Source organism: Myotis yumanensis, unplaced genomic scaffold, assembly GCF_028538775.1.
Source record: "Myotis yumanensis isolate MYYU_CA2020_CCGP unplaced genomic scaffold, mMyoYum1.0.hap1 SCAF_12, whole genome shotgun sequence".
NCBI classification, from domain to species: domain Eukaryota; kingdom Metazoa; phylum Chordata; class Mammalia; order Chiroptera; family Vespertilionidae; genus Myotis; species Myotis yumanensis.
In genome coordinates, this window is record NW_027223763.1 from 10,418,373 (window position 1) to 10,562,551 (window position 144,179).

General features: G+C 45.2%; 1 protein-coding gene across 8 annotated transcripts; it reads right to left on the reverse strand.

The window, feature by feature from the left end:
- Window positions 1-23,349: 23,349 nt before the first annotated feature.
- Window positions 23,350-110,035, reverse strand: TNC (tenascin C). Of its 8 annotated transcripts, XM_070430779.1 has the most exons (29): window positions 109,835-110,035; window positions 85,664-86,254; window positions 81,580-82,989; window positions 80,113-80,376; window positions 78,805-78,920; window positions 78,165-78,321; window positions 74,336-74,605; window positions 73,142-73,327; window positions 72,812-72,901; window positions 70,772-71,035; window positions 63,223-63,495; window positions 62,415-62,687; window positions 61,551-61,823; window positions 58,054-58,326; window positions 55,537-55,809; window positions 51,566-51,841; window positions 48,400-48,672; window positions 46,593-46,865; window positions 42,546-42,668; window positions 41,330-41,473; window positions 39,151-39,270; window positions 36,846-36,989; window positions 35,978-36,108; window positions 31,943-32,075; window positions 30,204-30,355; window positions 29,061-29,157; window positions 28,056-28,217; window positions 25,444-25,607; window positions 23,350-24,067 (listed from the first exon to the last, which is right to left on the reverse strand). In XM_070430779.1, exons 2-29 carry the CDS (start codon window positions 86,118-86,120, stop codon window positions 23,957-23,959), a joined length of 6,882 nt encoding a protein of 2,293 aa, XP_070286880.1. In that variant the 5' UTR covers window positions 86,121-86,254; window positions 109,835-110,035; the 3' UTR covers window positions 23,350-23,956. The 8 variants fall into 8 exon arrangements, with proteins under 8 accessions (XP_070286880.1, XP_070286881.1, XP_070286882.1 ...); XM_070430780.1 differs by lacking the exon at window positions 61,551-61,823; XM_070430781.1 differs by lacking the exon at window positions 48,400-48,672.
- Between the last annotated feature and the right edge of the window lie 34,144 nt (window positions 110,036-144,179).

The window sequence follows — 144,179 nt, forward strand, 5'->3', positions numbered from 1 at the left end:
CCCTCCTTGCTTGCTAAATTTCCCTTTTATAATAGAGTTAGAGCAGGTTTTATGCTAAGAGATTTGTGGGCAGCCCACCAGCTGAAATTCAATTATGTTGGAAATGAAATAAAACTGTAATTTAATAAAATATGTGTATTTAAATGGTTCCTTTTATTTTTAATAAGCAACCCTGGTTTTCTACTCAAAGAGGGGACATGACAGTGCATATTTAATATAAAATGTTACTGATTATAAAGCATTATTGTTACATGTTCTAGTAAGACAGAAAAATACTTTACTAATCATACCACCAGACATCATTGACTGTAAGACGCTTGCTACTTTCAATGATGCTAAAATGTGAGCCAATGTGCATCTACTGTGGTGTCCTTTAACAAATAGGCTGTTTGAGTAAAGAAGGGAGTTGATTCAATGACAAAATAGTAAATGAGTGACAATTTGGGTGTTTAAGTAAATTTAGCAGAAAGGAGGCCGCTGGTGTGGGAGTGGCTGGAGTTTGGGAAACAATGAAGGTCTCCTGTGGGTGGTCCCCACAACTGCTTTGTAAGGGAGGTTGCTTAGCAGGGAGAGGAGGCCTTCCCAAGGCCACAAGGTGAAGAGGACAGTTATACTCAGGCAGGTAGGTCAAAAGTTCCCACTTCCAGGTACCAAAAGTCCATAAAACTCGTGCTCTGACTCAGCATGGCCTGTCTCCTTCCCCTTCTGTCTGAGAGGCCTTAAGGAGCACCCAGTTCTTGTCCTGTTTCATTCAGTCTTGAGCCTCTGAAAGCAACCACCTGCTGGTCCTGCCTGAGCAGGCATGAGAAAGGTATTCCAGTACCTTTCTCACAGTGGCAACACCATCAACGGAAAAATCAAATAATGATGAGTGGACATTTCTGACATTGTGGCATCCAGTAAGGGATGTAAATCGAAGGCAAAGAATATCCTCTATTAGTTGCTGTAGTAACAGTAATTGCTTTGTTAGCTGCAGGCTCTTTGACTTTTATCTCCCTTTTGACCCTTCTCACAATCATATGGGTAGATATCATCCCCATTTTACAGCTGGAAAACTGACCACGTTAATTTGTCTCAAATCACAAAACTAATCATTGGTAGAGCTGTAAGTAGATCCACTGTCTTTTCCTTTTTATAAAATTAGACTTTTATTTTGAGATAATTGTAGATTCACTACTGTAAGAACTACTACAGGGAGATGCAAGAGATCTGGTGTATCCTCCCATTGGCAACATCTTGCAGAACTATGTGCCAAATCACATCGAGGATGCTAACACCCATACACCAAGGTGCAGGCCATTTCTGTGGATCCATCACTGGTGTTGCCCTTTTACAGGCACCCCCATCTCCCTCTCCTGCACCCCACCCATCCCCTGACTCCTGGCAACCACTGATCTGTTCTCCATTTCTATAATTTTAAAATGTTACATAAATGGAATCATGCAGTGATCAACATTTTGATCCCCTCCCCCCCAGCTTAATTCTCTGGAGACTCATGCAAGTTGTTCAGTATTATCAATAGCAGTTCCATTTTATTGCTGATTCGTATTCCATAGTATGGAGGTGTCACAGTTTGTTTAAATAATCGGCTGTTGAGGGACATCTGGCCTGTCCCACTTTGGAGCTCTTATACATAAAGCTTCTATGAACAATCATGTACAGGCTTCTGTGTGGCCACAAGTCTTCAGTTCTCTGGGATAAATGTCCCAAAGTGTCATTGCTGGGTTGCGTGGTAGTTGCATGTTTATTTTTGTAAGGACCTGCCAGACTGTTTTCCAGAGTGGCTGTACTATTTTATACCTCCCTCCACCGGGAATATATGAGTGACCCAGTTTCTCTGCATCTTCACCAACATTTGGTTTTTAGCCATTTTGATAGGTTTGTAATTAGATCTCATTGTGGTGTTAATTTGCTTTTCCCTAATGGCTAATGCTATTGAACATCTTTTCATGTGTTTGGTTGCCCTCTGTATATCCTCTTTGGTGAAATACTGCTTCATTTTCATTTTCCCCACTGTCCCTTTTTTTAAGTTGAAATTTGAATTGTGATAGTTGTAGATTCATATGCAACTGTAAGCCATAATACAGAGATCAATAATAAAAAGATGAATAGCCTAGTTAAAAAGTGGGTAAAGGATTTGAATTGACATTTATTTCTCCAAAGAAAACATACAAATGGCCAATGAGCATATGAAAACATATTCACCCTCAATAGCTATCAGGGAATGGATATTAAAACTACAATGAGATACCACTTCATACCCACTAGAATGCTTATAATTTGAAAAGAGAAATAATAGTAAGTGTTGGTGAGGGTATGGAGAAATCAGAACCCTCATACAGTGCTGGTAGGGATATAAATGATGCACCTGCTTTGAAAAACAATCTAGTAGTTTGTGAAAAACATAAACTTAGAATTCGTTCATAGATACACAAGAGAATTCAAAACATATGTCCATGCAAACACTTGAACATGAATATTCACAGAAGCATTACCCATAATAGCCAAAAAGTGGAAACAACCCAAAACCCAACAACTGACGAATAGATAAACAAAACATGGTCTATCCATACAATAGAATATTGTTCATCAATTAAAATAAATGAAACGTTGATACATACTAGAATAAATGCTCAGTGAAAGGAGCCAGTCACAAAAGACTACCTAGTGTATGATTTCATTATATAAAATCTCCAAAGCAGGCAAATCTATGGAGGGAATGTAGATTAGTGGTTACCTAGGGCTTGGGTGTGGGGAACTTGGGAATGGTAGGTAAATGATGTGGGGTTTCTTTTGGGGGATAATTAATATGTTCCAACATTGTGGTGATGGATGCACAACTCTGTGCATATACTAACGGCCACTGAACTGTGCACTTGACATGAGTGAATTGGGTGGTATGTGAACCATATCTCAATAAGCCTGTTTTGTAAAAAACAACTAACACAGAGAGATTCTGTATACCCTTTACCCAGTTTCCCCCAACAGTACTATTTTGAAAAACTGTAGAAGGATAGGATATTGAGACCAGGATTTTAAGATTGACAGAATGCAGTGATGTTTAGACTTCCCCAACTTTAGTCATTCTCATTTTGCTGTGTGTATGTATGTATGTATGTATGTATGTATGTATGTATTAAGCTCTGTATGTTTTATCTCATGGGCAGGTTTGTTTATCCACCATCATGGTCAAGATGGAATGGAATGCCGCCTCTTGAACCTCTGTTCACCCAGAGACCTTCAGCTCCTCCTCAGTGTCAATAACCCAACACAAGGCAGCCGCCCTTTCAGCCTCCGAAGCTGCCCAAGAGGGAGAGCATCCTGCTCCTTGCTGTCGAGGGCAGAAGTCATAGAGGGCCATGAATTCCCACCCACGCGGGAGGCGTGAAGGTCAGGATTGCGAGCACCATTCATCTAGATTCTAGAATCACCCACACTTAAGAAAGAGTAGGAAATCATCTTACCAAAAGGAGGACCATGAATTCTGGAAGGGGGATACGCCCCCGTGTCTCTGCTCCCCGCTTTCTCCTCCCACTAAGTTCCGAAGCCATCTCTCTAACTCCCAGGCGTGGCGGGTGACTTGTCAGCGCTTTCGGAGAGCTGGTATTTATTGGGTTGCCACCAGCACAGGCTCTCAGGGAGAGGCCTGGCAATGATTCATCTGTACTCATCCCTGTGTTTTCATCAGCCTGCTTCTGTGCAAGGGGACAGCCCCACTGGCTCTTCCATAGCATCATCACTTTGGTTTCTCTCAAAATGTTTGCTCAGAAAAAGCCCAGAGTTTGGCCTCAGTTTATTCTGGGCTTCCAGGGGAATTTCCCATCTTCCTCGGATGCTATGGGTGAAATTGCTAGAACATTCTCTCCTTACCTGGCAGGGCAGGAGGTAAATCTGGCTTCAGCACAGATTTATTTATTTATTTTGAATCAAAGACAAGCTCACTAGGATCACATCATTTGGTACAAGATAGATGGGAAGTAGTCGTCATTATTCTTCGTCTTTCAACTGTCAGCCTACTGCCCCCAAATCACTGGTCTTGTCATAGCTGACCACATGCAGTCCCAACTCTACCCTCCACCTGGATCTTAGAACCCAGCCATGATTTGGCCAACTCAAGCTTCAAACATTGTCCAAATCCACCCTATACAACCCCAACTGTGGCCTCTGAACTCTGGCTTGTCATCCAACCCCACCTCTGCAAAACCTCAAATTCCACTGCTCACAAGCCCAGTTGAACTTTGCATTGGGACTGATGCACGTTAACATCTCCAAAAGTGAGTACTACTATTAATGATAATTATGATAATCTTGCTTAGTTGAGCAACTTTGTGAGACAAATAGAAGCTCAGAGATGTGAAAAGACATGTCCAAGATCACACAGTATAATGGCAGTAAAAGTTTTGAATAGCAAATTTAAATTTCTCCTTTTTAACCATGCTTTCCCTGCAGTCTCCTTCCTCCTTCAAGATAATTTTCCCAGAGGATAGGTACTTGACTTCCTAAATAAGACCATAGCCTTTCAAACTGGGCCCTATAGAGAAGAAAAGGATGACCAGCAAGCTAGAGACCCCAGGAAGTGGTAATGTTGTAGCTTGAGTCTGAAGGAAGTCTTCTGGAAGTTTTCTCTTCTTTGAAAGAGAAGAAAAAACTTCTGGTATTCAACTGATTGGATGAGGCCCACCTAGATTATGGAGGGCAATCTGCTTTACTCAAAGTGTACTGATTTAAATGCTAATCTCATCTAAAAAAATACCTTCACAGCCGCACCCAGACATGTTTGATCAAATATCCGGGTACCATGGCCTAGTCAAACTGACACATAAATTTAGCTATTTCACCAGCCTAGGTTTCTATATAAAGGAGAACACTGGGAGGGAGGAATGAGAGGGGATTGAACCATCCCATGACCAAGAAAAGAGAAGTGCTTTAGATAAGTGAAAAGAACATCCAGAAGAGGGAGGTATTGCCTCTACCCTCCGCTTGGAGAGTTTCCAGGCAGAGCCACCTCACAGGATGTCCTAGTAATGTCACAGCAGCCATCTCGAAATTAGCAAGGCAGTGTAGCTTCTCTGAGGCTGAGGGAAGCTTAGAGGTTTAGCCCTCCCAACCTGTCCTCAGTTCCTGTGTGCTGTGGACAGCTGGGTGCTGGGGTGGAGTCCTGGCTAGGAGGTTCACCATAGCAGGACCAAGGTGGTTCTGTAGAGAAGGCTGCAAAGATAAGAAACCATTTGGGCTGAGGCTGAATGTATTCACAACAGCCCTCAGAAAGGTCTAGAGGTGGGAGGACTGAGTTAGCCAGAGAGCACCTGGACTTTGCTCAAGGAGAGAGAGAGAGAGAAAGAGAGAGAGAGAGAGAGAGGGAGAGAGGGAGAGAGAGAGAGAAACTCAGCAGACCTCCAGTCTCACCTGTTGCAGACTTCACTCGGTCAGTCTGCAATCAGGTAGACCAGGTGTTACTTCTGACACCAACTTCCAACTGGCTTGGTGCTTCAGGTCCCCAGTGTTTTATTTCCATCATAAGGTTGCATAGGCCACACCCATGCATCTTGGGTTGGAGTTGGGGATGGCAGGCAGGAAACCATCCTTTCAGAGATTATTTTTTTCTCCTAGAGCAGTGGTGGCAAACTGCAGCTCGCGAGCCACACTCGGCTCTTTGGCCCCTTGAGTGTGGCTCTTCCACAAAATACCATGTATGGGCGCGCACGTACAGTACGATTGAAACTTCATGGCCCCTGCGCAGAAGTTGGTATTTTGTGGAAGAGCCACACTCAAGGGGCCAAAGAGCCGCATGTGGCTTGCTAGCCGAAGTTTGCCGACCACTGTCCTAGAGCAACTGAGCCATTCCTAAAGATCTATTTAAACTATGGGCTCAAATTAAATGTAAATTATATAGACTTTACAGTCCACATCTTACTTACTAACTGGCATAGAGAACTGGATTCATTAGAGGAAGCAATCCATTGCAGAGCTGATGTGTGATTGCATTTGTTCTGGTAATAAGGGGTGACTCCAGGAAGGAAAACTAGGTCTTCATTTCCTCAGAGTTTTATACTGACCCCCAGATAGTGTCCATGTGATTAACGGATGTGCGTCATGATCCTCTACCACCTCTGGCTAACTCCTGCCAGCCTCAATTCTACCCTCTGACCATGGCCTTCCAACATTTACTCTGAGGTCAACTGAGGCTTGTTAAGGGAAGGGCACTTCCATCATTCTTTATACAACACATTGCTCTACTTTTACTTTGAGAAATGTAAAAAATGCAGAAAGGTATCAAGAATGATATCACATATAACACCACTATCCAAATCAACATGTCCCATTTGTTTCTAGTCTTTTTAAATATGAGTGGAATGTTACAGATGGACTTACAGTCCCCTTTGCCCATTTTTTTCCTGTCTTCCCCAGAAGCAGCCAGGTTCACGAGTTTGAGGTGAATTCTTCTAGCCCATTTAAAAAATACTTTTATACGCACACATTCATGAAAGATTCAAATTATTTTGCCTGTGTTTTAAAATCTAATGCACGTACCCAACCTTATACCTAATTTGGTAACTGCATTTCCCCTTGCTCTTAATGAGACTACATGTTAATGATTCTAGTTATTCATCTGCTATAATTGATTTGCTCTCCTATTGATTGACATTTTTTCCTAATTTTTACATTTATAGCCAGAATCCCAGTGGTCATCTGTACATGCTTCCCGGAGTCTCTAGCAGTGGGAATGCTGGTTTTCTTGTTTTGTGTGAAGTAGTTATCACACTAGGGCATCTCTCCACTGAGACGCTGAATTCCTTGAGGTCAGAGGCTGTGCTCAATTCATCACTGTGTCGCCAGTGCCTACACATCATGTGGAGATAAATGAATAGACACATCAATGAATGAAATGCCTTCATCCCTCCCCCTGCTTTCCCAAGCTAGCTTCCTCCTTCAGTCTAGCATGACGAGTCAAGGGAATTTCCTGCCACGGCTTACAGTGTGTGTTACCTGCATTTTCTTGTTTAATTGCCCCAACTTTCCGAGATATACCAGTTTACAAGTGATAAAATGAGGCTTAAAGAGGTGAAATGAATTCCTGTCATCACAGTCAGTTAGGAGTCAAGGTGGAATTTGAACCCAGGTCTGTGCAAATCCAGAGCCTGTGGCCACTCCACCCTCTTCCGCTATGTCTCAAACAGTGGGGTTCGCTAATATGGAGCCGCCTGATCTTTTGCCTTTATTAACATGACCTCAGCTTCTACAGTTCTCTTCCCTTCAATGAAATCTTTTTCCTCTCAGACTCTGGGGAAGTCACCTTCATTAATTATCCCACAGCTTTGACTAATTAACCGACATCTTTCTCTCTCCGGCCTTGCGTCTCCAGTAGAATCCTCAAGTATTAGCAGGATGCTTTATATGAGTGGGGCCAGCCCCATGTTTCTAGAGATGGGAAAGCCAGACCAAGGAGCTAAAGAAAAGTGCTCAAGGTGCTATAGTGAAATAGAAACCAAGCTAAGGCCAGCACTGGGTCTCCTGTGACCAGGTCTGGTCCCTTCCATCTGGCGTTTGGATTATCTGATGGGGCTGGTTCTTCTCTAACAGGGAGGGAAGTTGAGTGGTGTGTGGCTTTGCCATCTCACTGACTTCAGGGGAAGTGAAGAAGGGCGCTGGCAGGACTTGGGCCGGGAATGGACGACCCAGAAATGAAGGGCTGTGCACCCGGTGAGTCCAGCATGGGAAGCACCAGAGGGAAGCTCCAGGCGCTGCTGACTCTATTGATGAGGTACAGGAGGCAGCCACCTTGACGCAGAGAGCCTGCACTCATCAGGGTTGGCCACTGCTGGCACAGACAACTCCAGGTGCTCAGCAGCAAAACTAAAATTAACTGCTTCACATCATGGTCCAGAGCTACCAGTGGGTTTGATCTCTGCTCTCTGGGCTTGTTCAGGGAGTCAGTTTCCTTCCACCTTTGATCTATTCCCTCTCTAACAAGCAGCCTGCAAAGTCAGTATCCAGGGTGGATAGGGAGCCGAGCTAAGTCAAGGGCAGAGCTTAGGCTAGAGCGTGCACTCCTGGTTCCACAGCCAGTGGCTGGGATTTCTGCCATACTGTCCTTCCTGCCTCTCAGCCTCTCGGAGCTTGCTTGCTCCTGTCTGAAATGGGAGTCACACAGCCTGCTCTGCCCATCCTCAAAGCTCTAGAACAGTGGTCACCAACCGGTGGTCTATGGACCTCTGGTGTTCCATGAGGTCCAAAAGGTTGGTGACCACTGCTCTACAATATGTTTTGTAAATGGGAACGCTCTCTGCAGACTGCCCACCTCAACCTGAAGTCCTTCTCCTTCAGGCCCTGAGTGTAGATGACAGATCTGAGAAAGGTTCTTCAGGAACGGAAGGACAGCTGCAGGGCGACGACACAGGACACGGTCGCTGTTACTGCGAGGTGAAGGCAAAGGGAGCACCTCTCTCCAGACGAGGCTGGCGACTCAGGCTGTGGTGCGCTCGGACACCCAGACTCAGTGCCTATCTCCTGGCCCCTCCTGCCAGCAGCCAGCAAGCTCACATCTGCAGGGTCAGTTGTTGACCTTGAACTTGGGCTGCAGCACTACTGGAGCCTGTCAGGAGAGTAGGTTGGCTAGAGAATGGACCTGGGAATCATTAGCTCTGGATGTGAGTCTTGGTTCTAGTGCTTAGTGGGCTCGCTCTCCTCCTCTATAAAATGGGGAGAATGACTTATGTGGTTGTTTTGACAACTACGTGAGCTCATTATGAAAACTGCTTAGCAGATTGAAAACAAGCAGCACGCAGGAAAGCTGCGGTTCTTTTCATGCCCTATCCAATGTGCGAGAGATGACTGCCAGGCACTTGCATAAGAGTTGAGTCAGAACTTCCCCTGTGGCTTCCCTCGTGGCCCCATTTCGATGAGCAGCCTTTTGCCTCAGTGTTCCCTTTCTGCTCATCCCGATCCTTTTCCTGAATCTTAGCCGGCTTAGCAGAGGCTCAAAGACTCCAGCTAGGCACCCCCCCAAGGCCAGGTCCCCAGCCACCCCTGCCTCCCATGTCCTCGGCTGGATTCCCAGGCTGGGCTCTACCATCCTGAGCACCTCGGCAGTGACGTCTAAAATCTAACCTTTTTGTGATTGTATTGATCATGGGCCGATATCGATCTCCTGGATTTGTTCTTATATCACATCCTGATTCCCACTAGAACTGCAGTGAGCTTCCTAGGCTGATGAGGTCTAGAGCAGAGCCTGAGGCCAGGGCTTGGGAGGGGACCCCAGGATGTGGGGTTGATGGTGTGGGCAGGGGAGGCAGGGAGGAAGGAGAGGCCAGTGTGGGCCGAGAGTCACGTTCCCCCTGGGCTCCTGGGAGAAGCATGGGCAACGTGCTCCGGTGTTGTCCCGTGGAAGGACTGGAGCCTGGGGCGATCGCCCAGAGCCCCCACCTCTCATTGGTTGAGGGTCCCCAGGGACCCCCCACCTCCCACTTTGAAAGGTCCCTGGGTTAGGTATGAGTGGGCTTCCCAGGCTCAGAAGAAAGCCCGGAGGCAGAGAGGTGGAGAGACTTAGAGGCATGTGCTTGCAGGAGACCGTGTTCATGGACATGGGGGATGCTGCTGCTGAAGCCGCTTTACCTAGCGAGCTGCTTCCCACTCTGGAGTGTGCCCGGAACACTCTCAAGGTCTAGGTTCAAGTGTCACCCTCTCCAAGGGGGCTTTCCTGGTGTCTTATGTGAGGGAGCCAACCTGGGGTAACTCCATCCTGTGCTGTTTTTCTCTTCACGACCCTCCTCTGGCAGCCTGGCCCGGAGCTTGAGACCTCCAAGTCCATGAGTGTGTCCGGGTGTTGGGCTCTGTTCAAGTCAGACCTGCATTAGACTTGGACTGGGGTCATCACAGACAAACAGGGTCTAATCCCAGGACACAGATGCCAAAAAAGTGCCAGTGCTTTGGGTGATTGGTAGCTGTCGGGGTGGAAGATGTCAGAGTTGGGCCCAGCCGGCAAGGTAAGCAACTAGCCCAAGGTAACTAGCAGCAGGAAGTGGGGACCTCGGGGAGACAGACAGAGGTCCACTGTCATTTCTGCAGAGTCGGGTGGGCGGGAGGCCATCTCAGGAGCAGACAAGGTGCTCCTCCTGGGCCCGCGTGGCAGGTCAGGGCACTTCTCTGGGCCTGGTTTCCATTCCCTCACTGTGGCCACAGCGATGGTGTCACTACAGGGTGGGAGGAGAGGAGTGGCGAGTTTAGGGCCTGCCTCAAGGAAGACGCATTTTTTTTAATTTTTTTTTTATTTTTTTTTTATTTTTTTTTTATTTTTCGCTTAAAGTATTACAAAGGGTATTACATAAGTGTCCTTTTTTCCCCCCCGCCCTTGACAAACCCCTACCCTCCCTTACCCCCCAGTGTCTTATGTCCATTAGTTATGCTTATATGCATGCATACAAGTCCTTCGGTTGAACTCTTACTCCCCTCCCTCCTGCCCCCCAACTCTCTCTGGCCTTCCCACTGCAGTTTGACAATCAGTTTGAGGCAGCTCTGCCTCTGTATCTATTATTGTTCAAAAGTTTGTAATGGTCTTTATTATCCATGAATGAGTGAGATCATGTGGTATTTTTCCTTCATTGACTGGCTTGTTTCACTTAGCATAATGCTCTCCAGTTCCATCCATGATGTTGCAAATGGTAGGAGTTCCTTCTTTTTAACAGCAGCATAGTATTCCATCGTGTAGATGTACCACAGTTTTCTAATCCATTCATCTACTGATGGGCACTTAGGCTGTTTCCAGATCTTAGCTATGGTGAATTGTGCTGCTATGAACATCTGGTTACATATATCCTTTCTGATTGGTGTTTCTGGTTTCTTGGGATATATTCCTAGTAGTGGGATCACAGGGTCAAATGGGAGTTCCATTTCCAATTTTTTGAGGAACCTCCATACTGCCTTCCATAGTGGCTGCACCAGTCTGCATTCCCACCAGCAGTGCACAAGTGTTCCTTTTTCTCCACATCCTCTCCAGCACTTGTCCTTTGTTGATTTGTTGATGGTGGCCATTCTGACAGGTGTGAGATGGTACCTCATTGTTGTTTTGATTTGCATCTCTCGGATGATTAGTGACTTTGAGCATGTTTTCATATGTCTCTTGGCTTTCTGAATGTCCTCTTTTGAAAGGTGTCTATTTAGATCCTTTGCCCATTTTTTGATTGGATTGTTTATCTTCTTTTTGTTAAGTTGTATGAGTTCCCTATAAATTTTGGAGATTAAGCCCTTATCAGATATGACGTTGGCAAATATGTTTTCCCACGAGGTGGGTTTTCTTGTTGTTTTGTTGATGGTTTCTTTTGCTGTGCAGAAGCTTTTTATTTTGATGTAGTCCCATTTGTTCAGTTTCTCTTTAGTTTCAACTGCCCTAGGAGCTGTATCAGTGAAGAAATTGTTTTGGCATAAGTCTGAGATTTTGTTGCCTTTGTATTCTTCTAGAATTTTTATGGTTTCCTGTCGTACATTTAAGTCCTTTATCCATTTTGAGTTTATTCTTGTGTATGGTGTAAGTTGGTGGTCTAGTTTCATTTTCTTGCATATATCTGTCCAATTTTCCCAACACCATTTATTGAAGAGACTATCTTGGCTCCATTGTATGTTCTTGCCTCCTTTGTCAAAAATTAATTGAGCATATTGGTTCGGGCTAATTTCTGGACTCTCTATTCTATTCCATTGGTCTATATGTCTGTTCTTGTGCCAGTACCAGGCAGTTTTGAGAACAGTGGCTTTGTAATACAGTTTGATATCTGGCATTGAGATCCCACCTACTTTGTTCTTTCTCAGGATCGCTGCAGCTATTCGGGGTCTTTTTTTATTCCAGATGAATTTTTGGAGAGTTCGTTCTAGATCTTTGAAGAAGGCCATTGGTATTTTAATGGGAAGTGCGTTGAATGTATAGATTGCTTTGGGTAGTATGGACATTTTAATGATGTTGATTCTACCAATCCAAGAACATGGTATGTTCTTCCATCTGTTTATGTCTTCCTCTATCTCTTTTTTCAACGTCCTGTAGTTTTCTGAGTAGAGGTCTTTAACCTCTTTAGTTAAGTTTATTCCTAGGTATCTTAATTTTTTTGGTGCGATGGTAAATGGGATTGTTTTTCTAATCTCTCTTTCTGAAAGTTCACTATTGGTGTATAGAAATGCCTCAGATTTCTTGGGGTTAATTTTGTATCCTGCTACATTGCCAAATTCATGTATTAAGTCTAGTAGCTTTTTGATGGAGTCTCTAGGGTTTTGTATGTATAATATCATGTCATCTGCAAATAAGGACAGTTTTACTTCCTCTTTTCCAATTTGGATGCCTTTTATTTCTTCTTCTTGCCTAATTGCAATGGCTAATACTTCCAGTACTATGTTGAACAGGAGTGGTGAGAGTGGGCATCCCTGTCTTGTTCCTGTTCTTAGGGGAAATGGTGTTAGTTTTTGTCCATTGAGTATGATGTTGGCTGTGGGCCTGTCATATATGGCTTTTATTATGTTGAGGTATGATCCTTCTATTCCCACCTTGCTGAGAGTTTTTATCAAAAATGGGTGTTGGATTTTGTCGAATGCTTTTTCTGCATCAATTGATATGACCATGTGGTTTTTTTCTTTCAATTTGTTTATGTGATGTATCACATTTATTGATTTACGGATGTTGTACCATCCTTGCATCTCTGGGATAAATCCTACTTGGTCATGGTGTATGATCCTTCTGATGTACTGCTGGATCCGATTTGCTAAGATTTTGTTGAGGATTTTGGCATCTATGTTCATGAGGGATATTGGCCTGTAATTCTCTTTCATTGTGATGTCTTTACCTGGTTTTGGTATTAGGGTGATGCTGGCTTCATAGAATGAGCTTGGAAGTGTTCCTTCCTCTTGAATTTTTTGTAGTAGTCTGAGGAGGGTAGGTTTTAGTTCTTCCTTGAATGTTTGGTAGAACTCCCCTGTGAAGCCGTCTGGCCCTGGGCTTTTGTTTGCTGGAAGCTTTCTGATGACTGCTTCAATTTCTTCCATAGTTATTGGCCTATTGAGGTTTTTAGATTCTTCCTGATTGAGTTTTGGAATGTTGTATTTTTCTAGGAATTTGTCCATTTCCTCCAGGTTGTCTAGTTTGTTGGAGTAGAGTTGCCCGTAGTATTGTTTAACAATCATTTGTATTTCTGTGGGGTCTGTTGTTATTTCGCCTCTATCATTTCTGATTTGGTTTATTTGGGACCTTTCTCTTTGCTTCTTGGTGAGCCTGGCGAGGGGTTTGTCAATCTTGTTTATCCTTTCAAAGAACCAGCTCTTGGTTTCATTGATTTTCTGTATTGTTTTTTTGGTCTCTATGTCATTGATTTGTGCTCTAATCTTTATTATCTCCTAAGGAAGACGCATTTTTATCCGGCTGCAGCTCATTCCAAAACTGGACGAGGCAGCCCGCAGTTTAGTGCTGTTGTCCCTGGAATTCTGGAGACTATGTGTTCAGAGCAGCAGGGCAGACCCTTCCGCTGAGCATGGTTTTTCGAGCCTCAGGGGAGAACAGCCATGTCCCCATGAGGCCAGCTCAGCAGGACCACTTGCCTGGACAGTGTGAGTCACTGACTATGGACCTTGCCACCCCTTCTTGCTTCTCCACACTGCGGGCAGACAGGCACTAGGCGAGGGGGAGCACGAGGGAGGTGTCTGCCTTGCAGTCAGAGGAAACACTGGTGCACCCCTTTGCCTCATGGATCTTTTCTCCAGGAACGTGGTTGCAGCAGTAAATAACCTCTCGACTCCCATTGTTTCGATAGTTGCTGGAAATGGAACGTCAGTGGTGGCAGGGAAATCGGATTTATTTCTTATCCTTCTAGTCAGTGACTGCATGGGGTGGGCTGGCTCCCTGCTGGCGTTTGCAAGGTGCTAATTATATTTACCGCTGTCTTCATGGTTCCCCTATGATAGGGCTCTAAATAAAGCTTTTAGTTTGAGTCTAGTGCACTAAAGAAAGTGCCTCCTCAAGAGTGAGCTTTGAAGTTACCCAACCTTCCCGTGCCTCAGTTTCTCCTCTGTGCAATGGGTATGTGGTATTACTCACGCTGTAACCTTTTCCTGAGGACTGAATGAGTTTCTCCACGGGCAGCACTTATCACAGGGCCCGGCATGTACCTAGACTGTGGCAAGCGCTTCATGTTGTTGTTTTCAGCACCATCACTCATCTAAAGACAGGGAATCTGAGGGAGGGAAGTCAGGGATTGCTTTCGAAGTGGGAGTCCAAATTGGGAGTCTCTGCAATTTCATGTTCTCAGTGCTCCTGTATCTTACCTTTCTGCAGAAAGATGTGCAGTGGCTTATGGATCAAACACAAACAAAATCGCACCAGTGGGATGAAAGCAGAGCGCAGTGGAAGGGACCAGAAGGAACAGAGCCGTGATGACTGGAGAAGGTGGGCGATGAGTTTGTTCTTACTCTGCTTGCCCCGGAGGAAGGGAGAGAGCATACTGTCCACTTCCGGATCCCAGCACCAGGTACACATTCCTTTTCTGCTAAAGCTCCTCGGGTGTAGGGGCGGGGACTGGACACAGTAGGAGTGGGGTTCCTTGAGGCAGAGTGATGCTGAGTACAGTTTACTGTGTCTGTGTGTCCAGCTCTACCAATGAAGAACTGTTAAAGGTGTGACTTCTGTGACTTCTATGACTCCACTAGAAGATCTAGCACTGTGTTTTTTAAAGATTAAAAAAAAATATTTTTTTAGAGAAAGAAGAAGGGAGAGAGAGAGAGAGAAACATTGATGTGAGAGTAAAACATCGATCAGCTGCCCCTGCATGGCCTCTACTGGGGGGTCGAGCCCACGACCTGGGCATGTGCCCTGACTGGGAACCAAACCGGGGACCTTTTGGTGCATGGGACACCACCCAGGGGCAAGATCTGGGACTTTGCTTTTTGGAGCTGAAATGGCAAAGCAGAAATTGGGGTGTGAACCACCAATGGCAGATAGAGTGTTGGCTGCCCCTCCCAAGTGATACACTTAAATCTTAGATTTCCTCTCCTTTCTGCCCTAAACCCTGCCATGGAGCAGCTACCTGCACATAAAGCTCATGGATTCACCTGTCTGAGTTTCTTCATAAATTAACTGAGAACATTCATCTGAGCTTCATCTTTGGATACTCTGGGCAAGTGTTTACTGATCTTTGCTTCGTGTGAAGTATGGTTCTAGGGACTAGGGTGGGCACAGCACTCACTGAGCACCCCCTACATGCCAGACACTCTGTGCGACACTTCAAACACTAGCGCACTGACCGCAATCATACGGGGTAGCTGTTATTCTTGCTGATTTATAGACGAAATGACCTGAGGCTCAGGGAAGTTATGTGACGTAGCCAAGGCGGCACCTGAAGCAGAGTCAGAGCCTAGACCCTAGACCGTGGAGGGATTGATTCCACCGTCAACTTGGCACACTGCCCTCTCCCTTGCCTGGTGCTGTTGCTGCGGTGTCAGCTAAGGAATGTTCCTGCCCCCAGCACCCTGCAGTCTGTTCGGGGAGGCAGTTTCCTGACTCCATGTCTAGTAGTCTTGTTATAATCAACCTCAGACTTTAGTATTAAAGCATGTTATAGCCCGGCCGGTGTGGCTCAATCGATTCAGCATCATCCCATGAACCAAGAGGTCATGGGTTCAATTCCTGGTCAGGGCACATGCCCAGGTGGCAGGCTCGATCCCAGTAGGGGGCATGCAGGAGGCAGCTGATCAATGTTTCTCTCTCATTGATGTTTCTACCACTCTCTCCCTCTCCCTTCCTCTCTCTCTAAAATCAATTAAAACATATTAAAAAAACCCCACATACATTATTATAGCTGTACATGAAGCTGTTTCAGTTTCATTCAAATTGGCATTTAGGTGAAGTGGGAGAAAGAATTAACTGGTGACAGCTTGGCGCTGAATGATAATAACATCTCTTTTTACAAGTAAGATAGAGGTTCCCGCCACCTCCTAAGGCAGTGATTCCCAAAGTGGGCGCTGCAGCGATCCAGGGGGGCGGTGATGGCCACAGGTGCATTTGTTTTAACTTTTTTTGTATTACCTTTCTATTCTGAGTTCAATAAATAGTTTCATAATTTCAAACTTCAATGTTTCTAATTTACACCTTTCTTTACTATATTTTACGAAAAAGGTAGAAACATTAATACATATATCTTTCTGTTTAATTGCTATTAAAATAAAAAAAAATTAATTTCCAGGGGGTGCTGAGTAATATTTTTTCTGGAAAGGGGGCAGTAGGCCAAATAAGTTTGGGAACCACTGTCCTAAGGGAAGGTTGGAAAGTGAAATGTGGTTCCCGCAGCCTGGGAGGCGGTGAGATTCTCTGGCTGTAAGTCACGGGGGCTGCAGATTTCTCTTTCTGGAAGGAGCTCGCTTCGGAGAAACGAATGAAACCTACAGTTTTGAGGGGTTTGGGGTGCTGCCAACGTGCCGGGTCCCTGGAGGAAGGGCTCTCTCTGTGCCCGGGAAGAGGCACCACTTTCATTTCACTTCCTGTCTCAAGGGGTCACGTTCTTAAGGGTAAACATCTGTTTCTTGATGTCGCAACTCTTTCAGGGTTTCCTTTCCTTTTGCATTTGGGCCTCAGGCTGGAGCAGACCCAGTTTGGACAGCTCATGCTGACTGAGCGGAGGTGCAGAGTCAGTCCATTTTAGGGCTGGCGGGGACATGCCGACACCACTTTAGGTTGCCAGGCCCACGGACCCTCCAGTGCTGGGTGCTCATGGCTGCGCTGGCGGCCCTCTCGCCCTCTGGGCAGCTTTGGCCATGAGAAGTTCTCGTCTTACTTGAGTGCAGTGTGTCCGTGGGGACCTTTCACCACTGAATCCAAGTTCTTCTCTCTGTCCCCCAATAGACATCTCCTCTCTCCCTGCCGGGAGAGACCTTCAGAGACTTTGAGACAGAGATTGTGCCCCCGCGTGTTATCCCAGCTTTCTCTCTCCAGGGAGGCCTTCGCATCATCCCGATTGTTGAAATAGGCGCCGTGCTAAGGATGACAAGTTTATTAACAAGACATCTACTAATTGAGTGCAACTCTTTTTTCTTTAAACCGGGATTGGTTGTGACCCAGGAATCTTTCCCAATAACTTGCAGACAGTTACTATACATTAATTGCTTCATAAAGAACTCCTAATTGGGCAGCGACTATGTTTGAGCACCATGGGGAGAAATGAATGGAACCTAGCATTTTGAGGAGATTTGGGGTTCTGCCAATGTACCGGGTCTCTGGAGGACTGTGGGCGCAGCCCTGGAGACACAGTGGAGTTTGTAGCCTGCCCTGGAGCTAACCCCGTGAGGCACTGAGTTAAAAGCCCTTTGCTATCTTGGCGCTGGGCTTTTGGGCGGAAATAGAAGCCTTTTCACATCTGACTCTGAGGCTTACCTGAAGGGCGTCCAGGTGGCTGGTCCTCAGGCTCCCCTGAGCTGAGTCCCTGTGTGGTTCCCTCCCTGGCCCCTTTCACACCCCTGGGCCTGCTAACTGTTTTGAGGGCCTCGAGTGCAGAGAGAAGCTGAATGCCTGTGGTGATGATCCGGCCTCATTTTTATTGGAAAGCAGAGGTGCTTTATGGAAAAGCTCTGGGGCTCACAACTAGGTGAATCCAGTGCAGCGATGCTCCCCCTATCCCTGGAAAACGCCCTCTGATTCTCTCTGCTGTCACTTGAGTAATTTTTTAAAAGTTAGTGCATGTAAATAGAAGGCTGGGGAGGTCAGCTAATTTTGCTCATTTCCCATCAATCCTTGAGAAATGATGGCTCTGGGCATGGTGGGGTGGCAAGGCCTGTCCAAACTCGGGGGGCTGCTCTTCGAGCCGCCACGTGTGTGGAAAGTCCCTGGAGAAGGGATTTGGGTTGGACATACACCATGTTCTGTCTTTCAAATGACTGATGCGTATGGTGCTTTTCCCTCCAAATGTCTGCTGGATTTCTCCCTCCTTGGCTGGAGGACAATTTCGGTTGTGGCCTGCCCTAGGAGAGGCTGCTGCCCGGGGCTCTCCATACGGCACTTCCTTTGCTGTTTCTCTAAATCGCACTGTTAGGTTCTGACCTCTTGAGGTAACCATGTGGGTGAGCAGGAATTGAATTTGAATCCACACTGATTGCCTGGCAGCTTTGGGAAAATGGTGTCCTCTCTGAGCTCATTTCTTTTTTTTTTTTTTTTTAAATATATATTTTATTGATTTTTTTACAGAGAGGAAGGGAGAGGGCTAGAGAGTTAGAAACATCAATGAGAGAGAGAGAAACATCGATCAGCTGCCTCCTGCACACCCCCTACTGGGGATGTTGCCTGCAACCAAGGTACATGCCCTTGACCGGAATCGAACCTGGGACCTTTCAGTCTGCAGGCCGACGCTCTATCCACTGACCCAAACCGGTTAGGGCTCTGAGCTCATTTCTGCTTAAAATGATGATCTGGGGACAGAGTTGACACTCGATGCATTAAGTAGAAAATGAGGCAAGGCTAACAAGGTCTCCGTGCCTCTCCTCCCAGGTCTGGGCAGCCAGGTAGCATGCAGTGACTGAGAGACGATAGCATAGGCTCTCCTATGGGGGCTGGAAATACGGTGGAGCGGACACTCATATGGCTCCTGCTGTTCCAGGGCTTGGTTTCTAGAAAACATGCACCTACATAAGTAAACCAGCGGCCTATCTGGTGGAAATATGTGCTATGGAGAACAAAGAGAGGAGTACTGGGCACAGGGCTGTATGTGCATGTATGTGCACACGCATGTGTTTTTGCATGTGTGTGTGTGCATGTGCATGCTTCTGTGGGTGGTGAGGGAAAGTCTTGCTGAGAGGTGACATTGGGAAGATGCCTGAAGGAAGTGAGAGTGAGCCACGCGTGTGTTGGGGAAAGGGCGTTCCAGGTGAAGTCTGAAGGGGCGGCATGTTTGTGGGTTTGAAGGACAGCAGGAAGGCCGGCGTGCCGAGAGCATCCTGGGAGTGGAGTTGAGGTCATGAAAGTATGAGAGGGATCACACAGGTCCTCAAAAGCCACTGTAGCTCTGTGGGGTTGGGCTAAGCCAGGAGGCAAGCTTTGGGGGCTGTGAGCAGCGGGATGAAATGACTTGGCATTTTAACACATTGCGTACCGCATAGAAATCTCTAAGACATACGCCAGGGACCGCACGTTTTTGGACAAACTGCACGTTATTTAAATCATCATAATGCACTTTAGGTGTTATTTTTCAATAATTATAACATTTTTATTTACAAAAACAAACAATTAAAGTTCCTAGTACTTTTTTAACGTATGGTACTGTGTAAAACATTTTCCTCTATGAAGAGGGACCAAACAAAATTTACATAAGTATCTAGATTCGCTCCTTTTTCCATGGGCGTGAAAAACGAGAACACTCATGAGCGGTCCTTAACAGATGGCGCGCGAAACACGAGAAAACTCCTGAGCGGTACAAAATGTGTTAAGAGGATCCCCCTACAACTCTCTGGGGGCAGAGATGCGCTCTAGGAGGCAAGCGTTGGGGGCACAAGGCCCTGACTTTGTTTTCAATACTGCCCAAGCTGCTCGGGATAATCTGGAGGTATCGCCATCTAACCCAGGTGTTAGGGGTGAAGAGAAAGTAAACATCAGGGCAACAGGAACTGGCCCCATCGCTAGGTGTGCCTCGCTCTGCGCTGGAAAGTTGAGCTGTAGGAACTGAGGGGCCCAGGACTAGCCCAAAGGAACAAGTGTGGGACAGCAGGAAAGGGAGAGCTTGGCCTTCACAAGCAGCAGTGAGAGAGGAGAAAGCAAACGTAAGTTAGTGGTGGGGCGTTAATACAACGGAGCCCTTAACCACGCCCGAGAAGGCTGGTCAGTAGTCCTGGCCAGGAGGTCCTTGCAGAATCTGAGTGAGATTGGACACGTGGTCAGAAACTCTGTCCCTGCCCCCCACCCCAATGCAGATTTGCAGGTGGTGACAAACCAAGGGTGTGTGGTTGTCTACAGGAGGCTTTGTGCAGCGCCTGCCACGCCCAGGGCAGAACTCGAGCCCCTTATGGAGAGAGGGATTAGAGTGGAGGTGAAGTGTTTTCTCGAAAGGGTCTGTGAGTCTGGGAGCCCAGTTGGCATCTGTCCACATCACCAGGTTCACAGGGAGCTCCTACCCCCTAAAGCCAGGGGAGACTGCCATCTGCTGGAAGACTTAAGTATTGCACCCAGACGCAACTTCAGAAACAAACTTGTATTGATTGGCATTTCCTCCCTGCCAGGCACTGTCAGTTTCTCTTTTAAATCAACTCAGATTCTCTTCAGGGTCGGAGGTCACCTTCATTCTCATCTTTAGAGGTACTCTGGGAAATTAAGCAAGTAGACCAAGATTGTTTGGTCATCAGAAAACCTGGGGTTCAAGCTCAGCTCCAACTGCAAGGATTACTTTGCAGAAGTTGCTGTGATCACACCTGCTTTGCAAACTGTAAAAAGCATGATGTGGGAACTGGCAAGTGGCAGGTGTTCTGGGTGCACCGAGTGAGATGGCGCTCCTCACGGCTCTGTGGCTGAAGGGCTCAGAAGTCCTGGGCTTTAGTCCCAGCTCTGGCACCTCAAGGCCCGTGAACTTCACTGCTCTGAACACATTTAACCTGTAACTGCAAATATACTGGGCTAATGTGGCAGCTGCTGATTTGCACTGTGTGTGTGTGTTTCCTATAGTATACTGAGATCTACTTTCCAGTCTTGGGGTTGGAGCAGTGATCAAGGAGAGACCCGATTTCTGCTTCCTTTCTGAGCTTTCAATTCATTTTGGGGGCTCACTGGGAAGGAAAGAGGAGGTGGAGGAGGAGGAGGAGGAGGAGGAGGAAAGGGAGCCCTCTGCTGGCCACTGATATAGCACACCTGCTCACATCCTGGCCTGTGCACATGGAGGCTCCCAGCACCCACTGGGCCAGGGGACACAGGTTGGGGGAGTTGCCCTTCTGAAGAGCAACACTGATTATGTCAGTCCTGCCTTAAATACCTTCCACAATGCTCAGCTGCGTTCAGAGAACACACGCCTACAAGGCCAGGCTTTGTACTACCTTCAACCTTTGCAGTGTTAACATAAGAAACGTTCAAACCTGTAAATAATTTTTGTGAGTTTATTTGAACCAAACTGTTGACAATTGCTGGGGAGCAGAATGTCAACATTCTCGGGAGAGTGGCATTACTTATATTTTATTTAAATTACAATCAAAGGAGGAGACATAAGTGGGTTACATGAAATCCTTTGGTGATAGATTAGGGAAGTGGAAGATAGCAAAGCTGGGAAACTCCTGGGATTGTTTAAAAAGTAAAATGATAGACATTTGCTTCTTTTACATAGGTGGGCACAGGATACATAGGTGTTAGCAGTCAGCAATTAACACGATAAAATAACAATGAGGGAATTTGTGGTCTCTACCCTGGTGCATTGATTGTGCCCTGTGGGGTCCGGATAAAGGGAAGTCACATGTTACCCTGACATTCCGAAGGTACCTTATAATAAATGCAGGAGACAATAGGCTCATTAAGCTCAAAGTTGATCTTTGTCAGGGAAGATATTGGCCTAGGACATGACTACTCATCATAAACTGCTTTTTTATGTAAAAAGTTTTCATTTCAGACCATCCTTTGTGGTTACTCTAGGTCTCTTGAGTTTGCAAGGCCGCCATGCAGGCCTTCCCTGAGCTAGTCAGGTTAGCAGGTGGCCCCTTTTGGTTCACAGCAGCCAGCCACAGCCTGGTCTTGGTCTTACCATTGTTTTCATTTTAACCAGGGAGCCTCCTCTGAGTCCCCCTCCCCTCTTACCCACATTCCGAGGAGCCATGCCCTACCTAGTGCCCCAGGGCCCTGCAGCCCCCCATTCCTACAGTTAGTGGGGCCTTGACTCTGGCTCCCACATCTCTAATTAGGCTCGCCCTATCGAAATGGCACCATGTCTAGGGAAGATGCCCTGTCAGAATTGAGGGCAGCTCAGGAACGGGGTGTGGATATGGAGAAGCTCTCTGGAACCCCAAGTCCTATGGCTGTTACCTTCTAAACCTTGCAGAATCATGAGCACCAGCTTAGCCCCATCTATCTTTTTTGGGAGGGGATAGGGCTGGCGCTCAGAGACCTCCGGGCAGCAGCCTTCAGAGGGTTAAGGCTTGCACTAAGGCTTGGCGGTTGCAGGGCACCCTTTGTTTGGGTGTATGGAGCAAAGCAGGTGTTGCTATGGCTGAATTGCAGGCAACAAGTCTGTGATCTGAGCAGCAAATTGTGTCTGTGACATGACAGCGCTCATTAAAGCGCGATAAACTGTGCGGCAAAGCGCCTGGCCAGAGCCTCGATGCTCTGATCCTCTCTCTGAGCCATCACATTCCATTTGAATGAGGCCTATCAGCCCCAACGTTTTCATTAAATAAGTCAATTTGCTGAAAGTGCCTCAGGGAATGAACTGGGGATTGCTTTCCCCATCCTGGTTCTAAAAGAGAAATGTGTCAAGTGTGGTTCTGACTCATAGTCACTGGGTGTGAACAGATCTGCCTGGTGTGCTGGGCAGTGAGCTCCCTATTACCAGACGTCTTCAGGCTGAGGCTGGGGGGTGGGGGACACTGGGCTCTCTCTTCCTTTCGGGGGGCTTTGAGTAGGGGAGAAGGAGGAGATATTCCTAACAGGTATTCTTTGTAGTTCTAAGATTCGGGATTGTGAACCCTGATGAAGGATCCCTGTGAACCATCCTCATTCTGCAACCTGTCCGTTGTCCTCATGACACACCTTTCCCCAGGGAAGAGGGCAGTTTCATCAGGGGTAGGGGTGGGGGAGCAGGGACATTGGGCCCTGAGTTTAAATCCTGGTTCTATTATTAACTGGGTAAGTAGTCACACACAAGTCATCGCTCTTGTAGGAACCCCAACCCATCATATGTAAAGTAATAGTAGGATAACTACTGCCTATTAGCACTTAGTGTGCCGGGCACTGTGCTGAGGGCCTCCTGTGGGTGATATCATTCATTTCTCACGGAAATGCTCTGATGTGAAGACGTGTGTGAGCACCCCCACTCAGACAGTGCTGCCTCTGGGAATGATAACAATTCTCGCCTCATCTATGTCATAACATTGTTAGGCGATCACATAGGAAAATGCGTGTACAAAACAGCTTTTAAACCATAAACAACTAGTCTTGGAAATATTGAGCAAGAAGCTGAATCTAACGCGTAAGCTTTTCCGACCTTGTTCAACTTTGTCCAGAAAAGTGTTTCCCTCCCTTCTGGCCCTTCTTTCCCACATGACCAGCACCCTCCTCACCTTCCTGTTCCAGCACCCCCTGGTGTTCCAGCACCCCCTGGTGTACAAATACTTTGGCTTTGATGGGATTTAAGCTCAACAATGGAAGGTGAAACAACAGCCCAATTTAAAAGTACTTGTGCTTTTATTAAAAAAAAATACAATCAGGTACTGTCCACATGTGTTTCGGGAAGGAAAGTCTCTTTAAAAATCCTTAGTTTTTATCATCATCCTTATTATTATATTAATAATTATTAATTATATCCTTAACATTGAAACAGGGTTGCTTTTCTGGGTTCTGTTGTATGAAATGTAAAAAATGGGGATGGCTCCCAATAACACACACTGAATCACTGGGAACAAAAATAACATTAATTATGCAGCTTTGTGTAAAAGACAGCCGGTTCTAAAACTATCACTGTACAGTGGATACCCCCACCCCCTGCCCACAGCCACCCGCGAGAAGAAAGACCATTGGCTGCTGTCCCTGGAAGGCTTTTGCAGATTCGAACAACACAACAGAAACCTGTTGGAGAGGTTGTCTTTGGTGCGAAGGAAGGAATCGCAGAGGGGGAGGCCCGTGCTGCTGCCGTTGGCCCGAGGCGCCATGGTCCACGTGAACTCCCGCCAGATGCCCAGGTGTGGCTTGATGGTTGGACGGGTTGCACTGTGCTTTGGTAAAATTCTCTTCTTCCTCTGGGCCCTACACCTCTCAGCCAGGTGTCCCTGCAATTCACGCCCGCTTGCGCCTGCCTTCGAGGTTTCGGAAGTTGCTGGGTCTCACCTTCATCTCAGCAAACTGGATGGAATGTTCGTGGCCCTTCCAGTGGAACCAGTTAACACCCTGTAGAACAAGAGAAGAGCTCCCAGTTGGTTCCCAGTAGGCACTGACTATTGCTCTCTAGCTCAGTGATGGTGAACCTTTTGAGCTCGGCGTGCCAGCATTTTGAAAAACCCTAACTTAACTCTGGTGCATGTCACATATAGAAATTTTTTGATATTTGCAACCATAGTAAAACACTTATATTTTTTATATTTATTTTATATATTTAAATGCCATTTAACAAAGAAAAATCAACCAAAAAAATGAGTTTGCATGTCACCTCTGACATACGTGTCATAGGTTTGCCATCACTGCTCTAGCTGACGGGGTGAGTTCTGTTCCAGCGTGACTGCCGTGCAGTTCAGCTGTCTCTGTCTGTTGACCTTTGCGGTGAAAAGTGCCAGAGGGGCTAGCGGAATCCGACTCAGCTGTGTTACTCTAGTCACAAGCCACCTGACGTTGGCTCTGCCAGCTGGGAACTAAGTGGTGGCCGATGGCACTTGCCATCACGAGGAAAAGTGTGAAAGAATTCAGGTCAGGACTGGAGGTAACAGAATTGAGTAGCTCCGTGCGGGGGCGTCTATAATCCACAGGATTCCTACCAAGGATCTGACTGGGGGTCGGAATGGAATGGGAGAATGTGAAGGAGCAAGCACAGCGGCTGGAGCAGAGCCAGAGCTAGGGCCCTCCCTGCTCTCCTTACGGCCTTTTATATCATCATCTCCTTCTTCCACAGCTGAAAGGAAGGATGGAAAAAGAAGTTTCCTTTGGCACACAGCTGTCTTAATTTTCTGGAAGACCTTGTATTGCACTGAAGTTAGGGGACAAGGCGGTGAATAATGCTCAGAGTGGAAGTGTAACTGAGGCGACGTAGTAAGACGCAGGAACACCTGCGCTCACCCCACTTCACCTCAGGGTCTCCCCTTTGTCTGCTCTCCTTGTGGGGTCAGATGAAGATTTTGTCCGAGGAAAGCTCTCTGTGTTGGAATCCACCTGACCAGTGGTTTCCCTCATGTGCTATTTCTTTTTTTTTTTTTTAATAATATATTTTATTGATTTTTTACAGAGAGGAAGGGAGAGGGATAGAGAGTTAGAAACATCAATGAGAGAGAAACATCGATCAGCTGCCACTTGCACACCTCCCACTGGGGATATGCCCGCAACCCAGGTACATGCCCTTGATCAGAATCGAACCTGGGACCTTTCAGTCTGCAGGCTGACGCTCCATCCACTGAGCCAAACCGGCTAGGGCTATTTCTATGACTCACCTGACCTGCATGTCACTGAGGTTCCCCCTGCTGTGCTGGGAAAAACATGTCATCTACTGAGGTTGCTGCCCCTAGTCTCACCCCCAACCGGCTTTCAAGCTTGGTCCTGGGCCCTCTCGGTCCGCTCACCTGACTGTGGTTATTGTCCCCATATCTGCCCATCAGGTTGACACGGTGACAGTTCTTGTACCAGAAGGCCCCCTTGTAGGACAGAGCACAGTTGGTGATGGCTGAGTCTGTGTCCTTGTCGAAGGTGGAGAAGGACCTGCCATTGTGGTAGGCCATCGAGTCACCTGGGAGAGAGAAAGAATGCACCTGAGAAATCCCAGCTGGAATCTCCTCTGGGATGTGAAGGACACAACTGGAGGTGACAAGGGAACGGGCCTAGTTGGGCCAGCCTTGAACACTAGGCCAGATTTAGAATCACACATGGGACTAGATGGGATATGAGTGTCATCCCTCATATCTGACGGATGCATTTCTGACAGAAGCAGCATGTGGTAGAAAGAGGGCTGCGGGTGACTTTGTGGTCCAGCTTCAAGTCTCATCTCTTTCACTCCCTAGCTGTGACCTTGCACAGGTCAAGTTGCTTGTTGCACCTCAGTTTTCTATGCTATAAAATGGGACTAGTACATTGATTCTATCCACCTCAGAGTGCTGCTGGGATCATATATAAGGTGTTTGCTGAAAAGAGTTGAGCAAATAGTTATGATTGGTGCTATTTTTATGATGTTTTGCATTCCCTTTCCATAAAGGCACTCACTGAGAAATGCGAGAAATCTGCATTTAAGAATGCTTTCCCCTAAATACAAATCTTTAGAACCATACTTGGAAGCAAACCCTTCAGCTATCAGATTTCTAAGTGTTTATGGGACCAGCGTTCCCTGACTCTTGGACAAAAAGCCCACTCATGGAGTGCTTTTGGGGAATCTAGTTTATAAATGAACACGGAGTTTTGGGAAGATTTCAGTGCCGTTCTTTCTGTGCACCCTCACTCCCCACCGGGCCAGCGCAGTGCATCAAAGCATCAGGATGCCCTGGCACCTACCCTGGCCTTTAGGAGCAGGTTGTCAGAGGCAGCAGGTGCCTGTCTCAGCTGCCGAGCATGAGCGTGGCAGGTGGACCCTGATAAACGAGGTGTCTCCTGTGAGGGATGCATCCCAGCTCATCTCCGCTGGAATTACAGAGAGGGGCGGAGGCTCACTCACTCCTGCTGCTCAGTCAGCTTGTCTTTGTTTGCCATGTAACTGTATCCCTCTTGCTTGAAGCCATCTCCACCAAAGAGGTATTTATGGCCAGGTAATAAAATGTCAGGCTTCTTTGAGGGGCCTCTCTCTTCTCTAAAGAGCTTTGTCTCTTCTTCCACTGAGCCTGGCTTTCGGCAAACTTTTATCTGGAGTTTTTTTTTTTTTAAAAAATCATAGATGTTTTCTTTCAGGGCTCAGAGAGGCTGTAAATAGACCACAGCATCTCTTCTGTTTTCATCCACATCACTGAGAGCCACCCAAAGTGGGCAGGGTGGCACGGGCTGGGCACACTCTCAGACCTGATCCCTCTTGTTCCCAAGAACACCTTCTGCAGCCCGGCTTATACCTGGGCCCGCTCTCTACAAGCTGTGTCACTTGGGCAAATCGCCGAACTTTTCTGAGCCTCGTTTTCCTCCTCTGTGCCTTCCTGGCATGGCTTCTGTGAGAGCTGAGTGGGGGTAATGTGTGGGAATATCTGCACCAAAGGATGCGACCCAGGAGCCCTGATTGCATGCTGTGTCCTTGTTTATTTCTCCTCTAATGTGGCGCCAGACACCACACAGAGGCTGTGTCAAGTCAAGAAATTTGCACTAGGTTGGGGACCAAAGAACAAAAACAGTGCTGCGGAAGTCTTCTGCCCTGGGGTGTTCAGGCTGAGGCTGGTTGGCCATGTGGCAGGGATGTCTTCCAAGAGACTCGAGCAGTTGGTGATGGACTGAATTGTTTGCTACTCAGAGTGCAACATCACCCACAGCGGCATCACCAGGGAGCTTGTAAGAAACACTGAATCTCGGTGGCTGTGTCAGCACCTGGCATCCCTTGAGGGCTCATCCTATATAATAAAAGGCTAATATGCAAATCAAACAGCAGATCGACTGGTCTCTATGATGTGCACTGACCACCAGGGGGCAGACGCTCAGCACAGGAGCTTCCCTTTGGTGGTCAGTGCACTCCCACAAGGGGAGTGCCACTCAGCCAGAAGCTGGGCTCACGGCTGGTGAGCATAGTGGCGGTAGCAGGAGCCTCTCCTGCCTCCCCGGCAGTCGGACATCCCCCAAGGGGTCCCAGACTGCCAGAAGGCGTAGGCTGGGCTGAGGCCTCCCCCCCCACAATTGTACGAATTCCGTGCACTGGGCCTCTAGTATGTACATAACAGATTGAGAAGCACTGGGTTACACAAGTATGAAGGCCCCTGAGAGACTTTTTCTGTCAGTCTATGCTGAAATCTAAACATTTCTAAGTGATGGCAGCTCCAGATAAGCCCTGAATGTCCGCTTCCCAACCTTCTCTGTTTCAGTGACCAAAATACCTTCCCAGATCAGTCCAATAGTAGCTCTTCCAGATTAGCGCCCAGTAGGGATTCAAATACTCAATAAATGGATGACCCAATAAATGGATGGATGAATGAAGGAAGGGAGGGATGATGCAGGGAGGAATCAGCTGAGAACACAGGAAGGTCCTGTGGTTCCTTGGGCTCTGAGTGGCCGTCCGTACCTGCTGTCCCGCTGTACCCCTCCACCTTCAGCTTGTAGCGAGTCTTGGCGTCTCCCACGCTGAACTTGTCATAGACGGCATAGGCTGTCTTCCCGTGGTCCCGCAGGTCCACCCGCAACTCGTACTGCCCCTGAGACGTGATTTTGTTCAGGTTGTCCAGCCCTGTGGACGACAGGCAAGGGATGATGCAGAAGCACCAGCGACAGAGGCTATTGTTTCTACTCCACCCGCATCAGGGCAGCGGCTGATGAGGAGGGTCGAGTCTTAGACCCGGGCTTGCAGCTTGGTCTGTTCCTTGCTGGGGCAACACCAGGCAAAACAGATGATGTTTCTAAGCCTCAGGCTAACTCGGGTTGAGAGCTTTGCCCTGCCAACCCCTAGTGTTGTGAAGATCAGAGGAGGTGAGGTGGAGAAAGCCCCTGGTAAACTCTAAAGCTCCATACAAGTGAAAGGGAGGGGATGATAGCTGGATAGACATTCCCCGCCAGACAGTCCCTTTGCAGGCAGGTTATGGGAAGGTGTGAGCATGTGGATGGATGGAGGAGGGCATTGTAGTGCTGCCTCAGGACATTTCACATTGCAGCTCAGATGCTCACAGTATTGGCTAGATTCTCCTCCAAGACTCTGGTTTCCTATGTGCAAGACAGGAACTTTGTACCTTGTAGGGGTGCTTAGAGGTTATGGCTATAAGACCCCATCTCACCACCAGGAGCCCAGGGCAGAAGCAGTTAACGGTTCAGGAGGACAATTCTTAAGTGGCCAGTGAATGACTAAAGGCGAGGCTCATTCTTAAGGCCTGACTGTTGGCTCTCCCTTGACCAGAGTTTTATTTTTCATGACCCAGAGAATTTAAAATATTTTCCAATGAGAAGTTGAAATTTAGTGTGTACTACCAGAGCTGTTTCCCCCTCATCCATTTCTCTCCCAGAGGTCGCTGTGGGTTGGGACAAGTGACGAGGGGGCAGAAATGGACGTTTGGGACATAAGCATGCAGGGCGGCCTCACCGAGCCAGAACTCTTCTCTTCGGTCCCCAAACCCAGCGGCATAGGCTTTCCAGTTGCGATAGAAGTCCTCGCGTCCGTTTTTGCGCCTCAGGAACACCTGTGAACACAACCAGTGAGGCTGGGTGCACTCAAACTACTGGAGGAAAGAGAAGGCACCTTTCTGAGAGGAAGAACATCGGGCTGTGGGAAAGCACCTGTCCCAGCTCTGTCCTCACTAATTTGCCAGGTAACTTGGGCAGCTCACCTCCTTTCTCTGAGCCTCAGTGTTCTCACCTGAAGCGTAGGGACTAAAAACACCACCCACTGCCCCATGATGATGCTATGTCAGTGTAGGGTCACTTGTAACTAATGCACACCCGGGGCGGGATGCTGATGGCGGGAGAGGCTGTGCCTGTGGGGACCAGGGCCTGGGGGCACTCACTGTACCATATGCTCAATTTTTTTAAAAAAAATAGTGTTGCATTTTATTATTTATTATTATTTTTTATTCCCCATCCTAAGTTATTTTTTTCCCATTGATTTTTAGAAAGAGTGGAAGAGAGAGGGACAGACAGAGAGAAACACATAGATTGGTTGCCTCCTGCTCATGCCCTGACTAGGGCCAGGACCAGGGAGGAGCCATCAACCAAGGTACATGCCCTTGACTGGAATCGAACCTGGGACTCTTCCATCCACAGGCTGATGCTCTATCCACTGAGCCAGACCGGCTAGGGCCATATGCTCAGTTTTGTTGTAAACATAAAACTGCTCTAAAAAAATAGTGTGTCAATTAAAAAAAATACTATCCAGCTCATATGGTAATGCAATTGACATAATTCATATAAAATTCTTAGCACAATGCCTGGTAGAGAGCAAATGGTAAGTAATATACACAGTGGGTATATGACCACTGTCATTTTTGTGCATCACAGAGCTAAGGATCAGAAGACATAAATTACAAGAAAAATATTTTCTTCTTTTTGTCCCCATTCTTTTGTTTAAGAGATAATCTTTGAGTGTCTGCTTGTGGCAGGCACTATCTTACAAACCTCATGCACCTTGGGGTCAGAGTGCAGGGGCAGGGCCTCCAGCCCTCCTGCCCGCCCCCCCCCCCCCCCCCGCCCTCTGCCCCAGCCCCCGTGCTGGGGTTTCGGGGATACTCACTATCCATCCGCCCCCATCAGAGGTCATGTCACAGAAGACTTCCAGAGCCTGGGCCTTATCGCCGTTCAGGTAAATAGTGTAGAGGCCAGAGGTCGTGTCTCCGTTCAGCATTGCCTGGGAGCAGTCCCTGGGGAATGGGTACAGGAGTCCAACTGGGGGGTAGAAGAAAGAGTGGCGTCAGAGCAGGGAGACTGGGGTGGGAGCTCGTGGATTTCAGCTCTACTCTTTGGGGCTGGATGACTGACCCTCTCTGAGGCTCTGTTCCCTCAGATGCAAGAGGGAACAAAACCTATCGGCGTGGGTGCAGTGTGGCTTAGAGGTTGTGGATCTAAGGGACACGTCCATCTCAGTCCCTTAGATTGATAGAAGCTGTCAATGATGTCAGTGGGAGGAGGGCTGAACCACTGTGATGTCCGTGTGTGAGGTTGGCCTCGATCTACCTCGAGTGGCCAGGCTGTCTAGGTCCCCAGCACGCAGTGGGTGGCTCACTGTGGATCAGGGCACTCTGTTAGGCCGGTTGCATCTCAGTGTCACCAGATAATTCAGGAGTTCAGTCCTGAATTCCTCTTTCTTGCCTTAGGATGCTGGAGATGGCATTTACTGCCCTGAGCCTAGGGATCTTAGACAGGTGGGGTCGGGGAGAACAAGAATGCTTGGGGAATTTCCAAGTGCAGTAATGTGATGCAAAAACTTAAAACCATGATAGATACAGACAATCTTGGGCCTGTGCTTAGCAGGTGGCAAGGAGAACTGATGGCCACAGCTGTCCTTTTTCTGATCTGACTCCTTACTGTACTTGACCTTCACCTGAAGTTGCATCATTAGCTGTTGTCTATTTCACAGCCTTCATCTGAAGTCATATTTAGGGCACACTCATATTTTTGTGTTCCCAACACCTGGTGTAAGTTCTGGCAAAGAGGTGTGTTTGCCTGTGACCCTCCCTCAGCAGGTGTGTGCAGAGTAACCAGAGTGAAGAGTGCGGGCAGGAGGCATCTCTGGGGTCCGCTCCATGCAATCCAGGTTCAGGGCTCCCCAAAGGCAGACTCCTCCCTTCCCAGGAACGGCTGCTTCCTTTTATTCACCAATGGAACACCTTGCATGCCTAACATCTGCAGAAGGTACGCAGTGGCAGGGTGCAGGGGCAGTTCCCTGGTCCTGGAGCACTGAGCCCAAAGCTGACTCTGAGTCATGGTGTAGCCTTGAGAAATCAAGGGAGCCTCTGGGAGCCTCTGTTTCTCCACCAAAAAACTGGGGATGGCATTCCTGGCCCACCACACCAGTTTGGTGGGAGGCTGTGCATGAGTGAATATGGACAGGCTTTGCAAATGTTGAGAAGCTGAAGAAAAAGAGGGGCCCTAAGTGTATAATGAGCCCTGAGAATGGACCACACAATGGGCTAGGAGTTCAAATGCAATACAAGGACTCTCACAGAGTTCTTGTGAAAAAGGGGTTGTTATCAAGCCCAGAGGTGAAAAAATTGAGGCTCGTAGAATGGCAGTGATTTCCCAAGTCACACAGAGCAAATGGTGGAGATGAGGACTGAATCCAGTAGTTCTCACTACTGACCCTCCTTCCCTTTCACCATGAGCCCTGTCATCTCTTGCACCCACATTCCTCAGGCTTTCAGGGAGTGGCAAGGAACTGATCCTTGTCAGAGGTTTGATGGGTGAATTTAATGTAGCAGTCAGAGGAGAGGAGGGCTGGTTCAGTCTCACAGGTTTGATCCCTGCGCCCCTTACTTGTGGTGAAGATGGTCTGGACCAGCTTGCTCCTCAGGGGCCCATTCAATGCTTGGATCTTTGCTGTGTAGTGAGTGGATGGGCTCAGCTCTGCCAGGCTGTAGGAGGTGGTGTCTGGACCCACAATAACTTCCTAAGGACAGAAGAAAGAACATAATAGAATTTGGCCACATAAATCCTTAGGACACAGATGATGTATTCATTCATTCACCCATCTGTTTATTTCTTTAATCAATAAGAAGCCACTGAGTCTCACTCTGTGCCAGGCTCCATGCTCCCTTCTAAGATGTCAGAGATGGAGAGAATGCAGCATGAGCAAAGGTCCTGGGGCCAGAAGAGGCAGAACTAATTAAAATAATATGAAAAGGCAATGACCTACCTCAACCATACTTGGTATTTGGTGGGGGAGTGATGATAGAAGAGATGGGCAGAGGGCTTAAAAGCCATGCTATTGGAATTTAAAGTTAATCAGGATTAGGAATGGAGATTCCTCAAAGGGTTTTGAACAAGTGAATGACACAAACCCAACTTAATCTGGTGGCCACCTGAGCTACACAAAGGAGAAAAGGTTTAGATTTTGAGGCAGTTATATCAGTGGTCCCTAAATATGGCTTTTTTTTCACAGCCCTCTGGGAATTTTTTAAATAATGCAACACCTGGGCTCCACCCCATACTGCCTGGATCATACGGGCTAGAAGTGGGCCTGGCCAGGTGCATATTCAAGAAACTCCCCAGGTGATCTCTTAAGTCAGGAGATGGTTATGGGGCTCAGTGGGCATGGTCTGATGACGCCTGGTGCTGACCCCCATGCCCCTTTTCTAGAACAGAGATGTCCAGGGGAGGCAGAGTGTGCTGTTGTGGCAAGGCCTGCACTGACTGCGCTGTGGCTTGTGCCTGGTGGCTGCCCTGCTGTCCGGAGGAGGGGATCAGTTTCAGTTTGCAGGAAATGCTCTTTCTTTTCAAATCTTCTTTCCAGCTTCCAATGCCTGTGAAATCACCTTTTAGCTGGTGTCTGGGATTGGAATTCAACCTAAATTCCTAGCTAACCAAACACAGTGGTGCTCTCTACAATCTGCAAACACAGCCGACTGTGTTTAGGCAGGAATGAGTCAGTGTGGAGGCCCCTGGAAGGTCCTCTTCCACCCTCGCAACTGGGCAGGTGAAGTTATTCTGGTTTTTCCAATGGGGGTGGAGTTTTGCTCTCACTCAGCATTTATTGGTGGCAGAGGATGGTCTTGCCTTTTGTCTTCCAAGGTCCTGTCCAGGACTCTTTCATCCTATACCAGGATGCTTTAAGTCCGTCTTCCCTCCCTCCCTCCCTCCCTCCCTCCCTCCTTCCCTCCCTCCCTCCCATTTTATTGATTTTAGAGAGGAATGGAGAGGGAAAGATAGGAGCATCATTTAGCTGCCTCCTGCACGCCCCCTACTGGGGACCAAGCCAGCAACTTGGGCATGTGCCCTGACCCAAAATCAAACAGTGACCTCCTAGAGCAGTGGTTCTCAACCTTCCTAATGCCGCGACCCTTTAATACAGTTCGTCATGTTGTGGTGACCCCCAACCATAAAATTATTTTCGTTGCTACTTCATAACTGTAATTTTGCTACTGTTATGAATCATAATGTAAATATCTGATATGCAGGATGTATTTTCATTGTTACAAATTGAACATAATTAAAGCATAGTGATTAATCACAAAAAAAATAGGTAATTATATATGTGTTTTCTGATGGTCTTAGGCGACCCCCAAAGGGGTCGCGACCCACAGGTTGAGAACCATTGTCCTAGAACAGTGATGGCGAACCTTTTGAGCTCGGCATGTCAGCATTTTGAAAACCCTAACTTAACTCTGGTGCCGTGTCACATATAGAAATTTTTGATAATTGTAAACATAGTAAAACAAAGATTTATATTTTTGATATTTATTTTATATATTTAAATGCCATTTAACAAAGAAAAATCAACCAAAAAAATGAGTTTATGTATCACCTCTGACACGCGTGTCATAGGTTCGGCATCACTGTCCTAGAGCATGGGTCAGTGCTCAACCACTGAGCACACTGGCCAGGCCTGCTTTTCTGGAGTGAAACGCATAAAGCGGGGATTGGACGTACAGGAAAGTCAACCAGGGTAAGTGCTCAAGCTTTGATACCAGTGATCCAGTGACCTTCGTGTGGCCCCTAGGTCTGGCCCTTGGGGAAGGATCAAGTATAAAGCTGGGTTCATTGAATTACTTGGGGATACAATTACCTATCAGCTCTCTAGGCTGCTGTGCAAAGTCATCTTCCAGGCAATTAGGATGCACTGAAATGAGGCTCAGGACTTCAGGTAAACACCAAGTCCTGGAATGCCTGACCAAGAAGGGACCTGAGAGACCGTGGTCCCAATGCGCTCATTTTAAGGATGTGGACACTGCCACCCAGAGAGAGCAGGACATGCCTCTGTTCACACAGGGAGGGAGTGCATTGTTATACTGACTCTGAGAAGGGCCATGAGAGTAACTAGAAATGAGTGTCTCCTTTTGGTTAAGCACGGCAGAGTAGACATGCCAGTTTATCTCTACTTGCTTCTGATGCCCAGTAAAATGATGGTAAATGGATATAAACTATAAACCCCCAAGGTGAGGGAAATGGCTGAGGAAATGGCTACAGGCATGTGATGTCAACAGGATCTTGGTAGACAGAAAGCATGTGGTGCCATGACATGGAGGGACAGAATGGAGAGAGCCGGGGGTAGAGGCGGGGCAGAGTCTGGCAGAGGCTGCATGATGAATGCCCCAGAGCCCAGCAAGTTCAGGAATGGAATGTATGCAAAAGCAAAGATGCCGCTGAAGGCCAGCATGGGGCAGGGCTGAATAACAGTTTGTTTAAAACTGTATGAGAAACAGATCTCCAGCTCTGACAGTCTGCACACTGTCCTTCACATCCAGAAGGAAGGCTGATGTTTAGTCCCTGGAAAGGCTGAGCCAGGCAGAGACTCTGGATTCAAGTCCACCAGGGCCAGCTGCAGAGGAGGCTGCGGCATCATCCTAGACCCAGGCCTGCACAGTGGGAGCCACGCTTTCTCCAGCGAGGCTTCCGGCAGTCGGGCCTGTAGGAGTTGGAGGATCCTCTGAGTAGCTCAAGAGAAAAGGCTGACAGCACTGATACTAGGGAGCCCCCCAAAGATTGCTGGTCACTTGCCCCATCACTCTACCGTGAGCCCCAACATTGGTAAGCCTGTAGTGCGATTGGAATTCCCAATCAGCTTCCTTCTTGGCTCCAGCACAAAAGGACAGACAGACATTGCGGGACGTCTCCAACAGGAACAGTGGAGACCTCAACCAAACCAGCAGCAGCGAAACAGAAGGAAGAGCTACGCAGGTTGTGGAACAAAATCACGGTAACATGTATCTTCCTAGATAAAGATAAGACGATGCAGGGAACACAAACAATACACTAGAAACGGATGAATGTGCAGAGAATAAGTATAAGATCCTGGGAATATAAAGAACAATGACTGAAATTAAAAACTCAGTAATAAGTTCAGTTTGGAAAATCTCACTTGTGGGAAGGTCTGAAGTTATTTCAAATTACAAAGTAAAAGAAAAAAGTTTGTGGGTAGAGAAAGTAAATAGTATGAACCATTTCTGTAAACAGTATTAACAGCTAATGTCATAAGAACATGCTGATGTGTATTTCAATATAGCATGGAGTGATGCCATCTGGGAGACAATAGATGTACAAATGGCCAGAACACAGAAGAAGCCTTTAGCTTTTGCTCAATCAAATAATAAAGGACCAAGACTCCAGCACCTAAAATGTCCTCATCTTCTGAGCATGGCTCTTGACCTGGGCTGGCTATCGACTCTGGAGCCTGGTAAAAATGAGAGGCTGGAGCCCGTGATTCAGAAGGTCTGGCATCCAGCCCTGTTCGTGTTTTTTCAGTTTCCCAGTTGCACTGGGTAGAGAAACACACCCAGATCATTCTTCCCTACTTTGAGGATAATGTAAACATTTCAACCAGCCGTGGGGAGTTGTTTATATACTTTAACGTACCTTGACTGTACCGTCCACGGATTCATACACCAATAAGTAACCGGTGACAGGAGCCCGGGGGGATCGCCAGGTGAGGAGGGCAGTTTCCGACTGGACCTCAGTAGCAGTCAAGTCTCTGGGAGAATCGAGGTCTGGAGAAGAGAAGACAATCCATAGCAAATAAGTCAGCAATGTACAACAAAAATCCCTGGCTGGGTATCAGGAGGCCTGGGGCCACGTCCTTCCCCACCATTGTCCTGGATGACCTTGGGTGGAACCTTCCCCATCTGTACGTGAGGAGGTTGAGCCATATCATCTCCAAAGACATAGATTCTCTGGGGTTCTTCTCATCCCAGGGGCCATGTTTTCCTGAGCCCAGCATGGCCTTGGTTGGATGGGGAGAGAGAGACAGAGCTGTGAACACACTCACTAATGTCCCTTATTCCTAAACAAGAGGACAGATGGATGCTGATGGTGCTCATCCCTGAGAGGAGGCCTCCTTCAAGGCCCTCCTCCCTACAGTGTGTAAAAGGATCTGCGTATAGAAACCCAACGGCCATCTAGGAAAACTTGCCTGGAAAAATCCTTCTCTTAGAATATTTCCCTGCTTAGAACATGGATCATTAAATACTGGATTTCCACTGGGGGTCTGGTTTTCCACTTAAAAGCTCTGGTTTTAAAATCGCTTCCTAGTCCCTGGGGAGAGCAGGTCATTTTGGTTCACAAGGACCTGGTGTGCTGCTTCAGGTCCTGGTGGAACTGGCAGTGGTGGATGTGGCTGACGCTGAGCATCCCACTGCCAGGATCTGTCTTAGGAAGGAAGTTGGAGAGAGTGGCTGTTTCGGAGGGGCCATGGCTGGGCATCTTCCCGCTCTCGGTGTCTCTTTACCTGTTGTGAACTTGGTGCTGATGGTGGAGCTCTTCTGGGGCCCTTTCTCTGCAAAGACGCTCAGCGTGTACTCCGTGGCAGGCTCCAGGTTGGTCAGCACGTACTCCACCGTGTTCCCGGACACTGTCCGTGTGATCTCTGGCACTGAACACGAAATACACAAACCCAGGCAGTTACTGCTTCTGGTTGGAGCCATCAGCTGGCTCGGCCAATGACGCACACACCTCCTTCTAACACACTTTCAGTGACCCCGCAGACATGCCTCACGCCCCTTTCTCTCTCTTGAGCACTCACTTCACATACAAAAGATTTATGATACGGAGACTGAATTTTTCCAGGCACCAAATCAGAAGGAAGGGGAACTGGGGGTCAGGAGAATTTTCCAGCTGCTGTCGCTGGGACAAGGACTGGCCAGGGGAGAGGAGCAGGTGATATCTCCGAGCCTGGGGCTACCCACGTTTAATCTGTCCCATGCCTTGTCCCTCTCTCTTTTACTTCCTTACATGTGCTTTTATAATTTGCCAAATGTTGTCAAATCATTAGGTGGGGGGACCTCAAAAGTCAGGCAGCAGGCACGCCAGAGCGGGGTTACTGCCTCTTGAGACCCGTCATTAGGTCTGATGTGGACACCAAACACCAGGGCCCAGGTATCTGTGTTCATTTCCACCCACTGGACCAACAACCCAGGCAAGCCAGGGACTGAGGGGTTCCCCAGGCTGTGAGGCTTTTAGCGCTAAAACTGGGAAAGCCCTGGACAAATTGGTAGAGGTGGTCACCCTACCACAACATGTATGAACCTCCCACGCCACCCTCTAGTCCAGGGGTGGGCAAACTTTTTGACTCGAGGGCCACAATGGGCTCTTAAACTGGACCGGAGGGCCGGAACAAAAGCATGGATGGAGTGTTTGTGTGAACTAATATAAATTCAAAGTAAACATCATTACATGAAAGGGTACGGTCTTTTTTTTTTTAGTTTTATTCATTTCAAACGGGCCGTAGTTTGCCCACGGCTGCCCTAGACCAAGCCCTTTTCCAGGCAGCCAGCATTTCCGTGATTCCACTGAGCTGTACCCTGATATATTTTTGCTGAGACAATACCATCTTCTCGGACTCTGTAGAGTCTCCACATAGAGAATATTTACGACTTGAAGAATAAAAAGAATACACGCAGCCTGGTAGTTATGGCTCAGTTGTTGAGCGTTGACGCATGGACCAGGAGGTCACGGTTCGATTCCTGGTGAGGGCATATGCCCAGGTTGCAGGCTCGATCCCCAGTAGGGGAGAGGCAGGAGGCAGCCGATCAATGATGTTCCTCTGTCATCATTGATGTTTCTGTCTCTCTCCCTCTCCCTTCCTCTCAGAAATCAATAAAAATATATTTTTAAGAAGAATAAATGCAAAAACTGCTCCTCCCCTTCATCCCCCAGGCTCTGTCCTCACAAAGAACTCTCTTAGGTGGCTGCTCGGTCTGAGTTAAGATGCTCAGAGGCCCAGGACACAGATTATGGTGCCTTCTATTGTCACTGAAGGTAAAATAATACTGAGCCCCCAGATATAAAACTTGCATTTGCATTGAGATGAAAATAGTAACACTTTTTCCTGGAGGAGCTCATTACAAAAGTATGGGTTAATTCAGTGGAAAGGAATCTATTGCTCTTTCTTTCCTCTCTTATTTGGATTTGAGTTTAATGTTCTGGCAGCTGTGTGCTAGTGCCCCAAAACAAGTGTTTAATTTGCGAACTGAGTAAATTAGCAGAGATGCTTGCAAAGACAAGGATTTCGCAGTCAAATTTGCTACTCCTGGCTTCCCCTGAGGCCTCTGAGAAGCCCAGGCTCCCCAGTGCCACCCGACGCAGCCTGTTTAAGATGTGAGGTCTGGACTCCTTCCTTGTAAGAGATGAGAGCTGCCTCCTAGGGAGGGTGCTCATGCCTACAGGGGGAGACCCTCGCAGAAGAGGAGGACAGGCTGGGAAAGCATGGACAGGCTCGGGTGGTCCATTTTGTTTTTCTTAAATGCCTACTGGATTCCCTTGATGTAACTACAACATGGAAGCTTTTTCACTTGACAACAAGCAGAGGAATATGGGCAGGGCCTTTTTGCCTCCCCCTGACCAGGCCCCTCCACACCTACCCCCAGCCCCTGTTCTGAGGTGGCAATTGAGAGCCACAAGGGCACTGCTGGCCTTCCCAGCCTCCCATGCATTTCTGTCATCCTTTACTGAATGTGGCCAGAGAAGGGAGAATGGGGAGAGTTTACAGCAGAACAGACATCTCAGAGTGGGGAGGGCCTTGGACACAAGCTTACCTCTCTCCCCTGTGTAGGAGATGATGTAGCTGTCCACGGGGGCGATGGCTGGCTGCCACATGGCCAAGGCTTCAGAGTCGGTGATGTTGGCTGTCACCAGGCCAGATGGGCTGTCCAGAGCTGCAGAGAGAGACGGTAATGTGTTAGAGAGATAAGCAGCCATAGGTAGGACCTCAGACCACAGCTGTCTATGCTACTTGCGACTCCTGGTTTGGGACACAGTGTCAGCTGCATGGAAAGTTTCCAGTCCTAAGCTTGGCACCAAGGGGACCTGGGTTTGAGTCACAACTTCCTTCCTTGCTGGCCTTGAGTCTCTATTTCCCCATCTGTAAAATGGGGATAGTAATTCTGCCTGGTTGTATCCTCAGTGTTCTTCTGATTGTCATATGATGTTATATGTCGAGAGACGCTGTATAAAATGGAAAGGCTGAACACACGATGAGGGTTATCATCATAGTAGAACCCAAGGGAAAGAACCTACAAAAACAGAGGGAACTTTTGGAGTGAAGGCTGCCTGAGGCTTTTCTGGGCTTTGAGTAAGAGCCCTGATTAGATGGCTTGTAGATGATACGGACCTGGACTCTGGAGGCTGGGGGTCTGTGTTCTACCTGGGCTTCTCTGTCTAGGGTCTGTGTGGCCTATGTCATTTCCCTTCTCCAAACATCTTTTTCTTCAGTCGTCCAAGGCTGGCTGCTGTAAACATGAACTAGGCAAAGTGTGTGATATGTGCTAGTGGGTGTTATTAATAGACTATTAAAGTTATTTGATATCATCATAGTCTCAAAGAGTTTATGATAAAGTAGACATGATCTCCAAGTGACTCGTCCTGAGAAAGGATGGATATTCACAGGGCCCAGGCCCATGTGACTGATCACTGTTGCTACCAGCACCGCTTTCTCAGAAAGCAAGCTCAGCACGACTCTCTTCCTGCGTTCCCATTCACCACTCAACTATTCCAGGACCACAGCCTGGAGCACGGAGGCCGCCATCAGGAGCTCGTTTGCAGATGATGTGCCTGAGCCCCAAGAGATGCCAGGACTGGCCTCCCAGTCAGGAGGGCAGAGTACTTTGGGGAACCCACTCTGTCCGCTCCAAGTTCCTTCCTGCTTCACCAGGCCTGTTCAGACCCTCCTGCCACTGACCAGGACAACGGGGCCTCGCAAAGAAAGGCATCTGGCTCTTGCCATGTGTTGCTGTGAGAATCCATGAATGAAAAATTTCGATGGGGAAATAAGGGTAGACAGGACTCTGCGTTCAGATGGGATGTTTTAATTGCATATTATAAACTCTTTGAGGCTATGAGGATATTTTTAAAAACTTCTACAAGGCCCATTCTTTGCATCCTTGAATGGATTAGGCTGGATAATTGCTCATCTATCAAAGGATCAATTGTTTAGAGACATGGCTGCCTGAAGAGAAATTTTCCACTTCATTCTCCTTCAATGCAATTCATTATTTCCCCTCCTTATAGTGTGTTGCCCAGATCAGGTTATAATAGGAAAATGATCCTTTATTTTAGGAGAATGCAGAGTTTGGAGTGCGACTGAACTCAGTTCAAATTTGTTTCCAGCACTTATGACTTATAGGGCCCTGGGGCTCAGTGGTTTCCTCTGTAAAATGGGAATGATAGCAGCCATTTTAATAGTGCAACCACAAAGGGATTAGTAACAGTGCCTGGAACACAGTAGCTGCTCAGTTGAGAGCAGTTACTTTGCAGCTGTCACCATTGCAGATCTCTTGTGATTCTGGAGTACCAGGCCAGGGAGGGGAGGAGGCTGATTGTGCAAAGTCCTCATATTACAGATGCTTTACCTATATAGTTCCACATGATCCTTACAGCAAAGGAAGCAGAATTGTACCCATTTCCTAGAGAAGGAAAGTAGAGCCCAAAGAAATGAACTGACCGCTCATGTACCTACAAGTGGTTGACTTGAGATTTCAACCCAGGTCAGGCTGACTCCCAAACTTGTGCTTTTTCTTCCATATGGCCCCAGGAATGGGAAGCCCAGCGAGGTTAAGGATGAAGTCAAGGATCCGCAGCCCATGAGAGGCTGGGGATGGACCAGAAATGAGGGCTGTGGTGCTCCAAGTTCAGTCCATTCCCCACTAAGATTTTCTAAATAGAAACATTTCCTGGCTGCTGAGCATCAAGCAATAATGCTGAAGGCGAGAGCCTCACCTGTGGTGAACGTCCCCGAGACGGGCTCGCTCTCCTCGAAGCCTTTCATGGCCACGATGCTGACAAGGTACTCGGCTCCGGGTAAGAGTGTTGTCAGCTTGGTCTGAGTCTTGGTTCCATCCACAGTGACTGTGGAGGGTGTACCTGGAACACAGTGAAAGCAACATGGGGACTGCTGAGCCTCACTGAAACCTACTCACTGTTGCCGCCACGAATGGGCGTATCCAACTTGGAAATGACACTGCATCTTTATCCAACACCATTTTCTTAACTTCTCATTTGCTCCTACCGTCTGGCATAAGAGAAGAGTTCTTACTTTTTGTATAATGTTTTTTTTCCATCCAAGCAGATGCCAAAAATCAAGCCAGGAGAGGAAAAACATGGTCACAATGTGCTAAAAGTGGCAAATTTCCATTCAGTAGAGAGCTGTCATGTTGAGTAAATTTCATATCTTTTTCTCACAGAGAATATGGCAAACTCACTATGTGATGTATATCTAATATATTTAACCCCTGTTGTCTTAGGTTAGGGATAAATAGGCTCCCTTACTAGCCGAGGTTCTACTCTTTAAGAAAAGAAGTCAGTCATGGTCAAGTTTGTACTCCTATAGATATTAAAAAGTCCAAAATTTATATTTCTTAGAATTTCAGGGCTGGTGAGGAGCTTAGACATCACCTGGCCAAACTCCCCACAGAGATGCTACAGCATAGCATTCCTCCGAAGAGGTTGTCTAGCATTCTCTCTGTATACACTGCCACTAACAGGGAGCTCACTACCTGGCAGATGGTTTTATACAGACTGGACTGTGTTTCCTCCATGGTCTCTGTTACAGCCCATGTGCTCTAAAGGAGAACACCCAGTTCTACTGAGTCACAACTTCCCATCCTTTCCTGAGAGACAGACCCAAGGGCAAGACCTCACATACAGCCAGGTCAAGACCAGCTTTCCGGATGAGCGTGCTCAGAGAGAGAAGGTCATTGTGTGGACGCAATAACGGGGACCTATTTCTCAGAGATGTTAGAGTGTCAACGCTGGAAGGTGTCTTCCTAAAATGACCCTCCCAAGGTTGTGTCTTCTAAGGACCTTGAAGTCTATCCAGATGGCCTCAAGCATAAGGGTGGCCATGATGCTGGGAAGGAGAGGAGAGGAATGGTCTCTCTACTATTCTACCCAAACCCTCCAGGCTCCTCCTCCCGTCCCCTCCCCTGTCCGTTACCTCCGGCAATGGGCACATAGGTAATCCGGAAGCTCTCCACCTGCGAGGTGGGCGCCATCCAGCTGACAGTAGCCGAGTTTTCAGTGATGTCAGAGAAAAGAATTTCCTTTGGGGAGCCCATGGCTGTCAGGGAGAAAACACAGGAGAAACCCAGAAAAGTTAATTACCTTGCTCACCAAAGATGCTTCCTGGATTTCTTATCCAGAAAAATTCAGCCCCTCATCTGTGTCTGGGCCAAGCCTTTAGGATGGAGAGTGTAGTGCTCTGTGGTCAAGTTATGACTTGATAGGAACAACCCTCCTTTCATTCAAGTACAGGGCCCAGGGCTGTAGACCTCCACTTGGTTTCATTCAGGGAGAATGTTAGCCCCGCAGCTGATGTCTAAGGAAGTGTGGGTAATACGCACTCCTTTAATTCTAGATTTTAGCATTTTGAAAAATCTTGGCTTTCTAGCTCCTTTCATTAAAGGGTACCAAGACTTGACAACTGTATAGTTCTTTGAAGCTGATAAGGGTTAGCCCTCACTCAGAAAGCCCTGAGAGGAAGGTATGGTTACCCATTTGACATCGGAGGAAACCGAGGCTCAGTTTTCCAATGAACATTCTTTTGGTGTGACCTTCCTGGAGCCCAAGACTGGGCAGCAGAACTGAGCGCAACCCCAGGATTCTGGAAATAATGTTCACATGGACACTGACCCCGGCAAACCCATTCCCAGAACTGGATGGGGGTCGAGAGCCAGGGGAGGAACCTTGGGCCCATCACCAAGGCAAACACCCTGGACACTGGGTCCACCTGTGGGAGAACTGTGCCTCCCTGACACCCCGTGTCCTTTGGCTTTTTCTCTGTGTTTTTTGGCTTGGTGTCCTGCCCTCTTTAGCAGACTGTGCTTCACCAGAGAATCCAGGAAACAGTTTTCAGGTCTCCAGGGATCTCGCTTCATCTATCTGTTCCCCTCTCCAACCCACGTTGATCATGAAGTTCTGAAGCCCACAGACCGCTTTGGAGAGGGTGTTTTTCCCTCTCCCCATTTCTGTCCTTTTCTCTTCTCCTATGGCTTCCTCTTGCAACCTGGTAGCCACCCTCAGACTCGGCGGCTGCCTTGGGCTCTGTCCTCTCTAGAGAGCTTTGGAAACCACAAGAGCTCTGGAGCCTGTATGATCTGATTGTCCAAATACCACGAGAGCCTAAACAACCTGGCCAGGACCCTTCACTTCAGGGAGCTTCAATTGCTCTATCTGTTCCATGATAAAGGGTGCCGACCTTCAGGAATGTTTGAGGATAAACAGACACAACGGGTATATCTGGCATGCAGCAAGAACTCGGTAAACACGGTCGCTCTTTCCTTCATTTCTTTCCCATGTGACTCTGCTATGGGCCACCCTGGATTCTGAGGCAGCCCCCAGGGAAGATGTAGGCGAGGCCAGCTGAGAAGGTGTAAGCTCAGGCACTATGGCTCTCCTGCCAACCTCACTGATGCAGGTCCTGGCCCGTTTTAGAAGGTTTATCTTGAGACCACAGCTTTCTTCGCTAGACCCCAGTGTTCTCACTTGGAAAGTGGCAATGTGATCTGGCCTATCTTAGAAACCACAGGCATCAGTAGCCTCGTCCATCATGCACTCCTGAATCCACAGTAATGGTGGAATTTCGGGGTCAGTGTGTGTGGTATTTTTGGACCACAGGCCTACCTAAGTGTGGGCGGCTGTTTGTTACTGTAGCGTGTCTCCTTCTGCAGGAAGAGCTGGGTCAGATAGAAGGCAGGACTGCCAAACAAGTGTCTCTGCAGACACATTGACCCAGGCCCCAGACACAATGTCATTGCAGCACCGAGGTATGTGGTTTCAAATGCATCTGAACTAGAACTGAGTGGAGGAGTTAAGAGGCTGTTTGGCTGGGAAGGGTGGGGTGCAGTGGGAAGGGGAACATTCTGGGAGTTGGGAAAAGGGGCATTGACTACCCCCATTGGCCTTGGGGGTGCATGTCTGGGACTCGCAAAGGGGACAGGTTAAAGAGCCTCCAGAAAAGAATGACAAAGTCATTTTACTCTGTGACTGGAATTTAAACTGTTTTCTGTCTATTCTGGCGCCCCCCAAGCTGGTGCCCAGACGCATGTTGGTATTGAACTTCCCAGAGGAAAAAGAAGCCCCGGGAAACCCTGGACCTCCCAAAGGGAGGCTGCAGTGAAGGAAGGGCTCAAACCACACAAGGGAAGAGGTGCCATTGTAAATGCAGGGAGTGACAGCTAGAAGGAGTACACAAGTCATAACCTAAGTTATGTAAATAAGGTGTATGTGATTTCTCTGAGATCTATTAGTAAGCAACGAACACAATCACACACACACTTCTCTTTGTGATCTACAGGGCCACAGAGAAAGAAATCAAAGCAAGGGCTTTCCAAAAAAAAGTAGGGTCTGCCTTTTCTTTTGTTATTTAAGAGAAATCATGATTATTCATTCTTCTTTTGGCTTTGGAACTGCAGGGCCTCCAGAAAAGACCAGCAAAACAAAATCAGCAATCCGAAGTAAACTTTGAGGAACTGTTTATAAACCAAGGTCAAAACCAGGCTCTGCCTCTGATCTGCAGTTGCTTTATGGGCAACCACGGGCGGGGGGTGGGGTTGGGGTGGGGGGAGGAAGGAAACACAGATCCACATCCCGGGGGTGGGGTGTCCTTGTTAATAAGGAATGGGCTTTCCCCCTTGGCTGAATGGCTGCCTGGATTCAGCATTTCTTCCACATGTACAAATATTGGTTGTGATTTCTATAGGGGCTTCTTGGAGCTCAATAGGCCCTGAAACTTTACATCACAAAATACCCATCTCTTGTAAAGAGAAGGTTTGGGCCAGTGTTACACCCCATGCCTGTCAGAGATGGCAAGTATGTGCGGGGTGGACAAAAAGTAGGTTCACAGTTCTGTGTATGGTAAATAATAATTAATTTTAATAATAATTAATAAATATTGCAAGAATAAACTGTTGTTTCTGTACTCACAACTGTGAACCTACTTTGCCCACTCCTGTATAGTCATTGATTATCTGTCATCCAGCCTGCTTATGGTTAATAGTATTAAAATAAGTTGGAATTTGGGTCTACCCCCAATTTGGCTATGTGACCTTAGACTAATCGCTTTACCTTTCTGGGCCTCAGATTCTTCACGAGATGCACAACCAGAAGAGGCTGGATTACATCAGTTCTCTGGTCTCTCAGATCACTTCTGTGGTTTTGTGATTCTTTCCCTCTGCTTCCTCTTTCAACAGCCATCTCTATGCTCCATTCCCCTCAGTCCTGAGAAGGAATTCACCCACCTGCGTAGGTCTTTCCTTTTCCTTCTAAAGAGCCTTCTTAGTTTTCATATTATCATTATAATAAAGTCATGCTAGTAACCATCTTCCTTTATTCTCCTTGAAACAACTCGTATGGAAAGGGGTTTTCATTTCCCCCTCTTGTGCCTTTTAGAGCTGCTGTAAGTATCCAATAAAACCAGCAAGCTTCCTGAAGAGCAGCTCCTAACCTTGCCAGCTTCCTCCTTCCCTCCTGTTCACAGTACTGATCATTCACACATGCACTTTATACATATTAATTTTTATAGGTGAAGGTACTATTCCCCATTATCCTTGCAGAGTATAGTTTGAACATTTGACCAAAGAATCAGGAAGTGTATCTCTGGGTAAAAAATGATGAGATAATAGGTAGAAGGAGAAGTCTTTGGAATGGAAAAAAATGCAATCATTGTAATGATGATGATGTAGTAATGATAATGAATATGTAAATATATCTCATTTGCTGAGCCTTTGCTATGTGCCAGCCCTCTGCTTTGAGCTTTTCATGAATTATCTCATTTAATCCTCACAACACTATTAATTTAATGGCATCAGACTCTTTTTGTGTAAAGACTTAGCCAAACTGCCCACAATCATCCCTTCTGTAATCAAGAGAGCCAGGATCTCAACGCGAGCTTGTCTAGCCCAAAGCCCCTGTGATTTCCCAGCCCTGTGAGGAGAAGCCCCCAGGTGGGGACTCCGCTCCGTCCTCTCCTGTTTCTGAACGGTACCTGTGGTTGCTATAGCACTGACTGGCTGGGATCGCCTTCCACTGCTTATTCCATAGAGCTCAATTTCGTAGGCGGTGGCCTCTCTGAGACCTGTTATGTCCCTGGTACGTTCGGGGGCAAGGAGGGTTATTTCCAGTGGCTCAGACTGCTTTTTGGTGTCTCTGATTTTGAGAACAAAACTGTCGAAGACCCCTTCATCAGCTGTCCAGGACAGACGGAACCCGTCTGGGGTGGCATCTGAAACCAGAAGGTTGTCGACTTCTGGCTCGGCTTCTAGAAGGGGAGAAAATGGCGGTAGGAGGAAAGAAAACATCATTTATCAGTATGTGTCATCGTCTCTCCAAGGGTCCAAGGGGGATGTCAGTATGTAGTGATGTCCTGAGAGATGGGAAGGAAAATCATTCAACATGAGCAAGTCTAGCAGGCCTAGGAGAAGGAAAAGATGGTCTTGACACATTTAATACAAACTGAGTGGATGCTTGCGTATGTGAGTTTTGTCTAACAGCAATCCTATAAATCCACATCTGGACTCAGCATTGGCCCCTTCCCTGTGTTATTAAACAAGTTCAAAGCTAGGAACTTGTTTACATTTGCTCTCTGTCTTCCAGTGGCCGAGTGCCCATCCTCCTCTGTGAGATCTTTTTCTTTTCTTTTTGAAAAGACAAATAAACCAGCTTTAACGATCTGTAGAGCTGCCTATGATGATACCGCTGATTATATTTCCCTTGATCATGAGCAAAATGGCTTTTAAAATGATGTCAATGTTATGATCTTTTGGCTTTTTTCTTGGAGCGGTTTTACTGAAGGCTCCTACTCTTGACTCGCTTGCTTTAACCATTAGATATGTGTTAAGCTGGTAGAACTAAGGCTTGGAACCTCTTGTGCTAGATACTTTGGATGCAAGGTATTATCTGGGATTGCCTGAACTAGACAAAACTCAATGTCAAGATAAATTTACAGCTGAGTTTCCCAAAGTGTACTCACAGCACACTGTTCCTATTTGATCTTCCTTAAAAGGTACCCACCAACCAAGAAGCTTGGGAAATACTGCCTTAATCAGCCCCTCTTGGAGAGACACATGCACATTTGGATGTTCTGTGAAGCCTTGTGGTCAAGGATCCTATTTTAAGTCAGTGTTTCCGAAACTTACTTAAACATGGTTTCACCAAGTGGGGCTTGAAAAATTCTACAGAAGTAGTAAGCTCTAGAAAGACTTTGGGAAACACAGATTTTTGAATGTTAATGTTGTTAATGCTCTACTTTTCTAGGAATGACTAGTCTTGAGAAAATTATGGATTTAGTCTGTGTTGAAGAATATCTATGATATTAGTGATTACCAAGATAACAAGTTGGTAATTGGTTTTCCAATGATGAGCCCACCTGGTAAGTTTGTCAAGATTATAGTTGAACCTTGGAGATGGTAAGTGTTGTAAGTTTCTGAAATATACTCATTGGTATATTTCCTCTGAGAAGGCTGGAATGTAGCTGGGAACCAGCCAGGATGAGTGCAGGGGAAGGTGATGTGGAGTAAACACAGAAGTGCTAGGGATAAGTCATGGTCTAAAGGATTTGGAACACCAAGTGGAAAAATTTGGAAACATCTCATTTCTGGAGTGGGAGAAGGGGAGTGCTCATTAGAGACATACGACGAGGGAGAATGTGGGGTGGGGGACATAAAAGAATAGGCCACATCTATGGATTAAGTAGAGCACATGGACAAGGATGTTAAAACTGTGGTGATCCGGTACATAGATTACATGGTAGTAAACCAGGAAGGGAAGAAAATGGCTCACTTGAATCAAAATACCTGTAACAATCTCAGCCCTCAAGGGCTTGGTTTGGTGCCCTTGGGTGAAGCCAGAGACCACAACCTCATAGCCAATGCCGGTTATGAGGCCTCTGAGCTCCAGCTTTCTTTGGGTTCCTGAAAGTGTGAATTCCTGGGGATCCAGCAGCTTCCCTGAATCCACCACCGTTACTAGGAAGCTGTCAAAGGCATTCTCCGATGCCATCCAGGAAACTGTGAACCCGTAGGGATTAATGTCGGAAATGGTTAGGTTTTCCAGAAGGGGCAGAGCCTCTGAAAGAAGGGAGGAGTGAAAGGAACTCAGGTTAGCAGCACTGACTCCGCCGGACAGCACAAGTCTCCGCAAACACTGCAGATACCCCGTCAACCAGTACATGTATTACATGCTTAGCAAATGCATGTCAGGAGTTTAGATGCCAGATGATGGTATCTTGTGTAATCTCATAAGAAGCCTATGAGGTAGATATTATTTGCATTATAGTGGTAAGAAAATTGAGCTTCAAAGAGATTGATTGGCTTGGCCAACTCACCTAGCTAAGTATGTGATAGAGCAAGGTCTTTCAGGAGTGTCTGACTCCAATGACCATGAATCGAGTTGATTAGGCCAATTAGTGACACATATTCACAACTTGAGAAAAAAGGAGGAAGTAAGATTTTTATGGTTATGGCCAGTAAAGAATACTAAGACTTACTAATTCCTTTGATGTTTGTTTTTCTGGATAAAAGTAGGAAATAAGGACATGTCTGCATCTTCAGTACGTTCTGTTAGCGTCATTTGTTCATTCATTCACCAAACACCTGCACCCCGGGCACTATTACTTTTTAGGTGCCAAGGGATCTTTCCACACACTGGGATTCCCAAGAGGAGTGAGCTTTTAACAGCTGAGTTTCTGTCAATACTTCCCTCCCCATAACATCTAAAGAAACAGAGAGGTCATTGACTTGTCCAAGATCACATATCTACTAGGTGGCTCAGCTAAGATCCAACCCAGGTCATCACACTCCAAGTTCAATGTTCTTTCCACCCCCTTAGCCAACATCTAATTAGTCAGCCCAAGTGCTGGCAAGTCCCAAGGCATAAGCAGGATTAGTGAAGGCCCAAAGCCTCCCCTCCAGCAAAACAATAACGGCGAGTGTATTTATTTTTTACCGGAGGGGCATGGGCCCGGGAATTCCAAGGCCAAGGCTGCTTTAGCTGCATCTAGTTTAGAGCCTTCTTTCTCACTGCAGCTAAATGGAAACTTTCAGAGAGATAAATGACCACTACACTAATGCCCACAGTCTAATCCACGGGATGTAAAGAAAAATGTTTTAAAAAGAAGTGCTTGGTGAGTGAATGAACAAGTAAATAAATGCCCTCATCCCCTAAGCAGAGACTGAAATTTTATTGTGGCTTGGACTTTTCTGAACTTATGTTGAAACACTTGGTGTTTATTTTGAGACATTTTTTTTTAACATGTAAAGATCTCCCCAGAATCATAACTCTATCAAAGGCAAAGATGAAATCACATGGGCTGTGCAAACAGGCTTCCTTGTCGGTAAGACAAGGGGCTCAAATTCCGTGGCTGAGTCTTGTTTAGACAAGCGGCGCCTCGCTTTGAGAGCTGCCTCTTTACACCTCCACGCTGTCAAAGCAGCGCATTCTGATAAAAAGGAGGGCGTGAGGGCTAATTAGTCCATCAAAGGCCTGCTATTTGTAGTCCCTGTATTAGGCCCCCCCCCATCTCTTATTAAAATATACTTCTTTTCAAATGCAGTCTTTTCTCTTCAAGGATTAGCTGAGACAATGCTGTAACTGGATCTAGGATTCCCAAAGCCAGCTTTCCCTACCTCCTTCTCTTCTCTCTGTTCTGTGGGAGGTCCTTCAAGAGGCTACAAGTCAGGGCCTGATGGGACCTGTGGCTGGCCATTCCTCCCCTCCCAGGCAGTGGGATTCTCATGTCATAGCTACCCCTGCCTCCCTGCCTGCCCCCCCATGCCCCACTAAGCAGGTACCATAGTCTGTGTTTGGAGACCATATGATGGATTGGATTTACATTAGATAGTGGGACAATATATAACCACTTTTTGATCTCACATTAAAACATGTCTGGGATTCTCTTTAAAATAATAGGGAAGTCCCGATTGCACGGGTCTTTGTTTCTATCTAGGTTTACCACTTATTTTAAGATCACCACTTTCCTCATAGTGTTGGGAGAAAGCAGAGAGGACCCGGCATCTGTGAAATGGGTGCCAGGCAGTTAAATCTCATCATGGCCACTTAGTTCCTGTGACAAGGCTGCCAGTGGGCCCTGTGGTATCCTCTCCCCATACATAAGGAAACTGGGGTTCAGGCAGTTAAGAACTAAATGAGGTTATATAACTCAGAAGATGCGGGAGAGCTTTAGGAACCACGCAGGCCTGGTCTCAAAATCCTCGCTCTTGTAGCCGATGTTGCCTCCAATTCAATACTTATTTGAACTTATTAACATCTCTTATTTACCACAATTTAGACCCTAGGAAGGTCCTGGTTTAATGTGAAAACTGGATGGCAAAGTTGGTTCTCCTCTTTTTTAGACTAGATATTTGGTAAATCGACACTATTTGCAGCCTTTGCCACTGATTTAGGATGATCTCAGGAGAGGAAATAGAAAAGTATTTCTTTATGTAACTCAAAGAGAAGTTAGAAGTCAAGTTTAATGAATGGGTAAGGTTTAATTAAGCTTGGAATGTATCTACTATCCTAGGTTGAGCCTTCATTAATCTGTTATGTAGTCAATTTTAAAGAAGTATTTTTTTTAGAAGAAAACGATAAATTATTATATTTCTGAGGCAGGTAGGTCATGGTCTGCCTGCCTTACATAGCATGATCTATGGACAAATTCCTGCCCTAGGCCACATTAACGTAGAAGTCACTCTTTAGCCAGAATCTCCAAACTGTGGATCAGACAGCCTATAAAACTGAGCATAAACATCCATGGATGTTTTATACTGTTGACTTCATTGTCTCAAGTTCCTACACATGGCTGCATAAGATCCCTCTTTGCTCTCCATTTAGACACTTATATATGGAGTAAAGACTATATTTTGGGTTCAACTTCTCTTTCGAATGTCTCTCACCTCCCTCCTCACCCCCCTTCCCATCTCAGAATTCTAAGCAGACAAGTGAGAACCTTTGAATGAGTACCTGTCACGACAAAGGCAGTGAGGGGTCTGGTAGGTTCCCCTGCCCAGGTGGTCCCTGTCACGCTAACGTCATAGCCAGTGTTCTCCACCAAGCCGGTGACGTGAGCATGCCGAGCGTCTCCTGAGACTGTGATTTGCTGGGGCTCATGCAGCCCATGGGAATCACTAACATTGATAACAATCTTTGCAAAGGGCCCAGCTGGAGCGGTCCATGACACGTGGAAGCTGTCGGAAGTAATATTGCTAAGAATTAGCATGCCCAACTCTGGCTCTGGCTCTGAAGAGGAAGAAGGAACATGGGCAGAGAGAAAGGGAGAGACATTATTAGAGGAAGCAGTAGACCTCTCAGAATATAGCTGCAGAACATGAAAGTATCCATCCCTCCAAATAGTTGCTGAAAGGTAGTACATTAGGCTCCATTGCTTCATCGGCAGGCACAGATTTGCATTCTTTTTAAGTGTAGACATGAGCATCTGCCAGTCATGTATGAAGAAAAGCAAAGAAGCCACAAGAGCAGTACACAGGATTAATGCAAAGGGTGTCAAGGACACAGGCTGTCACGGGGCCTTAGCTCTGAAAGCTGTTCCAAGAAGATAGCTTCTTGGTGAAGTATACGTGGCAAACACAGAAGACTACACCTCACCTTAGGGATTCACATTTTAAAGACTCTGAAATGCTGACTCGGTTCAAAAATAAACAAACAACAAAAACACCTTCATTTTGGTTAGCCCAGCATCTCATAAACATTGATTTATGGGTACCCTTTATGAGGGATATTCTTTGAACATCTCAAGGAGCTGGTGTGCCATTGAACGTGCCTTAGAAAATCTACTTTGAAGTTTCCTTACTCAGTCTTCTGTATATCTATTTGGATTGTACACATTAAAGGTTACTATCCATTCAAAAGAAATTCTTAACAGTACTTAGAAACCCAAAGGTATATGCCATAGGGAAACCTACATCTTACCCCAAATGCTTTAAATGTGGAAGTGACTTTCATTAAGAAATTCCTGGTGTATGCAAATATGAGAGAAACTTGACGTTTGGCGTTGCCTTTTTCTGATTAGGAAATTCCCCTCGTGGGTAATCTGGAAAGGTGGATGGTTCCACTGAGGTTAAGTTTCTCTTGTCCCTTAAAGTCTAGACAATCAGGAATAAAAGCAACTTATTTTTAAAGCAGGGGGCCTGTACCATTGCTTTCAACCGGGATGCATATGGTCTGGTCTCCTAAATGCATATTTATCAAATACTACTACCACTAGAGTAAGTTCAACCCAGCCTGTATTTTGAGAGAGGCAGCAGCCTTGGAAGGTAAGATATGAGGATGAAGATTTAGGGTTGGGAGGAAGCAGACCAATCCTCCCACGGACTTAGGCGTTGTTTGGCTGCAGCTACTATATTTGCAGGAAGGAGGGGACTCATTTGTATAAACTTTAGCTGGACAACTGCACAACATAACTTGATGCCCAAAGTCCCTCAGGACAAAAAAGATCTGGCTCAGAAATGGAATGTAGCCCTAGGTAAGGGCATGGGATTTCCTACTTAGCAGCCAGCTTGAGAAGCTAATGATGGCATAATTTGCAGCCACAACACTGGAAGATTCCTTCAGCCCCACAAAAGATAAAGTCCTCCAAGCGGGACTCTGTTTGTCCTGTATTTGGCTGTGGAAGCAACCTCTTGGATTAAGGATGCACGCTAGGACTCTACTCATGCGACCAGACAGAGACCGGCAGTGCCAACACAGTCACATGCTGAGTAGGGCCTGGCTCCTCGCTGCAGGTCTCCTTACTGCCAGCTATCTCCCAAAGGGTGCAACCAAGCTGAAAAGTGAGATGCAAGAAAAGACGCAGAGAGAGAATGGTAGGTAGTGTTCCATGCAAGCCAGGGACGTTTTTCTCCCACCACATCTAACCCTTCGGAACAATGCCTTGACATGCTGCCTGCTTCCAGGAAAGACAGACATTTCCCCAAATTGAATTGCTCTGAATATTCACCACATGCACCAAGATTCTGACAAGGTGATGGATGAAAGGGAGACTCTAACTCTTTGTGACAGATTTCAGTGGATGACAAAACATGCTTGATCGAGTAAATGTCAAAAAAGGACAGTCTGTAGGGAATGCAGGCACAGGGAAGGCTCAAGGACAAGGTGAGCCCACTGGGTCCTCTCACATGGTTCTTGGGTTGTGCTTTAGGGTCTTTTCTCTGCCTGTTAGTGGTGCTACTTTTAAAATCTTTGTGGAGAGAAAGAGAATATCGAGCATTCTGACCAAGGAACCAGAGGCAGCATGCACATACCTTTTTGAATGTTACACAGGCAAACTCTGATTAGAAAGACCACAGGCAGATGATAATGGCAGGAACTGGAAATGATTATTCAAGATCAGATGAAAAGATGGGTTAGATATTCAACCAAAGCCAGTCAGGTTAACTCTTTCCAAACAGAGCAACTCCAGATGTGAATGCATATTAAGGAAATTGCAGTTGACACTGAAGTTCCTTAACTGGGGGTAAGAGTATTTTTTTATATTTAAAGCTCTGATCTGGGTGGCTCTATCACATTTTGAGAAAGACCTAGAACTAGGAGGATGAAAAATGGGGAATGAATGATTTTTGGGGGGATGCTCCTCAAAGGAAGTTCAAGGAGAGTGAAGAATTGGTCACAGGAAGTGCCTGTGGTTCTTGGACCGCCAGGGTCTGCGCGCACTGCCCGCCCATCAGCCCATGAAGGTGGGCAGGATAATTGGAAGGAACTCTGAGGGCGGTGATGACAGAGATGCGGGACACAGAATGTGCCATGGTCCTCGGAGGTGGTCAGAATGCCTAACTTCTATAAGAAAGCCCTCAAAGGCAGACTCCCAGCTTTCCACGAGAGGGACACACTGCCCTAGGTCACATGTGAGAGAGTGAGCTGGCTAAGGGGAGGTTTGGCTACAAATCGAGGAGGAAAAATAATAGGAAAGTGTGTCAATCAGAAACGCTCTCACAGGGTCCAAATCAAAACACATACGACTAAACTGTGAGGTTTTACACTTTGCCCTCTTGAATTCCCCAGAATGAGATTGGGAACCATAAGAAGAAATTATCCTAAGCTTATTCCACAAATAACGTTTTTTTCCAGTTTGTGATGTCTTACGTTATCTGTCAAAAGAAGGCATTGTCCCCCAATGTGCTGAGGATGCTATTTTGAATGGAAAAGGCTCTCCTTTCCAAGTTCATTTAGATTATTCTCTTTTGCGGCACACCACGGGACACCTGCTGTCGAGTGTGTCATGGGCACACTACGGATTTAAAGTGAGAGCCAGTTCTCTTCTGCTAAGCAAGCTCCTGGTTGAAACATGACTATCTTCTGTGTTTGCCATCTACCATTTGCTGCTCTGGGGGCCAGACAGCATGTTCTGGTCTTTTCTCTTAGAGGTGGCATTGGAATTGGGGTGTTCTGAATGGCATGGTTTCCTCTGCACGCGTCTGATGAGGAACCTGCTCTTTCTCATTGTTTTCCCAATTAAAAAAATAGCACCAACACAATTTCATGAAATCATCAGGATGTTTGGGTATTAAGAGGTCAAAGGCACTAGGAAGAGAAAGACACTAGGATAACAAAAATGATTTTTAAGGCCTCTTTGATGGATGTGGATGTCATGCCAACTCAGGGACAATGCTCATTATGGGTATTTTTTGCTCTGTTTTGTTGCTGAAGGTGATAATGCTTTTCTCCAGATTCTATATGGCAATCTGGACCAAAATACATTCTACTCTGTAAATGTGCTTGCTGGTCAGTGATAACGCAGGCAAGGCGAATGCACCACTTGGGCCGCTGTTGGAAGAGAGTTTTGTTAAATAACCTTGAGCCTGGCATGATGGAGGAGTCACTGCACTGTGGCTCACGGGTCAATGGGCCAGGAGTGGCTGCACCCTGCAAGGAAGACCCTGGAGAGAGAGGGTGTTAGACATGGGAGCGTGCACGTGTACCTGTGGTGACTGTGACATTGATGGTTTGGGTCCGGATGCCGGGAGCAAGTCCAGAGAGGTAGACAATAAAATCATTACTAGGGCGGAGCCCTGAGATGTAGGCAGTTCGTGCAGCACCAGAAATTTTGTATGGCACCATCTCCAGTAACCTATTGGAATCAATAATTTCAATGGTAAAGGTCTCGAAGGCGCCATCGGTAGCTGTCCAGGACAGATTGAAGCTCTCAGGGGTTATGCTGGAAACATTTAAGTTTCCAATTTCAGGTTCTCCGGCTGAAAAAAAAAAAGGGGGTGGGGTTGGAGAGAAGAAACAAATAAATTTGAGTTAACCATTTGGCTGTGTTTTAAGGTTGAGATTGTTAATAGAACCGCAGTTGGGTAGAAAGATCTGATACCTGAGGGTTATGGTGAAATGCAGCAGTGTTACCAATCAGCGCCCATGAGGGAGGAAAGGCGGCAGGGGCGGGGGGGATTGTTAAAAGAAAAATACAAAAAGGAAGGTACGGCAGTTAGAGTTCCCCGCCATGGAGCTGCCCCACATGGCCAGGCTGCCGGATCTGGAGCGTGAGAAAACATGCTCAATGACTGGGGCTGGACCTGCTGTGCCTAAGTCCAGACGTTCCCAGGAGCCCCACCTCGGGGATGCTGGCCATCGGTCAAAAGATAGGAGTGCTGGCAGCTTCCCTGCTCTGGATTTGCACTCAGGAGACCAAGTTACTGCAGGCGCCCTTTTCTTTGAGGGAGCTCCCATCTATTCAAATGAAGACTAAATAATTCTGACGCCATTACCCTCCCAAGATGGTACCTGGAGGCTTCTGATTTTGTGACTAGAAGGAAATTGGCAATGTGTCAGTGCCATTCTTAGGACTTTCTTTATCCTTCTGACAAGGGCCAGCCATTCTCACAGTCTGTTAAAATAGCTTGTCCTCTCTTAACTGCTTTCTATGTGGGCCAAGAAGGCTAGTATAGCATTGCCAACGAGGAGACAAGAGCCAAGGCAAGAAATAACATTTTGTCTTGGAGGTGGTCCTGCCCAAGCTTTTCTGAGCAACAGGAATAACCCATGCGGAGGGCAGGCAGGAGCGGGGATTGAAAAGCTAATACTGTCTCCCTGGCAAGGAAGGAGAGGGCCTTCCCGTCCCAGTGGATTTGGTGAAACACAGAGCAGATGGAATTATGACCCTCCCCCCGCCCCCCCCCCCCCATACTGACTCATCAGAAGCAAGAATGTTGTTGTCACTGAAAAGAAAAACAACCATAAAAATATGAAGAACATCCAAACCACAAGATCCGCAGGAAAGATCAGAAGTGGAGGGCGATTGCTCTGCCTTCTGAGGAGGATGGTCTATGGATGTGAGATGAAATGAGCTGCAGGTCCATCCAGAGCAGCCGAGGTGGCACTATTGAGATGTCTCAGGGCCCGTTAATGCAGCGGTTGCCTGTGTTGTATGTGTATCTTAGCGAGAGTTACTAAAATGACTGAGGCTAGAATGTGGAGCTATATTTTTGATAGAACCAACTAGGACAAAAAGATTTGCATGAAAGTTTCGTTGCAATAATTATCTAAAAATGGGGCATATGCAAAACCAAACAACACAGCCTCTACTGAGCTTCCAGGCAATGGCAGCCCTTAGGAAGGTGAACAATGGCAAACATGCTGGAAGGCTGCTCACAAGCAGGCTCGTGGGAAACACTGGACGCCTTGTCACTCAGAGGAGTGATGAGCCGACTGTGAGGCACCGTCCTGGGTCTAGGCTGGGAGTGTGCCATCCAAAGGCCAACACTCCAGGGCGCAACTCTTGATTAAAAGAACAAAAAGGGCACCAGGTCACTGACACTCATGGCCTGGACATTCTTTGCTTCAGATGCTGCTGGGTGTACTTCTGTTAATGAATGGCTTTTTCTTTGGTACTGTCTCCAGTCCTAATCGTGTGATTTTCTTTCTCCCTTTTTGGTCTAGCTATTGGCTAATTTTGTGTTCTAACAATGACTCAGTATCTGAGAGAATTCCCCAGAGGAGGGTAATTCAGTTCTCTTATTATACCTAGTGCATTTTAAAGAAACATTTAAGTTAAAACATTTTTTGAAATGCAAGAATGACGGTGTCCATACCCTTGCGGGTTCGGGATAGGAAAGGATAATTTCCACCTAACAAAAAGGCTCTCTAAAATAAGTAATCTGTGCTCCACCATAACTCACACATGGGAGGGGTTGGCTTTTAGTTATATTCAAGCACTGGAGAGAATGCAATAGAGATGAGAGATGTGTTGTAGAATTAGGTGAAGTCTGGGGGAGGCTGGAAGCTGAAGGTAAGAAAAGGCAACATCTGTATTGCTCATTCTCGGGATGCAAAGGCATCTGGACCAAGGCACAGCCCCAGGGAGGTCGCTGACCATGCACAGCCGGCAGCTAAGGGGCCAGGGAAGGGATTCAGACATGGAGAGAAGCTGACTCCCTGATCGCTCAGAGAGAAAGTAGGGAACCTGGGGAGAGAGCGTTGACATGGAGAGGAGGTACCTGTGGAGGCCTCAGCGGAGAGCACTGGTGTCCTATAGCCCCGGATCACCCCATAGATGGTAACTCTATAAGGGGTGGCGGCCTTGAGGCCCGGGATGTCCACAGCCCGCAGGCTGCCAGGCACTGTGAGGTTCTGAGCTGCCTCCACCTTGTTGGCCTCCTGCACCTGAATGACAAAGTGCTCATAGGCCTGGTCAGCTGCGGTCCAGTTGAGTTTGAGGCCATCCCAGCCCACCTCGGTCACGGCTAAGTCTCCCAGCTTGGGGAGCTCCTCTGAAGAAGGATAGATAGGTATGTGTCAGTTCTGTAAACCAAAAATGAGGAAACCAAATGTCCCACAGCCCAGGGAAGAGAGAAGGGGATGAGAGAATAGTGTGTGTGTGTGTGTGGGGTCATCCTTGGTCTCTGGGTATTTCCCATTTGGACTGTGGTAACCTGGCCACAGCAGTTATAAATGGGCCGAAAGGGAACATCTGCATTGTTCATCCCTGCGTTAGCAATGCCATCTGGACGACTGCACAACCCAACGGGAGGTCTCTGAGCAAGTAGAGCCAGAACGCAGGAAAAGGTGGGATTGTGGGTCAGGATACAGGAAGAAAGAATGGTTACAGGTGTAGTCTTTGGAGGCTGCTGGGTCTTGGTGAGAATTCCATTACTGATGTTTACTAGCTGTGTAATCTTGGCATGTCACCCAACTCATCTCTGAGCCTCTCTCCTCACCTTTAAAAGGAGCTGACAGCACCATTTCCTTGGACTGTGTGATGATTAAGTGACACTGTTTATAAACCTCTGAGTGTCCTACCTGACATGGAGTGAGTGCCTGGTAATTGGCAGCCTAACAGATACATCGTTGTCTTGATGTTGTAACTGCACAGGAACTCCATTTCTTTAAAATGACCTTTTTCCTAATCCCAGCCAGCTTCGCCCTGTCTGACAGCACCGTGACTCCCTTGCCTCCTTTTGACCAGACCCTTCCACCTTCACACACTGCCATCCACTCCTTTCTCCTGGAGCCCTCAGGACTAGTTCTGGTCAGCATCAAACTCCCTTAAAGAACAAAGCCTCAGGTTTGTTGATCAAGAGAGGCTTTGTCAAACTAAAGATAACATCTTGACCTCAGTTATGTTTCAGCCCCAGACCCGTGAAGGTGGAACAAACCCTACTGACCACATCCTTTCAAAATCAGACAGAGCGACGCCATGGCTGACGTCAGGACCAGATGCAATGATCAACTACATCCTGCCCTGGCCCTGACCAGGCAAGTAGAGCCCATGCCCTTAACTTCCTTAGTCGCCATGATTAATGCTTTCCCCCCTATATAACCATCTTCCAGAAGCCACTGGGGAGCCAGGTTTTAGAGCATTAGCTCACCTGTGTCACCAGGCTTGGTGCCATTTCCTTAAATAAACCTTTCCTTTCCTTGCTGCAAACTCCCATTTGCATCTTATTGGGCTTTGATTTGCACAGGCAAACCAACCTTCAATTTCTCCCCTTGGGAATTCTTATTGCTATGGGAGATAATTCCCACTTTATTTCATTTCTGACCTTGGAGAGATCATCTCATTGCTGGCCATAGGCTATCTGACTGGGTTTATAAAGCCTCAGGTTTAAACAAGGCTGATGTCTTATCTCTGGTCTTTTCCCAGCTTTGGGGGATCAAAGGTTCTGTATGGGATTCTTGGTCCGGCTCTTTCCTTCTCACCGGTCTTCTGCTAGAACTTTGTCTGAATGAAGAATGCCTGCACCATGAAGCAAGGCCCTTTGTGTGAAGGGAGGACCCACTTTTAATGAGAAGTGGTTGTTGCTTGGTAAATGGTGCAGAGCAGGGCCTGCTATTTACTTCTCTACAATGTAGGAAGGACATTTGATGTAGTTACTGTGGCTGATTTTAGAAAGTTTAGATTCAAATATGGAAAAAATGAAACCCTGCTTCTCAGGGTTAAATGGAATCTCTCAGCCTCTCTTTTGAAGGCTGAAGTGGCCATGGATTCAAAGTTAGAAGTGAAAATAGCTGCAGGAATTTTACCACGAGAGTCTGAGCAAACCCAGCCATTTAGAGGGGCTGTTTCCAAACTCTGTTCCACATAGACTTGGTGTTTTTTGGAAGAACTGGGTTGTGGCCGTGGGACTAGGCAGCCCCCTGCTCCTTCCCAGCTCACCAAGATCAGCTGTTTGTTTAGCTGTTATAAATGGGGTTCCTTGTAAGATTTCATGTGCCAAGGAATTCTGCTAAAAATGAAAGTTTGCCAACTACAGATGCAGATGGTAGCATCTTGCACCCAGATTACGTATGTCTCAAAGGCCCTCTTTGCTCTTTGGTTTGAAGCTACTCCAGGGAACCCAGGACAATGACAGCTTGGCCATCTCAGGTGGATTGTAACATTACCTTTCTGACTTTTGGAATTGTGTGCAGTTTCTAGCAAGGACCAACTTTATTTGTTCTATATGAGCAAGAAAAACAATTCTTTGAATTAGCTTATTTAGACAGTGTTATCAAAACAGAACCTGTAGAAAATATCATGGGCTTAAGGCTCGATATAAACATCCTACTATCAAATAATATCTGCCCCATTTCCCACAGCTCCTTTGAAGGCTGTTTCAAGAAACTTCATGAAGAGTATGGAGTTTTTTATAACAGATGGAGCAGCATAGTTTCAGGGAACAAATTGAGATGAATTGTTTTTCCTCCCCAAATCAAAGAAAAACATTGAAGTTGAATGTGGCTGTCCTTTCTTGGATATGTTCCTGCCTTGAGTGTCTGCTAAGGAGAGGGAGACTTGCCCACTGGTGTGGCTCAATGGTTGAACATCAACCTATAAACCAGGAGGTCACGGTTTGATTCCCAGTCAGGGCACATGCCCTGATTGTGGGCTTGATCCTCAGTAGGGGGCATGCAGGAGGCAGCCAATCAATGATTCTTTCTCATCGATGTTTCTCTCTTCTCTCTCCCTCTCCCTTCCTCTCTTAAGTCAGTAAAAATATATTTTTAAAAAAGAAGAGAGAGACTTGATAATTTTAGATCATTTCAAAGGTCACTCTGTAGAGATCTGACTCCAAGGTGGATGGCCGTGAGTGACTCTGAGGCCACCAACAATACGATTTCTCTAGAAAGTTCTGAATTTTATTCTTGTGCGACACCCCCACAGTCTGTGCTGTTTTTATCATGAGATGTTGCTACCTGATAAATGTAGCTATTTGCTGTTCAATGTTTATTACAGGATGGGCGCTTTCATGATCTCATTTACTGCTCAGAACAGTGTTCTGAGGTAGGGGTGTTGTCTGGGATTTGAAGGTGAGAAACGAAGGCTCAGAGATGGGAAATGACACCCCCAAGAATACTCAGCCAGTTAAGGTGGAATTCCAAACCAGACCTCCCTGAGTTACAGCTTGCGTTCACACTGCCTCTCAACAGCCCTGGCTCTTGCCACAAGGGTTTTCTCTGTTCCCAAGACAGGCTGGCTCAATAGCATCCCTGATCTGAAAGGAGGGTCCAATACCTGTGACGACCTCTGCGGCAAGGGGTCGAGTGCTGCGGCCCCTGACCTCACCATGCAGGGTGACTGTGTAAGGGGTACCAGCCGTGAGGCCAGGGATTTCCACGGAGCGCAGGCTGCCAGGAACCGTGAGGCTGTGCACTTCTTTGGCTTGGCCAGCCTCCTGTACCTCAATGACAAACTGCTCATAGATCCCATCTGGGGTGGTCCAGTGTAGCCTGAGTGCGTCCCAGCTAACCTCGGTCACTGTGAGGTTTCCCAGATCTGGAACCTCTTCTGCATAAGGACACAGAGTTCCTGAGTTACTAAAAGGGCATTTGCACACTTAATTCAGGTAAGGTGGCATTTGGGCGAGGGATGAGCTGTCCGGGGAGTGTTGATTCCAGTAATTTATTTACTGCGGCTGTTGAGCTCACTCCAATAGTTGGCACTAAAGCCAGGGTTTTCCTATTCAGCCTTTGGAGATGAAAGATAGTTCTAGGAATTGTTCACAACTTCTATTTTGACATACAAATGGGGCTTTGGGGAGTCCTTTGGTGTGTGCTTAAGATGAGCTCAGACCAATATTTTTTCCATTTGCAAATTGTGCTTTCCAACTTCTGAAATACTGTCACTGAAACTTGCTTTGAAAGAGAAGTCACCTCTCACTTTTGTAAAGGAAGAGCAGGTGGAGTTCTCCGTGGACCTGGCTACCCGGCTAGGACTGGGACTTGGCCGTATAAGGGATATGCCATTTGGATGGAACAGGCTGATTCATGGGTTTTCCCCAAGTGTAGGGGCTGAGCCGGGTTCGCAGCAGGGAGCAGCTGTGTCCCTCCTGAGCAGAGACAGTGGGAGGAAGCAAATGAGTAAATGAGTTTAGAATACCTGTCCAGACTTCAACAGAGAGAGGGGCTGTGCTGGAGTCCCCAGTGACCCCGCGGATGGTGACACTATAGTGAGTGGCTGCTTTGAGCCCGGGCAGGTCCACAGACCTCAGCCCTCCCGGGACTGTGAGGTTCTGGGCTGCCTCTCCTGTGCCAGCCTCCTGCACCTGGATAAAAAACTGCGCATAGGCTCCTTCCGGAGCAGTCCAGTTGAGCTTGAGGGCGTCCCAGCCCACCTCGGACACGGTGACCTCTCCCAAACTGGGAATTTCCCCTGGAGAAGGACAAAGAACCAGTTTCATACTCAAATCACATGAGATCCAGGGACGCTTTGACACAAGAATAGGCATTATCTTGCTTTAAAAAAATGTGACTTTCTTTAGATAAATGTACATCATGCAGCTTCCTAAATTTGTGAAATAGCGTGTAGGAAAATATTGGTTATCTTACTTCATTAACAAATTGCTCTAATCTCCAGTAGACAAGGAGATTAGTTTTTTACTTTGAAGTAAAATGCCTTAACTTTCATTACCAAGAGGGAGCCTGTTTGTGAAGCTCAAGGTCCCTGCCACGGGGGCTGCATGTGTGATCCCCAGACCGGGCCCTGCAGGACTCCACAGGGTGTGGCCCACATGGGTGCAGTGTGAAAGCTGTCCCTGGACACTGCAGCCTGGCGGCTCCTCATTCTTAGACACCAAGGTGCTATACCTTGGGGCAGAACTAGTTCATTCAAAAGCAAGCCCGTCTGATTATCCTTGGCAGTTTCCTGTTGGGAAAACAGAAGCTACAGACAGAAAGGTAAGAGGTACCTGTGGAGGCCTCAGCGGAGAGCACTGGTGTCCTATAGCCCCGGATCACCCCATAGATGGTAACTCTATAAGGGGTGGTGGCCTTGAGGCCCGGGATGTCCACAGCCCGCAGGCTGCCAGGCACTGTGAGGTTCTGAGCTGCCTCCACCTTGTTGGCCTCCTGCACCTGAATGACAAAGTGCTCATAGGCCTGGTCAGCTGCGGTCCAGTTGAGTTTGAGGCCATCCCAGCCCACCTCGGTCACGGTGAGGTTTTCCAGTTCAGGGGTGTGGTCTGAATAAGGACAGAGAGGGGGTCAGTTAAGCCATTCCTGCAAATGCTTTCCTTCTGGGGACCCAGAAATGGCAAGCCGATGCTGAAGGCCATGAGGGCCTGCGTGCTGCACGTCACGACCGCATCCCCGAATGGTGCTGTTGCATAAAAACACCATCAGAAAAACCAATGTAAGACTTATTTTGCCTTGTTGCATATTTGGGCTTGTGTTTTTGAAATGGCATTTTCCTATTGACTTGTTGTTTAGAAAACTCTACCCGTCTAGGTTAGTACCTCTCTGGGCTTCAGTTTCCATTTTGGAAAGTGTCTCAGGAGGATGAGATCTGAAGGAACAGCCTTCGGCTATTCCTCGGGTTCTTGGTCTGAGCTGTCCAGCCGTCTGTATTTTGAGAAAATTGGCTCCTCTTAGATTTCCTTCCTTTTCCTGCTTCCTTCATCTCCTCTATATTATTGTCACTTTGTGTTGGAATTTTTTCAAGTTTCTGGGGCTCTAATCAGTTTACTTAAACCACTTCAGGAAGATGAGAGGTAAATTAACAGGGTACGAGTGAGGCTGAATTGAGCCAGGCGGCAAGTCTTTGCAAAACTGCCCCTTACTGGATAGAAAGACAGACTGAGGCCCTATGGAATGTGCCATCATTATTCATCCAAACACACAAGGTACAGTAAAATCGCTCTTGTCTAAATATACCTTCAAGGTAATTACATGCCCATGGCTGAGCTCACATGGACCTTGCATCGCCTGGGAAGAAAGGACTTTCTCTGGAAATGGATCCTGTAAACAACAAAGTAAGAACTGCTTTAAGTTTATTTAAAAGAATGTTTTTCCCCTCTATTTATGTCTCATACTGGTTGCTAATTTCAAATGAGCTATGCATGTCCATGAAAGCAGGCTTCTAGCTTGAAAATCTTAGTTGCAATTGGATGGAAGATAGCCTTTCAGAGGGGAAAATGCATCTTTTCAAGAATATTTTTAATTCAGACTTTTCCACCTTATGGAGAATGTTCTTTCTAATTCTCATTGGCAAAGCTTACACTCCTGCAAATCTTGCTGATCTAGGACAGGGGTCTGTAAACTGCCATCTGAGGTCTGCTGCCTATTTTGGTAATGAGCAAGCTCACAGTACTTTTTATATTTTTAAATGGTTGGGAAAACAAGCCAAACAAGAAGAATACTTCATGATGTAAGAAAATAGATGAAATTAAGATTGTATCGGGACATAGCCATGCTCGTCATTTCTGCATGGCTGCTTGTGAGCTCCAAAGACACAGCTGAGCAGTTGTGACAGAAACTGTATGGCCTGAAATTATCTGGCCCATTTCAAAAAATATTAAGGACACCTGATCTTGAACTACATTCTATGGACTCAATCCAAATTCGGGTCCTGAAGTGCATACCCAAAGCTTCATAGCAGTTCTAACCACACCCAGATGGCCTTGATGAGAAAGAGAGGACCCTGAACTCAAAGTGATGTATCCAGTTTGGGCAAAAGAAAAGGAGAGTCCGCCATCCTTAAATCCCTTGGGCCTTGTGAGGCCAGGAGCAGCAGTCTAGTTTTAACAATGGTCTCCTTGACCTTGGGAGCATATCCCTGTCAAGTGCTCCAGCAGTCCTCTTGCTTAAAAAGACATGGTACAAATCCAGGCTAAGCAGAACGGCAAGGTTAAGGAAACTGATCCTCTGGCTCATAAACTCTCCTTAGCCCATTTTCTTTTGTTTCTACTCCTGCTATCAAAACTGCTGCTCAGCAACTTAGCTGACACTGACAATTCCCCCCTTAATGTGAATTAAATCACTGTCTTTCCTCGCTAGCTTCTAAAGCTCTCTCTCTCATATTCTGACATGAAACATCTTTCTTTCCATGAAAGAAATACCAGATACCAGGTTGTAAGAAATCTGAGAGTCACCTCACTGGGCAGGGAGGAGGTAATTATTGATTATCTATTAAACTATGGCAATAAAGATTAGTGGAGAGATGAGAGGAGATCTACAATGGAAAATCTCTTCCTGATGAGAACCATCTTTTCTCCTTGAATCAGGTTTTCATATGCCACTGACAGTCTTGCACAATCTGCTTCAGCTGCTCATACAGCTGAGAGATTAACTTCCATCTAATGTTATGTTGCTCAGTAAATAGTAATCATGGTAATGGTACTGCCACCTCAATTTTTGTCTATTCTTCCATTTTTTTGTTTTCTGGGGGGTTGGTCAATCAAGAAAGACCATCGGTTTATACTTAGTGAGCAATGCTGTGACTGTTTCTGGGTGCTCTTGGCACCCCACCTGACCCTTCACTAAACAAATGCTAGTCAGATAAGTCACAGTATAACTTAATGAGTAAAATCAGTAGATAAATGACAAGAAGAGGGATAAGAATGATAAAGAGAGAGAATAATATTAATAAAAATTCTGCAGACAAAAGTCGAGGTAGGGACCAAGTGGCATCCCATAATAAATGCAGACTCTACATTTCACTGGTAAATGACACACTGTGGGCTTACTGCTTCAGAAGCCCAGGGTTTCTGCAGTGTAGTTCCACACTCAATTTCCTGGCATTTCTTTATGAAAAGGCTGTTGTCTTTTTCTTACAGCTGTGCACTGGCATCTACCCTCTGAAAAATGTCAGTGGGCCTGGGAAATCAGGATTTCCAAATCCCTTTCTGTGCTGATGGTGGGTTGACCAGCTGGCCTGGAGGAATTTCTGGCTCTGCCAACTTTAAATCTTTAGATTCCCAACGTCGTGTAGATGGTACTGCAGGGCAGCTTGCTGCCTTAAAATATGCCTCTTTGGAAAGTTTGTTATTCTAAAATAGTTATTTTTAAGGAACTAAAGACTCAAGAAGAACCTTTGACCTTCTCTCTAGCTGCTTAAGAAAATTAGATAGAGGACTTTCTCCAGGAAGGGAGCTATCATCATAAATGACCACAATTTAATATGAACTAGGTGTGACAGACAAGGAGCAACATAGCAAGGCCCCTTTGGTCAAAGTCCTTTGTGTGTCCCATTGTTCAAGGTAGCCCAGCAAACATTCATTTACCAAATATTTGCTTCTGCATCTCCATGTGAACTTTCTCCCCTTTCATGGCCCAAATCACTACCCCTCCTTTCTTTTTAGCTTAAGATGGCGTATAAGCCTCTACTGCCAAATTGTTCTTGAGCCAAATATCCATTTGGAACATACATAAATTTGGTGATTGTCACCTGTTAATCTGTCTTCTGTCATTTTAGTTATTCCACCAGCCAGAAGAACTAAGAGGGAAATCTCTCCCTCCCCAACACTGGCATGGAAAGATGCTTCAGTGGCTTTGTGTTTCTTTGTATTCTCCAGGTTTTATGTCCCTATTGCTCGCAGCAAATTCCTGGCCTCCACTCCAAGCAGGGTTCCCCTGAGGTTATCAGGGTCAAATGCAGAGAGGTGGGCTGGGAAGGATATGCCTGATACACACTCAATTTTTTCAATGCTAACAGGCATAGTACCCTCCTTTCCTCCCTTCCTCCCACCTACCCCCTCCCTCCCTGCGTCTCTTTTCTCTCCAGATTAAGCTTAACTGAGACCTTCCAGGGGAATGACTTCCCTTTCCTTCTCCTTAATCCTTAAGAAGGAGAATTTGGGCTGCTAGTACTGAGGTGGGAGAGGCCAGAGGATACAATGGAAATGCTGCCTCTGGAACAACTGAGGTCCACAGTGCTCATTAAAGCACATGTCTTGTGCTTGGCTGTGTCCAAGGCCCTAGGGATGCAGCACTGGGTAGAGGCAGAGTGCTTCCATTTTGGTTGGCAGTAGGAGGTAGGCCATGGATAATTAAACCAACTGCTGAATGATATCAGGCCAGATAAGTGTCATGAACTTTGGAGCAGCATGGAGGGGTAAACTAGGATGGGGGCACCATTTTATATCAGTGGCCAGAAAAGGCTTTTGAATAACACACAAGTTGAATGCAACCAGGAAAAGGCCATGGGAAAAACTAAGAGAAAAGTGGTTCCCTGGCAGCAGGAATAGCATGTGTCCATGGTGAAATGAGTATGAGGACAAGGGTGGAATGAGGTCAGAGTGATGGGATGGGTCAGATTCTGCAGGGCCTTGTAGCCTGTGGTAGGGTCTTTGGATTTTATTTTAGGTGTGATGGGCAGCTGGGTTGTGCATACTTTTAATTGGGTGCCACATCAAGGAAAAGGCTTGCACTTTGGCTCAATTCCATGGCTAGAGCCCTGGATTTCCTTGGGAAAAATGCTTTTGGGCAGCCAATTCCACATCTGCTCTGTGAAACCCACAGAGGATGAGTGGCTCTTTCTTTGAGGACTTCTGCTTTTGAGAATCTAGTGATGCAGAACTGGAAGTCCCTTTCTTCTGAGGTTTGAACCTACAACCCTTTGACATTTCAAGACTTGTAGCTACATGGTACGTCTACCCAAGAGCTCCCACTTCATTTTTCTTTTCCTGTGCTTACCAAGGCCAAGTGCCTGGACTTCTGTTTCTTTACATATTCCACAACATAGTCCTGTTTGTCTCTAGGTGTCTGTCCAACAGCTTCCTCCCATTTTATTTATTTTATTTTTAGCTTCCTCCTATTTTAAATCTTTCCTGATGCTCAAAGTCATTCTGTGCTCCTGCTGCCTGCTCTGCACCCCTAATTCCAGCAAGTGGAGTATCGTGCTTTCTTTTTTTAAAAAAAATATATATTTTATTGATTTTTTACAGAGAGGAAGGGAGAGGGATAGAGAGTTAGAAGCATCGATGAGAGAGAAACATCAATCAGCTGCCTACTGCACACCCCCTACTGGGGATGTGCCTGCAACCAAGGTACATGCTCTTGACCGGAATCGAACCTGGGACCCTTGAGTCTGCAGGCCAACGCTCTATCCACTGAGCCAAACCGGTTAGAGCTCGTGCTTTCTTGTTACTAGGTAGTGAATTCCTCAGAGCACAGACCTGTCTTAATTGATCTAGCATCCCCAGAACTTAGCACACAGCACACTTGTACTATATTATTGTCTGTAGTAAATGTAAGAGACTTGGGAGGACAGAATTCAGGAGAAGGAATTTTAATAAAATAGAACAGTTCTATGGAGAAAGCTATAGAGAGATATATTATGGAGACAGTGGGCAAAGAACCAATAAAAGGGACTTTGCACATTTTTCTTATAAGACAATGTCCTTAAATATACAAATGATTTCTTTGAAACAGTGTTAAGGAGGCATGCCTGGGAAATGAAATCATGAGCCTTTGGGATGCCAAAATGGGGCTCTCAGTCAGACACAAAGTAACCCCAGCCTGTGGTTCACTTGAAAGCTTGCCTCTCTCTGAGCTGTGAGGCCTGTGCTTCCCTCCTGGAGAGTGGGATAATGTGGCTGTAGCCAGAGCTAATATGATTGAATGGAGCTATAAAACTCACTTTGGTACAGCATTTGTCAAAGTCGGGGAAAAACAGAGAGAGAGACAGAGAGAAAGAAGGAGAAGAAGAAGAGGAGGAGGAGGAGGAGTAGTGAGGGAGTGGGAGAAAAAGGAAGAGGAGGAGTTTCCTCTTTTTTTGTTTTTCTGATTCTTTGTTATCCCTTGATAACAAACTGCCACATTCTAATCTCTACCATGGATGTATTCCTTCCTGATTCTGTCCTGCCCGCCTTCATCTGTGATTAGGCTTCCCCTCCAGAGCACCCCGATGGTCAGCTCATAGCTGGTGGGAAGCAGATGCTCAGTCAGTGGAACTGACTGCCGGGGCTCACTTCAGACTCTGAACAGGCTGCTGTGGTATACCAGATGCCCCTTCTCTCTCCTCCTCACAAACAACCACACTTTCATTTGGCAGCGACATGCTCAGCCAGAGACTACTTAGTCTTTCCTAGACTTCACTTACAGCCAGGAACAACCGATGAATGTGAGTAGAAGGCATTAGGGAGGTTTCCAGAAAGACTCATCTAGTAGGTTCTCTTTTTTGATTCTTTTTTCCCCTCCGTTATGTTGCCTAGAACACAGGTGTGAGGGCTGTACTGCAGCAGCCGTGTTGTGACATGGAGGAGACTTTGAGAATGGAAGCCAAGAAGAGTGGATCAGAAAGAGAGAAGGAGCCTGAGTCACTGATAATTTGGATCTGCTATGCTATCCCTGAATCACCTAACCTCTGATTCACTCTATGAGAGAGGAAAGCAGGTTCCAAGTGACTGTTATTTGAGATTTATGTTATATGCTGGTGAAAGTATTCAGACGTGACAAAGACTCAAAGGCATTTCCATATTTGCCCATCATTACAACCTCTTTTCTGTTTATGGAGATTCAGCTGGAGTAACATCTCTGTCATGACACTCTGGCTGCTCCTGATTCTCCCAATCATTCCCTGTCCTTGGTTGAGTTCCATCTAACACTCTGAATATCTAGTCTTCCCCACGGTCTGTGAGCAGGAGCACCTGAGCCAGAGTGACAGTGACAAGTACATGACCCGCTTGCCCCTCAAATACTAGCACACTACAGTGTATTCAGTAGGTTCTCAATACTTACTAGTTACATTGAAACTAAAGACTATTACTTGTCAAACCCTGAAGAATTAACATTTTCCATTATAATCTTTATTAGGGGGCCAAAATATGTGTATATTTTCCATATAGGAAGAACTGATTTGTTATTTTTGTGTTTTTTTTTTTTCGTTTTAGCCACCAAGGAAATGTGGCAGCAGGTACAAAGAACAGAATCACAGGGCTGGCAGGGACACTGAGGTCAGGATCAGCAGCCATGGGAAGATGAAGTTCACTCTTAATGACTAAGAGGAGCTAGAAAATAAGAAGGGTACTTTGAAAAAAGGCTCCAAGGACCATGTGCAACGTTTCAGGTAACCTAAAGGAAAGCAAAAACCTGGAACAGAAACACTGAATGAGAAATAACCAAAGAATTATTACCAACATTCCCGGTCATCTTGAAGAGAAATAAAACTAAAGGTAAATTAATCGTTAGGCTAAAGGAGGCGGGGACAAGAAACAATTTGAACACAAAATTAAAAGAAAGAAAAGAACCAAAGACAAACACAAATCCTGATGCTTTAAGTTCTCCTGGGAGGAAATAGTTAAAAACCACTATTCATCACCCAGCAAGGAAACTGCTGACTCAGTTGACAAGAGGGAAAGGTTAGTAAGTTGCTCTTTGAAAATGGCATTTAGAGGCTTCAAGAGTGGAGAGAGTAGCAGGACTTCCCACCAGGTGTTCTCGTGTGAAGGCAGCCTGGCTGCTGGGTGTGCAAACCTCACAGTTAACAGTGTCTGTAGGGAGCTCGGGGGCTGACCTCACCTGTGGATGCCTTTACCCGCGCGGCCTTGCTCTTGTGCCTGCCCTTCTCTGCTCTCAGGAGGATGGCATATTCCTGCCCAGGTTCCAGGCCTCTCAGGACATAGGAGGTGGTGTCTCTGGGCAGCTGCACTTCCACCGGCTGGCCCGAGGCAAGGCTGTAGTTGAGGCGGTAATGGTCAAACTTGGCCAATGGTGACCTCCAGAGCAGGGTCAGGGTGGTCTCTGTAGTTTCAGACACCCGAAGGTCCTTGGGGGCGTCCATATCTGGGAGGAAAACACAGAGATGAACACTCCTCAGGCTGGGAGGCAGGCTGCTTCTGGGACTGAAAGGCAGCTGGCTCTGGGCTGCAGCCCCAGGTCCACCATCAAGCAACTGGGGGCTTCAGGAGACTCACCTAACTGGGCCTCAGTTTCCACCTTGTAAATGCCACTGTAAATTACCTGGCTGGTTTTTGGAAGACTGAAAAGAACATAGTGACATGCCCATACCATGAAATGCTACTCAATTAAAAGCATTTTAAAAGAACTCATTATTGATACAAGAAACAATTTGGATGGATCTCAAGAGAATTACGCTGAATGACAAAGCCAATCTCTAAAGGTTGCATACTATCTGATGCCTTTTATGTAGCACTAGAGGCCTGGTGCATGGGTTGGGTCCCTCGGCCTGACCTGCGATTGGGGCCGATTGGGGCGTCTCGCCCAGTCCCCATCGGGGCTGATCAGGACCGGCCAGTGGGGTGGGGGTATAGGGGCCGCTGGAGGTAGGCCAGCCAGCGGGAGGGACCACAGGAGGTTGGCTGGCTGTGGGAGCTCACTGACCACGAGGGGGCAGCTCCTGTGTTGAGTGTCTGCCCCCTGGTGGTCAGTGCATGTCATAGCGACTGGTCGATCAGTTGTTTAGGTTATTCAGTTGTAACTGTCGCTTAGGCTTTTATATATATAGATTCTTGAAATGACAAAATCATCAAGACGATTGCCAAGGGTTAGGGACAGGGAGGGAGGGAGGTGTTGTGGTATAAAAATGGAAGAGAAATCCCAGTGATGGTAACAATTGTTACCATTGGGGGAACCTGGGTGAGGGGTTTAGGGGTGTGTCTCTGTATTATTTCAACAGCATGTGAATCTACAATTACCTTAAAAGAAAAAGATCAAACAGAATATGTATTGGCTCTTGCATAATGAGAGGCTCAATGAAATATGACCTCTGCCCCCTCTGCTCTCCAGCCTCCTTTTCCTTTAGAGGGGAGGTCAGGAGGAGGCTGGTGGAGGGAGAGAGAAAAAGGGTTTCTCTATTACTACATTCCCAGAAAAAAAAAATTGAAGAAAGAATCAGTGGCTTCAAATCAGGGTGTCCTTCACCATCCTCACTCAGAGGTTGGCACTTCAGGAGGCATGGGTGAGAGCAAAGTCTGACTCACCTGTGTTCTGGCCACTTATAATTTATGTGACCAAAGTATACACATTAGGTGTGTTCTAAGAGAAACCCCCAGATGTGTTTTAATCAGTCAATGGTATAAAAAAACAACAACCCTAGAATTGGTTACAAACTTTAAAAGTTTGTAGATTTCTGATAAAGTCTGTTTCCAAATTTTCCTAAAAAGAAAGTTGCTGTTCCCTTCTGTCCTGAGAGCGGTGTGGGACTCACTTGGATGTGGTGCTCATGTGACTTTCTAATGGGATGTCTGGGCTAGATGACCGTAGGGGCTCCTTTCTCTGTTTCTTTTAAAAATTGTTTTATTTTTATTGATTTCAGAGAGGAAAGAAGAGGGAGAGGGAGATAGAAACATCAATGATGAGAGAGAATCATTGATCAGCTGCCTCCTGCACGCCCCCTAATGGAGATCGAGCCCACAACCCTGGCATGTGCCCTGATTGGGAATCGAACTGTGACCTCCTGGCTCATAGGTTGATGCTCAACCACTGAGCAACACCAGCAGGGCCTACTGTTTCTTTTAAAGCAGGTTTTCTGCCTCCTGAGCCTTGTGTCTGTGAGAGCCCGCCTGGGGTGGGGGGTGGGAGGGAGTCCAGGTGCCTCACCTGTGGCCGCGTTGATGGTGGCCGGAATGCTCTCCATGTCTCCCTTCACAGCAGACACACCGATCCCATATTCAGTTCCTGGCCTCAGACCTAAGAGAGAGCGTGCAGGTGGAAATTCAGCTTCAATTTGGAAAGACTTTCAGAAGATCATAAAAACGGCCCTGAGCTGTCCCCGGATGCTATTGCTTTTCAGTATCTGGAATGTTCTGCAGACTGACTCACTGACATCCCGTGAGAGGGACTGCTGAGAACTGCACATGTTCTCTCTCTGGAGGGTTGCAGAGCGGGACCACGTCCCCAGGGCGGCTGGGTCTGGGATGCGGAGCTCACCTGTGAGTGTGGTCTTGGTTGTGGCTTGTTGGCTCTTTGGGACCTCGACCTCAGCGTGGTCACCTCCGGAGATGGGTGCGTACTTAATTCTGTAGCTGTCGATGGCCGCCTTGCCGTTCTTCCATTCCAAGGTGACGCTGTTGTCTGTCTGGGAGACACGGCGAAGATTCCTGGGAGCATCCAGGCCTATTTGGGAGAGGAAGGGACATGTGTATGGAAAACATCAGGCACCAAGAGAGTGGCGGTCTCACAATTCAGGCTGAGATATAAAAGGTTCCTGCCATTGGAGGAAGGTAACAAACTTGCCCCCATACCCATCTCAATAGCTGACGCACAGATCTGAACAAATTCTACATATTCGGCACCTTCCCCATTTAACGTGTGTGGTACCTCAGTCATTCACATTTTCCTCAGATTTTGTGCTTAAAAAAAACCATCAAAAGAACTACACAGAAACTTACACATAAGCTCTATAAGTGTAAGAACTGGCCTATTGTGCACACCACTGTATTTTTTCATATATGTGTGTGTGTGTGTGTGTGTGTGTACAAATTGATTTCAGAGAGGAAGGGAGAGGGAAAGAGAGAGCTAGAAACATAAATGATGAGAGAGAATCACTGACCAGCTGTCTGCCTGACCATTACTGGGGGTTAAGCCCACAACCCAGGCACGTGCCCTGCCCGGGAATCGAATCAAGACCACCTGGTTCATAGGTCAACACTCAACCACTAAGCCATGCCGGCCAGGCTCATCACTGTATTTCTAATAACTCATCTAGTGCTTACTGAGCTCTGAAAAAATATTTATTAAATGACTGATTGACATTCTGGTACTTTAAAAAAATGTCAGAGGCTAAGACATTAGGAGGCATCTTTGTCATTCATGTTTTCTGTACACTGTATTTATTAAAATTTTTATTTTAAATTTTTTTACTAGGACTTGTGTCTTAGTGTCAGACTAGATCCTTCTAGGTATACCAATATGTATATACTTTTTATTTTGGAAGGTTATTTGGGAACATCTTTTCTTTGAAAAATTAAACAGTACAATATTTGAAAATGAAATTTGAAGGAATGGAAATTCCCTTTTTGTTTTCCTGCTGTCAAAGGAGCCTGGAAGGTACTCCAAGGAAGGGTGAATGGAAGTCTCGCAATCCTTCCCTTGCTGGTGCCGATTCCGGGGAAGGCCCGTTACCTGTTGTGAAGGTCTCTTTGGCAGGGTTGCTGGACATGTCACCCCTGCGGGAGATGAGGGACACCTCGTACTCGGTGTCTGGCTTCAGGTTCCCGATGGAGTACTGGTTCTCATCGTGCGTGAGGTCGATGGTGGTGCGGTCGCCTGGCGCGTCTTTGATCCCATAGGAGAGCTCGATGCCGTCGATCTCGGCCAGAGGCTTGAACCAGGTGACCAGCGCAGTGGTGTCTGTGACATCCTTCACCTCGATCTGGCTGGGAGCGTCCAAGCCTGTGATGGGCAGAGGACAAGCGACAGAGCTGTTTCAGAGAGTGGGACAGTGCCAGGGCTGAGCAGAGAGAGGCAGCCATCCCATCTGTCTATGCATATATCGGTATAATATTGACCCCTGGACCCTATTTTATGTTTCTGATCTTCAATGTCCTGTTCGACAAGCTATAAGTAGGGCTGATGCTACCTTGTAGGGTTTGTTGCTTTTTTTGAAAGGAGACAGTCTGGCCAGTGTGGCTCAGTGGTTGTGTCAATTTATGAACTAGGGGGGTCACTGGCTCGATTCACATGCCCAGGTCAGGGCACATGCCCGAGTTGCAGGCTCAATCCCCAGTAGGGGGCATGCAGGAGGCAGCTGATCAATGATTCTCTCTCATCATTGATGTGTCTATCTCTCTCTCCCTCTCCCTCCCTCTCTGAAATCAATACAAATATATTTTTAAAAAGAAGTAAAGGAGGCAATGCTTGCAGAGCATCTGGCAGGGAGCCTGGAACCTGGCAGCTGCATCACAGGTGGTTCTCTGTTATTATCATTACTGGTTTCATAAGTTGAAGACACAAGCTTAGGGCTTGTTTCACTTGAAAAAGACACTGACTTAGTATCTTTTATTTTTTCATTAGGTTGATAACTTCTCCATCAGAATTATGGCGCTGAAAAGTGAGGCAACGGCTATCTGGCCAACGTATGGTAAGTTAAGTTTGATGAAAAGAATTCAGGAGGGAAAGTCATGGCTGCCTGTCTTTCCATCCTCATTTGGTCCTCCTCCTGCCCAGGTACTCACCTCCTGCCCAGTCCAGCCTCTGGTTTCAGAGTTCTGACTGCAGGCTGCTCAGGGCTCTGAGAGCGATTCATGCTTCTCCCATCCTGGCCCTGCACTGGCTGTTCTTTGTTTCTTCTTCCCACGGTTGCCCCTCCTCACCCCTCAAAATCTCATTTATAGGTCGCTTCCTAACGAGAAGCCTTCTTTGACCCAATGCAGTCAGGTAAACACATTCACTCCCCAGCAGGTCTAAAGTTTGAATTAGTCAAGGTGATTACGTTCTAGAGATTTTACAGTATTGTACCTATAGTGATCAATAATTTATCATACACTTAAAACCTCACCAAGAGGGCAAATTTCATGCTAAGTATTCTTACCACAATTAAAAAGAATATTTTAGTATTGCAACTTTCTCACTCTTCCGTAACAGATTTCTATACAGTTTATCCAAAGTGTGTTATTCAATTTAGACAGGCTCATTCACTCATGCAGACAGAGGGTCTTTGACGTTTCTTAATCCCCAGCATACAGTCAGGTTCTGTCATTTATGTCTTAACTCTATTTTTTTTTAATTACACAAACATTTTTAATGCAAACACCGAAACATTCCAGGCATGCAGCAAATGCCTCAAATGAAGGCCTGCTAGGCATTCGGTCAATGTTTCCTCCTTTCTTCATTTCTGAAAATAGTTAAGTTTGTGTTTTCAATATTGGTTGAGGAAACAATATCAAACAATAGGAGCTTGGTTTTATCAAGGGGGCAAGAAGGAACAATTCATTGCTTTTTGTGAGACACTTACAGTCTCTTTTGTTGAATTCCAGGTGTCATTACGTTAGTCTCAACTAACAGATAATGAACCCATAACATGCACAATGAAAATGATGCTCTGACTCAACAGTGAGGCTGCCTGTCCTGTATTCTTTAGGCCAGCAAGCACCTAAACCACACCTATTACCTTCCTTAGCGGTCCTTTTATTAAGAAGTCCGGATTCAGTCAAGGACACATCTATCGCTGGATTTGGGACACTTGAAGAGAGGAGACTAACCTTGCCCGGTGCTTACCACGTGCCAAGCACAGTCCTTTGTCATTCGTGTCTTACTCTCATCACAACTCCATAGGTAGGATACCATAAACCCATTTTCCAGATGGTGGGTCAGAGGTTTAAAGAAGTGAACCTGCTAAGGTCATGTTGAATAGTGAAGCTGGAATTCAAACTCAGGATTGTTTGGGTCCAATCCCCATGCTATTTCTCCTCTAAATGCAAAGGCCTCTCAGAAACACTCATGTGCCAAAAAACCATTGTAATACAACCTCTATGATGAGAGGGAAAGAGTAAAAAATGTTTTGGTGCCAAAACTTTAAGGTTCTTTAAACGTGAAAGAAGTTCAGGTAGCAGCAAAATAAAGAGGTAACTATCTGCCTCTCAGTATTGATATTTATGTGCTTATGGAACTTCAAATGTTAGGATGTTTGTCCTGCAGTAAGAAAGAAAGAAAGCAGCCAATCCCCACATTTAGATTCCAAAGAAAAGGGCCGATGAAAGAACTGTCTTATGCATTCTCAGTGTGTCTTCTCCACAGCAAATATGCATTTGCTTGATCTCTGTGCCTTTCTTATGATCAAATGATTTTTTTCCTGTTGGTACCTGCCTTCTACCTACCACTGAGGGGTGTTGTCAGGGTGATGGAAAACACTGGTTTATAAAGGAGACAATCTATAAACTGGCTCTGAGCTAGGCAAAGTGTGCAAATATTTAAATGCAAGATGTTCTTTCTTGTCATTAGTCAACAGATTTAACTTTCCAACAACACCCTGCCAAGAAGAGTTGGTTCCTTAAGCAGTTGGCACCAATGTTATTTTGAGAAAGATAGAGGTTTTCCCAAATGGCAATGAAAAAGTTATTTATTTATTAATTAAAACTCTGCTTTCTAGTAGAATGACTTCAAATTCAGCTTTTTTCCTCCCCTCCCACCAAATGATCTAGCAGTGCCAAATCCTATTCTACCCCCAAGAAGTTCTGACCTCATTACCACTGAGTGACATTCCATTTAGATTTCTGTGGAAGACATGGCCTCCACATTCTACACAACCAGAGTCTCAGGAATGCTAGTGGCCGTGGGGTTCAATTAAGAAAAGGAGACCCTGGCTTCAAACTGTGGACCCAATAGCATCGACCATGCGGTATTGGTTAAATGAACTTAGTTTCTCTAAGCCTCAGTTTCTACTCTTAAAAAATAACACTAATATCTGCCCTACCTCTTTCACAGGGCTGGTGCTAATATTAAATGCGATGATGTGGTAGATCATGTGGCAATGGTCTCAATTACCCGGCATCCGTGCCACGTTGGAATGTCATGTTGAACTCCCCAAGAGATGGATCTGTGTCCCCACCCCTTATATCTGGACTGGCCTTGAGATTTGCTCAGCAGAAGTAATATTAAAGCCAATGTAATGTCAGCTACTATCAGAGCAGGGCCAGGGTAGTATCTAGGAGGCTGAGAGACCTGTGGAGCAGAAAGGCACCGAGACTGGGGCCATTCTAGATCAACCAGCCCCCAGCCCACACAGATGCATAAGTGAGCCCAGTCAAGAACAGAAAAATGGCCCAGTTGAGCCCAACCCTAAATCACCAATGTGCAGAATTATAGTTTTAAGCCACTTAGTTTTGGGCTTTTTTTTACGTAGCAAAAGCTAATTGATACAGGTGCTATATAAGAGGGCATGTTATTAACCAGAAATGCAATGAGTTACAGTCAGCTTTGTCATTGTGTCAGTGATAAAAAAGCTGATACTCACGGGTGGTTGTCACTCTCTTCAGGCCTGGGCCCCGAGTATTGTTTTTCACGATGTGCAGAGATATCTCATATTCCTGTCCAGGGGCTAGGCCAGTTTGCCGGTAGGTGGTCTCTGGCCTCCTCAGGCTTTTGGTGATCTCTTCCTCATCTTCTTTATTCTGAAAGATAGGAGCCCTTGGTAAGGCCTAGAGGAGGTGCCAGCCTCTTCATTTATGGGATGATTCATTTCACATTCATCCCTTCCTCTTTTATTCTCTCCTCTATGTCCTAAGCCAGTGGTTCTCAACCTGTGGGTCGCCTAAGACCATCCTGCATATCAGATATTTACTTTACGATTCATAACAGTAGCACATTACAGTTATGAAGTAGCAACGAAAATAATTTTTTATGGTTGGGTCACAACATGAGGAACTGTATTTAAAGGCCCAGAAGGTTGAGAACCACTGGTCTAGGCCCTCAGTCCCAAGTTCCATGCTTATTGACTTACTAAAATCATTTAAAAATGTGTATGGGAACATACAAGGGCCAATCGGAGCCCTGTCCCCCACCAGAAGCCAAAGAACTAGAGTTGATATGAAGGTCTGCGGAGGCCTCTGACCATCTCCTAGACTCTTGCACGCCCACTGCTTTGAGCTCCCTACCTTATTCCGGAAGATGATCTCCCATGTTTCGAAAGCGATATCCAGAGGATCCCACTCCACTTCCACAGATGTCTCCTTGATGGACTTGAATTTGAGGCCTTCAGGTGCAGGCAAGTCTGTCGGGAAGAGCACGAAGAGGAGGTAAGGATGGCGACATGTATGGTGGAGGCCACAAAGCCCTGTTCTGCTGAACCCAGGGGCGGGCATTTGAGCTGGGGTATACTTAAAGGTTCTTCTGGGATGCTGTCTACTGCACGACAGCATGAAAATTAATGTTAGGACCAACCATATGGTTAAATCTGGGCAATTTCATGTGCTTAAACCTGATATGTGCACAGGCTTTGGAATCAGACAGACTTGGGCTAGAATTTCAGCTCTGCAGTTACACATGTTGTGTACATAGGAAAGTTGCACAAAATGCCCAAGCCTCAGTTTCTTCACTTGGGAGAAGAACATGCCCTTTGGGAATGTTTTGGGACTGAGTGGTATATTGCATGTAGACTGTGAGGCATGGTTCCTGACATGTAGCACAAGTTTAATATGGCAGCCAATGTTGTTATGACTAAGCAAAAAAATAAAACTACAACTTTCTAACCTAACTTACTTTTCAAGTATGAAGAAAATTATACTGATGTTAGATTCTTAAAGGAATAACTTGAACTTCTAGTGTTTCTACTTTTAAATATATATATAGTGAGTTTCACAGGAATATAGTATGGAATAGAGTGGTTAAGAGCATAAATCTTCAACTGGACTGCCAGGGTTCAAATCCCATCTCCACCACTTATTAACTGATTTGGGATGAGATGCTTAAACATTAGGAGTCTCAGTTTCCTCATCTGTAAAATGGGTTAACAATAGCTCCTATCTTATAAGGTTATTATGAGTTAGTATATGATGAGTTTCTTTTTTGTTGTTGTTGTTGTTGTTTTTTAAAGAATTTCTTATTGAAATTTAGAGAGAGAGGAAGGGAGAGGGTAAGAGAGAACATTGATGTGAACAAAACATTGATTGGCTGCCTTCTGCACACCTCCTACCTGGATTGAGCCTGAAACCCTGATATGTGTTCTGACCAGGAATCAAAACTGGCACCCTTCTGATGCATAGGATGATGCCCAACCTACTGAGCCACACCGGCCAGGGCAATGAGGAATTTCTTTAAGAAAATATTTAGGGGGCTTCACTGGATTCCAGGGTCTTAATTGGTGTAATTCTGTAAGGATAGCTATGGAGCTATGGGGCAAAGGCAAGGTGGCAAGGGGCGAGGGGAGGCAGTTGAGGCTGCCGAGGGCGGTTCTGCTCACTCACAAGTGGCCACCCTTGCGCTGACGGGGATGCTCCTCTTGTTCTCCAGGATGGCGAACACTCGGATAAAGTACTCCACGCCAGGCTCCAGCTCCTGGATGGTGGCGGACGTCTGGTCCCCGGGGACCCGGAACTGTATCTCCAGGCCGTCCTCGTGGGTGGGCGTGTACAGGATGAGGTACTCTGTGACCCGCATCTCATTCTCCCAGGTCAGGTTCACAGTCTCCTCGGTCACTTCTGTCACAATGAGGTCTTTGGGAGGGGACACTGGTGGGAAAGAGGAAGGACAGCTGGGGTCAGTAATGGGCCCTGTAGAGTCTCCCTTCCACTAGCAGTCACAGAGGTCCAGCTCCATTTTCTAACCTGCACAACTCACGGGGGAGCCCTTGCTGCCACCCGTCTTTAAAATCTCGGGAGGCCGTCACCACCTTTAGGCTGTGGTGTCAGGGCTGCAGAGTAGCCTGGAGGGTTCTTTGTGACCCATTTCCTCCACCTCTCTGTTCCTTGGAACCTTGTTCAGAGCCTGGCCATCTGCATGGGAAGGGGCAGTCTGAGCTTAGCTCCCTGCTCTGCACTTCAAGTCACACATCCTTTGCACTCAGAAGGTATTCTGAGCTCATCTGGTCCAACTGTTTCACTTTCTAGATGTGAGTGAGGTAGAGGGACTTGCCCAGCTTAGCTCATCTCATCCCATTTGGGACTCACATGTCCCTACCAGCCAGCTGTTCTGCCTTGACCACATTAAACCCACAGGCATTTATTTATTCTTATCTATCTACCAATAGTTTTAATCAAGGTAGAAATTCTCCATGGTGACCACTGTAATATGGATGGGTGAGAGAAGTAGAAAGAAGACCCTCACTAAACATGAGCATTATTGGTTTTTGTGGTGTTTTCACTCAACCAGTGTTTACTGAACACAACTGTACACCATGCCTTGTGTTAACTGTAGGGATAATTCTCCTTTAAGGATCTCACAATCCTTGGGATCAAAGACAATGCAGAGAAGATGATGTAAGAGACCTGACTGGTGAGTGATCAGCACTTAGTCTTGAGTTGAGTGTGCATGGAAAACAGTTTGTTTTATATGGTCTTACTGCTCAGTCAATGTAGCCGATTTTTTACCTCCCTCCAAATAAAGGGATCAAGTTTATTATTGATTTGATGTCAGTGGGAAGTAGGAGAGAAAGTTGATGCTTAACGAAAGGGAAGCTATCATTTCCTCTACTGGGCATGGGTGTTAAACTCAGTGCAGATGAGGTAGGCAGACTCAGATATTAGCTTTGTGATCGATTAGCTATGTGTCCTTGGGACAATTCCATAACGTCTCTGAGCCTGAGACTTTAAATAGGTAGCTGCTCAGCAGGCGAATAATCAGGCCTTCAAAGAGTTAGTGTGTTTAATATTCACACACACCAGGTGTACAGTCTGTCACAGCCTCATCTCCCCAGTGGGAGCTCTGGTACTCACCCTCTGAGCAGTCCTCCCCGGTGTAGCCCTCATTGCAGATGCAGCGGCCGGCAATGCACTGCCCCATGTGACTGCAGTCATTGGGGCAGGAGCGCTGCCCACAGTCCAGGCCCGTGAAGCCCTCATGGCAGACGCACTGGCCATCCACGCATCGGCCGCGGCCGTTACAGTCGCTGGGACACCTCCGCTCCTTGCAGTCTTTGCCCATGAAGCCTTCATGACACACGCACTGCCCGTTCACACAGCGACCCTGGCCATGGCAGTCCCCAGGACAGGACAGCTCTGCACAGTCACGGCCGGTGAAGCCGTCCTCACACACGCACCGCCCCTCCACGCAGCGGCCCCGGTGGCTGCAGTCCTTGGGGCACCGCAGATCCCGGCAGTCCTCGCCCGTGTAGCCGTCGTTGCAGACACACATGCCGTTCACGCAGCGGCCGTGCTGGTGGCAGTCATTGGGGCAGCTCATCTCACTGCAGTCGTAGCCCTGAAAGCCCTGCTCGCACACACACTTCCCCTTGATGCAGCGGCCCCGGCTGTGACAGTCGTTGGGGCACCGCAGCTGGCTGCAGTCCTCCCCGGTGTAGCCGTCGTCGCACACACACTGCCCGTTGACGCAGTGGCCATGGCCGCTGCAGCCATTGGGGCATCTGAGCTCACTGCAGTCAGCGCCCGTGAAGCCGTCGTCACACTCACACTGCCCGTCGATGCAGCGGCCGTGGTTGTGACAGTCGGCGGGACACCTCTTCTCACTGCAGTCCACGCCTGCAAAGCCCTCATCGCACACGCACTGGCCCTCCTCGCACCGGCCCTGGCCATGGCAGGAGTTGGGGCAGGTGAGCTGCCCACAGTCCTCCCCCGTGAAGCCTTCTTCGCAGTAGCAGGTGCCGTTGACACAGCGGCCCCGGTCGTAGCAGTCCTTGGGGCAGATGAGCTCACTGCAGTCCTCGCCCGTGAAACCCTCGTCGCACATGCACTCATTCTCCACGCAGCGCCCACGATTGTAGCAGTTGTTGAGGCACAGGGGCTCGTTGCAGTCCTCACCCGCAAAGCCGTCCTGGCACACACACCGGCCGTCCACGCACCTGCCATGCTCCTCGCTGCAGGGTACCGGGCACAGCTCCTGGCTGCAGTCAGCCCCGGTGTAGCCTTCGAAGCAGACACAGACCCCATTCACGCACTTGCCCTGGTCGTTGCAGTCGCTGGGGCAGGCCAACTGGCTGCAGTCCTCCCCGGTGAAGCCCTCGTCGCAGGTGCACTGCCCGTCGAGGCACTGGCCTTGCAGGTGACAGTTGCCTGGACAGTCAGGCTCGGAGCAGTTGGGGCCTTTCCAGCCAGGCTCGCAAACGCAGCCACACCCTTCGGTGCTGAAGTTGCCCCGGCCGCTGCAGAAAGGCCTAGTGTCCAGGCGGCCTGCAACGGAGAGATCAGAGGCTCTCAGCTGAGCACAGTTCCTACCCTTGAAACGCAGATTCGAATTCTGCCAGAGCACAGCTGCACCCTCGGGCCCCATCTGGCTTGAAAACTAGTTGTTTACTGAGTGAAATCACATGGGACACATATCTACTTACACAAGGGAGGAATTCTTAGCTTGAACTCTGAAATTTGTAGACTTATATGCAAAGGCTATGTGTGTTTAGGTTTGTAGGCATGTGTGTCTGTGTTTCTACCGCTAGGAAGAGGATCTACAGTTTTCACCAAATTTTCACATAGTCCCACAACCCCAATGGTTATGGATCATGTCATGTGGAATCTGTTATGCTGGGCTGTGTTACTTCTACGTAGTCTGGCCAAGTCAGGCACATAAGAGATTTCCAAGAAATAATTGTTTAACAAACCCAATTCTGACTCTTTGACTCAATAGCCGTGCTGCATTTGGGATGGGCTATAGAGTCTTTCTGGAGCCCAGTTTCTTCATCGGTCAAATGGGACCAATAGACCACTTCCCTGGGGCCCGTCAGGGTTGACGGGGACATGGAGACCTGACTGTTATGCTCATCGTGATGTTCTCTTGCAGAATTTTGTTTGGGTTGACTCAAGTTTGGCATATGGGTTTACGTGACCAAAACTTTCTAATTTTCCATAACTGAATGAGTGGCTTTCTAATTCTGTAAGGACAACTTGCAATTTGGCTCTGCCCCCATAGGACTCATCGGCCTCTGTCCCTCTTTCCTCTCTTTCCTGGAGGTTGCCGTGGTGAGTGAGTCTGAGGGACATGAGTCAGCGCTGACATGACTTCAGCTCTTTCAAGTCTGTATCATGTCTCAGCTCTGCTTACAGGAGTAACTGGCATGGTCTCCGTGGAACCCAGGGAGAAGCAATGACACTCACTCCACTTTCTCTGCATCTAAATACAGTTGAATTAATATGGTTCATCCCCTTTCTGATGCCAGGAAGGAAGGCAATTTTTTAAAAAGTTGGTTTGAAAAGTGAGACTCTACGCTTGTGCTGTGTAGTACGGTGGCCACTGGCCACCTGTGGCTCTTAGGCACTTGAACTGTGGCTGGTCTGAATTGAGATGGGCTGGAAGTGTCAAATCCAACCAGATTTTGAAGGCTCAGTATAAAAGAATATAAAATGTCCATTAATATTTTTTATATTTATTACAGGCTGAAACATGGATATTTTAGTTCTATTGGGTCAAATAAAATAGATAATTCATATTATCCTTAGCTGCTTCTTTTCATTTCTTTATTTTGACTACTGGGAACTCTAAGGTTATATATATTCTCACGTTATATTTCTGTTGGCTGGCCTTTCTGCTCTAGGTAAGTATTTCAACTCACTTTTTAGAATTAACCTATTGTGTAACTCCCAGGGAGTTGAGAGATAGAAGATAAACTAATATATGCATAAAGGAAACTTTTTTTTTTCTTGTCTTAGAATCCTAGAGCACATCTTTAGTACTTTCCACTAAGTCTACTGATTAGGTCTATTCTTAAAATAATTTGTCCAAGTAATTCATGGTAATTTTTCCTGAGTGGCAGAAATAGAGATTTTCATCTGATTTCAAGCTGTTGAAATTCCTGCAGTTCTATCAACTTTAGGGAATGCAGATGAAGACATGATTTCAAAGTGGTAACCTTTCTTTAAAAAGGCTGCAGGCTGGTATTACTGGAGGACTGTGGATTCTGGAGACACACAGGCCTGTTCAAAGTTTCCATCCCTTATCACCCTGTGTGTCAGTTGGTTGAGTTCTTTGAGTCTCAGTTCTTAGATCTATAGAATGGACCTTCAGCCTCATATTAAATGGTTGCTGGGAGGGTTAAGTTAGATAATGAATTACAGGGCCATCTACTTAAAAGGGGCTGAAATCATCGTTGTGATCATTATCATTGTTGCCATTCAACTGGAGCATTTATTCCAATTTTCAGGCTTTGTACTGCCATAGGTGGCCTTGTACCTTTGTAATAACTAACAACCAGGGTGTGGAAGACTGCGTTTTTATTTTAAACCTTTTATAAAAACATTGATTTTTAGAGAAAGGGGAAGGGAGAGGGAGAGAGAGAGAAAAAAACAGCTATGTGAGAGTGAAACATTGATCAGCTGCCTCCTGCCTGCCCCCTACGGGGGATCGAGTCTGCAACCTGGGCATGTGCCCTGACTGGGAATCAAACTGGTAACCCTCTAGCGCATGGAATGACGCCCAACCAACTGAGCCAGGGCTGGAATATTGTGGTTTAAGTCCTAACTTGGTCACTTATTGCAGGACCTGGAGGAATTCCATCGTACTTCTGGGCCTCAGTTTCCCTATTTGTGCAATGGGGTAATAGGGCTATATCATCATCTTTCAGGGTCTGATCTTTGGGTCAGGAGTTTCATAAAGTGTTCATAGGTTTTGAGGTAGAGAATGTGTTCATTTCATGGTCAAATAAATTTTGGAAACAAGTGATTAAAGTGAAATTACTACAAATTCCTCAGAGAAACATTTGTCACTGAGAGCAGAATAGAGATGGTTACAGTCTCCACGTTTATTTGACCATCAAATCTCTTTGTAATGAATCCCCTGCAAGGCTAGTTTCCCCAGGAACCCACTTTGGAAACAACTGAAGGATCTTGCCATGCTCATCATTTCTCCCACTCGTACCTTCGGCAGGCTGGAGGCAGCAGCCCGCTCCCATGCTGCACTGCTCCCGCAGGGAGGACACCAGGTTCTCCAGCTCCTCCAGTCGGCCCAGGAGCTCCTTGATGTCAGGAGCAGGGGCACACCCACAGGCCCGGCGGGGAATGTTGATGCGGTGTGTGAAGACGATCTGGTTTCCCCCTTCCACGGTATGCTCCTGGAAGCTTTCACTGGGCTCTGAGGGTGGGGCCAGATCCTTCTCCCCACTGGCTGATTCCAGATCCACGGAGCACTGGGACCCAACAGGAAGCTTGATGTTGTAGACGTGGTTGAACACCACTGGTTGGTTTTCCTCCGGCAGAGTGATGTTCACCCCAGTCTGTCGCTTGCGCCGAATGACTTTCTTGAGGACCCCACCTTCAGCAGTGAGGGTGAGCAAAGCTAGGCAGATGCCCACCAACAGCCGAGTCACAGCCCCCATGGTGGAGGTGGGTTTGGTGGGATGTTTCTGGGGTTCTAAGAACCTAGGGCGTCTTACTCTCAGGTAGAGTTGGGGTCTTGGAAGCACAGAGTTGAATTAACAGTTGTTCCTGATCCACTTGAAGAAATCCTCTTCTACAAGTAAATAAAGAAAAACAGCAAGCTTATTAGTATGTTCTTCTCATTGAATCCACTGACTCTGCAATTGTAGTGAATGTTTACTTTGTCGCCTATATTTAAAGCTCTCCTGGTATTCATTCAATATTCACTGAGTGTTGATATACAGTGGTCTCTAAAGGAGTAAAGAGGATCAGATACAAACAGAGGTTGGAGGTGACATGCTACTGTGAGGTAGTTCTTCCCCTGCTAAGTTGTCTTATTCGTCTATTTACCTGTTACGGCTATTTACCTGTAGGGCAATCACGTGGCAGAGGAAAGGGGAGTTGTCAAAGGCAGTGAGAAATGACTGAGTAAAGATATAACACAAGTGAAACTTTAGGTGGTTATATTATTCATTAACATATGCCTTGGATACATATGAGAATAATCTGTATATGGCATGATGTCATTTTTAGTCCTTTTTTCATTAGGAGCTACACCTGAGGGTAATTCAAGAAAATAATTGAGAGCTTTGTTTTTCCACAAATTGACATTTTCCTATGCCCATGCTATTCTTAGTCTTGCATATCCTAAGTTATTTATGTCAATTAGATGTGATATTTGGGTTGCCTATTCTATAACAGGTTTTCCAATGTATTTTTTAGGAAGATCTTATCCCAACGATAAAATGCATCAACATGATCCCTGGTCATCTCTTCTATGATGACAGAAGGTCTCTGCAAACCTGGAGAGGGATTGTGGCCGGGAGAGCTGAACCCTGAAGCATTTCTGTTGGGCTGAGCAAGGGTTTGGGGACTTAGAAGACACCAGCTGTGCATAGAATCAAGAACTTCCTATCCATCCCACATCCCGATTATATTCATATTTGATATTTCACCAATTATCATGTGACATCTAATTAGGGCTTCTACTCCCTGGTTAGGACAAAAACAAACAAAACAAAATAAAACAAAGACAAAAAAAGAAAGAAAACCTTCTTCTAAGTATGCTTTTTCATTCAAATTCGTTTCCTAAGTAAGAATTGGTGCATCTGTGATGTAGGCAAGCCCACTGAATAAAGATTATTATGAAGAGGAGAACTTGGCAATTTCTCTTCTCTCAAACCAGCATAGCCCGTTTGTTTATTGGATAAATATTTATCGATTGTCTACTCTCTTACAATCGCTTTAAATCTCTTTGCCTTCCTTTCTTCCCACCCTCTTCCCATCAATTCTTAGCTCCCCCCCCCCCCGCCCCTTTTTTTATGAGAAAGGGCCATGGGCCAGTTTGAAATGCTCTTGGACTTTTACCCAACACTTTTGTGTGTGTTGCTAAATGACTTAAATTTCCATCTAAAAAGCCATTAGAGTTGCTGGTTGAGACTCTAAGGCAATGAGTCTAGGGTAATAATGACCAGGCTAAGGATTGAATGAGGATTTTTCACTGTTCGTGTAGGAGACATGCGCTGGCAGAGCCAAATGCTGCATTGTTCAGAGGAAGGAAATGGGATTTTTGAGGGCTATTTCCCATTGGCTGACTGCTGTCTAAGGGCAAGTGGATATTTTTGTACTTTGGGAAAGACCAGTTATATCTTCAATGTGGTAGAAACTGCCTCAGCTTTGGACTTAGACACCCCTGGGTTCAAATGCCACTCACTAGCTCTAAGACTTGGGACAAGCTATTTATCCTCTCTAAATTATAACCTCATTTGTAAAATGGGGGTCAAACTTCTTCCTGAGGGAGTTCTAGATTAGCTCAGCGTGGTGCCAGGCCCATAGTAGCACACATTAAAATATAGCTCCAATTTCCTTGTACTTCTAGGAACAAAACCTAGCACGAGTCCATGCCCATAGCCTCCTTTTGCTTAAGCTTGACCTCCTCATTGAATCCAGTCCTAAACTCAGCAGCAGCTTGAATCTAGATCAAAGAGGAGCTGCAGAAATCACGAAAAGGTGAGGGGGTAAATCTTATGATAATGTACTAGACATATTTACACCAGAGAGGCAAAAGACAGAGAGCAAATAATAACCTTTAAGAATGTTACATGCAGACAACTGGTTAATGTCCCCTTGGAGGGGAGGCCAAAGGAAAACTGTAGATTGCAGCTTCTGGTATTTAGGTTAGACATGAAGGATCACATTCTGACAGGAGGGCTTTTAAAATTTGAGAATGAACAACTTATTTCATAGAGACTCTTTAAAAAGCACAAGCAGATTCTTATCTTTATATGAAGTGATCAGGCAATGGAGAGTCTGGAAAATATCTTGTAGGAGACAGAAGTGTGGAGCTGTGTGTCCATCCTATAGCTGGAAGAACTAACATTGAGAGGAACAGGGTTACCATGCCTAAATCCTGTGGGAGCAGGAGCTGGTTTGTCCTTTGTGGCCCCAAAGGACAGAACAAGTGCTGATGTGTATGTATGTAGATGGTGCAGAGGAGGGTTGGTTACTAAAAGTCACATTTCAGCACAACAGGAGAAACATTTTTCTAGTTGGAAATATCCAGTCGAACAATCTCCTTTGAGAGTATAGCAAGCTCCAAGGTGCTGGAATAGTGGTGAAGAGCACAGGCTTTGTAGACACACTGTCTTGGGTTTTAGTCAGTGTTCAACCACCTCCTCTTCCATGAGTGAGGTATTATCTACCACCGTAAGCCAGAGTCCTGTCATCAGTAAAGTGTGATATGAGTGTCCTCATAGGACTGTTGTGAAAAGTGCGTGAGATAACGTGAGTAATGGGAATGGTATAGTGCTTGGCAGCAGCAAGAGCTCAATAAAAGAAGCCTTGCAGTAAAAAAATATGGGCTTCACTTAACATTTTTTCCAGGATTTTCTTTCTCCCAACTCTTGAAACTTCTTTGGCATATGCGGATTTGTTTTTTTAAGCAAGGATAAGAGTTCTGCAATGAAGTAAAGTCTTCTCTCTCTACCCTAGAATATTTTTTTTTTCTCTTTCTCTCCTCCCACCTCTACCTCTATCCAACTACCTACCTACATACCTATCTTTAATGGCGAGATTTAAAGATTTCGTGAGTCAATGTTTGCAAAGGAAGGCAGCAGGAAGAGAGACAGCCTTTGGATGGGCTCAATACATAGATTGTTGAGGTCACATATCCAGGACAACGTGGCTGTGTCTGAGCCATGCAAGCTGCCTTGCTTTGTACGCCATCTCAGCATATATGCCGAATGCAGAAACATACACATGTGCACCAGACTTGCCTTCTATCTTTATCTAAAGAAAATTTTAGAGCCAAATGAACTGCTGTTACTTGTTTCTGTGAAACTCTTTAGGTGTCTCCTTTCACATTAACTACTTAAAACATAATCTGAAGGGAAGAAAATCTACCATAAAAATTTCCCCATGAGAGAAAAGACTTAAGAAGAGGTAGAAAACTGATCGAGAACTGTACTGTCCAATATGGCAGCCACTAGCCACAAGTGGTTATTAAAATCATAATGAATTGAAATTAAATACAATGAAAAATTCCATCCTCAGTTGTACCCCCCAGATTTCAAATGCTTAATAGTAACATGGCTCGTGTCTACAATATCAGACACTTCAGATAAAGAGCATTTCCACCATTACAGCAAGTTCCACTGAGCGGTACCGGTTTAGAGGGCTGCTTGGTGATATTAAGCCCTTGGTACAACTGAGGCTCAGAGAGGTCAGAGTGTCTTTAAGAAAGTTAGGTTGCTGTTAAATCTCCTGTCTAAAGAAAACGGGGGGAATACCTCAGATAGAGGTGCCAGGAGACTAGGGAGTTCCTTTGAGTAACTCACCTAAACACAAGCAAATATGTATGTGCACTGTAATTTCCACATGTTACATGTTCAAACATATCCAGGTACAGGTGAGGAATGGTCTTTATGGCTATGGTCCTCAAATCTGAAGGAACATCCACCTTGCCCCAGGTCAGCATCCTCCTCCCTCTTCCTATCCTTGGAATAGGACATTTTCTTCTCTTTCTCTCTGTATACCTTAAAGCTCCAAGTTCTACAGGAGATTCTTCTCCTCAAATCAAACTCAACATAAGCTGCTCTTTATACCACTTTGGCCACACGCATCATCTGGTCCTGCCCTGCCTCACCCTTTTCTTGGGAGCTGATAGAGCTTGTAAAAGATAAACTCAGGATTCTCCTTCTTCTGTTGACCCTGAACTACTTTGTTCCAGGGTTTTTAAAGGAACTGAGGCCATTTCCTTTAGAAGTCTAAAAAATTTGTTGATGAGCAGCTGGATGTGGAAGAAACAGCCTTGTCTCTGGGAGAACTAGACCTGTGTTAGAATCCAGCTCTTCCACTTAGTAGCTGCTACCTGAGTCTCACTTGCCTCATCTCATACATGGTTATACATATGTCTAGTTCATGGTTTTGTGGAGGATGGGATAAAATGAGAAGATGTATATTAAGCTACTAACACAGTGCCTGACACACAGTAGGTACTCAATATATGGTAGCTAATGCTAATAGAAGCGGTAATAATAACACTTATTAATTCGAGAATAGAACATAGAGGAAACTGCATATAGAGGGATGGAAGAATCAGGGAGATACATCACGACTACAATAATAATTTAATAGGTAACTAAAGGGATTGACAACCTAAGCCTATTAAAGTTCAGAGTGGAGGGAGGCTACATCCTTTTGAGGTACTCAAGAAAGTCACCTCAAAAGAGATGGACCTGAAGGATGGGTGAGATTCTAAAACACAGATGGATAACACTGCAGTAGGTGTACTGTGAAGCCTGCAGAAGTCTAGAAAGAGGGAACTGCATGAGAAAAGGCAATGGAGTTGGAAGAAGATGACAGTAATAACAGTTCCTCTTTGTGGATGCCTGACAAGGCAAAGCTCAAATAACATTATGGGATGCCTCTGGGGTGTAAAATACACCTGGGGAGTGGAAAGGAGAGAGCACACGAGTCAGGAGAGCCAAGCAAGGAGGACACGGGGTCTCTCTAAGGCTAGGTGCCTAATTGCTCATAGTGTTGTCTGTTGAAAAAAACCATAGGCTTCTGTATTTACTTCCTTGGTCTCCAAAGACCTGTCACATTTATGGTGCTTATTCCCTGCAAAAAATAATAAAAACTATATAAAAACAATGTTATAGTTAAAGATTTTAGAGGGTGGGTAAATGGTGCTAAAGTATTAGGACTTCATTACTGAAGATAAACATTAGTTCTTGCTTCATTTTTTGGTATTAGATGCTGCCAGTGTAGGATGATTCTCCAGATTTTGGCATTATAAATTTTTATTCAGAACATTACTCTTAAGTTCCTTCATTTAACCGGGAAACCACAGTCAATATCATGGCAACCATATTCCAGGGGCTTGTGGGTTAATAATTTTATACTTTAAGATGCCTCTTGGCTTGTTATCAAATCCCCTTCTCCCCCAGTAGAGCTGTTTTGGTAGCTAATCTTTAGAAGCAGCATGGAATAAACTAAGGGTTATTTTTAGGCACCTCACCACAGGACAAAGACCATTGCTAGTTTAAGGAATCAACTACCTTTGGATTTTTCCTTAGTCACAGCTGGAGAATAAACAATTTCATTTTTAGATAAAGATAAAACTTCCAACAAGCTAGCATCATATTTCAGAATTAGTAACTGGTCACTTCATTTTTAGTAGCTCAAAGAATATATTTATCTTGTTGATTTAGGCACGAAAGTGAAATATCCTAGGTTTAGGGGAACAAGGATGATTCTCAGTTTAGCAATTCAAATGAATCTCTTTCCACATCATTTTGGCAACGCATGAGACGGCTCACACCAAGAGAATTTTGTGTGTGTGCACAGCCAGTTAAGCACGGAGTGGCTTACACGGCATTCTTAAAGGTTCTAGAAATTCCTCACCCTCCGTTCTTCCCAACATTCATAAATTCCTATTGGCATGTGTCAGGAAGAGAGAGGAGCCAGGAAAGAGCCTTCAGTGTGGATTTTTTTTCCTAAGGATATCTGATCTTTATAGTTGACTGAGTCCAGCACAACCTTCATCTTAAAAGAATTGAGAAAACTCTGATTGCCAAACCCAAATGCTTCCAGGCCCTAGGTGTTCGAGTCAAAAGCATGCATCCATTTAGGTAACACGGTGGCTTAACTGATGCCCAGTTAGGATGCTAGTGGAGCCAACAATCTTCCCAGAAAGCTGAGGATGAGTTTATTTTAAAAAATCATTCATTCTTGCATTCAACAGAGATGAGTTGAGTAAGTGCTCAGACCAGGCTGTGAGGTGTATGTGCTCTCAGTGAGTCCAGAAAGGAAACAGATACGCGAACAAACGTTTATAGGGAAGAATGATAAATGCTACCATGGACAAGTATCCTAGGACATCTGCACAATGTTTGAGAACATCTGCTCTAGAGTCAGTCAAATACTGTCAGATCCTGGTTCTGCCATATGCTGTGAGTTTGAACCATACAGAATTGCCCTTTTTGTAGGTAAAAAATGGTCGAATAGGAGTAACTTCATATGGCTCAATCCAGAGGCTACCTAACACTGCCTCTCTGAACCTCAATTTTCTTATTTGTAAAGTGATAACACTAATATCCACCCCACAAAAGAGTTCTATCAACTGAAAGTGAGAAGAATTAGATTATACATGGAAATGCTTAGGACAGTGCCTAACTGGTATATGTTGCTTTGTGTGAAGGGTAGTGTCTTTTGTTTGGAGAAGGCAGTGACTCAAGGTTGTGCTGGACTCAGTCCACTATAAAGATCAGATGTCCTAGGAATTATTAAGGGAGTATGGGGAGACCCTAAAGGCCAGGGATACTCTAAAACCCTTGGGAGAGAAAGCAAGCTATGGCCATAGTCTTGGCCTCCTCCTAGCCTATCTATTCTACTTCAGTAGCAAGACAGGCACACCCATGAGCCTGGGTGGAGCCCTTTTCAGGGAGGTTAGTACCGGCCAAGAGGCCGTGCTGCTCCTGGGCTGGCTGTCCACGCTGCTCAGCCAGGCTTTCTCCAGAACAGGCTGTTGTGATTTTTAATCTTCCAAGACATTGCTCCTGACGGGAAACATTTGGCTCAGATTTGCAACACTTTCCACAGACATGGGCAAACATCAGATTAAAGAATTAAAATGAGACTTGAGCAGGGCTTAGGCGCAACTGTAAGTTCACTGACTCCAGGAGTGGCCCATCTGTGCCCCGCCCGGCCCCCCCGCATTTGCCTCTAGTGTGCATGGCAGAATGATATGAGGCAGTTTCTTTCTAATCATTACCCACGTACTTCTGTGGAGCCCACTTCAGAATTGCTCAGTGTATCACTTCAGGCAGCCATGTCCAACTCAGTAGATGGAGTACACGACATGAAGGAGAGAAACAGAACTGAAATGCCCAGAAAGGGCCACCAGCTAATTAGTGGTAAAGCTGATATTAAACCCACAGGTACTGCCTCTTGATTTAGAAATTTGATTGAGGTTTCTCTCTTTCCCCAGATTACTGGGAGAACTTCAAAATTAACTGCATATGAAAGGTTTCTAGTAATTCTTAGTCTGTGATCAATTTAATGGTCTCCAGAGAGAAATGTGAGCAATGGGATTTTGGAGAACATCTGTGTTAAGAGATTTCCAGATTTCTTGCTCCTGTAATATTTCTTCAATTTTCCAGTCATCATCCATCCCCTCCATCTATATCTCCATCCATTCATCTATGTAACTACCCATCTTTTCAGTACATATTTATCAAATAACCTACCAGGTGCCAAGCCCTGTGTTAAGTATGAGGGATACAAAAATGAAGAAGATAGGCATGTTCCCTATGATCATAAAGCTTACAGTTTCCTCCTAAAAATGAAATACTGGTAGATTTTAAATGGATGTATTGTGGATTTAATATTTGTGATATTCTTAAGGATCACTGTAGATTGAGAACACGGTGCATGCTTCCAAGCCACCAGCAAGAGTAAAAATGTTAAGTTTCCTTTAAGAACTGCTTGCTGTTTACTTACTATGTGCTGCACAATGTGCTGGGTGCTGGGGAGACTGGGTTAGTAAGGACCGGTTCTCTGACTCCAGAAATCTCAGAAACTAGAACATACACAAGCAAGTTTCAGCAGTGCTGGTCGGAATGACCAGAGTCCGTGCTGAACATTTTAAATCTCCAATTTCAGATTCTCACACAATGATAGGAAGCGGTAGCTTCTCATTCTGCAGATGAGAAAACTGAGGTGTGGAATAATTAAGTGGCTTGTGCACGTTCAGAGTTGGGATTTGAATGCGGGTCCATCTGAGTCCAAAATAAACGCACTTAACCACTATGTTACATGGCCGTCAGTGCTGGAGGGCCAAGGCAAGGAGCTATGGTTTGAGGCCAGAGGCAAGCTCTATCCATAGGACTTCCAAACACCTGGCTCAAAAGGAGAATACTATGAATTCCCTGGAATTAGGGACTTACGGTGTCTGTAGCTGGTGGGTGCTGAAGAGAGAAAGCATGCCGAGGGACACCTGGAGATACTGTTACATTTCAGTTATCACTGGGAGAAGATTCCAGATGCCCTGAAGGCTGTTAGAAAGCCCTTTTGACATCTCTGAATGGACAAATCTGTCCTTCAAGATAAAGCTAAAAATATTATTATTAGAAGTTTTTACAGGTAACATTTCCCTCTTCTGAATTTTTCAGAATACTTGATGTGGTATTTCTATCATATGCCATTCTGAAAATGATTGGGGTAGCTTTATTATGGATGTCTATCTTCCTCTTTTAGAGCAAGAAGCAAATTGTATCTTGTATTTATGTTGACTCTGAGCAGTTAGTGTGTGTGCAGTTAGCCCTTCTATAGTTAGAATGCACACAGTTAGACTATTTGTAGACTGTAAATTCCACAAATATACGAACTATATCTGAGTCATTTATCTCTAAATACCCAATACCAAGCATGGTGTCTAGAACATAGTAAACGCACAACATATTGATATAGAATAAAATAAAGTTGAATATATTTCTTGATTTCATATACAGCAGGTACTCATACTGATGAAATAAATGAACACATCCTCATATTTTCCTGAAGGCCTTCGTATAATAATTCTCCTGTGGTCTGTTCTAAGGCAAGATACATCAAGGAATTCATCATAGCCGCACTCCTGGAATTAGTTCATTTTTATTCCTTCAGCTATTCGGTAACTATGTGCTATGTGCCAGACACCCCTCTAAACACAGGGGTTATGAAAGTAGCCAGGAAAAGGCTCCTTCCCATGGGATTCTAGTCAACATCCCAAGGGTTCCTGAGCTCTGAGCCACCGTTCTGACAATCGCTCGGGTGATGTTGGGCAAGTCACAGCCACTCTCTTGTAAAATAAGCAAGGGTGTGTGGCTCCAATTCTAGCATCCCTTTGGTTCTAATTACCTATGGTCCATTGCTAATTCAGCAATATTTCTGCCCAACTTAATTTTGGTTGTTATTTTATTCTTTTTTAATCCTTCCATGAGGACATGTTTTCATTGATTTTTAAGGGATCCAACCCAACCCACAACTTGGGTATGTGTCCTAATCTGGAATTGAACCTGTGACCTTTTGGTGTACAGGTGTACAGGATGACGCTCCAACCACTGAGCAACACCAGCCAGGGCTTGGTTTTTATTTTAGATCCAAGTCAAATGGCCAATACTTAGTACAACACTTCCCAAATACTGTGTTATTTATTTAGTTATTTGACTTAAGCATAGGTGGTGCTTCGTGGCTTCCTCTCTCCCATCCTCCTAACAGAAGTTTCATTACCAACCAAATTAAGCCCAAATCTCAATCCATAAAATATTTCCACCCAGACACAATACTGAGGTTCCTATTTGTGGCTTAGTATACCTAAGAAAAGCTCAGATGAAATATGACTAGGTCCATTGATACATTCAGACCACAAACTGCCCTGGTATGGTCTGGTTTTAATTTTTGAAATAAAAATTCTGCAGAGCACTTGCTTTTCCTCTTCTATTTCTTGCCTAGACAGAAAAGAAAATAAAAAATGGTCTGACCAAGTGGCAGCAACATAGATTCTTAAAAAAAAGCTTCAAAAATACATTTGCATTCATTTCCCAATGGAAAAATGGCCTCCTCTGTTTTGGCCTTCATCCAGAATAAGAAATCTGGTTGACTCTTTCACAGTATTGGAAAGTGGTTTTGAGCTCTTCAACCATGGTTAAAATTAAAGAGATTTATCTAGGTAGAACAGGTTCTAGGTGGACACGTAACTCTAAACTTGAGAATTTCTGAAAACGGCTCTGACACAATGGCCTATGTCAGCTATAATCAGCCATCCAATGACAAAGATACAGCCTCGCAAAGCCTCGAAAAGCCTGAAGGAGGCACTGTGATGGGAGAGAGAACATAGTTTTCTCAGTCAGGAGGACCTGAGTTCAAATTCTGTTTACCTGCTTGGGAACCTGAGACAAAGTCCTATAATTTTTCCGAACTGTGGCTTCTTCACATTTAAAATAGAGCTCTTTGCAGGCTTATTAATAAAAGCCTGAATATTAATACTAAATGCTAACTAAATGTTAACACCTAGTCTCCTTTTCTCTCCTTTCCTTTGTGTCCTCCCCTATGAGGAATCTCCATAACATGGTTTATATCTTTAAAAATAGACCATGATATTGTAGAAGTTCATGAATTGGTGAAGAGGTTGAATTGGTTTGGGATGACAATTCAGTTTTCGTTCATATATCCACTTCAGCTAGCTGATGTGGTTCCCAGAACTGCCTTGAGAAGGATTCTGTGGCCATGTTTGGACTCAAGGGGAAAAATACTGTGATGGATTAGCAATGTCTGCCATGGGTATGGAATGGGGGGAGTGTTGATATGCATGCCAAATATTTGGCACAGTGAAACTAGATAGCTTTGGCAGTCTTTTCCAGCTCAACGTGCTAATATTCAAATGAATGGAATGCTGCTTGACTGAGGCCTGTGTCCCTGGGTTGGAGGGAGCCAAGGGCAGTCATTGACAATTATAAAAGCCTGTCTGAATCACGTTCAATAAAGTTTGATGCATTTTGATAAATGTTGACTCCCCAAATGGAAATGTGCCTCTAAGACTGGACTTCCAGGGACAACTAAGACTACTCCAGACACACTTTCATCACCTACTTTATTTCTCAAAATGGGGTCATTTGAATGTTACCGTAAGAACTAACATCGATAGAAAACACCTATGTCAGGAACTGCTTTACCTGTCTTAAGTGGATTATCTCATGGAATCCTCCCCCAGATCTCTGAGGTAGCTGCCTTTATTTTTCTCAGTTTACAGATGAGGAAACTGAGGCTCACCCAGTTCATGGTCATGCATCTGGAAAGGGCAGTAGGGATTTAATTCTGGTGGATTGACTCATGAGTCAGTGACCCCATTCCTGCCCTTCAGCTTTGCTGTAGTCCTTTAATGATGTCAAAGGGTGGTTTTTCTGTGACTAAATTAGGACTAACTTCAAAAGGACCCAGTGGTCAGGGTCCAGAATAAATATTAGCCATGAAAAACCTTTATGACGTACAGAGAGAGCAGGAGGAGCTGCCCATGAGCCTGAAATATAGAGAAATTTCTAACCCTCGACTTTGATTGAATTTAGCTGTTCAAGCCACATTAACATGCTGACAGGTATTAATGCAAGGGGAAATTTTTTCTAATTAAACATTTTTGGCAACTGCTATTTTGAACCAAATGCTCTTTGAAACCAAGCAAATTACACAGCTTTTGAGGTTTCCCAGGGTTTTAAAGTGTTTGTGCTCCCTGGAAATCTCCAAGAAGGGGAGCATTTATAGAGTGTTTCCCAAACTCGGTTGTTTAGTATTTGAAGAACATCACTCTTAGACTCTTTATCTTTTCATTTCCTTATAAAGGATAGGGCAAAAGTGGGTTTACAGTTGTATGGAAAGTAGTATAATAATTAATAAATAATAATACAAGAATAGACTCCGTTTCACATACTCACAACGGTAAGACTACTTTTGTCCCACCCTGTGCAGGAGTAACGATATACCTATGAATGGTAAGGATTGAGGCTCTCTAGCAAGTTAAACTAAGATTGAGGCAAACAGTTTAACATTTATCCTGCGCCTGACACTTACCAAATGCCATTGAGTTGGGACATCATATAAAGCAAGATTCATTGTTCAGATTGAAGTAATATTTATGCGATAAGTATCAGAGGGAAATTCAACATCATTGATGAAAGTAGAGTTGTTAGATTCCTCAAATGGAACCTCATAGGAGAATGATGTTGGGGATTTGGGGTGTGCATGAGTATTTTTTTACATTTTTAACTTGAGGGGAGGCACAAAGCCAAGTGTACTATAATATCTGTGTCTTGGGCAAATCCTCAAAGCCCCAGGAAACAGCTTACTCTGCTTGAGTATGGCCTGGAGAGAGAGTGAGTAAGTGAGAGAAAGATAAAGTGAGAAGTAGCAGACAGGGGAGCTTAAACATCTCTACTTTCTGGAAAATTGGACCTCACGCTATGTACTATCTGAAAAAAAAAAAAAAAAAAAAAAAAAGCATGGGTTCCAAGAAATTAGCCTGAGGATTTAGAAGGTCAGACATTAGAACTTCTATTTTTTAAAGAAGGAACTTAGATGAACAAGTAAACAAGCAAATAACTAAGAAAAGGGGGGAATCCCCTTCTGGACAGGATCATTTAATTTAGCATATGACAGAAAAGTCAAGATATTTGGCCTGAGAGATAATGAGGGGCAAAATGGCATGAAAGATACAAATGAATAACTCTTCTAAGATTTTTCTACGCTACCTTCAGGTATAGAGTTTGGCATATATTTTTGGAGAGGGACTGACTAGATGAGTATTTCTATTTCAATCTCTCTCTCTCTCTCTCTCTCTCTCTCTCTATATATATATATATAATACCCACCTTGCTAGTTCTGTTGATTGAAAATTATGCATATAAATTTAGCACACTGACTGGCAGATATCAGTAAACTTTTTTCAAGTGACTGGATAGTAATGTTAGGCTTTCAGACAGATGGTCTCTGCCACAAATTCAATTTTCCCCTTGTAGAGAGAGTAGCCATAGACATGGCATAAATAAATGAGCACGGCTGTTCCAATTAAACTTTATTTACAAAAGTAGGCCATTACTCAATATATGGTGACCCGTGCTGGAATATAGGAGTTAATAAATGGCAACTAGTATTATAAAAACCAAATTTAGATTGAACTAGACAGGAAGGAAACTAACAGTTTGTTGCCAGGCTACTATATACCTGTTTTGTGCCAAGCCTTATGCTAGATGTTTCTGTTATAGATGCCATCAATTATCTTATCACTTATCGCGGCAACCTGGTGAGGTAGGTATTATGACTATTGAAAAGCCAAACTGATACTCTGGGAAGGTCAGCAACTGGCCTAAGAGACAGAGCCAGTTTTTGGACTTTGAACTACTACCAGGTTGACTCATCAAGCAACTCTGCAGTTTGTGTAAGGGGGAAAAATCAGCACTGTTTGATGAAATAAGAGCTCAGAGCCCCAGCAGACCCCCTCATCTTCTATTTCTTAGACCTTCAGCAGCAATCTGGTGGCTGTTCACACGTAGGCACTGAAATATTTGACCTCTGTCTTCCTTCCAGAGCCTCTGGCGGGAGTTAAGTTTTATACACTTCCCCTTTGGAGGGTGCTTAAGCCAAGGTGTACTGTTTGGTAATGCTTATTAGCTTCGAGGAAGATGTTGGCAAGTTTCTTTTGGCCTGAGATGGTGTTCCAGGGTCTGCTGAAGCCTGGCTATGCTCATTGATCATCTTAGCCAAAAAGAGTTGTTAATTAGGGTGACATCCTGCTTGTCTCTACCCCTAGAGCTAGTTTTCTTGTTCTGGGCATGCCTGTTTTGGCTCAAGTGGTTGGTTTGGCTGATTACTGTAGGTCTAGGTGAGGGGAGCAAATTCATAGTCCTTTTAAATTCTACAAAGCTTTGTGCTCCAGTTTAGAATGGACTGGACTATACTCCAAGATGTTTTTAGGTAGATGCCTGTAGGAAGAGGTGAAAAAAAGTTTGGGGATACTGGGTGAAACAAAGCTGAATAGATTAGCTGCTACAGGATTTCTCAGGTCGTGCATCCTTCTACCCAAAATCTCCCTTTGGCTTCTAATCACACACAAGAAAATCCTAACTCCTAGCCACTGCCCACAGAGCTCATTTCCTCCTTTCATTCAGATCTCTGCTCCAACGTCACCTCCATGTCCCACCCTGTCTAAGAGATCAACCTCACACCACCAGTCACTGCCCGTTCCCTTATTGTATTTTATATTCCTTCTTAGAAAATATCTACCTGAAATTGTACTATGAATTTATTTGATTAATTTTCATTGTCTACCTTCTTCCACCATAATGTAAACTCCACAAATAAGAGGATCTTGTTTTCTCCAACTCTTAGAACTATGTATTAGTGGACATATGAACTATGAATTTCCAAGAACAGGACCCAGTCTCAAGTATTCCTCAAACTCTTCTGGTCATAGAATACTTTTTAAGGTGCACCCTACAGAATACATTATTGCGAAATACTTTATTACTAAGAACCATTACAAAAACAAAGACAAACAAACATTCAAAAACAAAGACAAAAAAAAGTAAGTGCCAGTTTCTGTGCTAAGTAATGCACTGGCATTGCGTCACTTACCATCACCATAACCTTCTGAAGTAGGTGCTGCTATTTTTCATTTAATGCAGATGAGAAATATGAGACTCAGGGAAGTAACTTGGCCAAGATCACGTAACAAGCAGATAGCAAGCTCTTGAACCCAGAACTTTCTGATGCTAAAGCCTTACTCTTAGTTATTATCCAATCCTTCCCCTGGGCTGTGAATTTCTCCATATCCTAAGACAGAGAACTGTTTGTCTCCATTCCTTCCTTGAGCCCTTTCCTGCCTCCCACTAGTTGTAGGCTGACCCTTGTTATAACCTCCAGATTTTCCTATCTCCTGTGACTCAGCCTCAAATCCCCAGACGGGCCTCCTCTGTCCTTGGTACTGGTTTTACAAAACCCCAGGCAGTGCATGCTGTGATTCTGAGGGCCACCTCTGAAAGCAAGGACATTCCTTGAAGTCTGTGTCCCCAGGCTGTGCTGGCTTCCTCCTGTCATATGCTATGACATCACTCTGCAGGGTTGAGAAACTAGAGGGCAAAGTATGAAAGTCTGCTGAGGAAGGGGAAGTCCAAACCTGGGAAACAACAAGGACTGCTGTCTGCTATTGAGAATTAATTTTATTCTAGTTGAGCTCGGTTACAGATAAAATGGGTACAGATTCTCATTTCAAGAACTTCATTAGCAGGAGTCAACCTGTGAGCAGACAGGCAATTCCAGAATGACATGGTAATGATAGAGAAAAACAAGGGGGAAAGGGCGAAAGAATTAATCCTATATTTTAGCTTAATTACATTTGCTAATAGAGGAATAGGTTGGGGAGAAGGGCAATGAATCAGTTTCAGTTTGAGTCCCTTTGAATGTCATGCCTTTGAATAAAATACATTTGAAGTCCTTGCCTTGGAAGATTGTGCCCTGGGGTGATGTTTAAGAGGAAGCATGGTTCCCCAATGAACTATAACATTTAATGCAAAACACTTGGCTTCACCTTATAACTGTAAGAGAAGCTTAAACTAGACAGTTTTCCTTAGTGGCAGCCATATTATTGATTACTCATCATCAACAGAAGTACAGGGGGATAAATTTGTCATTGACGAGAAGTTATCAGAAATTAGTGACATTGGGAAGGCACTCTAAGATGGTTCCCAATGATACTGCCTCCTGCTCATCACATCTTGTGTCATTCTCTCTCCTTGAGTGTGGGATGGTCTAGTACAGTGATGGCGAACCAATGACACGCGTGTCAGAGGTGACACGCAAACTCATTTTTTTGGTTGATTTTTCTTTGTTAAATGGCATTTAAATATATAAAATAAATATCAAAAATATAAGTCTTGGTTTTACTATGGTTGCAAATATCAAAAAATTTCTATATGTGACACGGCACCAGAGTTAAGTTAGGGTTTTTCAAAATGCTGACACGCCGAGCTCAAAAGGTTCACCATCACTGGCCTAGTGGCTTGCTTGTGACCAATATAATATGGCTAAGGTGATGGGATGTCACTTGCACTATTAGGCTACACAAGATTGTGATGTCTGTTTTGCTGACAGGCTCTCTGGCTTTGATGAAGCAAATGTCAACATTGGAGACACCCAGGTGGAAGGAAGTGAGAGTGGCCTTGGGCCAACAGCCAGCAAGGACCTGAAGCCCTCAATCCAACAGCCCTGGAGGAACTGAGTCCAGCCAACAGCCACCTGAGTGAGCTTAGAAGCGAACCTTCAGACATGACCTCAACCCTGGCCAACCCTGTGATGGTAGCCTTGTGAGAGACCCCGAGATAGAAGACCCATCTAAGCTGAGCATGGAATCCTGACCTATAGAAACCATAACACAAGAAATGTGTGTTGTTTGTTCGAAATAGATAACGAATACAGAGGACTCCTTGCTCCATGTATGCCAAAGAGTAAAACTTAATTTTTCCCTTTTAAACGATGTATTAACTCTGACACTTTTTATATTGTCTCTGGCTTCCAAGAGCAAGAGTCAAAGGAACTACAATTCGGTCCTGACCCTGTTGCCAACTGGCATGAAATCTTAGATTTTTTCCCCTCTGTGGGTCTCAGTTTCACTATCTTTAAAGTGAAGGGAATAAACTAGGCCACCAATTCACAAAACCTCTTATTTTTTTTGGTCACAGAACTCTCATTAAATGACATTTCACAAGGAAGCTCAGTGTGCAAAACAGATAAAAGTGGTGGTGTTTTAGTTGAAATAAGGTTGAGAGCAGCCCCGGCCTTTTGAAAAAAAGTAAGTTTTTAATTATTTCAGAGAGGGAGAGAGAGAAATACCAGTGAAGAGAGAGAACCACTGATCAGCCGCCTCCTACACCCCCCTACTGGGTGAGGATCGAGCCCACAACCCAGGCCCTGACTGGGAATCAAACCGTAACCTCTTGGTTCATGGGTTGATGCTCAACCACTAAGCAAGTCTGGCCAGCCTACCCTCAGCCGTTACAACCAGTGGCCAAGCCCCTGGCTTGGAGATTACTGAGCCCTCTTGGTTTCAATATTCTATGCATTTTAGGGAGACTTTTTTGTTTTGTTTATTTTCTAACAACTTACACCTAGAGGTTAGATCACTGTTCTGTGACATCTCTGTATTGTTTGTTAGACAGCAATAGATAACGAATACAGAGGACTCCTTGGTTCCATATATGCCGAAGCCATCTCTGTGACCATCCCAGGGCCCAGGGCATAAGTACTCAGAGGGCAGGCCACTTCAGAAGAACTCAAGGTGTACCTGCTTAAGGTGGTTTTCTCTCTGAACCCATGTGGGGGCTGAGTGTTGACCGCCCCTCCCCCCCGGAATTGTTTCAAAGATCCCTTGTCCACCTAAAGTCCACCACCAGCAACTCTCTTAGTTGTGCTAAGTATTTGCCCTCGGTACAGAACTAACCTTTAAAAATGTAAATGGTAGATTTATGATGAGTAGGCAGTGATTTGCTTGTGAAGGCGGAAGAGTCCACAAGATTTGGTGTATGGAAGGGTAGTAAAAAATGTGGAAAGGGTAACAGAATTAATCCTAGATTTTAGCTTCATTACATTTGCTAATAGAGGAATAGGTTGGGGAGAAGGGCAATGAATGTGCTTCTGATTTGGGGGTTATGGGGACATGGGTCTGGCTCCATCCCTCTGAGTCCTAGAACTCAGGGGATAAAGACCTGTCTCATGGATGTACTTGACCTCAATGGCATGCAGTCGGGTGGAGGGGGAGCCCTTCATCAGTTGTGATACCTGGGGTCACTGGGGGAAGCAGAGAACTCTGCAGGAACCGGAAAGCAGGTGCGTACACCAGCCTGCCAGGCACACCCATCTCACTCAGGCTGTACTTGATGTGCGTCCATGCTCCAGGTCTCAGGACAGTGGGAGGGATGAGGTGTGCATCAGGCTTCATTCTCCTACAGCTCAGAGCTCAGGAGAGGAAGCATATTACATCAGAAACCATACACTATACTGAGTGTCTACAGGAAGTGAAACCTGAAGGAGGAAGTTAGAGATCCCAACAGTGGCAACCCTGCGGAAGAGAACACGAGGGCCGGGAAGACAAGAGTTGGACTCTTCCTCAGCTTTGCTGTGTCTAGCCCTCTCTGGTGTCAGAAGATGAATTATGGGCTGAGCATGATGTGCTTACCAGGCTGATTATAAACACTTGCTTGGGATTTGAAACTGGCTCTGAGTTCTGGCTCTAGCAATGACTATCTGTGTGATGCTGGGGAAGGAAGCTACTTAAACTTACAGCCTCAGGTTCCCGTGTCTGAATTGCTGGAAACAATAGTGCATGATTCAATGGCATAATGCTTGTAGAGTACTCAGTAAATATTGGCTATTACGATCATTCCCAAGGCCCCTCCTAGGAGAACTTTTTGGACACGTGCATGCAGAAGATAGTAGCAGCCAGTTCACCTCCTCCAGGGTCAGAGTTGATCAGCAGTTAATTCTAAAGCAAACTGTCTACTCAGAGCTTAGGAAATACCTCTGGCTCTTGACATAGGGTGTTTGGAGAGGGCTCAAGGGCCAACCAAACCTATTTGGGTTACTACAGCTACATCATGAAGGATCTGTGAATTGCAGGAAATTTAAAAAATCTGAGCTAAGTTGGCATGAAATAATTTTTATCATTTCCATTAACAAATACACTAAAATAGACATGGAAGGGATTTTCCATTCATGGTCTTATTTCAACAAGAGCATTTCCATTTTATCCAATGGTGGAGGATCAGAGGGATTACTTAAGCACTGAACTAGGTGGTTGCTAAAGTTCAGGAGAGACTGGAAGCATGAGACAAAGGAGAAGGAAACAGAGTAAGATTTCTGGGCTTAAGGGCATAACTGGGAGAGAGAGAGAGAGAGAGAGAGAGAGAGAGAGAGAGAAGAAAGGTCTGGTCCCAGGTTACAATCACGTAGGACACAGACTTTTCTCTTAAGTGAGGCCACTGCTGTTTTTGTCTTGGGTGACAATATTGCCTGGAGTTTGAGGGGGTTTTCCCCCTTGGAAAGGAGACTTCATCTAATGTTTCCCACATGTTGAAGGTGTTCATTCTAGCCTGGGATTAGATTCAAGGGGGTTCCCTGTCATGTCCTCAAAGTGAGAAGTGATTGAGTTTTTACCCTCCTCTCTGAGGCTACAAGGGAGTTTGTGGCTCAGAATCTACGGCCACTTCCTGATCCTCCCCGAGTTCACTGCCCCAAGGCTGCACACCAATTTGATTTTCTCTCCCCGTTAGCCCTTTTAAAACCAGGTCCTCAGTTCACCTGGCTGTCGAGAGGGTGCAGGTACAGGTACAGCTCTGCTTTCCCAGGCGGGGAGCTCCCACCTGTCCTGCATGGAAATGTGTGAGCATCTTTCTGCAATAAAAAATCAGTGGTAATGACCTCGTTGCTACCTCTAGAATCATTCTTCTCTCTCCCAGGGCTGAAATTTGAACTTTTCTGTTTCCAGGCAGAGAAGGGCCCCACTAAGGTTGACCTTTTCTGAGGGCCATGAAAAATGAGATATGCCGGGCCATTCCGTAAAATCAATAGACAGCAATGGGTTGGGGGCTTCTCTACCGCTTGGCCAATCACTGGGAGACACTGCTTAAGGTTCTGTAAGAGGTAAGCCCGGCCTGCCTTCATGGGAAAGGCAGCACAGTGGAAAGAATGGGAGGGCTTTAGCCAGAAGGCTTGGGTTCAAAGCCAACTCCGCTCCTCACTTATGGAAAACCCTCGGATGAGTCACTTAACTTCCTTGAGCCTCGACTTTTTTTGGCCATAAAATGGAGCTAGTCATTCATAACTTTCAGTATTAGAGTGAGAATTATGAGAAACCACAGTCAAACCCTTCTATCACACATGCAATATATAACCTTCAACATTAACCATTTTGAGTGTGTGTGTACTTTACCATCACAAAGAGATTGTGCATTAAGAGTCAACTAAATGTTACCTGCTTTTCAAACGGACACGATTTAGCGTGGAGGGACTTGTGCTTGAAGCCAGATGGATACGTTTCCCTATAAGAAAGCATGGATGTGCCACGGCCGAACGGCTCAGTTGGTTGGAGTGTCGTCCACACACCAGAGGTGTTTGGGTTGGATTCCATGTTGGGGCACCTATCTAGGTTTTGGATTCCATCCTCGGGCGGGGGTATATGGGCAGCATCCAACTGATGTTTCTCTCTCTCATCAATGTTTCCCCCTCTTTCTCTCTCCCCTTCTCTCTCTCTAAAAACATATCCTAGGGTAAGAATAAAAAAAAAAAAAAGGAAGCATGGGTGTATGTCTATAGAAATCAAGGGGCATGGGTGTGTGTCTACAGAAATCAAGGGGCAGGAGAGAATGGGCGTTCTGAGTTCTCTGTGAGCATTAGAAAGGGTAGGATTAAGAGGGACGTGTTTTTCATTCTGTCAGCTTGAATTCCCTTTCCAAATTCCATTCTGGTTATATGATCAGGCTACCACTGAATTTATGGGTTGCCACAGTCTGGCTGGAGGGGCAGATTTAGTCAGAAAGAAAGTTTATTTCTTCTAAAGGTAGCTCAAGAAGCAGCAGCATTTGGCATGTACACAGTGGAATGTGCTTCTGATTTGGGGGTTATGGGGACATGGGTCTGGCTCCATCCCTCGGAGTCCTAGAACTCAGGAAAATGGTCTCATTCTCTTTGCTTTTGAAGCCATGTCTCTAATAGGTATGGTCCATTTCTCAGGGACATGTGGCTGCTTAGTGAGATGATGTATGCAAAGGGCCTATAGATTATCATTACATTAATTAAAGCGATCATCCTTCTTGTCTGATCGCTGTGGCTAGGACTTCCGCACTGTGTTGCTAAGAGTGGTGAAAGCAGACATCCTTGCCTTGTTTCTGATCTTAAGGGAAATGCTTTTAGTTTTTGCCCATTGAGTATGATGTTGGCTGTGTGTCTGTCATATATGGCCTTTATTACGCTGAGAAGAAAATAGAAACAGAGGCATGGATGCATGCAACACACTGACAGCTGTCGGAGAGGAGAGGGGAGGGAAGAACTGGGTGAAAGAAGAAGGGATTGGTCAAAGAACATTCATACATAACCCATAGGCACAGACAACGGTGTGGTGATGCCCAAGGGAAGGGGGGCGGGGCGTTGGCAGAGGTGGGCAAAGGGGGGGATGGGAACATCTGTAATAGTTTCACAATAAAAGTAAGGTAAGAAAATCATCCCTTTAGCATTTTGTACTTCCCACACATATTCTTGTCTACTGTACTACCTAGGAAATTGCTCCGACTTCCATTAGAGGTGGAACTCGGAGAGGCACAGATCCTTGCCAAAGCGAAAAATTGCAGCCTAGATGCACACCACCTGGCTTCATTGCGTTTACCTGTGTGTTCTGTGTTCAAGGTTCTATGGAAATGTCCCAGAGGCTGAGAGCAACAAGGTGAGTACTGGACCCTCCACCCCCATTTCAACCCCATCAGCCCCACATTTCCCTGCTAGATATTGGGGTTTTGCCCTCAATTTCATTTAATGAATATGAAAACCATTGTCTGAGAACAATTAGTCTTGGATAAGTCCCTGTAAACAATTAAACCAAGAAAAGCCTCCGTTTATTGAGCTCTTACTATGTGCCAGGTACTGTGCCAAGAATTTGCCATATATGATCTCATCTGAGTTCTGTGAGGTTAAGATCGGCATCCTCTTTATACGGATGACAAAGCTGAGGGCTGACAGGTCAGTGACGTCTTGGGGGTTGCGGAGATAGTGGGAGATGAGATAGGGAAACTAGGTATTTCAAACAAAGCATTAAAAAACACACTTTAACAACTAAGTTTAGCAGCACCCCTCTCAATCTTTACCTACATTCTGTTTAGGCAAATCAGAGAATATTCATCTTGTGCACCCTGTTCTTCCCCCAAACATGTCACGTCACCTCATCACATCTCACAGGGTCGAAGTGCACTCACATCTATTGCAAAGGGCTCCGATACACCCTATGCCAGCAAACTTTCCACGGGTTCCTTAGCACGGGACAAACCTTCCCCAGCCCTGAGCTGGACTTGTCATATTGCAGGACAAGGCAGAAAGCAGGCTGGGGTGGGCAGCAGGTCTTATTTCTAAAGCACATATGGGAAAGCTCCATAAAAAGCGGGGGTGGGGGGTGGGGGGAGAAGTCCACAAAACCTGAGAAAGAAGTATTCATTCTTCAAGCGGGGCTCTCGCCTGCTCTCCCTCTGGACAGAAAGCATTTCCAAAGAGTCCCCCGGCAGCATCGTGCTTTATGGCTGACAGCTTTAGAATCTGCAAAGGCCCGAACTCAAAACCCGGCACATTCTGGAGTCAGAACCCAGCATTTCTATCAGCCCCAGGCGGCTCCATTTTCTCCCAACCTGTGCCAACACAGCCTCCTGCTTGTAAAATACAGCCAAGACTCCGACCTGCCAGCCTAGCGAGACACCTCAGACCTGGCAAGATAAAATGCCAGGGAGTGGGACAGGCGGGTGAGGAACGCACGAGAAGCAATCCAAGGTTGGCCAAGTGCCCCTTTTAACCTCCAAGGTGAGGGCAGTTTTGGGAAAAGCCAATGATTATCCAAACTTCCAGTTACTGAGCAATCACTCCTTTTCTCTTCATAATGACAACAGAAGTTATCCTGCCCATTTTAGAGAAGTAGAAACCGAGGCTCAAAGAGGTTATGTACTTTCTACAAGGTCACACATGGGGTGGTGGTGGGGATACGAAAGGGATCCCCTACAGCACCAATGAGAGAGAGGAAGCCCTGTGTTCTTTCCAGTCAGCCAGGGAAGTAGAGCTCCCCTGATCCTGGGGGAGAATTTGTCTCTTAGGGCTTTCTCTACAGAGAAATCAGGAGGGAGAGGTGATTCTAAGAAGATATGGCATTCTGCTGGCTCTAAGCACCCTGAACATGCCCATGTGCCCAGCCCAAGGACCAGTGGATCAGGAGGCATCCGCAGGGAGTCCCCACCCTTCACAACAGGGGTGTCCAGCTCTCTGGTCCCAGAGCCTGTAGCTGTCTGGTCACCTGGCCCTAGGAGTCACCTTGTGGCTCCTGTCCCCAGCGCTCACCCCTTCCTCTGTCTGACCTCAGGGTGGATGTTGTGGAATGAGGGGGTGATACAAAAGGGAAAGCTGTAAGGTAAGGGCTGTTTAGATGTAAACATGTATTGTTCTCTCCACAATCTTCTATCAATCCCCCCTATCCCATCCCAGTGTAACGCTATGAACAAACTTCAATTTGCAAACCAACTTCTCTAACCCGCCCAGAAACCTGCACAGGTGAATCAGCCAGGCAGGGAGTGAAGCGAAAGTTCTTATTTTCCCTCTGAAGAATGGCACAGATAAAAACTTTTTTTACCGAAAGTTCCTTCCATGTGTGACTACTCGTAGAACTAGGACAAACAGACGAAAGTTTACAGAAAACACCCCAGGTGCACCCAGATCAGAATAAATACCCCACGTTGCTAGCGGCGCAGAGAAAACAAAAGTTTTGTAATTATGAAAAATGCAACCCACTTGGTACCAGGAAGGCAAACAGTATGTCAAAATGATCTTTGGTGATGGGGCGAAACAGACTTACCTTTCGGAGCTGGAAACGACCTAGATTCTTGAATGAACCCGCTCCATGGAATGAGTGCCTGGAGGTGAGCAGCAGCGGGCTCCCAGGTGGCTGCCCCCAGAGTCCCCCCACCTCGCGCTGCCTTTGTTCCGAGGAGGGGCTGGCGTGTGTGCGCGGGAGAGCGTGGGACAGTAGGCGGCTGTGGCCAGTGCAGCCAGCTTTGGCTGGCTTATATAGCGAGCTCCTTCCTCTGTAATGGGACGCCTCGCCTCCAGACATCCTTTCCCACTTTTTCAGTTGGCGAATTAAAGGAACAGCCCTCCCAGCGGAGGAGCGGGGTTAGCTCATGAAAGAGCTCTCTGCCTGCTCTCTGCCAGGAAAAGAGCTCATTTGCATACAATTTATGGCGAAAGTAGGAATTCCTGCTTCCCTCCCTCCTGCCCCTGACTCAGAGCAGCTGGGAGTGATGTGTGCATTTTGCGTTGCTGCCCAAACGGGTTTTCTGATTGTGAGACAGAAGCCCAGGGAGGGAGAGGGAGCAGGAGCAGGAGCAGGGGTCTGGCTCTGTACCTCCGCGGGCGGGAAACGTGACTGTGAGGGGGCTCCCTGAGCTCTGGGCTCTGCGCAGCAGCTGCTCAGTGGCACCTCTGAGAAAGCAAATGTGTTCCTGGAAAGAGGAGATAAAGCCCTTCAGAAGCTGGGGAGGTTTGGGTTTCTCTGGGCCAGCGGAAAGATAGCCCAGGGTTAGTTCTCAGCAGGTGGAGACAGGGCCACAGCCCAGATCAGCCCCACATCTCCTCTGGGAGGCAGCCATGCCAGCTGCCTGGAGGCGGCATTGTCCCAGCCCCAGTGCCCCACAGGGGGCAGCTTTCTGATCCTGTGCACGCCCTGCGCCTGGTCCTGTCTTCTAAGCTGCAACTCCCGGGGAAAGTTCTCTGAGGCTTATTCTCAATGCTGAAAGGTGTTGGCCACAAACAAAAAGAAAAAAAAAAGTAATGTCTGGGGAAGAAAAAATGTCTCTATACCCTTCTAGGTTTTCTGCCCTGTTTTAGAATTAAATTGGCGTGAGATGGATTAACAGGAGGAAATAAAATTGAATTCTGTATGTATGGGGGCTCCATAAGAATATGAAGAGTCCCTAAATGGCCAGGCAGTGGGGCTTGCGTGCCTCTGAAGGAAGAAGGGGCAGACGTGGGGCTGCAAAGGGGAGGAAAGCAGATCACATGAAGATGACAAAACAAATATTTGCTGGCGCCCAGAGACAAGGGGACACAGAGGACTTTGGTCTTCAAGCCCTGCCCCCTATTCTTTGGAGATATCTCTGCTGATGGTGCCCACCCTGGACAATTCTTTAAATTCCTTTCGGCAGTTAAGGGGGCAAGTTCAAAAAGCCCTACCTGAGTCTTTTGTTTCTTGAAAACAATCAGCCTAAAATATTCCCCATGCCAAAGAAACACATTTGGGGTGGCAACATCCTGCTCCCTCCAGTAACAACTGAATCTTTGACACATAAGCTGTGCCTCTGCCCTCCAGCCTGCTGTGGATGGCTTCCCAGCTCTGAGTCATCAGAGGTTTGGTGGTTAGGATGCATCCAGTACCCTCAGGGCACACACAGGCATTTGAGGGGATGGAGAAGAAGCCAGGGCACGGCACCCATGCCTGAGCTTGTCACAGCGCGTGGACGTTTTGTGATAGTGGAGGGACAGGGACATGAGGCATCGTGGGACCTCCTTCGTTAGGTCTATATTAAGTACCATGCAACTGCAACGTGCTTTATGGAGGTTATTTTGTAACAGCCTGGCAATCACCCTGTGATAGGCACCAAGTGCTGTCTGACCCTTTTCACAGACAAGAGACTGAGGTTCTGAGAAGTAATGTAACTCCACTAAGAGAATACACCTGGGGAGCATTCAGGTTATAACACTGGGCTCCATCATTCTTCCTATTACACTTCAAGGCCCAGGAGCACTGTAGGCTGATGTTTAAATGATGTTTAATGCCTTATTAGATTATAACACTGCTTGTATAAACATCACTGCCACATTTGAATATGGAAGATATGTTTCTCTGTTCTGGAGAGCTAATTCAGAGTTGCTTGGTTTTTACTAACCACTAATAACAGAAATTTCAATTAGCCACCTATTTTCAATACTGAATGATATCACCTCTATGCTTGTGATTTTTATTGTTGTGGCCTTAGTTTCCCCATCTAAAAAAAGTGGGACAAGATTATCCCTATGGCCACTCTGGCTCTGGTATCCTAGGATTCTCTGCTTAACTGACCGTCCCAGACGGCAAGAAAGCCCATAAATAGTCATGTCATACAACAGCTCATTTGAACTTTTGAACCATTTTGGCTAATTCAAATGTTAGTTGTTTTGGAAGTTTTTAATTCTGTGTTTTAGCCAAGCACATTGTAGTAGCACAAGGCTGTGTCTTCCAACCGGTAGTGAATGCTCCCATGCCTCTTGGCTTTCTAACGTCTACCAAGTGGACCTCCTGGGTTAAGGAATAAATTACTAGAATAGCACCTAAGCCATGGCATATGGCATATAGGCTGCATTTACACATAATATATATTAACAACTATGTGTGCTTTTAACAGATAAGGAAGCATTCATTGCCTCTCCATGGTGTAATTATGCCCATGTATGTCTAGTTTTTCCTCCTCCACTCTAGGCTTCTAGAGGACAGTCACCATGCCTGCATCTTCTGTGCCTAGCACAGAGCCTTGGGTATAACAGAAGCTCAGTAAGTGTTCACTGAATGAAGGAAGGAATGGAGGAACATGTGAATATTTGACATGCTGTGCTTTATAATGAAATCCTTCCTTTTTTACCCATAGACTGTAAGAAGGAAATTAGATTATTGTAGCCAACACAGCCATTGCACAGATGAGAAAAGGGGAGCCCAGAGAGGTGGCTTAGCCAAGGCCTGCATGGCTGTTTTCCATGCAGATGGTCACCACAGTCAGAACTGAGCAATTAAGCCATGCGAGACATTACAGCAAAGGATATTTATGAGATTAATAACCACTCATCCTCCAGTTTGCCAGAGGCCACACGTCTTGGCTTCCGATCTCTTACCGTTGCATCCTTCTTAGTACTGCTTGTAAACACCACCTCTGCACAGCGTTCTCAGCCAGAGACGGATTTTGTTGTCGCTCATTCACAGGTTGTTGGTGTAGGCTGTGGATTGGAGGCCAGAAGGAACGTGGGGGTTTGCCTCAGGTGAGATCATTCTCATTTCCTTAAAGGTCTGTTAATTGTCATACATTCCACCGATAGATCAGCCAATGAGTGGAATATTGGCCAGGCCTGGCACTATCTGAGGAAGCTGAGTGTCCATTTCTTTGAGAAGTCTGTCATCCGCCCTTACCAGTTTGGTTCAGTGGATAGAGCCTCGGCCTGGGGACTGAAGGGTCCCAGGTTTGATTCCGGTCAAGGGCATGTACCTTGGTTGCGGGCACATCCCCAGGAGGGGGTGTGCAGGAGGCAGCTGATCGAAGTTTCTCTCTCATCAATGTTTCTAACTCTCTATCCTTCTCCCTTCCTCTCTGTAAAAAATCAATAAAATATATTAAAAAAGAAAAGAAGTCTGTCATCCACTTCCCAAGGGACCCCTTGCTTCCCACCTCTGCTTATCCACTCTCTCACTGTTCTCAACTTCCTCCTCTTCTTCTTGGAACTTATCTAGTGCTAACTCCCATCCAAAGGTCCCATGTGACTTTAAATTGGCCAGAAATCTCTTCCAAAGCAACGAAGGAGCTCTAGTCCCACACAATAGGCTAGTCATTCAATCAGATGCCTTTTTTAGAGTCAAGGTTCCCCAGTCTTTGTTCAGTGCTCTTTTTATCCATCTTTTTGCACTTTTCCTTGGTAAAAGAAAATCTCAAAGAGGACAGTGGTCATTGAATGAGTGGCAAGATAAGGAGAGATTCCCTGTCTAATGGAATAGAGCAAATCAGCTGTGTAATCAACCCATAATTAGATTTTCTGGTCAGCATGGCAGAGTGGAAAGAGCTTTGGTTTCGTGTAGGGTCAATGTACTGTGTGACTTTGACCCAATCCCTCCCTTCCCTGGTTTTCAGCGTCCTAGTAACTAATGAGCAATCTGTAACTAATGAGCAACTTAAACATTTTAAGTAAAAAAGTCAAAGAAATAATTCAGAAGCCTCTGAGCCTTTGCACATTACCCTGTCCCTAAAATAACCCTTCTCCCACTTTGTCCACATGGCAAATTCCTATATTATTTTTCAAGATTTACTTCAGAGTAGTTCTAAGAGAGTTTCCACAAGCTTATTTTATATTCAGAGAGAAGGGGACCTTCTCTCTGATTAGAAGATGGACACTTTTCACCTGTTTATTCACAAATCTGTTTATAGTCAGCATCTGTTTATGACTGGTGTCTATTCCATGCCACTTGTTATTTTGAATATCATTTCTCTATATCATGATATTTAGAATGACATAGATCTATGGTAGAGGTCAACAATAAAACCTGAAATTAGTTTTTTGAAATTTCAAAAGACTTGAAATTATTTATTAGGTGATTAGAGTATTTTTTGTTATCAGTGATTTATTCATCCATTTTCTCAATGGGACTGCGAGAGCTCCTTGAGGACAAGAACTGTGCTTTCCATGCGAAAGCACTGGGAAATCAACTAATGTTTCCATGAAATGACTGACTGACTGGCTGAATGATGGAGAAAGTGGAAAAGGCATAAGATAGGCACAAGTGGTTTGGGTTGAACCAGCTTGACCATGTACAAAGTGAATTCCCTTGAGAAAATCATGTCCCTTCTCTGAAACTCAGATTTCTCAAGAGTGAGACAGATAAAAATCCCTACCTCCAGGACCACTCAGAGCTGGGGTAAAGGTCAAGAGAGTGGAAAAGAATGCGCTCAGTAAACCTGATGCCCTATGCAGGTTTTTACAATAATGAATAATGATCCCTCCTCACACCAATCTCAGTTGAAAGCTCACACGGCAAGGCCCTAGTGTGCTTATTCCAGCAGGAGTCCTGCTTCTAGGCTTCTCCCTAGCGTATTTCTGGGCTCTGCAGGGATAGCTGGAGAGAAGGAACTTGAAGCCACCTGGTGCTGTCCTGTCTGTTAACACGTTCTGAAGACTGCTTTTTACCTGAAGGCCAAGGGGAAGAAGGAGAGTTCAAAAGACCAGCATTGACCAATGCTAAGTGAGAAGGTCTGGGGTTGTGCATTCCCCCCAGGGGGCTAGGGAAGTGGTTTTGGTCATATTTACTGGTCTGCAGTGATGACTACAATGAGTCAAACCCCCCTGGGCCCAACGTGGGTCAGAGAGGGAACACACAGCTTTGAAGGAAATGCAGATTGAATTTCTTTGAATGATTTGCCACAGCTGAGCTAGATACTCATGAGGAAGTATAATTTGTCCTTTTCCTGATTTCCTTCCTTGGTTTTCCTTAGATTTTTTTGTGTGAACAACGGCTCACATGAAGTAGTTTGCATGTATTAAGTTCTGTGATCTTTATAATGAGCCCCTTGGGTAGACCCTATTATACTATATATTATTACCATTTTCAGACAGCGGGTTGTGAGCTATAGAGATGCCAAGTAAATTGTCCGAGACACAGGAATAATAAACGGCAGCAAGAGGATCCAAACCCAGGTTGTGGACCTCAGACCCTACGTCCTATTATGTGTGTATGTGGGGGTGCCTCCTTATGTGTTTATTTTAACAGTTTCCTGAAGGCAAAGATGGCATTCTTGGACTCAGGCCGCTCTGAGTGATTATGGAATTTGTGCATAAATATCTAATGAGGCAAGAAAGGCCTTGGTTTAGTTCCTTTGAGTGGAAAGTCAGCAGGGTTTAACGAAAGGTCCATGTCTGTCTGTGCTAATGCAGGAACTGCAAAGCTATTGGGCATGGATTTGGCTTCCATATAACTTCAACCACTAACTAGTTATGAAAAGTGGGACCGTAGGCAAATTACTTGGATTCCCTGTTATAGGTCCTCACTTATAAATGAGTACAATCATAACTGATACTTCTCAGAGCCATTCTCGGAATTAAGAAAATGCAGTCAAATGTTTATGCTGGCCACATTCTAAGTAATCTCCAAATGGTGGTCACTTATTCTACTCTGGGGCATTTATTTGCTCATCTTTAAATGATAGAAAAGAGAGAATCTCAGATGTTTTCCAGAAATATTCTCACTAAAATAAGAAGTGCTAATAACATGTATACACACATGAAGAGTACACAGCTCCTTTTGTTACAAGCCATGAGATTCCCAGGTTGATGGACCCGAGTGTTGGTTATTCATTTACTCAAATATCCTTCATAACTCTCCCCTGCATACTGGCATGCACATGCCGCAACACACACACACACACACACACACACACACACACACACTCATTGAAATGAGTATTTTCCTACAGGGCTGTTTAGTGTTGAGAGATTTATCTGGGAGAAATTGTATTGACCTCCTTTGAAAAGAGGAACTACTTTTGCCTATGCAATCAATAGAGGGCTCTAAGGGCCTGTTCTCCCACTGTTTTCCAAGTCTTTACATATTCTGTTTCTTCAGGGGGAGGCTGGGAACTTCTCCCCTATTCAGAGTCAGCTGGATGGCATCACTTGCCACAGAGCTGGCAACTCCCCCAGCAGAGCCTAGAGATTCACTGGTATCACAGAGGCAAGGGGATCACTGTGCTCCTTGGGAAGGACCGTTGGGCTGGGCTTGGTCCTCACTGGCAGGCTTACTGCTATACCTTTCCTACCCACAGCCTTCCCAAAGCATGGTGGTAAATATAACACATAATTGCCGATAACATTACAAAGCATGAATATTTATTTCAGTCCTCACACGTTAAGCTATGCCCATATTCCAGGAGAGGAAACTAATGTGAGGAGAGGTCAAGAGACTTGCTTAAAGTCACATAGCCAGCACATGGCTTGACAGAAAGTCTCCACATGTCAAATATTGGGCTCTTTGGTTTCCACTGCAGAAACCACTTATAAAGAATGTTATCTGATCGGTGTTGTGGGGTACAATGGTATAAAAAAAGAAGCCCGTGATTTGAAACTAGACAGACTTGGACTTAATTCCTGCAATGCCATTTATAGATGTATGAAATGTTTCCAATTCCTTCTGTGTAATGGAGGTGAGGATACTCACTTCATAGAGTCAACAGGACTGTGGTAGGCTAAATAACGACTCGAGTCCCCCAACCCCCTTTAGGCAAGATAGCCATGTCCTAATTCCCCTGAACCTATGAATGCCTTACATGGCAAAAGAGACTTTTCAGATGTGATAAGTTAAGGACTGTGACATGAGGAGATTATCCTGGGTGCAATCACAAGTGATCTTCTAAGAGGGAGACAGAGGGATATTTCACTACAGACGAGGAGAAGGCACTGTGACTAGGGAACAGAGATTGAAATGATGTGGCCAAAAGCCAAGGAATGCTGGCAGTTACTAGAAGTTGAAAGAGGCAAGGAACAAATTCTCCCCTGGAGTCTTCAGAAGGAACGCGCCCAGTGGACAACTTGAACTTAGCCTAATAAAACTCATTTCAGACTCTGCCCTTTAGAACTGGAAGAGAATAAATTTCTATTGTTTTAACCACCGAGCTTGTGGCAATTTGTTACAGGAAACTAATACAAGAAAAAAACTGGGATGATATCTTTGTGTTGTGCCTAACAGGACCTTGAAATGGTAATTCCATCTCATTAGGTTTTCAAATACCTTCTTGTTGTAGCTTATTTAATAAGACTTTTAGGCATTGGCTGGAAGACAGGGAAAGAGAAATCAGAGGGAGCCACAACCTCCACCATGTGCCTGACAGTTCTGAAGTGGCCTCTTGGTGTGGGAGTTTTGCAGTGTTGAGTGATGTAGCCCAGAGAGAGGAGTAAAACTGGACTAAAACAGTACATCCTTATCATTCCAGAGCCAGCCTGACCCTAATCAGTGTCAGGCTTATCTGTGTAGCTGCTCATCTATACTCTGAGGATTCATCCAGGGCGCACTTTGTCAAGTGAAAAGAGCTCATTGATCACTGTGCTCAAGTGAGAGATAAGAAAAGGAGGCTTCGAGTGGTTGCCTGCTGTGCCTACACACTGAAAATCATGGTCAGCTGAGGCTAAAATGCAGCTCTGCTTATTCTTGGAACAATGTTTCACGCGCAGGAAGCGACTTGTCTAGATTTCTGTAGGACCCACAAAATCAGAGGGGTTTGTGGCTTAGAAAATCCTTCACACAGATGAGTTTCTTCTACGTAGATAGAACAGACATGTAAAGGTGACAGAGAAGAGTAAGCAGGCACACGCCAGACTTCCCACTCCCTCCCTGCTTCTGTGCAAGATCCACAAATCCTGCCTCTCTTTTGAGCTCTCCTTTGATTTCCTTTTTGCTCTGTGATCTCATCAGATGGAGCTGTGGTATCTGGGGACCAAAGGAGCCTCATCGTGAGCCGCTAAGCAAGTCCTGCAGACACTGTCTCAGAGAATGATCTCTTTAGGGGAAGTTCAAAAGCTTTCTAAATTCTTCAGAACACCTGCCCAGGCCAGGACTGGACTCAACTTGCAGATGAATGGTATATGGGGAGTGCTCTCAGTAGAGACACATGACTCATTGTTCGAGGCACATGATAGACCATTTCCCCCCGTGGAAATACTTTATAAGGAAATGATGGGGAACCCTTGATAATCCCCGTGGACAGGAGGGGGCGGGGGCCGGGATGAATCAGTGAGACAGCTGCATTGTAGAAGACCAGCTGAGGGGCGCTCACTTTGAAGTGTGTTCTGCCAGTAACTCCTGTAAGATAGTATAGTACTGCCAAGGAGAGATCTTCTGGGAGCCTGGTTTAATGAGCAGAAATCAGCAGGAAATGGTTGCTTTTAAAGGAAGTAGAAGTACTTTAGCAAGTCGAAATTTTATTTGCACAGTTAATCTATGATTTAGATGAAATGGCTGATTATCTGACTATACTTGACCTACAAAACTGGCACTTACATATTAGGTCATCTTAGCACATGCCAAGCACTATCACTGAACTGTAACAAAAATAAACTCTGGACCAAACCTGGGCTAAATAGAAAGTGACTTCTTGCAATGGAAAGACTGGCTAGGTTGGTGTGGGGGAGAGTCTTTGTGAAGGTCAGTGAGGCAGCCCAGTTGCATAGTTCTGGGGACCATGGTTGAATACCCATCTGTGGGTATTCTACCGATATCAAAGCTGTGTGTAGAATCTAGATAGAATAGGAAGACACCCACTCAAGGAGATGTCATATTCGGATACTGACTATCATAGTACAGACTCAGGCCAACAGAGAGCCGGGGAGATGAGCAGGGAGCATGGGTAAGTATGTGAGTGGATGGCTGCTTTCTAAGGGGCCTTCATAGAGGAGAGGTTTTTTCCTGCCACTGGGAGTCTCCTACGAATGGTGATTGCTAAGGATTATTGGACATTTACTGTGTATTGGGTACCCTACTTAGAATATCACACTACAACCTTCATCACACACCTATGGATAGAGACTATTATTAACTTCAAACGAGGCAGGGTATCATTGGTGGGATTAGAACCCAGACCTCTTTGCATCTTGTGCAGGATCCTCTTCACTGTGCTTTTCTGAAGAGCACATTGTACCATTTGCTTTCCTTGTTTAAAAAAAGGGGAGGGGGGAGCAAGGACAAGGGCATGGTACTACTTTCAATGACTAACTCTTTCACTGTACAATTTCTTCATTTCTTCATTCCATGTATGCGGTGCCGTGCTAGCAGGTGCTGGGGGCACAGCTGCATCCTACTGTCACTGCTATGGCTGGCACAGGTAAGCACTCTATAGACAATGGTTTTGGGAATGTTGGATCCAATCATTTTTCAAGTGCAAGCTTGGATAAGAAAAATCTGGCTCATGATTTTTTCTTGTGCAAGCGGCCAGTTTAATTCAAGACAGAATTTTGCACTGTCTATACTTGTCTAGAACAATAAAAATAACAAGCCCAATCTTTTGTTTCTGGTTGTTTGATGTTGTGTGAGCAGAACTGGCAGCGGTAAGAGATACTGAAGCCTAGATCTGATGAACTGGAAGATATCAGGTGGCACGTTGGTTTGAGTTCTAATCTGGTTAATGTATGCCCTCTAAGGCATCAATGTTTTCTTTACAAATATTTATTGGACTCAGACATGTATCACATCTTGGGCACAGGTAATAGAGCCAAATTATAGGAATTACAAGGTGATTGAGCTTGTCCTGGCCGGTGTTTCTCAGTGGTTAGAGTGCCGGGCCAGGCATTGAAAGGTCTCAGGTTCAATTCCTGGTCAAGGGCACGTATCTGGGTTCCAGATTCGATGCCTGCCCTGGTCAGGGCATGTGCAGGAGGCAACCAATTGATATATCTCACATCGATCTTTCTCAATTTAGGGGTTCACTGTGTACTCTCCATCTCCTCCCTCCCTCCCACTCTCTCTCTCTCTCCCACTCCACTCTTACAAATCAATGGAAAAAAAATACCCTCACTCCTTGGGTAAGAATAAAAAAAAAACTAAGTCACTAAAACATAGTCTTTCTCTTTAGCATACTGTTTACTTGATATGCCTTTAACACACACAGTTTAGGGGTTAATTGTGTACTATCTCATGTCGATTTATAAACGAGTCAGTTTTGTTTAAGTAAGGGCATGGAGAGTCTGATTCTTCCACACAAATCCACCCACATTCTGTCTAGGATGATGTTGGATGTGGTCTCATTAAATACTCATTGGTTTAAATCATCGACTTTGAAATTTGTATGATGTTTCATATGGACTCCAAAATAATGAACTAAGATAACCCAACAGCTCTGAGTTTGGACTTTAACTTGTGCTGACCTGGGTTTAAATCCCAGCTCAGTTACTTATGAGCTGCACGCTCCTCTATGAGCCTCAGTGTCTTCATCTGTGAAACGGGGATTAGAACATCTACATCCAGGTCTATTGTCAGGAGTCAGTGAGATAAAGCACTTAGTACCATACTGAGGACAGAAAATGCCGAGTAGTTGGTAATTATTATTATTTCTAGATTTTCCTCTTTACTGAACAAATAGCATCCCAACTATTCAACAAGCCACCCCCCAGCTTCTCCTTCATTTCTAAAACTAGATAAGAAGTTGGAGACTTACTGTATTTTATTTCCCTTCTGAATTCTCTCTCCTCACTTTAATAAAAAGGGGTAGCCATTTGTTTCACTCAGTTTATGCCAGTGGTTCACAACTGGGGGTGATTTTGCCTAGGGGACTTTTGGAAATGACAAATTATTTTTGGCTGTCACAACGTGGTAGGGGTTGCTACTGGCAGCTAGCGGGTAGGAGCCAGGGATGCTGTGGAATATCCCACAATGCGCAGGACAGCCTTCCTCCCTCTCTCAACAAATCAACATCCAGCATAAATATGTCAATAGTGCTGACCTGAGCAATCCTAGTTTACAGCCTCCAGCAGCACACACACACACACACACACACATACACACACACACACACTCATGCACACCACGCACATACATGCTAACACCCACACCGCCCAAGATCCCTGCTGCATGGCATGGAGGGAGCAGTGTGTGCGGACCGAGCCCGGGTGAGCTCCAGATGATGTCATGCTGGGGGGAACCCACACAGGTCTGCGGTGAGACACATTACACGTGGGGGATCTCACCATTTCCGTGCAGACCCTCACCTCGCCGCCGCCGCCGCCTCATATCCTGCTCTCATCCCTCCTGGGAATGTGGGGAAACCTCACAGCAGATGGGGTTTCGCTTAGTCACATTCTCTGTGGTCAGCTCCGATTACATAGACAGCAGCTCTGGCTCTGAGGGACACGCGGTCACCTGGTGCTCTCAGGGCTGGCCTTTCACCTTCCAGAACCCAATTCAGCCCAAGACAGACGAGGAGAGAGGATCGGCTGCAGTTCTAAAAAGCTGAGAAACAGAAAAAAGCCAAAAGGATATCGGTGTCTTCCTTTGAGGGCAGGGATTAGATATTTCTGTTTGTGTATTTCATGTCAAATGGTAAGTACTCAGTAATTTTTAGAAAAGAAATATATAAATGATAGAAATCTTGAAGGCGTTTACATTTCATATGAAAGAGTAAGAATGGTTACTTAATACTGAACGGTTATATTATTCCATGGAGTGTGCTGTGTGTTTAACAAGTGTTATCTCATGTAATTCTAAAACAGCCATGTGGATGTACAGATTAGCATCTCCACATGAGAGCTGATCTAACAGAGGGTGAGCAATGCTGGCTCACCCAAGGCCAAGAGCTACTTAGTGCCAAAGCCAGGCTTCCAACCCATGTCTCACTTCCTTTGGGGCCTGGGTCTTACCCACTGATCTAGGTGCCTCTCACCTATGAGGTGGGCACAGGATCCAGCAGGGAGAGAGATGGCTGGGCTAGACCATGACTACCACGGTATGCTCGATGAAGGAGTGTGCATTCATTCAGCTTTTCTGACCTAAAAGTGAAAGTGTTCATTTGGAAACGGGAAGTGTTACAGCACACGATGGAACGCTCATGGTTGGCCTTGGTGAGAACGTGCTGCTTGTCCACAGTGATTTGGGTACCCGAGCAACCCTGTGTGCATATAACAAGCTAGGGATTTCCTCTAGTCAGGTGTCCTGGCAGCTGTAGGCACATATAATCTCCACTACCCGTTCTAGTCCGTCATAGCAATGATGTGTGCCAAGAAGGCACTGCTTCTCCACCCACTGGAGGACCACTCTCTTTTTCCCAAGGTCTTTCCAATAAAATGATGTTGTTCCTTCCTCCATCCCCAGGGAACCAATGGCTTTTTCTAGTCTCCAGAGGAGACTGAGGCACCATGTAGTCACTCTACAGATTTAACCCCTTCTAGCCCCTAGTATTCATGGAGGAGACAAATGCTGAGGATGTGCTGGGAACTGGAATCTCTGCTTTTTGTGTGTAATCTATTTTTGGATAGGAAGCAGAGCCACATGGAAAAGATTTGATAATGTTAACAAATGACACCATAGTAACTAGCTGAGCCAGGAAGTGTTTCCTTCCACACTCAAGCGATACACTTGAGTTACACAGACTTCTGGGAAAACAGCCTCCTCATCTTATCGAATATGCCAGTTCACCTTCTATTGCTCAACCTAAGTGCCACCTGCTCATTCCTTAAGATGTAGTTCAGAATGCCTCTCAATATTTTAGTCACATCTCTATTCATTGGTGACCCTCTTTGCCTGGGATCGTAAATAGCTTCCATGTGTGTCTGTCTCATGAGATTACAAAATGAGGTGAGTGACATTTATTATCACGCACTGGGATAACCCTCTTACACATTATTTTTCACGGAATCCTCTGAAATGGACTGGGGGCAGATGTTACTAGTTCCATGCTAAAAATGAGAGAATGGCAGTTCCTATATGTTAAGCTCCTGGCAGGCTTAAAAATGTCTTTATCTAGCTCTGTGAGCATGACATAACCATTCCCTTAAAACAGCAGAAACAAAAACAGTTTTATTTAAATCTTTGGAATTCTTTTCTGCCCTACCCAAGGAATGCAATATTCATCAAGGCTCATTTTATGTGTAAGAAATAAAATACTAGGAAAGCTCCACAGTGATGTAACCAAGAAGTCAGAGCATTAAATACCTTGGGATTCTGCCACACGCATGACCATAGGACATGGATTGTCCTGTGCTTCATCATGAGAGAAAGAATGTTAAGTGACGTCGGATGGCTGTGTGTCACAATGTGGGAAGGGCTTGGGCATCTGGGCCATCCTGTGTCCTGTCCCTTTTTGTCTCCTTTATTGACTTTAACAAGTCCAATGTCTCTTTCCTGGAAACATCTTAGGAAACATGACCTTTCTTTGGGTCAATCTCTGATTTCAGAAAGTCATCTAACATCTGCTTGTGTGTGTGTGTGTGTGTGTGTGTGTGTGTGTGTGTGTGTCAGGGAGAAGGAAAAGAGAATGAGGGAATGATTTCCACTCAGTAGTCTGGGGCCCACTGTATCGGAAACTTTCCTCCCAAAAGGAAATGTTACAAGAGCTCTTCTTTTGCAGAGCTTAGAGTGGATTCCTTTCTGTTTTTGGAAAAGCTGTGTGAAAAATCTATCGTGTTCTCATCCATGGTCAGGAGGCCTGTTCAGGCCTTTAAAACTGCAGAGGGAGTTTGCTAGCTCCTGTTTCCAATTAGCTGGATGAGTTGGATCCCCTTAGGAAGGGAATGTGGTCCCACGGAGACGAAGAAGCCATCTCTACCATCCCTGGGAGAGGAGGCTGGGGTGGCTCTGATGAGTTAATGACAATGTTCAAGTTTATTTAACTTTGTAATCACCCTGTGTGCAAACACATAGCATCTATTATGAGAACATATTGCATCCATTAGGAGGTGAAGATGATAACCAGGATATTTATTCATTTACCTCATACATATTTTACTGATCACTTGTGTTTAGCACTGTTCTGGGCAGTGAGGAATTTGGATGAACCAGGGGGCTTATCTTTCAGAGGCTAACAGCCCAGAAGAGAAGACAGACAAGTAAAGTGACGACTGTAGTCCAATGGGTGTCACAAAGGAGTGAGCAGAGGACCTAGACGGGTGGGAGTGGGGGAAAGGCTAGCTAGAGATGGTCACACCTGAACAGAATTTTGGATAGGATTTAGAATTATGAAGGAAAGGGCGGAAAGGGGGGGAACAGGAGAGGGGCAGAGGGATGTGCCCTTAGCAGAGTGAGAGATGAGAAACAGCTTATGGCATTTTAGGAATGTTAGTGGAGTGAGGTGGGGGTGGCGGGGGCAAAGGGCTTGCTGGGGGTTGGGCTGATGAGAGAGGCAAGGTTGGCAGATTCTCACTGAGGATCTTACGAGCCCTGTGAAGGATTCTGAACTCTTCTCCCATAGGTAGATGAAGGGAGGCCGTTCCAAGGTGTCAACAGGGCAGGGCCAAAGAAAGATGCTTTGGAAATATCATCCTGGCTGCAGTGTGAAGCAGAGTTAAGAAGAAGGCCAACGGGAGTGAGATCAGTGAGGGGCTGTCATGGCCATTTAAGCAGGAAATGATGGTGGCTTGGACCGGGGACTGGAGCTGTGGGAATGGATGAAAGAGGGGAGGTTTCAGTGATATTAAAGACAAGCTTGTCAGAGTTTGGTGGGGGTTGAAGTAGAGAGAAGTTGCATCCTGAATGGGGGCGGGGGGGGGGGGGGGCAATGCAGGGATGGAGATGGCATTCACTGAAATGGGATTGGGGGGAAAATGAGGAGGACCAGCTTCTGGACCTGGGAGCTCCAGCTCAGGAATAGAGGCAGTGGCAGCGAGAGGATTCTCAGTGAGCCTGGCCGCAGCAGGACACGGCCCGTGTTCCATTCTTCTCCAGACTTGGCCTGGGAGCACAGACACCTGGAACCCCTTCGCTTGAAATGGACCCAAGGTGAGGTCCAGTTCCTCTATAGAGGAGCTCTCCCCAGTGGTTTGGTGTGTTTTTATTCTCACAGTCCCTAACAGTATTCATGATACCTAAAGAGAGACGATACAGTGGTTAAGCGCATATAAGCCAGACTGGCTGGGTTGGTAAACAATCTAATTCTTATTGCTATAGGACCTTGGCCAAGTTACTTAACCCAGTTGTGACTTAGTGTCCTCGTTAGTAAGGGGGGTTCATAGTTCCTACTTGACAAATTCGTTGTAGAGAAAAAATATGTGTAGACCTATATGTAAGGGAATAGGCACCTGATAAATACTGATAAAATAAATGAATAATTCTTACCTTGTTCTTGGTTCATTTCCTCTTCTTCTCAGTATAAAACGTTTTCTGGATGCTCTGTATGCCATGGATTCAGAGCCCTGCTGTTTTCGAGGAAGAGAAAAAAGTTGAGAGGTCAACTGTGTTTTTTGTTGTTGATGTTTGTTTCTTTGCTTTTGAGAATCTGTATCTCATGCTGGGCTAGACATTTTTCACATCTCCTAACCAATGGCCATCCAGAATTATCATCCCAAAACTTTTCTCTGGTTGTGCTTCTTCTCCTGCTCAAAGGATCAAGTTCAAGCTCCAAATGCCTCAGCAGGATATTCAAGGCTGGTTATGACCTATCCCGGACTTGTTTTTACACTTTACCTCCTGCCCCCACCTCCTAAATGCTGATTCTACCTTTTACGTTAGCACTAATATATTTTCTATCCTTCAACGGCTATGATCATACATGCTTCCCGGCAAGGTGTGTGCTGGCCTTCTGCTGGGACTACCCCTGCTTCTCACTTATAGCTCAGCACCACCTCTTGCAGAACTGGTCACCCCGTCTTCTCTGATCCCTAACATCCAAGAAGTTTTTCTAATATATCGCTCACTACACAGTGTCTTAACTATTTGTTCATGAGTTTGTCTTTCCCTTAGTAAACTATGAGATCTTCAAGAGCAGAACCTGTGTCTTCTTGGCCTTGGAAATTCTAGATCCTAATCTATAACTTGGCACAGAGGGCGTGTTAAGGTAAGGTTTATTGAATGAGTCCATGGATCAGTAAAGCCCACTTAAAACTGAAGAAAAAGTAGATAGACAACTGCTCCCCCACCACCTTCTTGCCTTTACCCTGGCTCAGCAAATTGTCCCCCCAAAAAGAGCACCTGGAATTGACTAAGAAGAAAAAAAATCCCAAGAAGTGATACACATATTTATTGCTTTGCTTATGTTCCCTAGATAAGGCATTGGTTCCAAGGCAATAGCAGAATACACTGTAATTAAAAATTAAAGCCCTAACTGGTTTGGCTCAGTGGATAGAGCCTCAGCCTGCGGACTAAAGGGTCCCAGGTTTGATTCCGGTCAAGGGCATGTACCTTGGTTGTGGGCACATCCCCAGTAGGGGGTGTGCAGGAGGCAGCTGATCGATGTTTCTCTCTCATCGATGTTTCTAACTCTCTATCCCTCTCCCTTCCTCTCTGTAAAAAATCAATAAATTATATTTTTAAAAAATTAAAGCATGTTTTTTAAGCTCTCAATAAAGATCCAGGGTTTAAAAATCTTTCAGTTTCCTAAAGCAAGTTAGGGCACCTTGTTACAAAGGGTAGCCTGGGTCCAGGGATAGGAATAGTGGGGTGGGGTTGAAAAGGAGGCTCAGATCTAGTCTAATCTGCTCAGATCTAGTCTAATCTCACCCCTACTGGACAGGTAACATTTATACTTAGAAAATGTGTCATCCTCGCCTCCTTTACACAGATTATTTCACCAGCACATGGGATTCCCTCGAACACTTGCCCTTTGATCTGTCCTGTTGTAGTTATTGAAGAGAATTCACGGTGGTAGAATACAGTAGTCTTCAAGAGTTTGCTTTTCTATCCTCTAAAGTCATCTCCGAACAACTATATACCTTTTAAGGTAACAGATGTTTTTATTGTATGTTTAAATACTTATAAAGGATATAATAACTTCAAGTATATTAAAAAGATAGTAATTTAAAAATAAAACTGTCTAATCTCCCTTTTAAGTGGATTTAATGAAATCTAAATTCCATAGTGATTTAATGCCACCATTTACTCATTAAGAAATATATGAATAAGATCTTTCTTAACAGTTGAAAACTTATATAGTTTCTTTTTCTCATCAAATGTGTATTTCCATTACATTTCCTCCATAGGAGTTTATCCTAATGTGGTATATTTTATACTTGAAAGTCTTTTACTGATCATGTTATCATATTCCTCTGAAACAAGACATGTATATCAATTCACATTAAAATTTCTTTAATGTTTTGTAAGTATAAGGTTCTAGCATAAAACAGTTTTTTTCTAAATTGAATTATCATAACAATTGTTAGAAGTAGTCAACTGATCAATCCACTATACATTTATTTTAATTTTGATCAATATTTATGACATGAAACATAAGGTTTTATTGAAAATGCTTCTCTGAATGAGATACATTTTTTAAATTAGATCACATATCTGCTGAGAAATATTCATTATTGCTAGCATGAGGTGGTATTATATAAATTCTATTTTTAGCTTTCATTTTTTTGGTTGCAAGCACTGAGAAACCCAGTCACAGAAACAAGTGGATGAGAAAAGAAGGACTCCTACCAGGTTGCAAGTGCCAAAAATCACATAGCGATAATCATCCAAGAGCATTTTTAATGATTTCTCAATTGACATTTTAATTAGGTTCCCCTCCCCTTCAGTTTTGCTGTAACCAAAGCACTGGAAGTCATCTGACTTGCAAAATGATCTGTTACTAGATCATTAGTCACTCACTTTCTCAGCAGTTACAACAGAATTTTGAATTGCACCTTTGTTTGTTCCCCAGAGATTTTTCTACCCCAAGGGAACTCATGATGAGTGAGAGATACAGCTCCCTTCTGTTAAGTGGGAGAAAGGCATCATGAAAAGGAGACTCCTTATGCTTAGATTCTTGAGAAGGAGTGCAGATGGAAGCTGAGAATCTGAAAATTCCTTTAAAACCGTCTGCCAACTGGAGCCCTTGGGAAACCCTGGAGTACCTCTGGCTGTTCCTTGCACCGCAGTTTGAAAATTGCTGTAATTAAGTTTCCCTAAAGAGGTGGAATGGTTGTACAGGTAACAAGTTAACAATGAGTTAACAGTGCAAAGCAGCCAGAAGTCAAGTTCGTATTGACTTATCTGAACCACACTGTACAACTCAGAAATGGGGGGGGGGCAGGGGGGTTAGCTTTTTTTTTTTTTAGGTTGACTTCATGGGTGAGCTGGAATTCAGGTGAATCCTTGAATTATGGAAAAAGAATGTTCAATCTGGAATAAACTTCAGAGATCATCTCATCTGGAGAAGGCAATAAGTATTAGCTTTTATATCAACTTGGATTTGTTGTTAGTAACTGCTTAGAGTTCTATTTTAAGAAAGAGTCAGAGGAGTCATCTGGGATCTGTAGGGAAGTGTTGTGATTGATTAGTCTTGTCTGTCAGGGAAAGAAGGGAGAGAAGTGGTGCAGATGCCCTGTATTTGCCATCCCTGTGCTGGACCCAGTCCATATAGTCCACATCCTATGGACCACAGGGAGAGCCAAAGCCCAGTGAGCACAGGACGCTGGAGCAAAATTCCACAGCTAATCAGTGGCAGGATGGGCAGAATTACGTATTTCTTCTTCAACATTTGGTGCTCGTTGTACATTTGATAACATTTACTACTGAAAAAAAACTTGGGATTTTTTAGAGTTGGAAGGAAGGGAATTCTGATTGTGCAAATATACACTGTTCTTTAGGGAACTTTTAGGTTCCTTCACTCTTGTTCTCTGTGTTATTTGCTAAAAAAAAAAAAAAAATGGAAATGGGTCATCCATTATGAAGAGATTAAAAAACTGAAAATACTAGGAACGTGCTCTTAGTTTCCCATTCAGATCGAGCTCAGGAAACATCATAAACCACGTAAGCAATTCATTACTCATCTGGCTATTGATTCAACCTCATCCTGGCCCAGGAAACAGATTTACAGAATAGAGTTAATAGAGGCTAGCAAGGCCTCTTCCTCTTCCATTGCTCTAGGTACCCATTCATTCCTAGCATCCTCACACCTGTAGGGCCCTACATGAGTCCTTTTGCCATGTGAGTACTATTGAATCTTGGGACTGGAGTGGGACTAGGCAGAGGTATTAGTAGAGGTACAGCAGCAGGACACATACATTGATAGAGGGGTTAACTTCATATGTAACAGATGGATGTTACCATATGTACAAAATTACATATTGTTTTCCTCCTTTCTCTTTTGGACCTCTTTCCATGAAAATCTACACACATGTGCCTCTGTTTTTTAAAGCTACAGCATGATATTCAGTTGATTTCAAACCTTTGCTAGTACAAACAATGCTGCAACAAAGATCTTGGTGCCTTCATCTTGGTGCACTTCTGAGAATTTATCTAAAGGATAAGTTCCTAGAAGTGGGCTGGCTGCAACAAAGCTTTCAATTCCCATAGATACTGCCAAATGGGCTCCAAAGAGGTTTCACCAATTTATACTCCCAGCTACGGCATATGGGTGCGCGGGCTCTCCCACATCAGGTCCATGCTGGCTATTTTCAAATGTGAATTACAGGAGAATTTGAATGTAGTCTTGAATTAGACTTGAGGCATCCCTCTCGGCTACCCCAACCTGTGTCTCCCCAAAGCAGTACTGCTGGGTGATGGCTTAGGCCACAGGCTCTGGGCAGAAGGCTGAATGCTCCTGCTCCATGGGAACGGGGGGTGTTTCTTCAGTTTTTGCCCTACTTGGCATCTGTCCCTGCAGAACTAGCCAATGTGGGGAGCCAGCCTCTGGACTGTAAGAAAGAGTGGACTGGAAACAAATTGATCTTTTCACAGCTGGCCGTTCCCTTCTTTCCCTTCTACTTGGACCAAGCACAGAATAAGGTCACTGATGTTCTGCTGCAACAAAGATGGCTTTATTGGAGACTGCCTCCTTGGGGGGGTCATTCCCCAAGAACTGCCTCTGCAGTGTCACCGGGACAAGCCTGGAGACAGCATAGCTGCGAGTCTGCAGGGGTCTCCAAAGCGACACCGCAACTGTCCATCCTGCTGATGACCACGTGCTCCTCTATTGGTGTTCACAGCTTATTTAAAGGATGTCAGATGACTCAGTTCCACAGACTCTAACCTCTGATTCATCCTTCCTGGAGGCCCATGGTGGGGGGTGGGAGAGTTGGTGATACGAAGAAAAGGAACCGTGTGAACCATGGGGAAAAGAAACCAGGGTTCTTTTCTAGCACCACCACGCTTATCACTCCTCTGCTTTCCTTGCTTCACAGCGCTCATTTCAGCTGAGAGAAATCTCTCTATCTGACCACTGCCTGCCTCCTCTACTAGAATAAAGGCTCCATGAGGGCAGGGACATTGTTCGTTCACAACTTTATCATCAGCCCCTAGAATACTCCTGGCATGACAGGTGCTTGATACATATTTGTTGAATGAATAAATGAATTTACCAGGCACCTCCTATGTTGCACACTTTCATGCATGCAGTGCCATTTCATATTTAAACTTTATGAGGCATAGATATTTTCATGTATGGCGAAGGAAAGTGGGTTTCAGAGATAAAACATTTTCAGGACCACAGGACTGGTACTTGGTAGAACAGAGTTTTCATTCAGGCCTGACTGACCTCAAACTTATCTTCTAGAAGACTAGAATTCTAATTTTTCAAAGTTTAAACTAAAAAATATTAAAGACTTTTGAAAGCAGTGAGGGACATTGTGACCACAGCTTCTCTCTGCCCTTTCAAAATTTCCAAAATAGTGTTTATTAAAATCACAAGGAATAAGCTAAATGTTAAATGTTTATTAAGTCACCAGGAATAAGGCTAAATTATATGCATTGCACAAATTTGGGGGCCTCTAAACTGAGTAACAAGGCAATTTTAAAAGAGCCTTATATTGACAGTAAGAGTAAGGAAGGGTGCTAATACTTAAAATCATATTCTGTGCAAGGAACCATACTGTAAATAAAAGATTTCACTCAGTTCTTAGAATAACTGTTTCTTTTCTTTTTTCTTTTCTTTTCTTTCTCTCTCTCTTTTCCTCCCTGCCTCCCTCCTTCCCTCCCTCCCTTCTTTCTTTGTCTCTATCTATCTCTGTCTCTCTTTCCTCCTTAATTTCCAGACAAGAATTTGAAAGTTTCCTTTGGTTAGGTAATGCATAGTGGGAGGGCCAGCATTGGAATCTACATCTATACATCTATAGAGCTTCTTCTCTTTCTACCCACCATGCCACCACCGAGTGTTGAGCGGGGACTGTGGTTTCATTTGACTAAGTACAGCCATAGGAACAGAGGGTTCTGAATAAATGACCAATTGGCAGACCCCTGATAGCCTGGTCCTAAGCCAATGACCCCCATGGCTACTTGGAGTTTGGCGCCATGCCTGGTATGACTTTATCCTTTAACTGTTTCCTTTGTCAGCCAACCCCCCTGGCGGAGCCCTGTCTCCTCCTGGAAACCCTGTGCTGGAATGAGAGGTCTCCCCAGGGTTCAGGAAACCCACACTCAGCGCTGTGGTTTTCCCTGAGAACTGGCTGTAAGGTAATGCTCTGAGATCAGTCCTCCCAGCTCCCAACTCAATGATCCGCAAACTCCAGGCTCCCAGGGGTTTTGAGCTGCCAGTTATGATGAAATATTAGCACAGAAGAAAAAAATTATGTTTTCTATTTTGGGTTTCTAATCAGGACTGCATGGCTACAGAATGATTTATGGATTTGTATGTATTTTCAAAAAAGTTTCTTTTAGTATTAGTCCTTCTCTAATCCTTTCTCTTATCACTTGGGCTCAGCTTGTTGCTTCTCCAGAGTCTGCCTTTTTTTCTTCCATCTACAAAATGCCAAACACATGGCCCCAGTCTAGCTCCATGAAACTGAAAATTTTGGTGAAACCCTTTTTAGATAAAAGTCCTATAAATTGTGTTTTGGACACAGTGAGCCCCAATTAGGTAGCAATTGCAGTATTTGGGGATGAAACTGTCCCTCTGGAAATAAAACCCCAAAACAGAAAGAAAGAAAAAGAAAGAACCAAAGGAAGAAACAAAGAAAGAGGACAGGAGTTTCTCCAAAGCATTCTGTTCTTTATTCATTGTTTGTTCATTTAAGCAATCCTTTGACAAATACTCATTAAGTATTTACTCTGTGTTAGACATTGTGCTGGGTATAAAGAACAAAGAAGCAAATCAAGTAGAATCTATTCCTCAGGGAATGACACTATCCAACTGAGTAAGGTTGCTTGCATAGCGCTGCACTGCTGACCACCCTGCCTCTCGAGTCCATGTTTGACAGCTCTTTTCTCCCAGCAATAATGTTCTCCTCATCTCACTCCCCTAACCTTTCCTACCTATGTTCATCTCCTCCTGTTTTTTGATTATGCACTTCTCTATACCCTACAACATTTTCCCATCTTCTCTTCATCCAAATAATTCTTTAAGACCAAACCTAGATGTCACACCCCCCTCAGAGGAAGCTTTCTCTGATACCCTCTCCCCAGTTGGGTTTGTGCCCCTCGTATGTGATCTCAGACTCCCCTCCTAATATAAAACTTAATATGTTGTATTATAATCAGCTGCTTCCTTGCCTGTCTCTCCCACTAGATTATAAGCATCTTGAGGACAGGGGCAAAGTTATCTTGTTCACAAGTCTGTGCCTAATGCACAGCCATAGTGGGCGCTCAATAATTATTTTTGGAACAAACATATGGCCTGGAAAAACAGATAAGGCAAATCAATTTTAAGAACCTTACAGGGGTTCTCAGGAGAATTAAATCAATATTTATAAAGTACTTAGAATAATGCCTACACCTAAAGAATGGATCCAAATTCTGTAATAAATGCTAGGATAAACACTGTAAGGAATTCTCTATAAAAAAAGAGGGCTGTCCTAATACAGCCTAAAAACCAGGAGGAAGGGAGAATCTAGGAAATGTTTGAAAGAGTGGATGGGTCTTGAAGGATGACTAGGAGTTACTGAGAAGATCAAACAGGTAAAGTGTCTTTAAGGTTGAAGGGATGGCCCATGAAAAAGCACAAAGGTGGGTAGCAGAGAATATGACGATGTGTTTGGGAGATTATCTTTCTCATGTGGTTGAAGAGTATGGATCTGGGTGGGTTTGAGTGGGTGGATGGTGAGAGGAGATTTGGAAATGAATTACAAATGGTCCTATGGTCGAGTGGACAGAGTGTTGGAGGGAGAATAAAGGGACTGGAATTTGAGCCCAAATTCTGACATTAACTCTTCAAATGACCTCGTGTGGGACACTATACTTTTCTTGAATGTAGTGTTCTCACCTCTACATATAACATGTCCCATGTACTAGATGGTCTCTGAAGCCCCCTTTCATCTTGGCCATTTAGGGGGAGAGTAAGAGTTCCTTAAGGGTAAGGACTTCATGACTGGTGCCTGGCAAATACTGCTATGTTACTGGCATACTCTCAATACTCTGATACTATTACTTCTTCTCTTAATAGTAGTGTAATATATTTATAGTGTTATACTAACATAATATTACTTCTACAATTATTATATCATTCTTACTGCTATTACCACGATACTGTTATATTGCTACCAATATACTACTACTGCCACTATTATTACTATATGACTACTAGTAGTATTACCACAGCACTATCATTGCTATACTACTATGTTATTATACTACTCTATTACTATACTGTTATACCACTAGTTCTACCATTACTATTGTACAAACACTATTTCTATACTACTACTATTACTACTGCCAGAAATAACAGCTAATGCCTTTTGAGACCCTACTCCATGTCAGACACTATTTTATGTGAATTGACTCTTAGTCTTCCCAACAAGCCCAGGAAATAGATTCCATTATCATTGCCATTTTATGATTTAGAAAATTGAGGCTCAGAGAGGTTATGTAATTTGTTTAAGAGGCTGGAGTTGAAATTCATGTAATAAGACTTCAGAGCCATGCCTCGCCTCGGGGCTCTTTAAAGGTCTGTTGAGTAACTGAATATAAAATTGATAAGTTGAATAAAATTGAATTCCTCTGCTGCTTTTTCTGAACTGTTATTTTAATAAGAAGTCATAGGGAAATTATTATCTACTGGAGATGGAAATAGGAAAGGGTTCCCGAGTCAGGTTGGCCGGGAGTCTTTAGTTCAATCTATTAAACCCTAACCATCCATCATGTATCAAGCATTAACTATATGATATGAAAGATGAAGGGATTTATCGAATTTATGCATAATCCATCAGTATGCGACCATGAGGCAGGGGAGGCCTGTGTGAGGTTCCCTGCCTTGTGCTCCCACAAGCCTGGCAAAAGAGAGTTGCTCTCACTCGGTCATGTAAGGAGTTATATGAGCTCTATAGTATTGCATAGCTCAATTCCTTTAAGAGTCTCCAATATTAGATGTTGTAGTGAAAACAACAACATTGTTCCTGGCATCAAGGGAATATTGATGAATAAATAATGTCTATGACAAGCACCTTTACACTTTGTCCATTTCCAAATTCTTTAGAAGCTTATCTAAGAACTTCTCATTAACTCTACTGCATGGTTATTGGATCTGCTAATTTGGAATTTTCCCCCATGGCCCTGTGATTGGATTTGGTGCCTGTGCTTCATCTCCCTGGATCCTCAGGTCTCTGTCTTAGGCTGTTGGAACATTTTGCTCCCACAGCAGTTGGAAGTGGCCCACTGACGTAGCCGGAGTCAGTTGCTCAGCATCTTAACAGCAAGACCAAAAGGGGTGAAAAAAAAAAAAGGAATTCATGGTTAGTAAGTGACTGACCTCATTCTGTAGGAATTCCTTCTGGACAGGAAGCTGCAGAGTGTTGTGACAAGCGGTAAGTCATCAGCAAGAATGTTTATCATGGAATTCTAGTGAAAGAAAAGGCTCCAGAAACTTCCTGGTTACACAAATGGAGTCTGCTTAGCAGCCCCAGAGGGGAATCCTGGAAAATGTTAGCCTGGCCAGGGAGGCCATCTACTCCCTCATTGGGCTCCACGGGGGTTGCAGTGGCACGTGAGGTGACCCGACCGCTAGGGTGGTGTTTATAAAAGAATCTTCTGGTTCCTAAGTCAGCTTGACCTAAAAGGCGAGCCATAGGATATAGGAGAGAGAAGTTTAAAGCAAACTCCTGTTTACTGAGCATGAAGCTGGGAATTCCTATTTCTATTTTACACAGGCTTATATTGATTCATGCATTTTCCTAAATTCACAAAGTTTTTAAGTTCCAGAGCATGGGTTCAAATTCAAGTGTGTCTGACTCCAGATCTTGCATGGTTGCCTTTCTTGAGAGCAGGGTTGTGCATTCTACATAGTTCTCTTAGTCTATTGCATTATCCACTGTCCTGGGTCAGTGCAATGTCAGAACATCAGGGTCTGAAGGGCCTCAGCTGTCCCATGCTTTAATTTTCTCACTACAGCTGGGAATGGGCCTTGCTCAGACTCACACAAAGACCTGGGTCAGCATAGAGGTTGGCTGACTTGTAGTTCAAAACGCTCTCTTCCGACCAGGCATATTGCTCTGAATGAATACTTCATATATTTTGCTGGTTGATTTAAAAAAATGCAATTATGGTAGCACCATCTCTCCTTCTAGGTAAGTCATTGCTGAATCCCAAGAGTTCACCTTTAGTCCCACTGCTCTTTTTCTGGCTGCTGGTTACCAGCATGTGGTGTGCAAAACTTCTCCCCCTTAGCTCAGTGAGCAACCATGTGGTGGGAGACAATGGAGGCGCAAACTTAGTCAAGGTTCATGCTTCAGGAACTCACCAACTAGAGGGAGAGCTAGACAGGAGAGCAGCTTATTTTAATACATTATATAGTCATATGAAATATACACCAAGAGGTGTAATAGCAGAGATTAGAGGCTTTTTTGTTCCTGGAGGATTAACACATTATATTTATTAGTGATTTCACCAAATTTTATTGGATACTTCTATACTAGGTACTCTTCGAGATATTAAGGGATATAGCACTAAGAAAGCAAAAATATTTCTCTGTGTAGTTGGAGAGATAAACAAATACACACACATATTCACACATACATACAAACATAAGTAAGTAAGTACAGAGTTATAAAAAAATAAAATATTCAAAGAGGCAGTATTGAAGGAAACTCTAACAAGGCAAAGGTCTAGAGAACAATACAGGGTGGAGGATTTATTTTAAAAAGAGTGGCCAGACCTAGCCATTTGCTTAGTGGTTAGAACATCAACCCAAAGACTGAAGGGTCCCAGGTTTGATTCTGGTCAAGGGAATGTACCTCAGTTGCAGGCTCAAATCCCTGGCCCTGGTGGTGGTGGTCAATGTGTCTTCATCACATTAATATTTCTCTCTCTCTGTTTCCTTTCCTCCCTTCCACTCTCTTTAAATAAAACAATCAATGGAAAAATATCCTCAGGTGAGGATTAAAAAAAAAAAAGTGGCTAGGGAAGGCCCCTTTTAGGCGATGTCTTTCATCAGAGGATTAATGGAGCAGAACCTTGAAAATATCTGCGATAAATGCTTCCTAGGCAGAGGGAAAAATACGACCAGTGACACTGAGTCAGAACCAATTAGATGTAGTTGAGTAAGAGTGAAAGCCAGTACAAGTAGAGTTGAGTTCGTGAGGATTACTGTGGTGAGAGAAGGACATAGTGATGTAGGCAAGGAGCAGTCACAGGCTAGGTAGGTCCCAGGTAAATACATGGAGAAGGGCTTTCCAATCTTTTCCTTCCTGATAGGCATCACTGACAATACCACGACATCAATACATAGACAAAGACAAAGCTAGTAGCAAATGAATCATTCTGTTGCTTATCTTGAAAGGTTGCTATGGAGTATGACTAATGTATTCCTGTCCATAGGGTCAGATTCCATCAAAACATCCCTCTGGAAAATGTTGTGCTCAGTATCCCTGGCCCCGGCTCCCCCACTCCCCACCCCCAAGCATCCTACATTCATTATTATTCCACTCTACTCTTTGTTGTGTTGCTAACATCCCTAGAAAGAATGGTGCAACTCCAAGTAAAGCTGTCTCCATAAATATTTAGACTGACTAGAAAATGTGCCAAAGATGCAAAGAATCTGTCTAGAGGGAGGAGAGACCTCTCTCTTTATTGTCTCGTTGGGCTTGTAATTTAATTCATGGATACGTGTCTTTGAATAATACATAACTATCAATTTACCTAAAAGAGTTCCACAGAAACCTTAGCCTCCTCATCCTTCTGCTGTGCCCTGCATGCTAGTTTCTTCTCATCCTGGGATACACATTTCTTTATTTTTTTTCTTTATCCCTTTCTTTCTTCTAGATTCCTGTGCTTCTGATCACATACTGTGTCAGGCGTTGTTAAAACTTATCCCCTTAAGTCTGTATCCACTGCTTCTCATCTCATAGTCACCTGAAAATTCATTTTAATTAGCCTTCTCCCTCCAACCCCCTTCCCTGAGTCTGTTCCCACTGAGGTCAATCCAGTGTTCATATTACTAAGCCCAGTGGCCATCTTTCTAGTTCTTATCTTACTAGACCTCAGTACTGAAATGAGTAATGTTAATTGGTCCTTATAGAAACTCACTCATATCTCTCTTGGTATCTGTTTGCAAAATTCTTCTATTTGGACAGTTCTGACCATTCCTTTTCTGTTTCTTGATTTTTTTTTTTTTTTGCTTCCCCAGTGCTTGTCCTTGGTACTCCTCTTTCTCTAGCTCCATCCTCCCTCGCCACCATGCTCCCATTCATACCTGGACTCTGGCTCTCATAGCATCAAAACCTCTATGCTCTGCTTAGACTTAATAGGTGGTTCCTCTCTGTGGACATGGAATACTAAGTCTTAGCCAATCCACACTCTCCTCTGATTAATGGGTTTTAAAGTGACCCTTGATGTACCTCCTTATTTCTCTTCCAGGGCTGGAAGCCTTCTACCTCTGGCGAACTTGCTAAATGAACCTCATTAAGTGCCTTCCCCTCTCTGGCTTTAGTTACTCCAAGTGTAAAGCAAGCGAGTTAGACCACGCCAAAGGTCCTTCCAGCATTATGTGAACAAGAAATGTGACCATGAAGAAACATAAGTAAATAACTGATTACTTTTGTGGCTTTAGGAGTCCCAATAAATGACACCTTAGCCCTCTCACCCAATTCAGAACCAACTGCATAAATGAAATTAGGGTGATATACAAACAAGATAATCTAAATATCAGCTTCATTAGATAAATGTAGACCCTCATACAGTTCCCCTTTACCTGTTTCCAAATCTGTCTAGTAGATATTTCCTTAGGAAGGCAGAGAAGCCACACTTGTCTAGTAATTGCATGATGCAAATTATTCCTCTTGAGTTTTTGATGATGGGGAATTTTGATTTGGTTTTTCACCCTTGTGAGAAACTAAAGCTGGAGGAATGTTTAAACTCCTTCCAGCTGCCTGTTTAGCAAAAAGAGCTCTTCTCTAGACCTGGGGGTGAGAGGGACTCTTCTCTTCTTCTTTAATCAAATCAAGTAAAAAGAAGGCCCAGTTGACAGCCAGCATTTCACTAGCATTCTACTTCTCTAAGTGCCCGTGATTTTTTCTCTGCTTCACTAATGAGACTGATTGCTTGATGTTAAGGGCTCTCAACCAACAAGCAGCAAATGAACGCAGAGCATGCAAGCAAAGAAAGTACTCCAGGCTGAGCAGAGAAGGGTGAGAGTGCACGGACCTTTCAGTTGGCACCTGTGATGTTTACACATGAGCAGAGAGGGTCAGAAAGGGGATGTGACATACACAAGGTCACCCAACTAAAACAGAGCCAAAGTGGTCCTGATCTTCCTAGTACAATGACTTTTGCCAGCATACAGTACACCAGAAGATAATAAACCCCTTTATGTTTCTTTAATGTAGATTGCAAACTGTTTAAATCAGCAGCACACCTGTAAGGTCCAGGGTAATATTTCATTGAACATTGCTGTAATTTCAAAGACAAGAAATACAAGAATTTTCCTCCTGGTCCATCTGTTTACTATGCTGTTTCATTGTAGGTTAACGCATTAAAAATTATTTCACTTTATTTTTAAGAGTAATATAACTGTCCTTAGAAATTCGACCAATAGTCTCATAAATTATTAATTATTAGAATTAATATAATAAAGCACAGTTATAATAGTACTATTCTCTGACTCCTTTTTTTGGTTGTCTACTTGTATGCATTTGCCATGTTTTCTTTATTTTGGTCAGTAAGTCGGTAAGTACTAAGTGAAAGTCTCACTAAAACAGTTGGTGTTAGAGGAGTATTCATCCGTTACTCCATGTGGAGAGGTATTTCCGAGAGTCCCTGGACAACAATCGTTTATTTTTCTTTTGACCACATGCTGTGCCCATCTAAAGCTGGGAGGAGCTCTGGAGTGGCCCCAGTCATTTCACACTTGGGGCAACTGAAGCCCAGAGAGGGGAAGGTATTTACTCAAGGTCACTTAGCAAGTGAGCTGGAGTTAGAGGCCCCTAGCCCTGGGCTCAGACCCACACATCCCACCAACAGAAGCAGGATGCCCTGTAATCAGATCCAAGTTGCAACAGAAGAAATGCATATTCACATCAGTTCATCTCACCAATGTGAAGAGTCCCTAATTGACATTTCAGCCTTGGAATCATGGATGCCTCTGTGTCAACCTCTTTTCCTTACCCCCCCTGGTGAATATGGTCTCTCTCAGTGTCACTTCCTTGCATTCCTGCCCCAGCTTCTCGCATGCAACTTCCTTGACAGGAATTGAAAATGAATCCCAGCTGGTTAGCATCTCTGTGGAGGGGACCAAATTCTTCATCCTAAACCCAGCTCATGTCGGAAAACCAGTGGTGCAATGAGGAAGTGCTCTCAACTATGACGCTGGTCTCACCTTCTTTTCCTTTTAGTCATTTTTGTTTCCAATCTGCAGTCAATTTCTCCGAATTGAGCTACTTGATCCCCTTCCAGAGACACTTCCTATGAGTTAACAAATCTGGTTTTCATAATTGCATTTTGACCAGTCTAATTTATTTGACATTATGCTTCCCTCTTCTCTGATTCCTTGTCTTGGTTGTCTACTTGTATGCATTTGTCATGTTTCCAAGTTCACAGCCACTCCCAGCTTTGATGCTAGAGACCAACAAATTTACCTCTACCTTTATAGCTTGATAATGCTAGTTAAAATTTATTGAGCAACTACCATGTGCCAGACAAAGTGATAAGGATTTTACAAAAGTGGCTTAACTGATCTTCACCTATAAGGTAGATGAGAAATTGAGGCACAGTGAGGTTATTTAGCTTGTCCAAGGCTGCACAGCTAGTAAGTGAGCAGCCAACATTTGAGCCCTTATTATCTGAATCCATAGGTTGCCCCTCAGTTCTGGGTTATACCAGGATCTCCAGGCACAAGGTTCTGGAAGATGTCTGTACAATCCCATCCTCTTCTACATGTGCCATTCCTTCCTTTGTTCTATGTCTACTGTGCAAAGGAGTGGAGCGTATGTCCTACGTTCCCAAGACCATTTTACACAACGAGACATGGGATGACCCAGCTGGGAGAGGGTTTGCTAGGGTAGAGGGCATTGTCACTGACAGCCTTTGCAGAAGCAGGGGGTGTATTCAGTCCAAGTGTGATGTCAAGGGGAAGAATTGGAGAGAGGTAATTCTTGCCGGAAATATTCGGGAATTCGGCAGCAGTGTATAACAACTAAGACCCATCCTCGCAGTCGTCTTTGGGTCTGAATACACCCAGCAACCTGGAGTATGTGATAGATCCTGGAGAGTTACTGCTGGCCTGGTGTCCCAGGTTGGCCCTGGGTTATAGCCAGGCCCCTGGCAGTCTACAGAAGGCATACTCACGTTCTGATATGGGGGAAGCTTAAAATGTGCAATCCAGAGAGAATGGGTTGAGGACACCTAGTGGACATTAAGATCTGGGCAGAATTTGTCACTAGGAAGAAGCATAGGGATAATAAAACTAGCTCTTCATGGAAAATTCAATGTGGCAAGTTTATCCACATAGAAATGGGCTTGTTTCACTGACCCAGGCTAATGGGTTCAGGGTTTGTGCTTTCATATACAAACTAGGCTTTAGGCAGGACCACTGACTAAGCTGAGTCTTGAAGTGTCATTAGGAGTTAGATAATGAAGGCAAAGGTTGGTGTTCCAATAATAAACAACTAATTTCCTGACTCGCTTAGGATATATTTAGTTGCCAGTAAAAGAAAACCTAATAATGGGAAAAACAACTCTGAGTTTACTTTTTCACCTGCTTATGAAGCCCCGCCTTAACAGTGCAAGTCTGGTGTCTGCATTTCCCTCCATAACCCTCTCGAGTTGGCAGTCCCAGTTCTAGGCATCTCATTCACCTTTAGATCCGATGGGTGATACTATCTATACTCAGAAAAGCAAACGTTTTCCTAGAATATCAGCAAATTTACCCTCATATTTCATTGTCCAGAACCAAATTACATGACCATTCTTGAGTGCTTTTCCAACTTCTACAGAGGAAATAAGGGAGAAATCCACCAGGAATGTTAGCCAACGGACAGTGTCTTTCACATCATCCCTGCTCTCCCAGAGCTTTATGAAGACATCATTGGTTTTTACTTTTTCTCTTTAGTTTTAGCCAAGTGTTGTGTTATGCCCAAAGAAGGGCTAACACAAAACATTAATTGCAGGAATAAGTAACTTCAGTTTATTTCAATAGACATTTATTAAGTGAGGACCATATGCTTAGGAACTGTATAGGCATAGATCAAGAAACCTAGAGCATGAAGGCTGGTGGATGGATCCTTAGATATTCACATTCCAACATTCTATGGTACATGTTAAGATACAGAAACATAAAGAGGGCTATTTTAGGGAACCTAGAGTGGTAGCACATGACCCACCTAGTGGGCCAGAGAAGGAGGGCAAAAAGGGAGTCAGAGGTAGTCAGGATAATTTAGCTTATGCTTAGGTAACAAATGACCCCTACATCTCACTGTTCAACCACAGGGTTTATTTCTCTATCATGCTATGTGGCCATTGTGGCTTAGTTGTGGCTTTGCTCCACCTCAGCCTCAGACTGGGACCCAAGCCAAGTAGCCTCTATCTGAAGCCCTGGCAGAGGGAACAGAGGACTCAGAAACCATACATTGACTTTTAAAAGTTTCATCTGCTTGTGCTTCCTTCGCCAAAAAAGAGCATATGACTCTGCCAGAGTCAGCAGGGTGAGGGTGTATGATCCTCCTGTGATTGGCACTGGATGGGTCAACAGTAATATTGTCTACTGCAAGGAGCCAGGGCAAGGTCTAACTGTGCTCTCTGTTCCATCTGGTCTAGCTCCTCTTCCTAGTGGCCAGTCATCAACCTTACTTAGTGTAGGAGAGCTGTGGGCTGAGCTGAGTTGCTAGAGATGAGCTGGCGGATTCAGGAGGGTGACTTTATCTCCATCCGATTCAGGAAGGGAGACACGGAGGGAAGTAACCTGGATCCAAAGCCAAGAAGATCCTGCTTGGATGTGGCTTATCAGGAGGTCCAAAGACAGACTTCACCATCTGTGTTTTTCCTCATGCTAATGAAGGGGGTTCTCCCAGGATAAGAGAGGCTGTGCCCCAGACTCCTGGGAAATTCTGGTTGTCAGCCAGCGCTGAGTCAGCACATACCAGTTGTGAGGATGGACCACGGGCAGGTGTAGGGTTTGGCCTCTGCAGAGGCCACTGGTGGAGTGAGCCCAGGGCAGGGACAATGACCAGACCTTCATTTGTTGCCAGTGAGAATAAACATCCACACAAAGAGTCAGGTTAGGACTCTGCTTGACCTGACTATTTGGAGCTTTGGGGAACAGACAATTTTAGATTTTTTTTCTCCTTAAAGGTGTTTCATGCTCCCTTGCTGTCTGCCTGATTCCTAGTTGTGTTTGAGTGTGCTGCTCTCCCGCTTACCCCAAAGGACAATTGTGGAATCTCGTGAGAGCCTTCCTTTACTGACCATCTACTGAAGAGCAGACTTATCTGGGTATAAGTGAGAGCACACTGTCAATGAAAATATTTATGTAAGTGTAAGGGATTTTTATTGTTGCAGTTGCTGTGTCTGAAAAAAAATAAAGTTGGGTCCACAAAGGTATGTCCTTCTGGGAGGTACACCAGAATTAATCCTGGCATTGGAAGCTCTGCTGAAGGCTTTGGAATATTCTGAACAATCTCCAATTGTCCAATTTGGCCCATGAACCTTCTGAAACTGAAATTGCCTTAAGTTAGGTTGCCAACATTCCACACCTGGATTATGGCTTCAGCAAACTTAGTGATGGTATTATTGTGTTATCCATCATCATTCCATCAATCTGTACAGCTGAGTCGCACTTTAATTCCAAAATTCCTTAACTCCGGCAGCTGGTCCAGACTGGCATAGATCCTGGGGGCGGTGACACAGTCCAGATGCCCCTCATGGGCATGACCTGCAAATTATGTACTTTGACAGAATGTGGTGAGACAGGAACCAGACCACACATTACTTTATTCTCAAGCCAACTGCAGAGGCCAAATGCATTTTCTGACACCTTGGAACCTTGCTGGGGATGGGCTTGCTGTGCTGGGTGCTGGGACATGTTGGGCTTTTGTGGCTCTCCTCCCTGTGGGTCTTAATGGAAAAGCCAAGTCACTGGCAACAGAAACAGGTGGTATCAGGCATTGTTGAGACTTTCCGTGGATTCAAAATACATCATTTCCGGTTATAAAAAGGAGTGGAGGTGTTGGGTCCTGTTGCCTAACTGTGGTGAGAAGGCCCTTTACCAGAAAACATTTCTCAACATGGCACTGTGGTGCAACCTTGAATACGTCGTATAACTTTGCATGATCTTGGTGTTCCCCAGCGTGGGGAGAGCTGGAGACCATATGTGAGGCAGCTCAAGGGCGTGGTTACAGCTCAGACTCTGACGGGGGAGAGAATCGGGCTTAGAGTGCAGCTCCCCCACACC

Excerpts from the sequence above, each read along its gene's own strand:
- TNC (XM_070430779.1), bottom strand. The coding sequence starts at position 86,120 with ATGGGGGCTGTGACTCGGCTGTTGGTGGGCATCTGCCTAGCTTTGCTC. Across the intron at positions 61,824-62,414 it reads CTCTGTTGAAGTCTGGACAG|AAGAGGTTCCAGATCTGGGA; the intron begins GTATTCTAAACT and ends GTCCTTATGCAG. Across the intron at positions 51,842-55,536 it reads CAATGTCACAGTCACCACAG|AGCCAGAGCCAGAGTTGGGC; the intron begins GTACACGTGCAC and ends CTTCCTCTTCAG.